Source organism: Rhipicephalus microplus, chromosome 3 (genome assembly GCF_043290135.1).
Source record: "Rhipicephalus microplus isolate Deutch F79 chromosome 3, USDA_Rmic, whole genome shotgun sequence".
NCBI lineage: Eukaryota > Metazoa > Arthropoda > Arachnida > Ixodida > Ixodidae > Rhipicephalus > Rhipicephalus microplus.
In genome coordinates, this window is record NC_134702.1 from 217,504,861 (window position 1) to 217,649,039 (window position 144,179).

General features: G+C 45.8%; 2 protein-coding genes and 1 long non-coding RNA gene across 3 annotated transcripts; 1 reads left to right on the forward strand and 2 right to left on the reverse strand.

Moving 5' to 3' along the window:
• Positions 1–5,656: 5,656 nt before the first annotated feature.
• Positions 5,657–7,648, reverse strand: LOC119178207 (glycoprotein 3-alpha-L-fucosyltransferase A). Its single transcript, XM_037429433.2, has 2 exons — positions 7,402–7,648; positions 5,657–7,181 (listed from the first exon to the last, which is right to left on the reverse strand). Exon 2 carries the CDS (start codon positions 7,155–7,157, stop codon positions 5,805–5,807), a length of 1,353 nt encoding a protein of 450 aa, XP_037285330.2. The 5' UTR covers positions 7,158–7,181; positions 7,402–7,648; the 3' UTR covers positions 5,657–5,804.
• A 6,080-nt stretch (positions 7,649–13,728) lies between these two features.
• LOC142804131 (uncharacterized) lies at positions 13,729–82,389 on the forward strand. Its single transcript, XR_012894471.1, has 3 exons — positions 13,729–13,950; positions 79,970–80,059; positions 82,139–82,389. It is a non-coding gene; the product is annotated as an uncharacterized LOC142804131 (long non-coding RNA).
• An 11,470-nt stretch (positions 82,390–93,859) lies between these two features.
• LOC119178129 (tigger transposable element-derived protein 4) lies at positions 93,860–94,816 on the reverse strand. The gene has a single exon (XM_037429328.1). The coding sequence runs from the start codon at positions 94,814–94,816 to the stop codon at positions 93,860–93,862; it is 957 nt and encodes a 318-aa protein (XP_037285225.1).
• Positions 94,817–144,179: the final 49,363 nt, after the last annotated feature.

The window sequence follows — 144,179 nt, forward strand, 5'->3', positions numbered from 1 at the left end:
TCTTGGTTTTCGTTGACCACCGCTCTTTGCAGGTTGCTATCACGCACCGGTACCTCCGGTATCGTGCATATCACTACCTGCACCTTAGGAGAAGTGGCGCGCATGTCATCGACGCCTTTCGCCAGTGTGTCTGCTAGTCCTGCTATATCTTCATTCAAGACATCGTTTAAACCGCCTGAAATTATCACGAGGTTTCGTCTATCAGCTGTAGTTTTGAGTTTTGCGCTCGCTTGCCTCATGACTGCTTCAAGCTTGCGTGCTGGGAACGCCCCTACTGCAACCCTATTGTCACCTCTTACCCTCTCTTTGATGGCTTCTGTGCATTGATTTAAATTCGAGTCCCCGGCGATTATCACATGCTGTGACTTTTCAGCTGGAGCGGCCTGCACCTGGGGGCTACTTGCACCTGTGACGCCAGCTGCTTTGTTCCCTCCCAGCCCCACCACTACCTCGCTGAAGCTGGGCCTTGCGACAGTTGAACCGGCTAAACCTGTTTTTTCCAAACTTGCTTGCTTTTCCTTCTCCACCGTTCTGGGTTCCGGTTTCCTACTGTTCTCTCGGTAGGTCGCTTTTGTTCAGCTTCGCTAGCGCTTCCTCGGTGGACTTAAGTCTTTCTCCCATTGCCCTCGTTTTCTCTTGCTCTGTCGCCAACGCAGTCTCGAGCTCGGCAATTCTCATCAGCAGTTCACTCTGGGCAAACATCATTTTCTCCATTTTTTCCTCGACCTCACATTGCCTACACTTCGCGTCAGCCTCTTCTCCATCCGCTTCTACGCTTGGGTCCACTTTCATACCCACTCCACATCCATAACACTTTACAGTCTTTTTAACCATGTCTTTCTGAAACCAATTGTCCCTACACTCGATAATTACTAAACTCGAGCCCTGCACTACGAAAAAAAAAGAAAGTCTAAGCTCTACTCCTGTGCGAGTTACACTTCTCTTGTTCTGTGCGAGATACACTTCGAGCAACGGTTTATTGTGAGAGATTACACCCGCTTCGTGAATGGTGAAGTTGTGAAGATTCCTCGCGGCCGCCCATGCCTTACCGACGATGCAATACCGTCGATCTTCCCAGACACGCCGAGTTATCTCTCTAAAAAGCTTCCTCAGAAGCGCAGCTCCCGGACATCGAGAGGAGAAGTGCTCGGCAAAAAAAGAAAAGTGAACGATGAAAACGAACTTGCTTCGATGGAGCACGATTCTTCCTTAGATGTGACAACGAACGGTGAACGTGTTCCCGGCGCGTCGTGTACAATGGGAAAACTGGAGCATATGAAAGGTGAGAAGCTTCCAAGCAAATACTGGTCGATGTGCCTACTTGCGGTTACCCCGAACGCTGTTGCGTTTACTGTTGGTGCTCAAGATGGTGATAGTGTGTGCTTCAAGAAACTGGTGTTGTGCTCTGCTGAGGATACTTGCTATCATTGTGTAGTGTTTGTGCAAGGGAAAGTTGTAAAAAAAGTGGACGTGTTTGATGTGAATGCTGTTGAAAGCCTCCTCCACTCCATTAACGAGATGGTTGTGTGCTCCGGTTTTAAGCAAGGTGCTATTCTACTGGAGCGGCTTAACAGTTCCAATCAATCAAAATACAGAACTCATGCAAACAAGTTGTACAGCAAAAGTTACTTAGGCATGTCTCAAGATCAAAGGCCTTGTATACACTGCAGGTATCTAAGGAAACTGCTTTTGAACCAAGCATCCTATAAGAAGAGAAAAGCTAGAGTGGCTACTGGTTACCGTGCTTCGAAGAAACTAATTATGCGGGGAAGACAGTTGAGGTGAGAAAAGGCAAAAGTCAGTGAACTAAAGCAAATGCTTGCGAAAATGAAGCAAAGTAATTCTACCCTCTCTGAATCAAACCTTCAGGAGAGTCTGTCTAAGCTGCCTGAGAAACAGCGGCAGCAGGTACAAACATGCTTTGAAGCAGCGAAAAGGAAAGGGACACAGGGGATGAAGTACAGCGATGAATGGCTTCTGGACTGCATTATAATGCGCATGAAAATCCCAAAGCTGCATGAGCATACTCGAAAGCATAAAATAATGGTCTTGCCCAGCAAGAGTTGTTTGAACAAGTACGTGAGAAACTATAAGAGTCACTTTGGGTTCAATGATAATGTTTTTGCTGCCATCGAAGAAAAAACCAAAAGTATAGATGAGTTTCACAGGCACGGAGGTCTCTTAATTGACGAGCTGAAGCTCTCGGAGAGCCTCAAAGTGACAAGCAGTGGACTCATCGAAGGTTTCGTTCACTTGGGCAAATACACTTCTCTAGATCAAAGCACACACACGTGTGATCACGGTCTAGTAGTATTGTACCAGCCATTTTCAGGCAACTTTCAGCAAATCTTAGGGGTTTTCGGCTCCCATGGAAAGGTCAAGGCAGATGTGCTTGCAAAAATTATTGTCGATGCAACACTAACTGCCGAGAAGTCTGGGCTTTTTGTGGATTTTGTGACCACAGATGGTGCATCCTGGAACAGGAGTATGTGGCGACAATTTGGCATCAAGGGTTCTTCAAAGTCAGTTGTTTGCAAACTGAAACACCCTGCAGATCACAGCAGAAGTCTGCACTTCTTATCAGACTTTCCGCATCTTGTGAAGTGCACCCGCAACAGCATTGTGTCGACGGGTCTCCAGGTGCCCGAAGGAAGGGTCAGGATAGATGTTGTGAAAGAGGCATGGAAGTGTGACAATAGGGACATTGTGTAGCTTAAAGCAATGCCTCGTGTCACAAGAGTCGTCATCGATCCGAACGGATTTGAAAAAAATGAAAGTGAACTATGCTTTCACTTTTTTCAGTGATGTGATGGTCAGGGGTTTGTATGCATATAAGGAAGAGATCGAGAGAGTATGGGGCGTTGGCTCTAGTGATGCAACAGTGTCATTTATCAGAAGAATGGCTAGGCTGATTGCAGCCATGACTTCCCGCTGCAGCCGCGGTGCCATGCGTCCCAACTCGCCAGTTCTGGCTGAAGTGGAGGAATTTATTGCATATCTAGATGCGTAGGAAGGAAACGTTGGGAAGCTGGGCTTCTTCAGCCAGGGTACTGCAGAAGGGCTTCGCGTTACTCTGAAAAGCACCATGTCGATTTTCGAATATCTCACAAAAGAGCTTGGTTACAAGTACTTGCTGACATCAAGACTAAGCCAGGATCCTGTGGAGAATGTGTTCGGAATCTTGCGGCAAATGTCGGGAAGCAAGGACCACCCGACGCCAATTCCCAGTTTCTGCTTTCGGCAAATTGTCTGTCGTTCTGCAGTTTGGCGAAGGCACCTGCTAACGGAAATGTGTCACCATCAGTGCTGAAGAGCCTCATACATGGCAGCCACAAAGACCAGAGAGAGTTCCAGACGAAGCTTGACGAGCTCATGGACATAGGGTGTCTCAATGAAGTACATGAAATCCTTGAATCGTCTGGCATCCCAACAGATAACTGCGCAATGGTTTCGGTAAAAAGCGACTCCCGAGTTATGCGTTACGTTGCTGGATATGTCGCCCAAAGGATGCTGAGCCAAACCAAGTGCCCTGAATGTGCAAAAGCCCTTATCCGACCACGCGATTCTGATATGCCCGCAGATGCCTGCCTAATCAGAGAAGTAGACCGGGGTGGGCTGCTCTACCCATCTGATGAACTGCAGGCTTTTATCGAAAACATGGAAGACTCATTCGCGCGCTGCTTTAGCTTCAGCAAGCTTAAAGCAAATAGCATAATGGACTTCATTTCTGCGTTGACAAGAAACCGGCTAACTCCTCTTCGGTGCGAAAAACATTCCAGAGATGTTACTAACAGGCTCGTCAAGTTTTATACAATGACAAGGCTGCACTTCATTGTAAAAGCGGAAAACAAGGCACGGGAGGGCAAGCGACGGCAGCGAATGCACTATTTGAAGCTTCCTCGCGTAACGTGAATATGTGTGGAGTTGCGCTTTCATGTGATTGTAATTTAGAGCTGCTTGCTGTACAAGATTGGCGATGCACAAAAATAAAGATGCAGGCTGTTAATTCCCTGAACGTTGCGCATGTATACAATTTTTATTAAAATCTCCTTGATTAATTATACGTCACTCGGTGTGTAGAAAATTCACCAAACACGAAACTCATCGAAAAAGTGAACAGCTGCAAAAACTACAATATAATAAAATCGTTAAAAGTTACGCATTGAAATGTAAAGGGAGGTACCGAACGTTGCGATTGTGAGCATATGATCGTTTTACACCGACGTTTCAAATGGTATTCGAACTTATACGCACGGTCTTATCGTGGAGTACGCCGCCTTGCCTTTTGGGTGCTACCGCGTATGTTTGCATGCCATTAGAGGTAGTTCGTTGCCTTAATCTCGATATGCATTCCGTGCTTAAATTTTCGTTTAAAACACCCCATTGCTAGTGCACACAGCTGCATTCCAGTTATTACATGGAGGTCGCAAGCTCTGCAAAGTGCGCATACCTTCTCGTGCAGCGCCTGGCCTGTTTGGCCGTCAAGGACGCTCGCCCCCACCGATCGATCTTTTTTAAAAAGCTACAGCAGCGCCGCCGCTGCCGCCATGATCTGTTGCTACACTCCGCAGCTGGCGATGCTCCCACCTCCCCCTTCTAGCCACCATAGTTGCCCCGCCGCGGTGGTCTAGTGGCTAAGGTACTCGGCTGCTGACCCGCAGGGCGCGGGTTTGAATCCCGGCTGCGGCGGCTGCACTTCCGATGGAGGCGGAAATGTTGTAGGCCCGTGTGCTCAGATTTGGGTGCACGTTAAAGAACTCCAGGTGGTCTAAATTTCCGGAGCCCTCCACTACGGCGTCTCTCATAATCATATAGTGGTTTTGGGACGTTAAACCCCACATATCAATCAATTAGCCACCATAGTTGGAGTAGCGGCAACCGGAAATAGATGGTGTTTCAAGCAGCGCGTCAGCGGTGGCGTATGCCACGCGAGATTGGGAGGGGCGCTCGGTGAGAGGGCAAAGCGGCATGGAAGAGGATACCCGCAGAGGGAAGCGCAGGAGATAGCGAAAGGTGTGGTATTCACTTTGTTGACAGTCAATCGCGTCTAACTCCGCTATAACTGCACCGTTTCAAAAAATTATCACGGCTCCGTGTTCATCGTACACTTGGGTACAATTTCCCCTCAACAACTGAATTTCGATCACTGGGTGATTCACGGGTCCTTTAAGGTATCTACCCTGTAACCAGTGCGAAACTGATGAAGTGAAAGAAGACGGGCACCTGCCCTGTCTTGAGTGTTTTTTCCTCGCACGTAGATGTGCATGAAATTCTTCAGACACTATATTTCACAGCCATTCCTGCGTCTAAAGCAAGCCTGTGTAATCTTTACGTCACTTACAACCTGTCGGCGTGGCCGGAGGACTTGGTTGTGTCGAAGCTAATGGCGAGCAAACATGTGCCGAAAGTATACGATATTTAAAAGCAACTCTATCAATCACATGGGACGCGCCAGATTAACTGAAGGCAAAAATGGCTGCTTCTTACGTGCAATGAAACAATTTGGTCTAGATAACGAAAGGATAAGAAAAAAAACAGCCCTTCATAAAAGAAGTTTCTGCTAAAATTATGTAATGGTTTCTTCTGGTGCAATACGAACTCTAATGGGCCAAGGAACGAAATTTCCTTATCAGAGCTACGTCGTGAACTCCACAGATGACAATAAAATCACGTTTTCTTTATTTAGGTGCATCTCACTGCTGCCCCTTGGAAATTTCATTGAAGTGTTGTCAGATAAAGCAAAAAACGTGACATTGCGCACATTCTCGAAAACTGGCATCCATTGCCACGCAATGTTTGTCGTTTCATTCATTCACGAAGAACGATTCGCTGAGGATCGAGAAAAGGGTGTCGGTACAGTTCTTGGGCCTTTTCCACCAGTCCAAAACATTGGAGTGGTGTCGTTCACGAAGTGGTTTCTCATGAAGTGCGCCGCATAAAGCGCACAGACCGTCGGCCACGGGTGGTGTCACTGTGCAGTTATCTTTCCAGGCAAAGTGGTAGTCGTACAGCTTCGGATTATCAATGAGTGCTCTGAGATACGCCGCCAGTTCACCAGGACCGCGCATTGTAGAAGAGCTGATCACGGACTTCGGAGGAAATTCAAGTGAGGCCTCGGCCTCAAGCACCACGGGCACCACGTTGTGTTCGAAGGCGTCGTAGATTAGTTCGGAGGCATTTTGGAAACACTCCGGCATGTTAGAGACGACAATGAAATGATATCTCTGCGCTATATACCGGACGCAGTCCCGTCGTGAGCCGCACTGCTTGGAGCCACAAGCCGTCAACAGGTGAACGCGGATGGCACGTTCCCTCTCGTGATCAGTGGCCAAGTTGCTCATAGAATTGCGCGAGACATTGACGAATGTTTCGCGTTCGCACTCCCCGACAATCCATGCTGCGTCCTTTCTGTGTTTCCGCTTCTGCATGTGTGCCTCCATCTTTTCTTGATTGCGGTCCTTTCGAACGGCGTTTCCACAGTACCACGTCTTGTAGGCAACAATCACATCCGCATCGTTCCGGCGTCCCATAGTCCAATTGAAGAGACCTGAAATCGGCGAAATGTTCTCGTGCAATTCAGATGACGGCTGGTCGGTGGTAGCCCAGAACACCCACATCTGTCCAGTCCTTCGATGTTTGGGAAGAAGTGACGCCGTAATGCTTTCTCCGTAGAACACCAATGCGTCGCTGTCATTTACACGACTGTGATGCATGGTCACTTCGCACGAAACTTCTTCGCCCGGGTTCCAAGCGCAGTTGAAGACTCTTGCAAGTGAGCTTCCGAAGTAGATGTCTGGCTGAGGAGCGTCCGATTCTGCGGCAGCTGACGACGTCATTGCTGGGCTCCAAAGCAAAAGAAGCGGAACTCTGGAGTTGTTGAGGCGTTGCCTCCAAGGCAGCCATCTTGATATGTGGGTTTCCGGGCAGTCTTCGTCGACGGACAAAGGTACCTCCCTTGCACGAACTATGCGCAGGCTGGCAAAAAGGATGCTCAGTGTTATAGCAGTACTGGTGGTGGCAAAAATTTCTCTTCTAAAGCGGAGGCAGCGAAGGCCAGTCTTGACCATGTATCGTATGCAGGAACTCGGCGACAAACTGTGTCTGGAACGCGTCATGGGATTGCCTGAGGGCAGTATCGCGAGCAGCTCACCTTCCATATTCTCGCTTTATCGAAAGTCGTCCTGCAAACCAGTACAGGTTGAGCATAAAAAAAAACGAAAAGGAAAAATTAACAGTGCGGGCTAAACAGAAAATGAGGCATGCATTTCAGCACTGCATCCTTGAAAACTTATTGCCGTTAGGCTTCTGCAGGATGAATTTTTATATATATCTACGAATTTCACCGCTTTGCATCTTAACGGCAGCTTTTCAAATTGAGATTCTATTGAACAATCGACATACCTGAAGAAGGCTTCGCTTGTTCTGACTTCTAGCGGGGCGAAGATGGTCGGACTTAATGGCTCAATAAACAGCGCAAGTCACGCGTGATAACATGTTAGCTTAGTTTTGCAATCACAATATGATACGGTGTGTCATACGATCGAGTGTAACGTGTCTAACACGGTGATACTAGCAAAAACATGTCGGGAAGTGGGCGTCATTTGGTGGCCTTCCTACATACGCAGCCTGTGGCACTAAGTGATTATATGGCGGTGTTCCCGTTGTCGTGTATCATTAGTCGGATAATGTCGATTTCTGCATGAACGGAGTACCATGATGGTCTTTTCGTCTTCTTAGGGTTGGAGGGGAGTAGAGAACGTTTCCCGGATTGGACAAACTTCTTGGACAAGTTGGTCAATATATGCTATGCGATGAAGTTTGGGCGCAGTTGATGTCAGGTGTTCAGGAATAGGCAACCTTAGTTTTAGTAGGCTTACGCTGTGGTGCCTAAATTGGCCCTTGAAAACTTTTTTAAGTAACGATCAATCCATTCAATTGAAGGATTTTATTGCCTCTCAAATCGTTTAACACGAGAATTTTTCAGATTCATCCAGCTCCTAAGAAGCTGAGTTAGGGCTGTGTTACATGCTGGGATCACACCGAAAATGAAATTTGTTCGATTCGCTGTATTCACTTGCTTCGCAACGGCCACTAAGGTTCAGACGGGCTGCATTTTTTTCTTACGGGACTGCGCGAAATCTTCATTGCTGTTAATATTTGAGGCAGACACTGCAAAAATTTTCAACTGCCGTGTAGGGTCATCTGCGTTATGATACTTTCAACTTTTACGATAGCGAAGAGCTCTCATTTTTTTTAGTAAAAAACACTTTCTAAGCGCGCAACAACATTTGACCGAAAAATCAGTCGGCGAAATTTTTACGGCTCAGCCGGCTGGGTGCTATTTCTGCTGGTCCTGGTAGAAAAGGCACTCCGTCGCAGCGGAAAGAGCGAAAATTTTGTGCCGTGTTCGTCGCTCACCGCTCACCGTTGCGACACGAGCGGTGGGCCGTTTTCTCGCTGTGAGCGAGTTCGCGGCCTGAAAATCTCAGGTTTTAGCGTAATGTCAAACGGTGTCTAGAAGGATTCGTCACATGCTTTAAGCGGTTTCTCGCACCTTTCATGCCAACGAGCACGCTGACTGCTACGTACAATAACACAATGCACCAATAATACAATGCACTAAGCACATTCTGTGTTTCACAGAGCATTTTACTCGATTTGGAGCTGGGTGATTCACCAACCTACAAAACTTTGATAGCTTTTCCGGGGCGTAAAATATACAGTGATACCAGCTCGTTTCCCGATTTCATTCAGCCTATGCGAAACATTGTGCAGATAAGAGACTGCAACAAAGCTCTTAGGAACTGACGAATTTTGAGGCTGAGATCGCCCTCCTTGATTTTTAATTGCTTTAAAAGCTTTTCCTTAACAGCAGAAATCAGGGCGTTTGAGTAACCAGTGCCGAAGAGGCACTCGACCTGTGCTATGAAACTGCGTTGCATAGAGTGCGGGCATGACCTTCTAAGAGCGTTAACAAGGCAACCATGGATGATACCCCTTTTCACCAGTTTCGAATGAGTTAAGTGGAAAGGTGAGAGGGGTCTACCACTTCTCAACTTTTAAGTTGCGCTGTTCGTATATTCAGTTCTACAGAGGCTCGGGCGCGCGGGGAGATGGTTGCGAGGAGAAAGACGATGGGACACAATGGAACAGCCTACCTGCAGTATGGATCAGTATTAAGTTAGCTTTATATAAGTGAGCACGAATGCGAGCGAAGCCTGGTGAATCGACTAGCATGGTTACGAGACGCAGGCTTTTCTCATTCTGTCATCAAATCCATCTACGAAACAATCCTGCGAAAGGCAAAGCAGAACCAGGTAACAAAAAAAAGGCAAGACAAGAGACCAGTGCACGTAGTTCCGTACTTGTACAGGCTGCAGAATAATAACAAACATTCAAATAGGAACAATGTTAACTTGTTTCTCAGTGCCCCTTGCAAGCTGTCTTCGATATGTGCCTCATGAAGTCAACAAACAGCCCCCACACCCACGCGCACTACTAATCACAATGCCCGTTTTCCTGAATGCGCGAGCCCACGAGCAATGTGGTATATAAGATCTTGATGAGCTGTGGAAAAGTGCCCGTTGATAATGTTGCAATAACGTAAAGAGTGAATATGGTAACCAGGGGCGTAGCAAGAAATTTTTTCGGTAGTGGGGGGGGGGGGGGATGTCCACCAACTCGATTGTGGGAGGGGTGGGGGGGGGGCACAGGCGTTAGCTTTTCTCTGTGACATGACTCTCGGTGGTAGTTTGAGCAGATATGGTGTACATGTCAATCAAGTCATGAGATCCCCCTCCCCCCTTCCGATGCGTATGCTTGTGAAAAGAGTAAGTAAAAGTAAACTAATCGCAGTAAAATTCAGTAAACGACACGTACAGTGGCCGTTTCGACCAATGGCCTCTCATCGTGTCATTGAATGGACAAGTCTTCGCAAACCCATCATTGTGAAAACCCGCTCGATCGGGCAAGACATCTTTAGTCGCTGATCTCATTTAAGCGTAGGTGGCGTAGTCCTCGTCGGGACGAAGTGCATTTCACAAGTCAAGGAGGGTTCCGCTTACGAGGCGGAATGATAGATATGCACAGCATGTTTTTGTACAGTCATAATAACATTTCGCTTTTGCTTACTTTGCTGAGTGAACTTGTTGCTATCGATGTTTGTGACTGCAAGCCTATGGGAATGATTTTTATGTTGAGTTCTATATGTCCAGCCGCCTTGACGCCGTGATACCTTTTAGACAATGTACTTTTTACTTCACTGCGTGAATCTAAACACGCTTGCGATACGCATTAAGTAATCTTCTTGTGGTTGTGCTGCACTTTGGCCACACGATTTCATACGCGTTATTTTTCGGGCTGACTTTATCGCAACCTTGGTTGACATTAGTTTCACTCAGTGACTTTTGACAGCTATGAAGTACTCCAATCGTAGATGTTTTATCGTGCAATCTGTGGTGGCAAGGTAATCACTGTCGAGGAATGTTCACTTGGTCCCAATCGAAAATGCAGCTGGGACAAGACTATACCTACTCACAAAGAGATAGCTTGTTATAGGCGTATATGCACTAGAAAAGTTAAATACGCGCAGAAACACGTAATGTTATTTTTTTTTTCATAGATTTTGTCGCTCTGCTCTTTGAATCGATAGCGTTGCGGCAAGGTGTCTTCTGTTTTTTGCAAGCGTGCAACCGCCATCTTCTGTTACGTCAACAGATTCTGAACTATACGAACAGAATATTTCACCATGCAGCGTAGATATGCCATGTAGACACTGTTCTATCTGGTACGTGCATTCATACTTGCAGCACTTACGCCGGCGCGAACAGGACCAGCCTCATACCTCATGATATCTCGAGCGATCAGTTCACTAGTGATGATGAACTCTGGTTGTGAGAATAGCTGAGGACTATGTACAGCTCTTGAGAGAAATATACCAAGAGAATACAGTTTGTGAAGAATCCAAAAGAATAAGTACCAACGACAGCGTTGAAATTAACAAGGGGCTGAGACAGGGATGTCCTTTATCCCCCCTGTTATTCATGCTGTACATGGTGAGGATGGGAAATTCGCTAGAAGGTGGCGACATTGGGTTTACTCTGTCACACGAACGAGCTGGCGCGATGGTTGAGCATAAGCTTCCAGATTTATTTCATGCAGACGATATGGTTCTATTTGCACACATATAAGACGATTTACAGCGGCTGGTAGATATATCTGGAAGGGAGGGCGAGGCTTTAAGACTAGGATTTAGTGCAACATATGTGGATTGATGGTATTCAAATATCTCAACAGTCTTAATACAGGGCCAAGAAGTACTGAGGGTAAGCGAGTACAAGTACCTCGGAGCATGGGTAAATGAAGGAGATATACATATATATGCATGGAGGTACACAGAAAAAAAAAAAAAACTTCGGAAGCAATAAATGGAAAAAGGAATGCTGCAATAATGAAGGACAGAGCGTTCTAGGGACATAACAGGTACGAAGTACTTCGAAGTTTGTGGAAAGGCAAAATAGTTCTGAGGCTTACACTTCGGAACCCAGTGGTGTGCATGAAGTCAGAGGTGAAATCAGGAACGGATGTAAATCGAATGACGGTGGTACGTCTGGCGTTGGGCGCTGACAGGAATACAACGAATGAGGCTGTAAAAGGGAATATGGGAGGGACAGGCTTTGAAGTAAGGAAAATGAAAGAGAGTACATGTACAGGGAAGGTGTTCAGGTATTTGTACAGGAAGAGCGTAGACAAAAAGTAGAGGAAACGAACTAGGACGCTCACCAGTACATATACGGCTGGCAGTGTTGGCGACATGGAAACAAGGAGCATTAAGCGAAAAGTCAGAAAGGTGGAGAGGATTTATTGGCTGACAGCAATGGAAAAGAATCCGGCTCTCAGTAACGACAGAATAGGCAAGAACAAAATAAGGCGGAAGAGATTTCATGATGATTCAGGGAGAAGCGCTTTAAAGCAAGGTCGGGTTGCTTTATAACACGTATACGTAGTCATAAACGGGATTGAATAAACAGGAAGAACAATGTACATGTTGTGGGGCAGCTAAAGAAACGATTGAACATGTTATGATTGAATGTGGAGATATCCACCTAGGTATACGTGTGTGTACAAGCCTACATGAAGCTTTCGGTTTTAGGAACAAACATGGAAAGCTGGACACGCCGGCGATAGAAGGAAGTAAGGGACGCTTAGAGTATCGGAGGAAGAAAAGTAGAGATAAAGGACAAAAATAGTGAGAAAATTAGGTCATTCTGCTTGAAAAAACAGATAGATGGTACATAAATTTATATTTTTCTTTGTTATACACTCTAAAAAAATATTGAGTAAAACGGGTGTCTTTTTGTCCCACAACAACAATCGTCATCAGACTTGCGTGCGCTTCCTTTCTTGAAAACTCGGTGCTGGCAACTTTCCTATTGAGAATGCAATGTAATAACCCTGATAATGGGCATGTCGATCGTGACCGGAATGTACCGGGCGCGGGGTGATAGCGCAAGGATGGAACGCAATATAGATGACGATTATTCTTGTGGGACAAAAAGACAGCCTTTTTACTCGCTCTTTTTTTAGAGTGTATATAGTTATAGGAAGATCAATTCATTCGAAGTAGACAATGCATGAGGCCAACATAGAAAGAAAGTTTTCTTTTCAATCTTTTTTTTTTTCCTTGCCAGCCTGATGGCCCACATGTCACCACCCCGTTATGAATCGGGGGCTCATATAACATCCATCCATCCAGGGAAAAAAAAAAAAATCACAGCATATCCACGAAGTGAATGATGACACGCGGGGCGAAGCGGACGGACTGGTGGACGGGCGTACGCGCGAGACCATGGACGGACTGACGGACGTAGGCTTCGCGCCACTCATCATCATTCATTCCGCGGATATCCCGCGACACCATATTTGTTGACATGCAATGCAATGCAACTGGCTACTACGACTACGACGACGCAAGACAAACGACCCACGGCGTAAGTAGGTGTCACCTGTGGTTGACAGGTGATGTAAACCACCCCGTGTACCCCCCCCCCCCCCCTTCAAATTTTTGTTTTGCACATACCCACTTCAGTGGCGGAACCAAGAATTCAAAAAATGAAAGTCTGCCCCCCCCCCCCCCCCTTCCCATCTCCCTACCAATTTTTTTTTTTTTTCGCCGTGCATACATAGCTCAAAATGACCATTTGCCTGGCCGACCCCACTTCATGTCAAGGAGGTGTGCCCCCTTTCCGAAAAAAAAATTCTCCCTATAACCGTGACCCAAACGTAAGAATGTACACACTAGTTCAAATGGTTACGTGGAGAACTGGAGCTTGATTTAAAGCACCCGCTAATGCACAACCGCCAATCAAATGCAGAATCTCTGCTTAGAAGTTGAGCACTTCGCAAGAAAAATAAAGACATTTGAAAAAAGCTGGCTTAGAAGCTTTCTTGCGTAATTTACTAACCCAGCCAAAAGTTGTAAAGCTCCAGTACCAAGAAACATGTCCTTCGAGATTGCAGTCTAAAAAACGCTTGGTGCGACCGGGATAACGCGTGTAAAAGGCAATTACAAAACAACGCTCTTTTTACATACAAAGTGGCATAGGGGTGAACGCATCTTCGTTTTTCAAAGCAGTCTTTTTTGATATTCTATAAAATACCCTTTGATATAACCTTCGAGATTTGTTTCGCATACCTGGCACCACAAAAAACGTGGCGCGTTCGAGAAACTCAGGTGGAGAAACTAGAGTTCGCGCGGATACAGAACATACCATTTGGCGCGGATTTCGGCACGTGATGCGGTGTGTGTTTCGGCCAGCCGCTCGTCTTGTGTTTGTCTCTCGTCGCCGGTGCATTGTTCTGGCGAAAGAACAATCGCTGGCTCAAGAAACGCTGTCGAAGACCGCACCTTCTGTCACTTTCTGAGGACCAGCGATGCTGCAGCGATACAAGGTAAACTGTGTCAACTTTTTCTTGTCGGTATCATAACCAGTTTCATAGTTGTTTGCATTATGCATAACATGCGCTTCAGTGATTGATACGCCATTGTGCAACGCACCGCAGGGTTCGAACAGCTCGCCGTACTTTGGATAACAAAGGACATCACACGTACTAAAGTTAAAGAACGCGGCGCGTTGTTGCCTCGTCTCTAATATATTCGGGGAAGCGAGGTCCAATAGCCGGAGATGCGCAGGACAGGTGACTCGCTCCCTAAGAGTAAGAGGGGATGTTTCTCTACCCGACCAATCCCCATTGGTTATCGGTGTTAAAGCCTTTGTCGACCCTTATGTGGACCTTGGAGAGTTGAAGTTTGCTCAAAACACCTGAATACTCAACGTAAGCATTGTCGGAAGCATGCCCACCAAAGCAGTCGCCTACGAAGGCATTGTTTGAAGTGAACGACAGCGTGTAAAACTAGGACGATAAAATAACGAACGAGAACACGAGCACTGACTGACAATGTAGTTTTTTTTTTTCCTTTATTGCACGAATGCAATATATGGAAACGAAAACGGGCTGCCCCGCATGGGCGACATTACGCAATCATATTTAAGCAAAGATGATGAATGTCACTTGCATTCATATTTGTAGCGCAAAACGGGAAGAAACGGGGACACACAAAAGTAACACATAAACAGGACGGGCGCTAGACATCAACTTATGTTTCATTGAAAAATCCAAAACCGCCGCACATTAGCGCATGCACACAATCGCACTCGGAGGTGCTTTATGTTTGTCACTTCACATGTTACCACCCTGCATGCAGAAGATTTAATCTTAAATACTCAATTTAATCTCTTTTTTGGATAAGGCAACCGGTGCCACACTGACACTTTCCTTCATTCTCGCTGATACCGAATGCTTCTATAATCTCTAGCGTTGGCTTATGCTTCCTTTTTCCAAGCACACATGTATTGGCGAAATCAGGAGTACAACCCCACCTGCGGCAATGATCCGCCAAATGACCCCCTGCTGCCTTCAGGTCAACTATTGAACAGTGCTCTCGTAATCTGTCATTGACAGCGCCCGCTTTGTCCTATGTAGCAGCTGCCACACGAAAGGGGTGTCTTGTACATGACACCCATCTCTCAAGGCAAGAGCAGTGTCGCATACTTTTTGTGGATGCAGTTTTACCTTTTTGACCATTCACCACCGGGCGCATGCGGGCCAACTTCTCTGGGGCAGAGAGTACCACCGGCACACCGCATTTTGCTGCCACCTTCTTTAGCTGGTGGGAGAAGTGGTGGATGTGTGGCAAGGCTATAGGCCTCGCCCTTGGCTTGCCAGAGGACCTTGCATAAGCACCCCCTCCAGTCCTCGCCTAATTTAGGAGGGTCTCAGCCACGGAACTGATCAGTTCCCATACTGCCCGCCCACTTGAGGTGGTCTACTTGATGTTGTAAACTTTGCCCAACAAGTGTTCACATATCTTTTCAAGAGCCAACCTAAAGCAGCCGACAGCCATTCCCCTTTTTATTGGTATTGAATGTGACAAATCATACCTGACAATTTTCTTTTTTTGAGCGTCGTTTGTAGCTCCAGCATACGTGGTCCTCACTCAGCTCAAAACACATTGAGCAAGTGTATATACTCCCCCCTTCCGGTAAAATATAAGTGAACTTCAAATCTTTTGAACATGCGCTAAACACATTCAAAATACTTCGGACACAATCTTCTCCTGCTAGAGGATCCACCCCCCTTATTACCACCAGATAATCATCAACATATTTAAAAATTACGGCTACGGGAGCCTGGTCAATGTGCACTGCTATGTATCCATCACAATCAGCTAAAAAGAATGTATTTAAAATTGCAGCTATACTCGACCCAATACAAACTCCCTCCCTCCTTATAAAAAACTGGTCGTTAAAAGAGACAAATGTATGCGCAAGATAAAAAGATAGTAATTCTAAAATGCTCTAGGTGGATAGCCCAGAGGAGCTATGAAAGCTCAAACAATCCGACTCCTTGATGGCATCTCTAACCACTCAAAGAATTTCTCGCTAAGGAATAAAATAAAAAAGATCGTCGGCATCAACAGAAAAAGTGGAAACCGACTCCGAAACACTTCCTTATTTCCGGAAAATTCAATCACTTCATCAGAGTTCTTTACCAAAAAGGGACAGACAGATGTCTTCAGAACAGACAAATGTCGCTGGAGAAATTTAGAAATCTCAACCTGCCACGTGCCCTTCTCAGTGATAAATGAGCAGAAGGGAACACCAACTTTATGAGTTCGTGCCTTAAAAAAAATCTCAAGCAACCCTTTTTTAGCGGCAGTTACACTCTTTCGAAGGCAACAAAAATTTAACCTATCGCATTGTGCTAACACTTGTCTCTTAGCCTTTGCAGAAACCCCATTTGCAACTTTAAAATTCTTCGTCATTGCTTTTTGTTCTTTTTCGTCGTACAGCGACATAAATTCAATTACGAACGCTCCCTCTTTGTCCCCTATCAACAGAGCAAGATTATTCTCTCCCAAGTAGTCAACACACGTACGCACCTGAAGCTGCTTTTTGTTCTTCCTTCAGGCCTAGAATGGGTGGATAACAAAACGGCACGTCGTCTGCTACGGTACTTCCCGTTCGAGGCCCATCCCTTCGCTGCTTCAAGGTGCCTGCTGAGCAGTGTTGTCGGGGTGGAAACACGTGCCATTCTGTGACACTTTTGCTGCCGCTTGTTCAATGATTATGTTTTTCAATTCTTTTTTGCAAATGGATAGATATTTCTCGCATTTCAGGGAACGAAGCGAAACGGGGACATGGGCAAAAACAAGCAACGTTGAGAGAAGGGTTTTCAACACAGCGTGCAGTTATGCTTTGAAAGACGCAGTAACCTTTCGCAGAATCACCTCGATTTATTATTTTCGAGCGCATACACTTACCGAGACCACTTCAATATCACTCACACATATGTTCACATGCTATCATATGTCAAAATACGTATGGTGTCTATATAAGTACGCCCACTTTGCGCGATCATGTGTGCGAATTTAGTATATTTCGATTGTATAATTTGCATTGCTTACTGTTTGTCAAATTTATTGAAATGAGTGAGTGTGTAAACAGTCAACACAACAAAATGGGCACTCAAATAATAATATCGTGAGACGTTAAAACGATCAAAGTCGCTTTTGAAGCAACAAGTAGCATAGTATGGCGTCTCTGTCATGGCAGACTTGCAAGCGTGATGTGCTGATAGGTCATGTTATACCCAGACTCATAGTCTTAAAGGGGCCGTGCAACACTTTTTGTATATGGTCAGAAAAGGCTCCCGATCGGTAGTGGGGGCTCCCGACAACACGCAAGCCAAATATTGTAGCCCAGTACACGGCCTGGAATTCACAATAAACTATCGAAGTCAGCTAAAAATTGCTTTCTCTTCTCTCAAAATCGCGTTATATGCCCAAAAATCTCACGTCAATGACCTATCTATCAGCCATTGGCTGATTTGAACATAGCGCGCTCACTCGTTACAGCAATCCCCGCGGAAGGCCACTACTTGTTCACGCAAGCGCAACCGCACTGAAGAAGTCGCGCATTCGAAGAAAAAAGAAAAGTGCTCAAGGTCAGGAGGCTTACGTGAAGTATATTCATTATACCTGCCATCCCACCCTGCTTAGCTTCCAGCGCTTTCGTCGGGACGAGAGAAGAGAAAATGCGATCGCAGCTTGCGACAAACCTTTGTAACTCCTCTCGCACTGGATGGATTCCTAAAATTTTTGTTGAGTTGAATTCGTGAGGCGATAAACTCTTCCAGTAAATTTATTCCGTAATTACTTGAAAAAGTCTTTCAGGGCCCCTTTAATTAAACACTATCTTGCACAACTGTACGCTGAGTGCGGATAATTTTGCATGCATTGAAAAATATTGTTCGAGCGTGTGAGGGATGACACTTCATTTAAAGAGATATTTGGAGGCGTAAAAAAAAAAGCCAGAAAACTACAAGCTTGTTTCATTTGAAGCGTTCGAAACACATTACTACAGCCATTCACTACATCGAGCCCGGAATGGTATTTTTGGGACCCAAAAATTGATGAATCATTTTACGGGTACGTGAGCAACATGAAAACAAGTGAACAAATGTTTCGCGATCCCACGATGTGCAGAAATTTTTTGTATGTGATAAAAGATGCGCAATATAACCTTCGCTACAAAACAGCAAGCATGTGTCCATTAGTGAAAGCCAGTTCACTGAAAAAATCACCGCTCGCTTGATTATAACCATCCTGTAGTAATTGTATTTGTTATTCAATCATGCTGCATACCACTCCAAAGTATTATGCAGCAGTTTGCAAGAAAAGGGCACCATGAGTGCAAGGTGGAACACGCGAAACAAACGCCACCACTGGCAAGAATGCTTGCGCGGCATCACGGCGCCTCGAACCGGAAGCCGGTGCAGACTAGCACTATGGCCCACAATTCATTGTGTGAGCCACGATTTTGCTAGCCTCCTATTCAAACGATCCACGCCGTCGGCTATACATGTCGCCTTATTTTGCTCATTTGCACTAACTGCTACCTTCCTGATTAGTGAAAGCATTTCTACAGGGGATTCTTTAGGCTCACTCGTGAAATTGGACTATATTTGAGTACATATTCCACATCCTGAGGGAGTGATTCTACATCAAGGTATTCTACTTTTTCCGTGATTGTCCTTTCTTTCTGGCGCAACCTTTTCCACGCATATAACACCGGCAAGTACGCCTTCCACAAAACTTCAGCACCGCAGGCAGCTTGGTGAAATAAAACAGCAAATGCCACCTCACTTTCACGTCCACAAGTACCGTTTGCAGAAACGCACACGCATAAGCACACTTGAGAAAAGCCTGACCTGTCATCATAGTTCTGAGTTCAACATCTATATGAATGCAAGTGAACGAAACCAACTAGCCCGCATTGCGGCCTTGACTGATGAATGTCGCTTGTGTCTGCGTTGCAGCACAAGCAAACACAGGAAACCATCAATATTTAGAGTATGTTCACAAATGGTCTAAATATCCAATATTTATTGCGCTTATTCAGTGGATATTGAGTGGACACCTCTTTTCAGATAATAAAAGTGGATATTCATAAAATATTCGTAAACAGATATACCAAAGCGAGTTCAACCGAAGGTCGTGAGATTGAATCCTGGCCGCAATGGCTGCATTTTCGATCGAGGCAGAAATGCATTAGGCTCGTGTACTTATGAGTTAAGTGCATTTTAAAGAACCTCAGGTGGTGGAAATTTCAGGAGCGCTCCACTACGGCGTCTCTCATAATCACATAGTGGTTTTGGGACGGTCAAACCCAACAATTTTACGGATGTTAAAACCCAACCCCAGCTATTTCATTTGCTCTTTCTATCCCCACTAAGCAAAAAATAAAACTAACAAAGCGCATTAGGATTTATAACAGAGCTAGTTTCGATGCGATTGACGCTGAGATGATCCATTATTTCGACTCTTCATTATGGGTTTGCCAAATCGAAGCTTAATGTCAAATTGGAACTTTTTTCTGAGTAAAATTCATGAACAAAGGGAGAATCATATTTTATTGCGTAATATTTCATGTCGTTCTGCCTCACAATGGTTCACCAAAAATCTAAAAACATTGTCTAATAAAAAAAAAGCAACTCTACCGCCTTGCAAAGAATTCGTCATCAGGCACCCGGTGAAATGACTATGAAGCAGCAAACATCGCCTATGTAACAGCCCTCAAACAAGTGAAAGCTAACTTCCAGCAGCATATTTTACCATCCATGTTAAGTGACAACCCAAGAAAGTTTTGGCGCGTCATTCATCCTAGCCATAACAGCATGTTGCATTTAATTGATAATAATGGCATGCCTATTGCCGAATGTGATTGCGCCAAAATATTAAACTTCTTCTACAACAACTTCACAAGGTATATTGACAAGACACCTACTTATCAACCCAGTTACAACTACTTAACCATGGATCATATCATCATTTCGCCCTCTGGTATCTATAAGCCTATTGATTCACTAAGGACATCATCAAGTCCTAGATCAGACTCAGTTACTCCTAAATTTTTAAAAAGCACCAGTGCCATTTCGTCATTGTTTCTTGCACAGATTTTTCAACAATCCATCGATAACGGTGCTCTCCCGCACGACCGGCAGATTGGGAATGTGGTTCCGATACGCAAGTTTGGTAGTAAAAGTTAACCCTCAAACTACCGCCCCATATCATTAACCAGTATTCCTTGCAAATTACTGGAGCACATTATTTACACTAACGTCGCCTCATTTTTGGAAGCACATTCTTTCTTTTCAGACGCGCAACGTGGTTTCCTGAAAAACCAATCTGGCAAAACACAGTTGGCATCCTTCATTCACCAACTTCATGTTACTTTAGATCGTAGGTCACTGATTCTATTTTTCTCTAAGGCTTTCAGCAAAGTAAATAATAAATTACTGCTCTTAAAGCTCTAACAACTAAACCTTGATAATAACGTCATCAGATCGATAGAACATTGCCTACTTAACCACATGCAGTTTGTAACTGCCAAGGGGTGTTAGTTTTTATCTCGCGCTAATCACTCTGGAGTATCACAGGGTTTCGTCTTAGGACCCCTTTTATTTCTATTTTACAATAATGATTTGTCTGTATGTGTTTCTTCTAACATAAAGCTGTTTGCAGATGACGGCATTGTGCTTCGCGAAATTAACAGCCTAAATGATGTCACTGTCCTTCAAAATGACATTTACTCGATCTTTAACTGGTGCATGACGTGGCAAATGGAACTAAATATTTCCAAATGCTAGGTATTGCAAATTTCCCGAATATCATCTTCTCCTGCTACTTATTCACTTAACAGCATCCCACTATATTTAGTCACCTCTTACCACTATCTAGGCGTGCACATCACCATTTGTTTAAGCTGGTCATGCCATATCCGCTTCATTATCAATAATTCAAACCTCATGCTTGGGTACATTCGTCACAACTTCTCTTCTGCACCTGTCTCACTTAAACTAATGTACAAGACGCTGATTCGTAGCAAGATAGAATACGCCGCTGCAGGATGAGATCCGAGTGCAATAAATTTAATCAATGCTCTTGGACTAATCCAAAACAATTCTGTTCGCTTCATTCTTCACAACTACAGTCATCATGCTAGCATTTCTGCCATGAAAATGGAAAGTTCATTTGAACTGCTGTCTCTTGCCTCTCGTCGTATGCTCTTCCACCTCTGTCTATTTCACAAAATTTGTCATTGTATTTTAACTCTTCGATAGGCACTTGTTATTTAGCCTTCTTACGTATCATCTAGAATTGATCATCCTAATAAAGTTGGTGTTATGTCATGTCTAATCAAAACATGCAGCGATTTATTTATTCCCAGAACTTCGGTAGACTGGAACCACCTTCTTGGAACGGTAACCATCTTGACTGATCATCACTTGTTTCGTTCTGCTCTAACAAGCATTGTATAAATGCCCACACTTACTTAATTGTTCTGTTTGTACGCCATGCTTATATATTGTTTTTTTATTCATGTTTTTATCATTAGCTAACATTGTATCAGTGAAAAATTTGTTTTACCCCCCTTCATAATGTCTTTGGCCCCGAACTTATTGTGAAATAAAATAAATAAATAGTTATAAGCATCAAGAAGCTCGTGATATGTTGTGTATAGAAATAACAGTAGTGTGTAGCTTTTTCCGTATATGTGCATACAACAATGCAATGCTTTCTTTTTAAATAGGCTGCATTTTCATGACAATAACCTGACCTGTGCATAGACTACATGTATATGCATGATTTTGTATTCACCTCGGCCACTGCAACATCATGAAATTGTATGCAAGTTGTGCAATCAAATTTCAGATTAGTAGCTGTAAGAAACATTATGATTGTGTGTATTTATCCCTAAAAATAATTTCAAATAGAGACTGTGATTTCAATAACAATTTTTACATGTACTCATTTTGGAACAGCGGTGCTACACGTAATTTGGCCATGTATGCTTTTTCAAGACAGCAAGCAGCAATGAGCTCGCATATTCTCATGCATATAAAATGAACTTTACACAAAAGAAAGTGAAGTCTTAACAAAGCTTCATTACAGTTCCACTTGTCGTCGTTTAAGATAACTCTTGCAAATGCTTGTCTTTGCAAAGCAGTGTTCTCACTGAATTCTAGAAGCGCCTGCTTGCACCCCAGCACGATGCATATTAGGTACATTTGCGATGCCAAAGCATCCTGCTGGTTGGCCAGTGTACATTTTCAAGCATACTTTTTTTGCAACTTACTACAATTTTGAAATGTATAAATATGTGGAGCAGTATAATATAGTTTTACAAAAAGCAGCAGCTGCATTATCAAAGAATGTCAGGCCTGCATGAAACATGCAGGACAGTCAGAGCAAAAGTGGGTGTAATAGCCTTTTTAGAGCACACTGCGACTCTGTTGGCTTGGGGCGACTATAGTGCAACTGCAGCAGGAACCTACACATATGCCATAAATCATCACTTTGTAAGGTAGGGAAGAACCCACGAAGCCATCATTTATTGTTCTGTGGAAAATTCTGAGGCACTACATAAATTTTGTAGATGTTTGCAAACATTACACGTGTAACAAAAGAATAACAACGAACTTATTGTGTCCGAAAGGGAAGACAGAAGCCTTTCTAGGATTATTGATTGGCCAGAATCTTGTATTGGAGAGTTGTGACACATCTACAACGCCAAGTCTGGATGATTGAACGGGTCCCATTAAAAGGTTCTCGTTCATGAGAAATTCCCGTCCTATCACAACTGGGGGACTGTCTCCTCATTGAAAGCAAAGTTAGAGGCCAGAATCACGTGCTCATTAATAAAATACAACAGTTGTTGGGACTGTTGCAACTCAGGTAGAAAGTTCTGCATTTGAGGTGTGAATACTCGGGTGGTCTGTACTCTGAAGGCAACAAACTTCTGTTATGTGCCCTCCAAAGGTGAACTCGTTAGGAACACTGCGCCTCTGAGACTGTGCGTGTACACGTACTTTCTCAGCCATTCTGCAGTAGAGCCGTTCCAACAAAGCTCGTGGCTTGCTAAGCTCTTTTTTTTTATCTGTTGTAGACAGTTTTCAAATGGTAATGCACTGAAATTTCAAGGCAACCAAAATAGGAGACATCGTCTTTAAGGCAGAGTAGACAGTGCACATTGAAGGAGAGGTTTTTCTGACCATATTGTTCAGCGAAACGACTCGCAAAACATTTAAGCAGGAGCTGCGCATAAGATGCTTGTTGTACGTGAAGATTCTTGTTGAGGAGCACCGTGACTGTGCAGAAGAAGGTAATAAAGTTTAAGTACAGTTTACTTGGCAAAATCTCGCGAAGAAGAACAGGTCCTGTGTAGAAGAGAAAAAGGAGGAGCTCAGTAGCCTTCCACCTGTGGAACTCGGCTAGTGCCCTGCCTTTGCGTACAAATTCTGCAGGCACATACTTGCTGGCTTTCATAGTCTTTTTGGACAATTCCTTTCGGGAAGTGGGTCCGATGCGAGCTGAGAATGCCCCAGACAGCCACAGGTGGATCGATATCCGAACAACACCCAAATAAACAAGATGCATATAGCCAAAAGGGATATCCTTGACTGCATCAATCGGCAACCTGAATAAATATGACAGAGCGGGATGGTGATCATCATCTGCTTGGCTCCTGAAGGAAAAATCCGTTCTCATTGCAGAAGCCACTGAGGTTAGAGTGGCCCTTGCATTTATGTGCATGCCTTCTGCAGTACAACACGGGCAACTGGAGTAGCCTGTGCGTGATTTTGTCATCATGATGAAACTCTTGCAAGTGCATCACAAAAAAAACTGTGAATCTGCACACAGTACTTTAAACTGTTGAAGGTAATGCTATTTTGTATAATTAAAAAAGCTGATCCACAAACTTGACAAGAAATTCATTTGCATCTGATGGGTTCGAATCACCTGCAAACACTCCTACAGGAAATTAGTTTAGTTCTTTGCAGTTTGTAACCAAGCACAATATAGGTCAAATATGAGCACGCAGGCCCCTGGACACTGGAAGGCCATCGATATTGAAGTATAATAATATTGTTGTGGGCACATTAAGTACAGTTTTGAGAGCTTGCTCTAAACTTCGCAATAAGCCATAATGGCAGCATTTCCCACAACCCATTCAAATATTGTAGCGCCAGGTAGCTTAGGAGTTTTCAAGAATGTTCGGGCATCCCTTGGCAATTCACTGAACTGGTTGTTTCTTCAATGAGGTGATAGGACACTGCCCAGCTATTATGACTGTTGACAATGCCGCTATCAGAACTGTCTGTTTTGCCAGCAATGCTAGTCACTCTGCTGGTAGCACTGCTGCCAGCAGCGCTCACTAGAAGGGCTAGTAGTACATGAATAAGTATTGGATCACATTGGCGGCTAGCACCTTTTTTGTCGCCAGTCGCCATTTGCGACTGGCGACCAAAAAGTAATTGATGTGTTCCGTCAGAGGCTGCATGTGAGAAATAAAAAGTCTCATACCCGAGGAATAGTGTCCTGATTTTTTTATTCGCAAGAAGTCTGGAGGGCGGTGGTGATATGCTGATCAGGTGATCGCTGCCAGCTGAGTGAGTGAAGCCCACTGATCTCCACTAGGTTTGCTGGATGGCTCTTCTCTGTTCTCGCGGGTAGGCGCGCGCACGGTCACCGGCTTTTCCCGGAAGTCGGTCATCTGCTGCGCTTGTCAACCACTCTTTAGCATTTATTTTGGCTTGTACTTCGCATCTTATAGAATTTTTCGCGGCGTAATATTCTTTCATACCACAAATAATATGCTACATAAACATGTGATGCAAATATGAAGTTGAATTCAGAAGAGAAACGGAAAAAAATGTCTTTTATGTTGTGGTTTTAGCGGATAAGGCTCAGCTCGAATAAAATTACGCTGGTGAGAAGACAGTGTGACCCGTGTAAACACATCTGTAATGCAATAAATGAAGTCGTAAAATCACATAGTCGACAATTATCTAGCACGCACAAAAAGACGATAGCGACTTCAATATCAATGTCTGTTGTTCAAAAAATCCCTGCCTAATTTGGATCTTCCATGCGACTGGAAGTACGCGAAAATCACGCCAATCGCTAAAGCAAGCGAGTCATCAATTCTGTCATTATACAGACCGATTTCCTTATTATGCACATGTGTGAAAGTACTAGAGCACATAATTTTTAACATATATCTAGTTTTCTTGAAAAAAGTTTTTTTAATTTATTCCTTATAGCATGACTTTCGCTGTGGTCACTCTACAGTCACCCAGCTCATCGAAACTGTCCATAACTTAGCAGCGACCCTAAACAGACATAATTAGGTTGACATTATATTCGGAAAAGCATTTGACCGAGTCTCCCATTGAAAGTTATTATTGAAGTTATAACCCATTCTCAAAAGAAATCACAGTACCAGCTTGGATAGAAGCCTATCTATCATGTAGCCGGCAAGTCCTGGCCATTGATAACGAAACTTTGCGTGCCATTCCAGTCCTTTCAGGAATCCCGCAAGGCTCCGTTCTTGGTACTTTATTTTTTCTCTGATACATCAATGACATCGTTCAGAACATACCCATTAAAATAAGGCTCGTTGCTGATGATTGTATTATATACCACGAAATTATCACACCTTATGACCAGGTTACACTAAGTAAATATTTTGACCTAATTGAAACATGGTACACAGACTGGAAAATGACCATCAACAAAAAGGAAACTTTCGCAATGACAGTTGGTCGCAAAAAGCACCTTATAACGTTTTCTTACTGTTTTGATAATAAACCTCTTGCAGTACCGTGGGATTGGGCGTGTTGGTATAACATCATAAAGGTTGCTTACCAGCACAAACGACAGGGCAGGGGGGGACAGGAGAAGAGACGAGACAGAGCGCTGAACTCGGCTAGTGGTAACTGCGATCATGTTGACGACAACATGAGGCTGGAGCGAAGAAGTCAGGAAAGGGCCCGTTATATTATAGTTTGAGTTTCATTTCTAATACAACGGGCCCTTTCCTGACTGGGAAGAGATAGCTGGGAAGAGAAAGAACAGCTAAGGGAGGAGAGGCCGATGGTATACGGTTTTGTAGAAACACATCTAAGGGACATGGAACAATCTCCTAACAATCCGGACTACGTGTGGGAATATTGTAATGGAACAGAAGGCAGCAGAAAGGGGGCGGGTATTGGAGCATTCATTCATAAAATTACAGACTGGCAAAGGGTCAAGCAGGAGTGCAAGGAAGATTTATGGTTAAAAGGGAAAGTGGCAGGGCAAATGACTTTCCTTGGTTTCGTGTACTTGTGGACGGAGCAAAGGCCAGTGAGGAAAACCAGGCAATGGTAGAGTGTATATCAAAGGATATTGAGGAATTAGGAGGAGAGTGCGAGATAATTATACTAGAAGATATGAATGCGCACTTAGAAAATATAGATGAATATACCGACCCGACAGGTAAAATGATCATGGATATGTGTGAAAGGCATGATTTGATCATTTGCAGCAATACAGAGAAGTGTGAAGGGCAAATAACATGGAGGTAGGAAGGCTGCAGTCGACGATAGATTGTGCACTGATGTCACATAGGCTGTATGATAAGCTCAGGGGAATGCACATAGATGAAGGTGGCTCCAGAAATCTCGGTAGTGATCACAAACGTATCAAGCTAAGTTTTGGAAGAGCAGTGAAAGTGGGAAGGCGACAAGATGAGCAACTACAACAAAATTTTTATTCAGAAAGGCAAATTGACATAGCTACTAAACAAATCGAGAAAGTAATCACTGAGGATAATAAAACAGTGTGGAGACACACGAATCTGATTAGACTGTTGGAGCTAGAGCTTGCTAAGGCATGTGACAAGTCACCCCATAAAAGAAGACACTCACCCAAAAGTTGGTGGGATGAGGAAGTTAAGAGAGCCATAGCAAAACGTCAGGAAGCCTCTTGGGAACACAGACATGCTAAGCAGCAAGGTGAACCGACAAATGATATTGACAGAAAATGGGAAATCTTTCTAAGCTGTAAAAGGGATGCATCCCTTCTGATCAATGAAAAGATTTGAAGAAAGGGAGCTCAGTGGCTGGCAGAAGTACATAAAAAGATAGAAAGGCAGCTGCGACATTTTGAAACCATCTTAATTCCCTAAGAAATGAGACGAGCCTACACCAGAGGTTTATAACTACAGCTCAAGGTGCTAGGCTAGAAGGGGACGAAGCTATTGAGTATATAAGAACAAAGGTGACAGAAAAATTTCAACAAAGAAGTGCTTTATGCACCACAATAGACAATGATGTATCAAGTGGTGCAATGGCTCCCTTTTCACAATGAGAGTGGGAAAGAGCTGAGAAGAGGGTTCCTAGTAGTACATAAACAGGACCACATGGCATTCCAATTATGCTGATAAAGACATTAGGTCCGAAGTCTAAGCAGGCTTTGAGAGAGGCCGTGAGCAAAATAATAATCGATAGTGAAGTCCCCGATAGATGGAAACTTAGCAAGATGAGCATGATCTATAAAGGAAAGGGGGACAAAGTTCACATAAACAACTACCGTCCTATAACAGTGACATCAGTGGTCTAGAGGCTGGAGATGCAGATTATAAAGGAAAGACTGCAGGCATCGATAGAGGATAAAGGATGGCTGGAGGAACTGCAGAATGGGTTTCGGAAACACAGGTGGTTAGAAGACAATCTGTTCTTACTGACGCAGTGCATCGAAATAGCAGAAAAGGAACACAGGCCCCTGTGGCTAGCATGTTTCGATATCAGGGGAGCGTACGATAGCGTGGTCCAAAAGAAATTGTGGGGAATACTGAAGACGCTAGGCGTGGAAGATGGACTCACTAATCTTTTAAAGGATATCTGTGAAGGTAACAAGGTAGTTATAAAGTGGGAAAAACAGGTATCCAAGCCTGCAAAGGTAAAACGGGAGCTTAGGCAGGGATGTCCTCTGTCACTCTTATTCATGATGTACCTACAAGGATTAGAGGCCAAATTAGAGGGAAGTGGACTGGGCTTTAACCTCTCTTTCGTCAAACAAGGAAAACGCATTGAACAGGCACTACTAGCATTGATGTACGCAGATGATATAGTGCCAATGGCTGACAACAAGGAAGATTTGAAGAGATTGATGGACATCTGCGGTAATGAGGGAGATAGGTCAGATTTCAGATTCAGTAAGGAAAAATTTTTTAATGACAATAAAGGTAGTAAGCTTAGAATACAGGAGGTCATGCCAGAGATAACAGATAAATACAAATATCTGGGAGTATGGATAAGCAATGGCGCCGAGTACCCAAGGGAACACGAAATATACGTGACGACGAAAGGTAACAGGAATTCAGCGGTAATGAAAAACAGGGCACTGTGGAATTACAATAGGTATGATGTTGTGAGAGGAATATGGAAAGGGGTCATAGTTCCTACACTGACGTTCGGCAATGCGGTCTTGTGCATGAGACAAGAAGTTCAAGCAAGATTATAAATCAAGCAACGTGGAATAGGTAGGCTTGCCTTAGGAGCTCACGGGAATACACCAAATCAGAGATTACAAGGTGATATGGGATGGACATCATTTGAGGGCAGGGAAGCTAGTAGCAAGATAAAGTTTGAGAAGCGATTGAGAGAAATGGAGGAGGAGCGTTGGGCTAGGAAGGTATTCAGCTACTTGTACATGAAGAATGTCGATACAAAATGGAGGAAGCGAACCAGAAAATTGACTTGTAAATACTTAAAAAACAGCGGGGGGGCCAAACCAAAAAGAATTATCGGTTAAGAAGAAGGTGAAGGAAACTGAGACTGATATGTGGAGAATTGGCATGATTAAGAAGTCCGCACTAGAGATCTATTGAACTTTTAAGCAGGAAATCGACAAGGAAAGGATCTATGATAATACTCGGGGTAGTTCTCTACTCTTTGAGGCCAGGACAGAAGTATTGCAAACCAAGACATATCAGGCCAAATACGAAGGGGTAGACACGGTATGCAGTGCGTGTGGAGAGAAAGAGGAAAGTGCCGAACACTTGATAATGTTCTGTAAAGGGCTTCATCCTATAGTTCAGGATGATGGCACAGTTTTTCAAAGCACTGGGGTTTAGGAAACAGGGAAGGCAAAATAGACTTTAAGCGGGTAGACTTAACTAGAAGGAGGTTATCTGATTGGTTTGCTAAAGTCAAGGCACGAGTGAAAATGAACCCTTCACTGCAATGTACGAATCCTCAACCTCACTATTTAAAGGAAAAAAAAAATATATGTAGTTTTTGGTTCACTCAGTATCACGGCTTGGTGGCGCTAGCCACCGCCTGATCTGAAGGGTACAGCCATATCCATCCGTCCATCCATCCAGTGTAGATGACTCGTAGTCTCTGTGCTTACGCAGTGAGCATCCCAGAAAGCATAAATATCTTCGACGCAAATGTAGAAATGCACTATTATGTTCATTATGGGCAACTTTACCATCATCAGCAAGCATTACCGTGAGTATAAATGCATCATACAAGTAAACCTAACCGTATGAATGCGGATTGCGTATCGCGTTGTCTGTGCACGCGCTGCGTCATGTTCAAGATAAACTGATGGGCTAAACTCATACTTGTCCTTAAGGATATTAAGTCCTTGATACCCTAGAGCTTCGTAGGTGAATCCACAATGCTTGTAGCTGCCTTGCCGCTTTAGAAAGCTATAAGAAAGCGACCTGAGAGCACCACTTGATGGCTCTTTACTTTAGCAGCATTACGTTGCGAAGCCAAAACTGCGGGGTGGTTTCGCAGCCTCAAAGTTGCATTTTGACGAATATAAAATGTAAATGTGCTGCATACGTGTGCGTTAAAACACGGCCTTTTTCTCGCCGGCAGGTTTCCTGCCAGCACGTAGTCTCGACGGCCACGGTGAAGAATGGCATCTGATCAAAATCAATCCGTAGTCCTATATTACGGCATGCCTCCCATCTTCATTGCAGTTTTGCAGTAAAACCCGGAATGCAAGTGACAACAATTGTTACCTTGTTCTGGACATCAACTTTTATTTTGTTGGCATTCTCAAGATGTATATGTGCATAGGAAATGCCTAACAGCAATGAAAGAAAAATGGTACAGTCAGTCGAGCAGCTGCAAAAACACTATTCACAGTTTTAGAACTTTTCTCTATAAGAGCTTGTGGTGAAGTGCCTTCCTCACATCGTGTTTGTCATTCATACCCAGGGCGTAGTTGGTGAACACAGGCGTGAAACATTTCATGCAAACAAGCTCCAGAAAGGGCAAGCAGTGCTCAATGCAAACATGCTTGAAAATGTCTGTTTTCCATAGCAGAAACAACGTTGCTGACTGTTTTCTTCAGAGGCCTTGGCATTGCTCTGCGCTTGCTTAAAAAGAGTTCAGTGTATTTCTTTAGCACACACAAAACATTAACAAGCTCACTTCAAGGGTACAGTAGCCCACCTCTGTCTTGGTGCCGAATCAGACTGTCAATGGGGGCCGAGGACGCTGGCTTTGTGACAACTGAAATGCGGTGCTGCAAGCAATATTGTATGACACGGGCCACGAAGCCTCCCACCACAGCAAGTGCTGCAGTGTCCACAGTCAGAAGAAGCAAGCTTGCAGGCTTCTTAGGAGGTCTTCAAGAAGCTTCCTAGATTCTGCTGGAAACTGACTTGCTTGCACTTCTTTCTGTTTTCTTGTAACTTGAAGTGCATTTGAACCATGACTTGATGAATCCACTACGTTACTGGTCTTTGAAGCAGAAATTATGCCAGTTTTTGAGGCCTTTTCGACGCCAGACAAGACAGACTGAACGTCAGTCTGGTCATTACTTCCTGCTGACATTCTTATTCACTTGAAAAAGGATTCAATCGGGTCTGACAAGAATTTCCTCGTCAACACAAACTTGAAGGAGACTGCATCTAGTAGGGATCTGGTGCACTGAACATTAGACTTCGTAGTCAGCACAAGTGCATAAGTTTCCTTAGTGAGGAACGGCTTTGACTGGCAGTCACGTCTCAAATCTTCAAGGTATTCAAGGAAAGATGACATGAGCCACACAAGGCCCTCATCAGAAGGAGACTCGTACTGCTTGCAGTCTGGCATATTCCTGTGTATGTGTTGGACACAGTTACTCACGTCCATTAAGACAAACCATCGATGCACTGTGTCCATGAACTCAATTGTTGGGCTTGCATCAGCAAAGGTGATGTCAAACGTGTGTCCAGCTTGCTCCTGCAACAGTTTCAACACTGCTGTAACTTCAGGAGAGAAAACCTGAACAGCTTTGTGAACGTTCATGGCTTCAATACTTGATGGAAATACATGCTTCCGTGTGAGGAATCGTGCAGGTTGATTACACTCCCCTGTTGCATCTTGTACAGGCTCTTCACATGGGAGTATGTAACTTCACCGTTTTTTCCCATGTCTCGGGCCAGGAACTGCGACCTGATATTCTTTATCAGATGGCATTGAATAAAGGCAATGAAGAACTTTCGTTCGGGATCTTGGGGATGCTTTATAGAATGCTGCAGTTTCCCACTGCAAAGCATTTATAAATCAAGAACATTAATTTTGTGATTGTCCATCACAATGCGCATTACAATAAAGCCAGCTGTCTCCACTTCCTTTAGCACATATTTCATGAGCATGAACAGCTGCTGTCCACTGCAGTTCTTGGTGAAAAAAATACCCCACGGGTATTCGAATGCGCACAGAGAGTCCTGACAAAATAAAACACAGCAGTGAATTTGCTAGGACTGGTTCCCCTTTTGTTGGTGTTCCATAATCTTTACCCAAGTCTACCTCTACAACAAAGGCATCTCTCTGCTTGTTGTATTGCAGGCGTTGCCGTATTCTCATTTCGTCAACAACCAGAGAACAAAATTTCGCTTGCTGGGTGCTCAGATTTTCTAGTTCCTCTTTCAGGCGCTCTTTTACGAGACTTGTAAATCCCACTTCATTAGTAGTCACACCCATAAACCTGTGATGTGGTCCTGCTTGGAAGCTTCCAGAGATTTTCCCTTCTTATAAATTCATAGGCCTTTGTTGACAAATTCCTCAGCACAATGCAATTACGAACAGTAACCTCGGAGTAAGTAGGTCTGATTTTGTAGAATTTGTTCACCTGATCAACGAGGATGCAGGCCCCAATGTGCTTTTCTCACACAGATTCAACTACTTTGGCAAAAGCAGTCAAATTGCAATCTTCCTTTAATTGTTTCAGTTCTTCTTTATATTTGTCAGCTGTTTGACGAAGCTGTCGTATCTGCGCCGTTAAATCGTGCTCCTTCTGTCTAAATTTCTGACGTTCCAAAACAGAAATACTACTGCGAACATCTACCTGGGTGGCTTCGTGCTTTGAGATAGGTTCAGAAGAAGCATCCACCTAAACTTGTAGTCGTACGGTGAAGCACGGAACTTCTGCGAGAACTGGAGAGCTAGAACTTCAGGAAAGTCTATTCGCAGGCACGGTGTCTTCATCGGCTCCAACAAAAAGGCCTGTTGCAGTCCCTATCTCAAGAGGCCGCGCAGAAGCGTTGTCATTAGCAAGCGCTCGTTTCCTCACAGCCGCATCGCTCCGCGGTTTCTTCGACTTCGGCTGCATGTACTCCAGGTAGGCGTCGAACACGCTGGGAGTTGCACTCCTCTTGAGTTTTCGAGTTTTACATCCTTCTTTGTAGTCCGTCAGGAGAAAATGTCGCCTGCACACAACGGAGCAGCGTGATGTCGTGTTCGGCGTCCAGTCTTTCCTAGCGATGGCTTTCAACCAAGCTGCCCTCGGTTCACTCGCACTAGGAATTTCATGAAACGAAATACTAGGTACCTTACGTTTCGCATAAGATTTGCACCTTGGAATACAGCAGTAGGCCATGGCATCACGAGAACGCGCGCAAGTTTTTCAATCGCGGAAACACAATGCGTGCACCGACTACAGGACTGCGGCGATGCAAGGAAAACTGCCTTCACGCTCCCCAGGGCTGGTGGCCCCACTTCTTGGGGAACGGCGTCAGCCGGTGGGAGAGCGCGGACAGAGGCTCTGCCTCCTTCGAGCGGGCACAGAAAGTATATAGGAGGCTATGCTTGAAAGTTAAGGCAAAAATAGTGAAGGAAAGGTCAGCTGTACTTGGGCTGCAATAAAAACTGGAGCTATTTAACACTGCATTGAAAAGTATGTGATCACAACGCATGCAGATCATATGTCGTGCGATGTGCAATACGCATGCGTTAGGTGTGTGAACCTTAGAAGTTGCGAAAAAAGACTGTCATGTATCAAATCACAGTGTCGCGCACGTGCACTTAGTACCGAAAAGATCATCTTTATTTTGAGGTTTCTTCATCCCTTGATTATGTGTGGGGAGCAGAAGGAAAATTAACAAGTGAATTTAAATCGGCCTGCACAGCAGACTACTGAGTATCAGACAAATGCATAAAACACGTTCAACATATGCAGCATTAGCTACAACTTTTTTTTGGAATCAAACTATCATAGTCGTCACGGTTTTGACAGCAGATCCTTGTTCACATCTTAGGGCTCTTAAATGCAGTTGAACTTCAAATTGGCTTGAAATGTGTTTGACTATAATATAGTTATAGCTCTTAGAATGTTACCGATATTTCGGCGACATTTTCAAAAACTCGAGCGACTATATAGCGACTTTTTACTTTGGTTTAGCGCCACGTGTAAAAAAAAGATGGCAATACTACTCAGTCGATGGTCCAGCGTGATACACAGGTAGCCACAGTAGAATGCTTTCTCGGAACGAGAGGGGCTCAATCGGGTATCACGCCATCGGTGAGGGGTAGATTAGAAGCGCTTCAGTCTTAGCAGTGGAGAGTTGGTGGAGTACAATGCTTGAGATGACGGCATCCACTGCCTCGAGCGAGTGCTTGATGCTGTGTCGCCCCTGAGGTCCGCGCGGGGTGGGGCAACTCGTGAAGAGAGTGACGTCGGCATCGCACAGGGGCGCCTGCGCAAGTAGGCGTTTGGTGTGTAGCGACACCACAGACCCGAGCTAACGGGGGAGTTTCTACTCCCTCCCACGCCTAGCTGTGCGTGGCTTTGCCGTGTCCGGGGAAAAGGGGATCCTGGGAGTTGAGCCGACGCTGGGTGATTGGACCGTTAAGGCTCCCCGGCAGAGGCAACACACCCCTTTGGCCCCGGCTTCACGTAGACGACACCCTTGGGCTGACCCACCCAGGGGAAATCGGCAGTCGCCTTTTCCTATCTCTCTTTCTCCCTACATCTTCGTCTTTTGTTCTCACTTTACATCTTTCCTGTTCTCTCCTCTCTTCAATTTACTTCTGTTTTTCCTGGCGGCAAGGGTTAACCTTGTGTGGCTATCCAAACTAGGGTAAACCATATTGGGTTATAGTAACTGTGCACTGCTGGCGTTCTGCAGACATTTCCACATGCTCTGCCACGTCCCCTTGTTGGACTCCGTGGTGGGTGGTAGGCGCCGTTACCGAAAAATACACATTTTCCCATGGAATCCTCGACCCCCTCTCTAACTGATCATGCCTCGAAAAGGGTACGCACCGACGCAACTTCACTACTTTGGCCGAAAAACAGAGAAACTTTCCCAAAATACCATGTCCTCCACTGCGAACAATCATCTACAAAAGCTAGAGCGATCTCGCCCTTCCTTGTGGCCAAGTGCTTGAGAGAGACCATTGGAACCGGCTATAAGGCCACGAAGATGGCAAGTGGAGATCTGCTCGATTTAAAAGACAAGAAATAGTACAATAAATTCTCGCACCTTGTAGCCTTTGGTAACATCCCCGTCTCTGTGAGCACACATCGTACCATGAATACAGTGAAGGGCGTGGTATCGGACGAAGATTTGATGACACTGAGTGAAGAAGAGCTTCTTGATGGATGGAAGGACCAAGGTGTAATACATGTCCAGCGCATCAAAATCAGACGTAACAACAACGAAATAGCAACAAAGCACTTCATACTCACCTTTAACTCAACCACTTTACGTGAGAATCTCGAAACAGGTTATATAAAACTCCATGTTGAACCCTTCATTCCAAACCCGAGGCGTTGTTTCAAATGCCAGCGATTTGGTCATGCATCCCAGAGCTGCCGAGGGCAGCTGATCTGTGCTAAGTGTGGCACGACCGGCCACAGTGCTGATGAATGTAGTCATGATGAGGTCCTCTGTGCTAACTGCGAAGGTAGTCACCCCGCATACTCTAGAGCGTGCCCAACCTGGAAAAAAGAAAAAGAAATAATAGCTATAAAAGTAAAGGAAAATATAACATTCAGGGAAGCAAGACAACGGATGTCGTTAACATTGGCACAAAAAACACCTTTCGCCAAAGTGGTGCAACGAGGGGCGGCACCACAAAGGCCCTTGGCAGTTGCCCGGACCGCGCCTAGCGTGCCGAGGCCAAGGCCACAAGCCCCTACGGCGGGAGCAGCCAGCGCTGCCTTGCCCACATTCAGCCTGTCCACACCAGTGACCTCTACAAGCTCTGGCAGCAGCCAGGGCAATCACGAGGCCAAGGGGGCTTTATCGACCCCCAGCTCGGTGGGGACGAAGACTTCGTCGATCGAGGCGAAGTTTAAGCGACGCACAGATCGCTCTGTAGAGCAAGCGTCCAGTGCCTCGCAAGAGGCTATGGACACCAGTTCAAGCCAAACGGCGCAGGAAGCGCCGAAGGAACGGCGAGTTTCTCTCGACCGCCCCAAAAAGGACAGAACACCGATTACAGGGCCTGACAAAGGCCCTGTAAAATGAGCTAATTTCCGTCTTTTCTGCACACAGCACTTCTTCCTTTTTTTTTTCTTCCACTATGGACAATATCATACAGTGGAACGTGAGGGGAATACTTAGAAATTTAGATGACGTCCAAGAACTTCTGAGTAAGTTTAACGCGAAAGTGCTATGTGTGCAAGAAACGCACTTAACTCCTAAGCACAAGGACTTCCTTCGACAATATATTATTTTCCGAAAAGACCGGGAGGATGCTGTCATACCATCTGGCGGTGTAGCCATTATAGCTGATCGTAGTATAGCATGCCAGCATTTGAAGCTCCAAACGGCCCTTGAGGCAGTGGCCATTCGAGCTGTACTTTTTAACAAACTCATTACCATACATTCTGTGTAGATACCATCGCATCAACAGCTACACAGACGTGACCTGGAATCATTAATAGATGAACTCCCAGAGCCGTTTCTGGTTCTAGGTGATTTTAATGCACACAATGTCCTGTGGGGCGATGCTCACTGTGATGCGCGAGGACGTCTCAATGAGCAGCTCCTTTTCTTCTCTAGTTTATGCCATTTAAATATAAAGGAGCCTACGTATTTTAGCCTTGCAAACAACACATACTCCTCCATAGATCTTAGCATTTCATCACCGTCTCTTTTACCTGTTTTTAAGTGGAACGTTCTTAAAAACCCTTATGGGAGTGATCACTTCCCTATCATCCTGAGTGCGCTGAACAAAGATCAACTACCCCCGCAGGTTCCTCGATGGAAGATTGACTCAGCTGATTGGGAAGGGTATAGAACTCTTACACACATGACATGGACTGAGTTGTCTGCCCTGACCATAGATGACGCTGTCACGTATTTTACAGCTTTTATACTTGATGCCACATCTAAATGTATTGCCGAAACGAGTGGCATGTCTTCTAAACGGCGAGTCCCATGGTGAAACGACGCATGCAGGAAAGCACGGACCACTCAGAACAAAGCATGGGCGTTGCTTCGCGATTCCCCTACAGCAGAAAACCTGGAAAATTTCAAGCGGGTCAAATCGCAGGCAAGGAGAACGCGTCGACAATCTAGACGAGAGAGCTGGACAAAGTTTATATCGAGTATCAACTCGTACACAGATGAGGGAAAAGTGTGGAATAAGGTAAAAAAAAATTAAGGGCCAACAAACGTATTCTCTTCCACTAGAAATAGCCTCGGGGAAAGCTTGGACGATCAAGCCAACTTTCTTGGCACCCATTTCGAACACATATTGAGCTCCTCACACTACTCCGAATCCTTCCAGAATTAGAAGGCACGAATAGAAAAACAAAAGTTAGAAAGAAAATTCGCAAGAAATGAGGCATATAATTCATCATTCTGCTTAGCAGAACTGCCAACAGCACTCAGCTGCTGTAATACATCTACCCCAGGTTCTGACAACGTAATGTACGCGATGCTGAAGGAACTACCCTCCGAAACTAAAGAAACCCTCCTCTCTTTTTATAATCGCATATGGTTTTCAGGTGTGATCCCCTCCTCCTGGAAGGAGGCTGTTATAATTCCAATTTTGAAGCAGGGAAAGGATCCCTCTACTGTATCAAGTTACAGACCTATAGCGTTAGCAAGCTGCCTCTGCAAACTATTTGAAAAAATGATTAATTGCCGCTTACTCCACTACTTAGAAACAAACAAATTGCTCGACCCATACCAATGTGGGTTTCGAGAGGGTAGATCCACCACCGACCATCTGGTGCGTATCGAGGCACAGATCCGAGACGCTTTCGTCCACAAACAATACTTCCTCTCTGTGTTTCTCGATATAGAGAAGGCCTACGACACAACATGGCGTTTTGGCATATTAAGAGACTTGTCTCACCTGGGTGTGCGGGGCAGAATGCTTTCCATAATCGAGAGTTACTTGTCCAATCGGAAATTCCGTGTCCGTGTGGGCAGTATTCTCTCCCAAACATTTGTGCAAGAAACGGGAATACCGAAAGGTGGTGTACTTAGTTGTACACTTTCTATTATCAAAATGAATTCCTTGCTCCTGTCCATCCCCCGCAACATGTTTTATTCCACATATGTAGATGACTTCCAGCTTGGCTTTAAGTCATGCAACCTTGCAATGTGTGAGCGGCAGGTTCAGTTAGGTTTTAACAAGGTGTCCGAATGGGCAGAGGAAAACGGATTCCCGCTGAACCCAGAAAAAAGCACCTGCGTCTTGTTTTCCCGAAAGAGAGGCGTGCACCCAGAAACTGACATTGAACTGAACGGTCAACGTCTGTCTGTCAATGCGGAGCACAAATTCTTAGGCTTAATCTTGAAAGACAAGTAGACCTTCGTACCGCACATCAAGTATTTAAAAACAAAATGTTTAAAAGCCATGAATGTTTTAAAAGTGTTGTCACGTACTACTTGGGGTAGTGACAGGCAATGTCTCATGAACCTGTATAGAAGCCTCATTCGCACCTGCTTAGGTTATGGGGCCGTTGTTTTTCAGTCTGCGACTCAAAGTGCTTTGAAGATGCCGGACCCCGTGCACCATTCGGGCATCCGCCTTTCTATGGGTGCTTTTCGCACCAGCCCCGTAGAAAGCCTTTACGTTGTGTCAAATGAGTGGTCGCTTCATCTGCACAGAACTTACATGTCCTTTGTTTATTTTCTTAAGGTGAAAGCAGACAAGAAGCACCCCTCATACTCTAATATAATTGATTTGTCGAGCTCCATTCTGTTTTAAAACAGGCCTTCGATGAGGCAGCCCTTCTCAGTTCGCCTGAAAGGTCTAGCTGAGGACACTAGAGTGTCACTTGAACACAGTTTATTGGCTCCTGTAGCATACCCGCCACCGTGGCAGTGGCAGACTATAGATTGCGATGCGTCTTTCCTAGAAGTTACCAAACATGCGCCTATTGCCCATATACGAACATACTTCCTGGAACTTCAACACAAATACACACGTCCTGAGTTCTTTACAGATGCCTCTAAGTCCAACTCCTCTGTGTCCTACGCTGTTGTTGGCCCTTCCTTTTCGGATGCTGGCCCTCTACATCCAGGCACAAGTATCTTCACAGCGGAAGCTTACGCGATACTTGTGGCAGCTAAACACATCAAACAATTACAAATACAAAAAGCAGTAATTTATACAGACTCCCTCAGTGTGGTAACGGCTCTGCACAGTCTTAAAAAACAAAAAAAAACCCTGTCCTCGTCTCACTTTACTCCATTTTATGCACACTCTACACACTCAACCAACATGTTGTAGTGTGCTGGGTGCCAGGGCACCGAGAGATTCAAAGCAACGTGATGGTGGATCAGCTTGCTGCATCCGACCACGAAATCAGTGCCACTACACCCATATCGATCCCGCCCCTTGATCTTAAGCTGTCTCTCAAACAAAAGCTCAGGGACTACTGGCAGAGCAAGTGGGATAGACACACACAAAACAAGCTACACGTTATCAAGCCACACCTTGGCCATTGGCCACCAGTATCAAAATCGGCGTCCAACAGAGGTAACACTAACAAGACTCAGGATAGGACACACATACACGATACACACACATCGTTTGTCCGGTGGCGATCCACCATTGTGTGATAAATGTGGTGAGGCATTAACAGTTCTTCACGTTTTAATCCAATGTAAACAATTAGACACTCTAAGAAGACACTTTCCATAACCCTACCGACAACATATACCATTACACCCCGCAATGTTTGTGGGTAGGGAACCACTTTTCACCCATAAATCATTGCTAGCTTTTTTAAGAGATGTCGGTTTTTACCATGTAATATACCCAGGCATTGCGTAGCGTGACCTCTCAAGAGAGGTTCCTGCTGCAGTGACTATATTTAAAAGCACTTGCCTCGCAGCCCTTGGACACAAGGGCGCTGATGAGGCACTTGTGCTAGTGCCAAATATTTTTACATGTTTTTATTATCAAAACCTTTGTCACCCTTTTTACTATGCATATCACGCCACTGTCATGATCTTAATACTTATGTTTTTACCCGCATTATCGCGAGGAATTTTAAGGCCCCTATACAGCCACGCAACATATCATTGTCCGCATCTCTACTCATCGAAGTGGCGCTCTTTGGCCATCAATTGGCCCTTGCACCACAAAGCACCATACATCATCATCAGTGACGTCCGCATAGATCGCCACGCGCACTGCGTACTCAGGGTCGAGCGGGAAATAATCCACGATATGCGCGAGAGCGAGATTTAAAAGGAGGGATGGGACCCAAAATACTGCCCCGTGCCACTCCAGCAGTAGACGGGTGAGGCGCGCTCAGGTCACCACCAATGCTGACGCGGAAAGTTCTGCCCCCGAGAAACTCCTCGATGTACCCAAGCAGGCTGCCGCACACACCCATTACACGCAGAGCGTTCAAAATGGCCGCATGAGGCAGGCAACCAAATGCACTCTTAATGTCAAGGAGCTTAAAGTCACCACGGAGCCTTGCAACCTCTAGGGTAGTCACCACGTCATTGATGGATTCTGCGGTGGATCAGTGGCTACGGAAATCGCTCTACTCCTTTGCCAGGAAGTTGAGGGCATCAGCGATTCATTGGAGTCGCTTGAGGGCCATTGCCTCCATCACCTTCGCAGCATCAGACGTGAGCGAGACCGGTCTGCAGGAAGTCGGCTTTGACGAGGGTCTGCCCTTCTTCCAAGCTGGGACGACAATTGCCTCCTTTGACATCACTGGAAACACGCCAGAGCGCCAGATACTGTTCTTTTTTCGACGAGGCCAGGAAGCTGGGACGACAGTTGCCTCCTTTGACATCACTGGAAACACGCCAGAGCGCCAGATGCTGTTCTTTTTTCGAGGAGGCCAGGAAGTTAGCTTTTGTCAAGGTTGCATAGCATCTGGTATGTGATGCTGTCGTTGCCGGGCGCCAAATGGCTCTTTCGCGTCGCCAGGACGTGGCGAAGGTTGCCGAGATTGAAGTCCTCTGTGCACAAGGCTTCTATCTGGCGTGAAATCTTCGATGTCGAGAAAACTCCTCTGGCGCAAAGAGGTGCAAAGAGAGCACAAGGGGTAGCGACGCTGCGTTGGGGATGAGCACAAGGGTGCAGAAAGTGTCCGCAAATAGCTCCGTCAGCTGCGCTGTGGTTATATGCCAGGCGACCGCGATGGAGAGGACTGGAGACTTTGGGACTCGTTGTCGCAAAATCGCCCCTAACACCCAAGAGGCACGCCAGTTGTAGCGCTACTGATAAAAGATGCGGCAGAGGCTGGACCAGTTTTCGTCGCAGGGATGGTGGGTGTATCGCCTACACACCGCATCGATACGGTTGTATACAGTCCTGTTTTTTGCCCTTTTGGAATGCTCAGCTCGGCGTTAGACCTGACGATGAGTGGCCTGGAGGTTTAATAGCTTCATGTCCGCAGCAGGTGAGTTAGCGGAAACGCGACACTTCACTGTGGCCTCTCGCACACACTTGGCAGTGTGTGTAAACACGTTTCTCGCGACTGGCACTGAAGCACACAGTTTGTGAAACCCTGAGAAGTTCACCACCGAGTAGACGTGCGTTTGATGAGGCCTGGCATGAAAAGGCTCAAGGCAGATGGGGTAGTGAACCGACCCCTCCGTGTCGGGCTTTCGGGACCACCGGTAGCGGCAGTCTTCCGTGACAAAGGAGAGCTCGATCGCACTGGGAGCTGATCTGCGCCTCAAGAAGGTGTGCCTGTCATCATTCAGTATATGCAACCTGGCAGCGAGAGATGTATCCCAATAGTTTTCGGCTGAGAAAATGTATCCCCGCACTTCCCCATGCTGTGTGAGAAGAGTTAAAATCACCGCACGCAACCACCTGTAGCGGCAGTCTTTCCTGACAAAGGAGAGGTTGATCGAACTGGGAGCTGATCAACGCCACGGGAGGTATGCCTGTCATCATTCATGATATGCAGCCAGGCAGGGAGAGATGAATCCAACAGTTTTCGGCCAGGATTATTTATCCCCGCACTTCCCCGTGCTGTGTGGGAAAAAGTTAAAATCACCGCACATAACTGTCGAGTCACCTAGCCGGTCCGCCAGTCGCATGCTAAACTCAGGGTCCCAGAGTCAAGGGAAGCGCATCTAAACACTGGCTGTCGCTGTGTCTGTCACACCAACAGGCACTCGATGCCAGGACACAGGAAGTCGGCGATGTCATTAGGCGACGGGGGCAATCGCGCGCGCACATAGATTTACGCAGGGAAGGATCCCGGTGAATACAAAAGTTGCGTGCAGTGGGGGGCTGACACAGTCGGCGCCTCCGCACTCTATTGCGCTGTGGTAAGCCGCATAGCCAGGCAGATTGAGTTCCTCAGCACGAAGGTGTGTTTTCTCAAGAGCCAGGAGGCCGAGTTGCATTGGGGAAGTGAGGGAATGAGCTCAAGGGGACGGCAGCGGAGGAAACGAACATTACACTGGAGAATCCACAAAAGCGGCTTCTTTGACACACTGTCCATGGTGTGTTAAATCTTCAAGGGCGTTCAAAGACGCGACACACTGATCGCATGTCGTCGAGCTGCACACCGTGGTGTCTAGAAATGCGCGATGAGCGGCAGCCATCGCCTTACCCTTAGATCTTCGTGGAGGGGTCCCCCCTCCTCAAAAAGCACCAGTTGGCTGCGTGGCTTTCGGTGTATGTGCTGCATTGGAGCTGCCTTTGAGGGCATCGCGGAAGGAGCAGCCAGGGCGTGTGGTAGCCGGCGCCGGAGCCTCACGCTGAGATGCTGCCTGCGCTTGCTGCATTGCTTGGCGGTCAGTTTTATGTCTGAAGAGGCAAGCAAAAAGGCGGCCTGACGCTGAAGCTGCCTAGACGAGCACCACGGTTCGTTGCCAGCCTTAGAGCCCTTGCAGTTGATGCAGCGAGGTCTCTCGGAGGTGCAGGGACCCTCAGCGTGGTTCTTGCCAGAACGAGGCAGTGCCTGTCACGAGAGCAGGTTGCCGTGGCCTGTACAAACACTCCACAGCGTGCACACTGTAGTGGACATGGAAGACGCGCCCATACCGGCCTCTGCTGCTTGAACAGGGAGAGTTCTGCCGGGACCACCATTCATTCGAAGGTGATCACAAGTGTGGAGCCGCACTGCACACACGAGAGTATTTGCCCAGGCGATGCAATATTCGAAGCGATGTCCTCTAGTGGGATGTCTGGATCAACCCCAAAAAGTTTACCCGCACACGAGTTCAGGTCGAACACCTTTACTTTAACTCGGACGTGGACGATGGTGCCATTCTCAAGCAGGGCATTGAAGTCAGAGTCAGGCGTGGTGTGGACAGCCACGAGGTTGCGCCGATGGTTTACCCGCACACGTTGAGTGGCAGGAAAACCGGCGAGAAATGCCGCGATAGCATCCTTCGACGCAGCGAGAAAGTGGGATTTCCGGCCGATCGGTATGAAGATGACAGTCTGGCCGGTTGGGTCAGCTGAGGAGCTCGTTGGAGATGTGCTTGGAGGGCCGTGGATTTCGAAATCCGCCTGTGACGAGCTTGGGCGAGGTGGTGTTTTTGGCGCTGCTTTTTGGACGCCTTCCCCTTCCTTTTCCTACCTGCTTTTGGAACGGAGGGGTTGATTGGCGTGCAAAGAGCTGCATCACCGAATACCTACGTAGTGGAGAGTCAGGCTACCTACAGGATACCCACAGGAGAGGAGAGTCAGGCTGGCTAGCAGGTGACACATGCTTTCCCTCGCTAGGTGGAGTCCCACTCTCTCCAGTGACCTCAGATTTCACTCCTCTGGGATGACCAGAGAGGCGAAGAAACAAGTTTCCCGCTGCACGAATGAGATGCACACCGGCTTGTTGCAGGCGGCTGCAGCCGACGATTCTTCCGCCTGCTCGAGTTGTTGGAGACCGGTTCTCTCACCCTCGCTCTCGGTTCCAGAGCTCGGTGAGTAGGCCGGAGTCTCGTGCTCTCAGGAAGAGAATGTTGTGGGAAGGGAGGAAGTAGTACTTCTGCATTCCTCGCGTCTTTGCGGCGACTGCTGTACGAACTTGAGTTTGTCTGTGTGTTGACGCAGAGAGTCGGAGACGCAGGTTCTCTTGGGAATGGCCTAGTAACTTCCTACCACGGGAATACTGAAAAGCTCTACCCATCAAAGTGTCTAGTGTTGAGACAAAAGGAGCTTGCTGAGCCATGGTGGCCAATTCGCATGGGACAAAATCCAACAACACCAGTTCGTTGAGAATTAAGTGCATGTAACAAGGTTTAGGTGGCAAAACTCAATTAGAAGTCCCAGGCCAGAAACACCTCATCTGAGGGGAATGAGTGCAGGCTTATTTTAACTCGCGCCTGCACGACATGTGCCTTGAGGCACACAACAAATCCGATTGCTCTTGTACTTCTTGTTCATTTTCGACATATAGAAGTGTCACACGCAATCCCAGCGATAGTGTTTGCATTGCCTCTTCACTCGCAGCTGCAACCTCTGGTGGTGGCGCCTGCCTCCCTGTCATGAAACTGGGGCCAAGGTTTTGTGACTATGAAAAGCATTGAATGACTGATGTCACTGAGTAGCATAGCTTATGGATTTGCTGGTGTAGGATTGCATACTGTAGCTACGGTCCCTGCACCAACAGTGGGCACGTGATGCTTTATGCCCTGTGTTGGCATATGTCAACAGGCAGCTTTGAGGATCTTGAGGATTTCAGAAATAAATATTCAAATAATATTAAATTTCTGATGGTAGTCATGTGGCTGTATATGGAAATGGATTCCCCAGGAGAAAATGTGTAAGTGGGAATTATACTTCTTTTATCTGGTTCCACTACAACTGGTTAGAGAAACATGCTACTAGTTGATAACTGGGACCATTTGGGAATTCTTTTTTTGTGAGGAACATACTTCTAGTCCCCAAACTGGCCTCTTCGATGTACGATTGTGCATGCTCTCCAGCTCGCTCAAATAATTTGGAACTAGGAAATAATAATCATTGTAACCACATCAAGCACTCGAAAGGATTCCCTGGTGTATAAGACAATTCGTGGTTTATTATTATACAGCCCTCGACATTTGCTGCTGCTCTACCTCTCTTGAGCCACCACTTTCGTGGGACACTCACAGAAAAGTTTTCCCCAACCTGGCTTTTATACTGTCCATTACCTTTGCACTTCTTGTCAAGTTTGCAGCTGCAATTGATGAATCTGTGCCATCCACTCATGACAAATGGGAGAACGTTGCTGCGAAATAAGAGGTAACATGTTACTCGCATGCCTCAGAGTAGTCATATCAGTTTGTCAGACTCACTCGGCAGACCAATCTTCTATGACGTCAACTTTTCCAGGTGTGTGTGCAGGTTTTCGCGAATGCCAAAGGTTGCTTCCCGAAGCTACGCCGCCTCTCAAAATGCGCGACGCCAGCCCTCGTTGAGACCATGCGGCCTCAGCAGTTTTTTTCACAACCAATGTTGCCTTTTTGTGGAACATATTTCTAGTCCCAAACATATTTCTAGCTGCTAAACTGGCTGAAGCAGCATGAAAACTGGCTAAAGTAACATAAATTGCAAACGAAAATCTAAAACTTGGTGTTGCAAGCCAAATGTGGCTACTGTGGGTGATTTCAAAGTTACATCATTGAGCTTGGCACTGCCACGTAATGTAACTAGTGCACAGAAGCAGTATTTCAATTTCGTCGTTATTGAAGTTGGATTCTATACCACAGTAGACAGCCAATGCTTGTGGCCAATCTAAAGCACCCCTCCACGATCGTAGTCATCATCATCATCAGCCTCACTACGTCCACTGCAGGACAAAGGCCTCTCCCATGTTCCACCACTCAACTCGGTCCTGTGCTTCCTGCTGCCAATTTATACCCGCAAACTTCTTAATCTCATCTGCTTACCTAACCTTCTGTCTCCCCCTAACCCACTTGCCTTCTCTGATAATCCAGTTAGTTACCCTTAATGACCAGCTGTTATCCTGCCTACGCACTACATGCCCGGCTCATGTCCATTTTCTCTTCTTGATTTCAACTATGATATCCTTAACCCCCCGTTTGTTCCCTAATCCACTCTGCTCTCTTCTTGTCCCTTAAGGCTACATCTACCATTTTTCTTTCCATTGCTCGCTGCGTTGTCCTCAATTTAAGCTGAACCCTCTTTGTAAGTCTCCCGGTTTCTGCTCCATAGCTAAGTACCGGCAAGATGCAGCTGTTATATACCTTCCTTTTGAGGGATAGTGGCAATCTGCTTTTCATGATTTGAGAGTGCTTGCCAAATGTGCTCCACCCCATTCTTATTCTTCTAGTCACTTCAATCTCGTGGTTTGGCTCTGCAGTTATTACTTGCCCTATGTAGACAGGGTTTTACAACTTTAAGTGCACTGTTACCTATTTCGAAGTGCTGCTCTCTTCCAAGGTTTTTGTACATTACTTTCATTTTCTGCAGATTATTTCAAGACCCTCCTTTCTGCTCCTTTTGTCTAACTCCGTAATCATGAGTTGCAATTCGTCCCCCGAGTTACTCAGCAATGCAATGTCATCGGCGAAGCGCAAGTTACTAAGGTACTCTCCATTAACTCTTATCCCTTACTGTTCCCATTCTAGGCCTCTGAAAATCTCCTGTAAGCACGTGGTAAATAGCATTAGGGAGATTGTATCCCCCTGCCTTACACCCTCCTTGATTTGTATTCTGTTGCTTTTTTTATAAAGCGATACGGTAGCAGTTGATCCCCTGTGGGTTTCTTCCAGGACGTTTATACAGTCGCCGACCGATTTTCCGGACTCCAAAAATTCGGACTTGTTGGATATTCCGGACTTCATAAATGCACCGTCAGGGATCCCATAGAGCTAATGCATTGTTTCGACTGATTTTTCGGGCGAATTTGCCCCTGAAAGTTCGATTTTTCGGACTAAATCTTTCGTTTTGTGCCACGTTTTAAGCCATCGTGAACGCCGCCATGTTGGATTTTCCGTCGGCTTGGCTAAGCTTGGTCTTCAGATGCCTTTCCTGCCTCCGAGATTGGAATGCGCACGCCATATTTTAAGTTTCGGAGGCCGTGTTCGCTTTTTAAAAGACGCGGTGATGGATGCCGTTTTTTCGTCTTCGGTCAGCACTATCGTCATCACATCGCACGGGGAGGAGGCGAAAGAAGGATTCTCTACCTGCCACAATGACATTTAAAGACTTCACTCGTGCGGACGACGACATTGTTTCGTGCGCGGAGGCCACTGACGACGAAATTCTTCGCCAGGTTGTCCCGGAGCCGGAGAGCGGCTCGGATGACAACGACGACCGCCCGCAGCCGTCGGCGGCGGAGATCGCGAACGCGGTGACAATTTTGTCGAGCGTTTACGGCGACGATGTCACCTTGGCGCAAATACGGGCAAACCAAATTGCCTCCAAGCGTAGTTTGAGGCAAGGCAGCATCAAGGACTTTTTTAAACCTGCCTGATGCAATAAACTTCAGATTTTTGGCGAAAACGAATTTTTCGGACTGTTCGATTTTTCGTACTTTTTTTCGGTCCCCGCCTGGTCCGAAAAATCGGTCGGCGACTGTATATGCTTCATCGACGCCCTGATTTTGCAGTGTCTGCATGACTGCCGATATTTCTACTGAATCAAATGCCTTCTCGTAATCTATGAAGGCCATGTATAGTGGTTGGCTATATTCTGAGCATTTCTCTATTACCTGATTGATAGTATGAATTCGGTCGATTGTTGAGTAGCCTGTTCGAAATCCTGCTTGTTCCTTTGGTTAATTGAATTCTAATGTTTTCTTTACTCTGTTAGCAATTACCTTTGTAAATAGCTTGTATACTACGCAGAGCAAGTTGATCAGCCTGTAATTCATTAAGTCCTTGTCACCTCCTTTTTTATGTATTAGGACATTGTTAGCATTCTTCCAAGACTCTAGTACTTCTCCCGTCAGGAGGCATCTCGTGGCTAGTTTTTCTAACACAATCTGTCTTCCATCTTTCAGCAGATCTGATGGTACCTGGTCCTCACCAGCAGCTTTACCTCTTTGCATGCTCTCCAAGGCCTTTTTGGCCTCATCTATCATTACTGGTGGGGTGTCATCTGGGCTACTGCTAGTTCTTATAGTATTAAGGTCGTGGTTGTCTCGGCTACTGTACAGATCTCTGTAAAACTCCTCCGCTATTTTAACTATCCTATCCATATTGGTAGTTATTTTGCCTTCTTTGCCCCTTAGTGCATACATCCAATTTTTGCCTATCCCAAGTTTCTTCTTTACTGCTTTGACGCTTCTATGTTTTTTAGAGCATGTTGGTGCGTATCAATTTCTGTCGTTCCTTCTTCAAGTCTAAGTGAATTCGAGGCCGTAATCATTCTATGGTCACTGCATTGTACCTAGCCAATCACTTCCACATCCTGCACGATGTCTGGGTGTGCACTCATTATAAAGTCTATTTCGTTCTTACTTTCGCCATTAGGGCTCCTCCGTGAGCACTTATGGTTTCGTGGTTTTTGGTAGAAGGTGTTCAAAATCCGTAAATCATTACGCTTTGCAAATTCTACTAGTAGCTCTCTTCTGGCATTTCTAGTACCGATGCCATAATCTCCCACTGCCTGGTCTCCAGCCTGCTTCTTCCCTACCTTTGCATTATAGTCTCCCATTAGTATAGTATACTGTGTTTTTACCTTACTCATTGCCGATTCCACATCTTTATAGAAGCTTTCAACTGAAGCATCATCATGGCTGGATATAGGGGCATAAGCCTGTACCACCTTCATCTTGTATCTCTTATTGAGTTTAATTACGACACCTACCACCCTTTCATTGATGCTATAGTATTCCTCTATGTTGCCAGCTATGTTTCTGTGAATATGTTTCAGAAACATATTCACAACATATCTCCACGATACCCGTTCCCAACTATTCACAAATACAGCATTGCAAGTGTGATGGTCAAGACGACCTGTTGTAGCAGATGTTCAAATGTTTAAACGTACTTGCACAGTTGACATTCGGAGGTAGTCATCCTATTGTTGCATGGCAGTCTGGAAAAACAAGTAAAGATGTCACTAGGTATTGATAAGCATAATTAATAATAAATTTTGCAGAAGTAAATGAATAAACTTGGTGAAAGAGTAAATAGTAATGTTATATGTGTATTATCTAATAGCACCTTATAACGCATGTCATATTATTTGGGTTAGCTTTTTTACAGAGGTGTCTCATATTGCAGGTGCCTTGTTCATTGTACACTGTACATTTTACATTGCTTCCATGTCATTCAGGCCCAGAGGCTATGGCAGAAGAAACTGTATTTCTCACTTAAGTGACTGCTTCTCTACCCCTCTAAAGTGAAAGTACTCATCATTGTGTGATGTTTTTCAAATACTACTGTGATAGTCTTATGTTTCTGAGGCCACATTGATGCCTTCTTTTAACTCAGCCACCTGGTTTGTGTTACCTGGTGGTAAACTTCAAGAAAGCACTACTGAGTCAGCAACTCGCTCCCTTGTGAAGCCACACCTCTAGAATTGCACATTTTCTCGACGGCAAGTCATGACACATAGAAAAATTTTGATATTGCAGTGTGTCGCCTTTGGCCGATGCCTACAGAGTCGTTGGCAAAAAACTGAAGCAACGGGTTTTACTCATCGGATCGCATATTCTCAAGCTAGAAATGGGTGTTCATCCAGTGAATACTTCAACGGTCTCTTCGTTACCCGAAGTCAGCTGAATGCACTTTGCGAAAGCATTTGAATGAGTCAAAATCAACACAACAAAATGGATTCTGTTGGCCGACAGTGGCTCAAAATATAAAATATTTACAGCCAAACAAAATGGCTCGAGAATCATCCAATGTATGGTGAATCATTACCTGCCAATGGCCACTGTATATTTTGAACTGGGGATAACTATGCCTGTAGGCTGCGGACTACTACAAGTCAGTTGGAGCAAAAACTATTACTAAAAGATTGATGACATTGCACATTACAAGGCAAGACTTTTTGGTATAAAGAGTTATTTGTTTTATTTAGGTGTAGCATTATACAAAGATGTAGTGTTCAGTTATTTGATGAAGAAATGTATTTGGCCCCCACAAGGGGGCTCTGCATAAGAGTCCATTAATGCGAATGGCAACACCCATGCGACCATAACGTAGAGGTTAGTAGATCGACTTTTAATCGAATAGGGGAAGTAGCTTCTGTGGGTTCAGAGGTGAAGAAGTGGTGGGTACAGGCAAAACATCATTAGGTGCGGCTGGTGCACCACTAGCGGCTTCCTGAAGCTGTAGCTTTAGCTTGAGCATCTCGCACTGTCTCTCCTCAGCTTCTCTGGCGGCATCCCGTTCGGTAGCTCTCTCATCCCTTTGCCTTGCCTGTTGCGCCTTGATCCACTTGGCTAGTTCGGCTGCTGGGAAACCCTAGCTGAAGCCCTAAAGCAGTGAGCTTTTCCAAGTCTATGGTGACGTCTAGCGTATGATCATACACGAGCAAAACTGCCTTCATTCACTGTATGATCGGGCAAATCCTGGCAGGCTCGCCAGTTTATGATGTTATGTTTGGGTTCAGAATTTGCCCCAGAAAGAATAATGCAGCACGCAAGCGAACAAGCACGTGTAGAACGTATTTACACACGCAAACGCTATACAAAAATTGACGAACACAGTTAAAAACCCATATTCTGTCCGCTACTCGTGAGAGTCAAAAGATGCTCATACGGTTGAGAGTCGACGATGAAGTAGCCGACGATGTCACGGAGTTGAAGTCGTCGAGTGTCCGATGTTGTAGTTCAATGAGTAATGTGGTCAGGTAGGGGCGCGGCTGTTGATCCTGGACTTCCTGTCCACTGGAACTGCTCCACGACGATGTACTAGGCCCCGTGTGCTCGTGGACGAACCCTCAGTGCGACCACGAGTACAAAGGGTCAAGGCTTGGCCCGGCCTCGTGCCCGGTCTTCCTCTCGTGGTGAAACAGGCGGGAGTGCTTCGATTACGCCAAGGCACCAGGAAGGAGTGTAGCCATCGCTGAGCATCAGACACCTGCTAAAAAGCAATGAGAAATCCGACAGATTCCACTAGATTCTAAAACATATCCGCTAAATTTCCCACTGGAGCCTATTTTATTCAAAAATACTGCAATTTCGTATGATAAATACCTTTATCATTCTTAAAAGCTCCCCAAAACTATGAGTGCGGAAATAACATACAAAATAGTCTTTCAAGGAGTCTACTAGAACACTTGAGGCTTCAGTGCTGCGGTGGTTGTCATTGGTGAACCTCATCACAGCTGAGGCTAAATGTTTTAAATGTTCACACTGATGAAAAAAAAATCACAGGTCAACCAAAAACACATCGAGGTCTTCGTCCCCGCTGTTCTTGTCTGACACCATCTCCACAGGACCGCTGGTACTTGTTGAGGGACCAGACAAGTGACTTGGTTGCACATACGTTGCAGATGTTCGATTGCACTAACAACTGCCGCGGGATGTTCGTAATCAAAACAACTTTTCTGGTGTCGCTTCAGCCCCGCTCTTACGATGAGGATGGCATTTGTTGTTTCAGGCTTCAGCTTGTTCTTCAACTTGGATTTTAGTATGTTAAGCTGACTAAATCTTCTCTCTACTTCGGCATTTGAATACGGCAGCACCAGCATCGACATGGCGAATCCGGCCAGCTCGGCGAACGGGTTTTCGCTGCAGGCGTCTTTATAGGAGTGAAATTCACATCAGAACGACTGCGGGGACGATATTTGCTTCCAGTTCAGGAGGGTGATTTTGCCCCACTGGTTTTGAATTTTTTCGATCGTTTTAGGGGGCACTGCCATATTCCAGCAGAGGAATCAATGGCTCTGGCTCCTTCACGACCTACAAAGCCTTTTCGATCGATAAGAGTGAGGATTCTGGAGAACTGTGTTGTGGTCGGGAAGTCCCTGTCTGATTTCATCTACTAGCGTGGTAGTAACCCTTATGCAGCTTTCTCGCATCACAGCTTCATCTGCGACAGAGAAGTCATCGGTCTTCTGAGCTTTCATGTTGTCAACGTACGTCTCAAACAGGTAGCCCAGATATGGCTTGGGATTCAAGTGGTCCTCAAGTCTGCACGTCAAAACGTCAATCTGCTCTGTCGGAATTGCGACTTTTTCAACCAAGCTTGAAAGCAAAGTCATGAGGTCTTTCAGCAGCGTTGTTCGATCCGCATCTTTTGCCTCGAATGCCTTGTTAACCTTCTGAACGTCTGTCAGAATCGGTCTCGAAAAAAGAAAGTAACCCAGATTGATCTGGTTTTCGTACATATCATACAGCACCTCTCCCGCATAGCACTTTTCAATGCTCCTTGCAATCAGGAAGTGCGCCTTCACGATTCACTGATCTACGATCCTTGATACGGCTATTTCGAGGGATAGCCATTGTGTCCTGCACGCTTGCACAATCTTCAGTGGTTCATCGCTGTCATTCATCAAACTGTAGAGCTTCTTGTACGCCATTTGCCAAGCAGGGAATCTTGCGAACCAGTTTTACGTTTCACTTACTAGGTATTCTAAGATTCTCGGCGATACTTTCGCCGTAGCAGCCGACGTGGCTAGCTGCAAAGAGTGGCAGACGCAGCATATCAGTACAAGGTGGGGAGCCTCAGCTTTCAATTTCCGATGAACGCCATTATTGATCCCCATCATATTGCTAGCGTTGTTTGTCCCTACGCCTCTCACCCTTTCTAGTTTAAGACAGTACTCCATCAGAGTGGATTTCACGGCCGCCACAATTTCATCTGCCGTACACACTTTCAAGGTGCACAAGTTAAGGAATGTGGTCATAATCCTTGACTTGGTGACACTATGATAGATGATAGAAATGGCAGGGAATTTTGTGACACTGATGTCGGTCGACTCATCTATGATCAAGGTGTAATAGCTGTTCCCAATGTCCTGTACCAGATCCACCTTGAAGTGTAGGCCAAGAACGTTCTTAATCACGGAAGCGCACTTGGAGTGGCGCATTCGATACGCTCTTGCAGCTTCGCTATCAGGAAACGACTTCTTATAAAGTTTGCACAAGTGATCGGCAGTCATAATTGAAGAATGTTCGGCAATAAATAGAGCAGTTCTGCCTTCAGCGGCATTCCCTGGTTGGACTTGCCTTTTTGTAGTGAAGCTCAAGCCCAGTTGCTTCTGGATCGAAGAACTGCCAACCAGTTCCCTATGATTCTTGATGTTTGCATGAGCTTTCAGGTTCGAATATCTGCTGCGGAGTTGACAGCTGCAGTGCTTGCACGCCGCAACTTGTTTTCCATCACCAGGCACTTTGCACTCAGCCATTTGCTGATTAAGGGATCCTTTAACCATTCTGTCCTGAACTTCTGTGAATATACCACTTTCGGCATAACTCAAGAGGAAGGGGAGTCAGGTTACACAGAGAATAAACAGAACGGTTTTTCGACACAAAGCAGTCAGACATCTTCCTTTGTTCTCTGCAACTTCGAACGCAAAGAAACAACGAGATGGCTACTTCTCCAATCGCCTCGCTTCCCACCGGAACTACAGGTGCCCCCTGCCACTTGCAGTGGAAACAGCGAGCCCACTCCCTGCACAAAAGCGGACTCACTATTTGTACGGCAAGTGGCAGGGGCCCGCAGAGTCCACAGATTGGTGCATCGCAGCTCGTCCATTATTTAATACTTGGAAAGCGATTGCCGCTTTGAAACTGCACGGATTTGTTTGTTTGAAATAGGCAGAGCAAGTGAACAGGAGCCTCTGAAATTAAACGATTCCTGCATTTTTAAAGAACATGGAAAAGGTTTCTTGCAGGGCGATTTGGAATCGATCCACTGTGTGAGGTATACGCCAGAAACTCGCTATGTACAAAAATGGCGCGTCAGAAAATCCGCTAGCCTCTAGACAGTTTTTTTTTGTCAAAATAAAATTAAATCCGTCAGATTTAGCCGGAAATCCGCTAAATTGGCATCACTCGCAGGAAGTAGGCCTGCGGGTTCTGGACCGGACGCCCAGCGAAGGAGACGGCCCTGGAACCTTCTGATATCCGCGCACAGCTCTCACACTGCCAGACTTCCTCGAGCCACATGCACACTAGATCGCCGTCCTCTTCACCACCGCACGACATTTACACGAAGTCGCACAGGTCATTACAAAGCCGCCACCGCACGACGCACTGTTGTTCGGGCATAACTGAACCCGCAGATGGACGTATCATCACAGTGTCAAGCCCAAAATTGGTGCCTTGGTCACCCTTCATGACCATTTTCCCAATTATGAGCTGAGAACAGAATGTAAGGTCTATGGCTGATATGTGCCCGTCAGGGCTTGGTTCTGTGTAGGGGCCCACGTGCCAATCAGACGCATACATCCCGAGGTCAATCGCCACCTGCATTGGTGCATGCGTCAGCCCCATTAGCATGCAAGGGTTAATAGCTAGCTCACTCAAGAGTATACTTCCGAGGTACGCTGTCTCGTCTCTCTGTGCCCGGTCTATGTCTTGACTGCTTCAGCCGAAATAGCCAACGCCTTTGTGTCAATCATGGCTGGAAATAAGAAAAAACTCTTTGCTTGGAATTCACCAATAAGCCTGGTAAAGACGTTGGTCACTGCTCAGTATGTCTCTGTAGTTTTCAAACGCACAGCCCCTGTCCTCAGCGAGGGTTCTATCCTGACCAAGGGCATTGGCGACTGGTCTTTCCCGATGTCCACATCAGGGTCCTCCTCACCTATTTTTGTGCGTTACCCAAACCGCATAAGGCTTAGAATTTCAGGCCATCACCACGGCGTCAAATTTCTCGGGAACCTGGCGATGGTTTGGTTAACCATCTGGTCAAGCACCGGTGGCTGCCCACCACCGATGTCCATTCATTCTGAGGAACATTGGTCCCAGTGCATCTGTGTTAGCTGTAGGAGAAGATTCTGATTTTCATATATCTTCATTCGGTGATATGTTCATCTTTCATACGGCATAAGTTCTACCTGGTGAACACCACCTCACCACAACCGGTCAGGGAAAGGTCCCGTAACCCATTCTAAAAATCCCCCCTAAAACCTTTTGATTTTGTCCTGTTGCACCGAATCGAGAGGTGTGTCTGTGATCCTTCTGGTTGGAGCTTTACGTGTTTCAAGAGCTCTAAAAATCGTGGATAGTGAAACAATCAAATGCTTTTCGGAGATTTAACCACACACTGAGAAGGGCGGTGCCTATGCTTCAGCATTCGCGTAATGGCCTGTAAAATGCGCAAGTAAGAGAGAGGATGCACTAAATACAGTTCTCTGCAAAATCGAGACTGAAACTTTCAGAAATCATTAGTAGCACTGATTTTACAGAGCAAGAGGGTCATAAAACGTCTATAGAGAGAACAGGAGGAAACTGAGGTAGGCGGGAAGTCACTTGGACCTCCAGGATTTGCCTTCTTAGCTATAATGACAAAGTGGATCCAGGAAGACCTATATGAAGAAACTCTCAAAGTGAAAAGAAATAGTAGTTGGGCTTAAACTGTGTGAGGTGCAGTAATCCTGTACACCAGCATACTAACACAATGCACCAGGGCACTAGCAATGTGCTTTTTCAGTCTTGTGTGTCAAAGGCACTTTGTAGAGGGCTATCGCGAAGGCTTTTCAACGGGTGAGACAAATCCGAGAGGAAATCGAAATGGCGCTTGTTGTCTGATAAACGATTCCCGCATTTTTAAAGAACACGGAAAAGGTTTCTTGCAGGGCGATTTTGAATCGATCCACTGTGTGAGGTATACGCCAGAAACTCGCTATTTCCTATATAGTTGCTTTCACGCCCATCATTTGCCGCATCTTTCTATTCAACAATGGAGGATCACAGGTCTCACAAACGACAGAACGACCTGTTCTTTCAGCCTTGTGTGGGGTCAAAGATAACTGTTGCAGGATTTTTTTTGAAGCTTTGTGTGGGTTGCATGTGTGCCCGAAATGTGAGTGCAGTTTCAGCTAAGGGGACAAACACAACTGCGGGATCATGATTGAACAGCAGATGTGCTTGGTTTTTTTGGGGTGTTTGGGCCTAACTCCACAAGGCCAGCAGTCTTGCGTTCTCAGTCCACCAACAGGTTCTCAGAAACATTAATAGAATGCGTGCGTCGCTGGCTGGGTGATGTGCGTGTCTTTTGCGTCAGGTATTTTTGTGCTCTGCTTCTATTTTCAGAAAGGTTTCTCTTATCAAAAATCAATTCACTGTTGCATTTGAAAGTATCCATTGCAGAAGATTTCTTCCTCAGAGTTTGCGACATCCTATCGTTAAACGATAGTGCTCTTGTAGCTCTACATGCATTCCCTGATGGTAGCTCTGCTTAAAGTCACAAATATATTCAGCCTATGAATATAGTCATATAACCTGGGGCTTTGCATTATCAGGAGGATACATTCAAACATCCACTCCTTATCAAATGAGAGGCCTTTAGTGATCTTCTTTTTACAGCTTGGAAACTGTTTCAGAGTTGCTGGGCACTGGCAGCTGCAGCTTTTCTCGTACTGGGAACAGAACTTGCTCTCACGTTCTCACTTTTGACACAAGCCTCTTGGCTTCGTCTCTGCGATGCTTGCATTTTAGGTGTGCTTCTATGCACATTTTTCACCGCTTGTCCCTTAATGCACGATTTTCTTGCAAAGATTTACCAAGGTATTGTTAAAAACCTACTATTAATTATTCAGTAGTTGGACGATTGCCGGCCCAAGGAACAGACGACGCACGCAGTGCCAGAAAGACGAATTCCTGTGTGTTCATTGTTCAATACACTTGTGAGCGCTATTCAGTCGATCGAAGGTAAGCAAGAAAGAAAAAGAAAACAAGATAACACAGCAAGCAGGGTAATCTTATCTGATGTTCCCAATCTAGAATGTGGTGAGCACCACGAACTACCCGTGCCGAAGGTTTTCAAGAGGATGATACTTCCTCAACGACTGGAGGTGTCAATGCCAACAGGCAGCTATGGAGCTAGTTTTTCTAAGCACAGCGCACTCCTTTTTCTGATCCTGCCACATCGTACTTGTGCTTCACATGGGTGAAGACATCGAGGTGCATGGTGGGTGGATCGGTCTGTTGGGTTCGCCATCGCACGAAGAACGAAGGTGGCACTGTGTGTCGTAAAGTGCACTGACATGATTCTGAGATATTGCAAAAGGGACATTTTCTGCTTATTTGGTATGCCGTACTCTTCAAACACAGGATTCAGCCAACATGTTTAAAATATTGTCCGTTATTTTAATGTTTTCCGTGTTGAGCACACGAGTCAGCCCCACGGCAATAGACATTATCACTAGGTGTCAACACAGTTCCACTGATTTGGTGAACTTTGCATTGTGCATGCAGCCTCATCACAGAAATCGCTATTGGGGTCGCTGGAGACAATGTACTCATCATTGTTTCTGTGCACAACGAGCAGGCTGCAGATTTGCTGCTAGTACAGTGCAATTTGCTGTCTTTTTGTGATGTCGCATTGCCATAACACGTCGCAAAAAAGCTGCCCCCTTGATACCGAAACTGAAAGTGTCCTTTCAAAGTAGTGGCATTAAAAACATATGCGATGAATTCCCAGGCACCACAGTACTCATTTTAGTGTTCTGGACACTTGTGTGACTATATGACGCAAGGGATGACCTACGGTGAATGCGGGGGGGCAGGAACAGGGTGGCCAGGAAGATTGTGTTCCTTCACAGCGCTTGCATAGGTGGGAGCTCCTCTGGCTTCCTCCCGCTCGGCCACAGTAACCACTCTCCTCGACAGGCTGGTGGTAAAGGACGCCATGATAGTGGCTACCTTTCACTGCTCCTTCCACCGGGCGCACTGCGTCGTGTTGGCAGGGTGTGGGCCGCTACACAATGCGGTTGTGTTTGCAGGCAGTCCTGCACCCAGGGGTGGGCCCAACCACCGCGGATGCACCCTTCGTGCCAGCTGCAACTTTCCTTGACCTGGCAAAACTGGCCACACTGCCCCCACTGGAGTGGTAAGAGCCTGGCTGGTTGTACAGGAATTATGTTGGAGCTTGCTGAAAAAAACTTGAAATAATTGCGCCCCGCAAGGGCTTCTGCATAAGCAGGCATTTGGTGTGTAGCGACACCACGGACTCGAGCTAACGGGGGGGTTTCGACTCCCTCCCACACCTAGTCGTGCGTGGCTTTGCCGTGTCCGGGGAAAAGGGGTTCCTGGGGGTTGAGCCGACGCCGGGTGATTGGACCTATAAGGCCCCCCGGCGAAGGCAACACACCCCTTTGGCCCCGGCTTCACGTAGACGACACCCCTGGGTGGACCCACCCAGGGGAAATCGGCAGTCGCCTTTTCCTATCTCTCTCTACCTACATCTTCGTCTTTATCTCTCACTTTTTATCTGTCCTGCCATCTTTTCTTTTCGTTTACTTCCAAATTTTCTGGCGGCGAGGGTTAACCCTGTGTTGTTACCCAACCTTGGGTAGTTACATTCGGTTACAGCGGCGATGCATGGCTGGCATCTCCAAGTGTTCACTATTCAACCTTGAAGCGTCCCTTTGTTGGGCTCGGTGGTGGGTGGCCACCATCGCCGCCGAATTTAAAATGCTTCTTATAGAAAACCCCTTTTCCCGCACTCCCTGATCGCCGCCTGAAAAGGTGGCGCACCGATGACAGCTTCTTTACTGCACAGCCTAAACAGACATTCCCCAAGTACCATGTAATCCACAGCCAAAATGAAAAGAAAACCGTTCGATCTATTTCACCATTTATTGTCTCGAAAACGCTCACAGATGCAGTTGGCCCTGGCTATAAAGTAACTAAGATGGGGAATGGTGATCTCCTTTTGAAAGTTCGTGTCAAGACTCAGTACGACAAGCTCACAAAACCCGTATCATTTGATAACACCCCAGTATCAGTGGGCCCACATAGGTCGATGAACACAGTGTGTGGTGTCATATCTGATGATGACCTCCTCGAGCTGTCTGAAATTGAATTGCTTGAAGGCTGGCAGGAACAAAATGTAGTGAAAGTGCAAAGAATAATAATCAGGTGAGATATTAAACAGACCCCAACAAAGCACATCATAGTAACCTTCGGTACAAGCAACCTTCCTGACTCCATTGAAACTGGTTACTGCAAGCTTCGTGTCAGACCTTATATACCGAATCCTCGCTGATGTTTCAAGTGTCAGTGCTTCGGACACGAATCCAAACGTGCAGAGGGCGCGCTAGGTGCGCGAAGTGCGCATCTTGTGAACATGTATCCGAAAAGTGCACTTCAGAAGCCTGTTGCGCTAACTGTGAAGGAAATCATGCTGCCTACTCCCGATCATGCCCTGCATGGAAAAAAGAGAAACAAATATTAGAACTTAAGGTCAAGTTTAACCTGTCATTTCAAGAGGCACGTCAACGCTTTTCTACACACAATCATTCTGAACCTTTCTTCGCCGATGTGGCGCGTCGAGGCACCGTGCCACGTCTTTCGGCATCCGCGAGATTCACACCAAGTGTGACTGCGGTTGTGCCAGAAGCACCTCCGGCTGGAGCAGCCTGTACTGCTCCGCCTCCTGTTCAAAAGAGCCAGCAGACTTCAGAGTCTGCTGGACCATGGACCTCTGCAAGTGCAGTCAGGTTCGAAACTGCCATAAATGTGCCTGCCAAGGAGGCACCATCCGCCATCTCAGAAGAGGTGATGGACACAAGCCATACTCCTCCGGTGCCCCAGACGCAGAAGGAAAGGCGCAGCTCTTTGGAGGGTAGCAAGAAAGAGAAACCTCGTATTACAGGGCCCCAACAGGCCCTGTAACTCAAGGCAACGTTTCTGTACACACAGCACTTAACTACATTAAAAATGGAGACACAAATTTTACAGCAAAACGTCAGAGGACTCCTGAAAAACCTTGACGATGTTCAAGAACTTTTACATAAACAGTCACCAAAAGTGCTGTGTGTACAAGAAACACACCTAAAACCCAAGATCACTAATTTTCTATGCCAATATATCATTTTTCGAAAGGACAGGAATGAAGCCGTCACGTCATCTGGCGGTGTGGCCATTATAGTCAATCAAGGGATTGCATGTACTCATCTACCACTCGAAACATCTCTTGAAGCAGTGGCTATTCGTGTAGTTCTCCTGAACAAACTCGTCACCATCTGCTCTGTCTACATACCTCCACACTACCATCTTGAAAAACGTGAATTCCAGTCCTTAATAGATAAATTTCCAGAACCTTATATCCTCCTTGGAGATTTCAATGCACATAGCAATCTATGGGGTGACTCTCGCTGCGATGCTCGTGGTCGCCTGATTGAACAGTTCCTTTTTACTTTTGGCGCATGCCTTTTAAATCGGAAAGAGCCCACATACTACTGCCTCGCCAGCAATACCTACTCGTCAATAGACCTCAGTATTGTCTCACCATTCCTCCTTCCATTACTGACATGGAATGTCATCAATAATCCTTACAGAAGTGACCACTTTCCCATAACGCTAAGCACACCCATATCAAATGAATATCGCCCACAGGTCCCCAGATGGATCACTGACAAAGCTGATTGGGAACAGTTCTTGCAGATTACTCACTTAAGTTGGACTGACCTATCTGGTTCAAACATAGATGCAGCTGTACAATACTTTTCTGCTTTTCTGACCGATGCTGTGATGAAATGCATCCCGTAAATTTCTAGACTGCCTTGCAAGCGACGTGTCCCATGGTGGAACACTGAATGTCGCAATGCACGCAAACAACAAAACAAAGCGTGGAGATTGCTACGGGATTCGCCGACCGCAGAGAATCTTGAAAGTTTTAAGAAAACCAAGTCCCAAGGGAGGAGAACGCGCTGGCAGGCTAGGAGAGAAAGCTGGCATAAGTTTTTATTAGGCAGCACTTCCTATACACAAGAAACTAAAGTCTGGAACATGGTTCGCAAGGTAGCAGGACGACACGCATCTTCACTACCTCTCATAGACACACAAGGGGACACCTTGGAAGACCAGGCGAACTTCCTCAGTGCCCACTTCGAAGAGGTGTCCAGTTCGTCGCATTATACTGCAGCTTTTCAACGACACAAAAGAAAAATCGAAACAGAGAAACTACAGCGAAAATCTTCTAAAGATGAGTCTTACAACAACCCTTTCAGTTTGGCCGAGTTACAAGCATCGCTACATGTTTGCAATAAATCAGCTCCAGGTTCGGACCGTATAGTATACGAAATATAAAAACAACTGCCTTCTGAAACACAAAATACCCTGCTTTCCCTGTATAACTCTATCTGGTTTTCCGGTGAAATCCCCTCTGCCTGGAAAGAAGCCATTATTATTCAGATTTTAAAGCAAAGCAACGATCCATCTGTTGTTAGTGGTTACAGGCCGATCGTACTTACAAGTTGCATGGGTAAACTTTTTGAAAAAATGATAAACTGCAGGCTTGTACATAACCTTGAAACGAACAATCGGCTCGACCCATTCCAATGCGGGTTTCGAGAGGGTAGAGCCACCACCGACCACCTCGTACGTATCGAGGCACAGATCCGAGACGCCTTCGTTCACAAACAATACTTTCTGTGTTCCTCGACATTGAAAAAGCCTGTGATACGACATGGATATTCGGAATATTAAGAGACCTGTCCAATCTTGGTGTGCGTGGCAGGATGTTTACTATTATCGAAAGCTTGTCCAATTACAAAGCTTGAAATTACCGAAGCTTGAAATTACTGAAGCTTGAAATTACCGAAGCTTGAAATTACTTGTTCAATCGTACATTCCGTGTCAGAGTCGGCAGCGTTCTTTCCCGTACATTTGTCCAGGAAACAGGAGTGGCGGAAGGTGGTTTACTTAGCTGTACTCTTTTTGTTGTCAAAATGAATTCTTTGCATCAATCCATCCCACAAAATATGTTTTACTATACATATGTCGATGACGTCCAGCTTGGATTTAAGTCTTGTAACCTAGCAGTTTGTGAGCGGCAGGTTCAGCTTGGCTTGAACAAGGTCTCTCAATGGGCAGAGGAAAACGGATTCCGATTAAACCCCCAAAAAAGCACGTGTGTCTTGTTCTCTAGAAAGAGAGGCACTCACCCCGACCCTGACATTCAATTTCATGGTCAACGCCTGTCTGTTAATGCCGAATACAAATTCTTAGGCTTAATTCTGAACACTAAGCTAACCTTCGTACCACACATTAAGTATCTAAAAAACAAGTGCATCAGAACCATGAATGTTCTAAAAGTGCTGTCACGCACTACGTGGGAAAACGACAAGAAGTGTCCCATGAATTTGTACAGGAGCACCCGCTTCGATTTGTACAGGAGCACCCGCTTGTATAGGAGCACCCACTTGTATAGGAGCACCCGCTTGTACAGGACCACCCGCTTGTACAGGAGCACCTGCTTGGATTATGGAGCAATAACCTATCAGTCGAGGACACCTACCGCCCTAAAAATGCTTGACCCTATTCGCCACCTAGGCATCCGTCTTTCTACGGGTGTCTTTCGTACCAGCCCCGTTGAAAGCCTGTACATGGAATCAAACAAATGGTCACTCCACCTACAGAGATGTTAAATGTCTTTTTTATATTATCTCAAAGCAAAGGCAGACAAGGACCACCCTTCACACTTCACAATTGATGACATGTCCACTTCTGTTTTGTTTGAAAACCGGTCATCTTTGAGACAGCCCTATTCACTTCGTGTGAGGGACCTTTCTAAGGAAACCGGTGTCACTCGAATGTCGTTTGATGGCTCCCGCAGCATGTCTGCCACCATGGCAGTGGCAATTGATAGATTGTGATGTGTCGTTTTTAGAGATTATAAAGCACGCATCCTTTGTACATATCCGCACATACCTCCTAGAACTGCAACAAAAGTACACATGCCCCGAGTTTTTTACAGATGCCTCAAAGTCCAACACTTCTGTTTCATACGCAGCCATTGGCCCATCCTTCTCAGATACTGGCGTCCTGCATCTTGATGCAAGCATTTTCGCAGGAGAAGCCTACGCAATACTTGCAGCTGTTAAACACATTGCACATATAAAACTACAAAAAGCGGTAATTTACACGGATTCTCTGAGTGTGGTGAAAGCCTTGAAAACACTTACAAAATGCTAAAACCCAGTTCTCAAGTCCCTTTATTCACTCTTATGCACAGTCTACTCATCCAAACAGCATGTTGTAGTCTGCTGGGTGCCGGGGCACCGTGAGATACAGGGAAACGTTTTGGCAGATCAGCTGGCTGCATCCGCCAGCAACGATGCCGCTAATGCATCAATACCAATCCCTGTACTTGACATGAAACCTTTCCTAAAATGAAAACTCAGAGGTTATTGGCAAAACTTGTGGGATAGACACACAAGTAATAAACTACATGTTATTAAGCCACAACTTGGTCATTGGCCGCCCCTATCAAAATCCCGACATACAGAAGTGACACTCACAAGGCTAAGAACAGGGCATACATACTCTACGCATTCATATAATCTCTCTGCCTGTGATCCACCATTGTGTGCGAGATGTGGAGAACCACTTACGGTTCTCCACATCCTCGTCCAGTGTAATGAGTTGGGCGCACTAAGGAAAAAGCACTTTTTACTGCTCTACCGACAGCAGCTCCCACTACACCCGGGGATGCTTATCGGTAGGGATCCGATTTTTAAAATTCACTCATTGTTTACGTTTTTAAATGATGTACGCAGTTTTCACTGCATATTTCAAGCTGATATGTAGCAGAACCTGTGGTGACTACATCTCCGCCATAGTTTTATTATCATGACCTTTTGACATTCACTTTCACTGCACATATTTCATGCCACTGTCATAATTTTAATACATAAGTTTTTACCCGCATTAGCGCGAAGAATTTGAAGGCCCCTTTACAGTCACTCATCATTTACAATATCATTGTCCATATCTCTAGTCTATCGAAATTGTGCTCTGTGGCCATCAATTGGCCCTTGCGCCATAAAACACCACACATCATCATCATCATTGAAATAAATGCGTGCACCTGCACCACCAAAGTATAACAGGCTTAAATTAATTGAAACAAAATGAATATGGCTTGAGCCAAATGATAAATTTTGTGAGATATAAAGTGAAAGAGAAAAAATAAGAAAAACAAGAAAGGGGGAGAGGGAACGAAGAAAACTAAAAAGAGGAAGGAGGGAAAAAACAGTAAGGGAACTATACTACCTAGCGCCTTCCCAGCCACGGGAGCCAGTCGGCCAGATCAGCGGGCTTTATTTTGTGCAGATATGTTTTGTACAATATTTTGTCCTTTTAATTCTTGACTGACAATTGCTTCTTTCTTGATATTCTTGATCTTGTGCTTGGCTTGTTCTTGTGTGTCCTTGTGTCTTGTTCTTTAGGTTGTTCTTCTCTCCGTCCTACTCTGTCACGCATTCCCGGGGCTGCTGCTGCTGGCAATGGACTGCGACATGACTCGAATGACAACACCACATTTAATAAACACCCGAACGGCACACCCTCTATATACAGGTTTACAAAACTGTATCAAACAAATAGAAATAAGTACAATCTAGTCTCCTATTCTATAAATAAACCCCATGCAGCATAAACTGTCCTAAATATCGTTCAGCAACTCCTTAGTCCTAATGCTTCGCCTCGGCCTTACTTGTCGCACAGCAGGCACACTTCTAGTCACTGTCCTGATCCCTCTAGTCTGGTACCTATCGGTGTTCTCGCAGATCATCACGAAAGTCGTCGTCCTTGCCGCTGCGAATGTGGTCGCCCGTTGTCGTCGTCGCCTGATGTCGGTGACATGGCAATGTCTCGGGGGTTGGGCCTGGAAGCCGCTGGTGCTATCCGGTGCTGCATGGCGGCGTGGCCACTGAGGGACTGTCTTCGTTGGCTTGCTTCGAAGGGGGTTTGCGCCAGGAACGTCGGCGCTGTGCGCGGCGGCTGCATCCTAACTAGCTTCTCTCTGAGCTTGTTGAGGTCTCTGTCTTCTTCTTGGGACTCCTGTATCAGGTTGCCAAGTCGCTGTCCTGCCGCTTTTGTCGCCAGTGCGTTTGCTGGCGATGCAACGTTCTCTTGCGAAGCAGACGTTGACAATGCCAGCTCGTCGCTGCCAGTGAGCCGATCGCAGCTGGGGTCAGGCGTTTCAGGCCTCATTGTGGGGTGCGCATGCTCGTGCCATTTTAAATCTTGTCAGCTCCTAATCGTCTTTTTCTCTCCTACGGGCTCTTGCTTGTGACATACTCTTGCTGCTTGAGGAACAACTATGAATCAATGTTTTTCTGGCTTTCTTAATGATCTGCAATGTCCGGTGAGGTTTTTCAAGTTTTAATATGCACCCTTACTATATTAGGTTAGTTTTGATGGGAAAATATTTGGAAATGTTATTTGGAAACCGATTGAAATATGGTCGGTATTGAATTCTGGAGATGACCCACATGTTTGTGTTGGTTAATTTTATATAATTGCAGCTGGTACTATCATGAGGGTCTTAAAGTCTAGTTTTTTAATCGTGTTGTCTCGTAATGGTTTCCACAGTCCTTCTTCATTTGCCACCTGTTTTTTTTTGTTACGTTTGCCGGGTAATTAGCAAAAAACTGGGGATCATGACAGTCGTATGTATGTTTCATATTTATTGGAAATAAATCCCATATTGTTGTTTTTTTCTCTTTATATTGGGCTTTTGAGATAGTTCCCATTGAGATTAGGATGTTTGAGTGTATCATCCTTACCAGTTAGTTTCTATGTCTGGATAGTTCGTCACTCAAACATGCCAGCCAGGGGTGACTCCGCATTCTTCCACATCATTGTTTGGGTGGTTGTAAATTGGGCAGAGCTCAGAAGAAAGCCCTGGTGCATGGACTTTGGCCTTGGAATCACAGGATGCAGCCGAAACCCTGAGACTGTTCGAGTCTATAAACTTCAGGGTGTTTGGACTTCGCTGAAAGCATGTTATATGCTGATTTCTTTCTGGTTCGTGCAGGTTTGGGATAAATGGGTGGACATACATTCTCAATCTATCATCAACCTGCGAATTGTAATTGTAGCTGTTCGGGTCTGAGATTTATGTTGGAACTTTAGTCCAGATCAGTCATCACCCCGATGTCTTGTAAGCGGGCAGGATACCCGTTCTGATTTTGTTTCAAATGCTGCACCTGTGCTTGGGCTTATTTTGTTGATTATGGACGCACTATTGACTCCTCCCAGTGACAAAGTTGACCGACGAATTCGAACTATTTCAATGCTATGGAGGGGTGATAGTCCTTGATCTCATTGAGTACCTTGCCCTGTTTATTTCTGTAAAATTTGTTCGTTAGATTTTTCTAACCATGCCCTTTTATTTTTATGTTATCCGGGGGTTCTACCACTGAGCTATGCCCCGAAAGAAGTCTCGGCACGCCAAACAGAATCCCTCCGGTTATACACGGATGGGTGCCTTTTCAGGGGAGAGTCATCCAAGGCTCTCTCCTGTGCCCATTTACGTTGGGTCCTCGTCGGCCCCCACCGAAGTGGGGTCTCTTCTATGTACGCAAGGCATACATGGCATGTGCTCAAGAGGACGGGGACGCACGATTCCCGAATGCCCACCCATGCATGGACATCTCTGCCCGGGTGTCTGCAAGCATCCCCGAGGTTGCAAATCCCAGAGGAACAGCAAGCTCTCCTCACATCTTTCAAGTGGCTCAGTCGGCCACCGGCCCTCACAAGAAGGAGCTCCCATAAGAGGGTGGTGTTGTCTTGGGCCAACAGAGCACCCGAATATGGTGCTATTCCCAAGCCCGAAGGCTCAGTTTCACTTTCTCACCCACTTAGCCATTGCAAAGCAAAGTTGCCCATGGCGCCCGCATGGAGGGGGGGGGGGGGGCGAGTTTGGTACACAGGCAGCATTTCCTCTAAACTGGTTTTTGGAAAACACTAGAACACCACCTTCCGCACGCATATACCTGTGACCGTGTGAACTCTCGCACCAGGGTGTCCTGCAAAAAACTAATGCGCATCAGTTCCTTGATTCATCTTAACCACGAACTCAAAAGTGCTAGCGTTGAATCGGAAGCCCACCGCCTCATAACTGACGATTGTTTACAGAGGGGCGCAACGTTCTCCAGCGAATGCGGGACATCTCACCCGTCACTGAGCACTGCCTTCTAAAAGCTGGATTACAAAGGGACGCCACTCCCTCCAGCGTCAGCGTCTGCAGAGACGACTTCAACAAATCTGTGGCCACAGGGCCCAAAGCAGGCACGCCTTGAATGCCCCAAGGGACACGTCCCTATAGGTGGAGAACCACTGGCGACTGAACCAATCATCCAGGCTCCTCTTGGATTACCTGGGCGCTTTCCCCCGCCCAAGGGCATATGTGACGGCCACAACTGGTGATGCTGAAGAAAAAAAAGGATCAAAAACACCATGTATATTCTCAAGCGGAATATCCCCCAACCTAGTAGTTTCACAAATAAAAATCCTAGAGAAGCACCTTCAGCCCCAGACGGTAGAGCTGTTTGTAATGCTTATAAAGTCGTCTACGAAAGCTGCTCGCCTTCTCATTTGTCCCTGAACAGGTTTGGTTCATGTATGTCTACCTCTCTTGTTCTTTTTTATCACGACACAGAAGTGCTGTTGTAAAGCCTGCAGGTCGTTCATCGATAAAGATGATTGCATTAAATTTTTAGCCAGTCCCGCATTGCTGATTCCAAATTACTGAAAAAGCTTGTCGATTTGTGCGTGAGATAGGGTCATGGAAGCCAAGGGAGCATCGTTCTTCAAACTTGAGGCAGTGTCCTCTGCCGAGGGACGTACATCAAATTCCTGCTGTTCCGATGTAGATTTCTTGGCTAAACTTTCCCTATAGCGTTTGTCTTTACGCAAACTTTTAATGGCTGTGAGGCACATAGTATGACGTACCGCCGCTAATGCTTGGTTAATGTAGCGCTCATCAGCAAACAGCGAGAGCTCCGCTTGGGCCAAGATTATCATTTGTGCCTGTGACCACCGACATTAGGCGCTCACCGCAAAAACTGCCTCTGAGTGCACATAGCCATCAGCCTCATATTCTTCACTTGCACTCTGCTGCGTGTCAACGGCCCCGATGGGCAGGGAGAGCATTGGAGCTGTGGCATTATCAGTACTGCAATGCAAAGAAGTAATCATTCGGTTTCCATCCTCTGTTACGGCTGAAGGGCCCGGATGCTCGAGTGGGTGGTCCTGAAACGAACCCAGGATACAAGAAGGGCGGTGCGATACTACTGGCTGTACAGATACTGCCGTAGCGCAAAACGGCGTTTCAGTAGCCCGTTCTGAGTCCTCTTCAGTCTTGCCCTCCTCCAGTGCCACATTCCCACGCCCTTTATCGTGGCTGGCATGTGAGGATGTGGGGTGGGGAGCAGACGCGGTCGAGCAGCCCAGGAACTCCCGCTCCCTCCCTCCGGCCAGAGCAGGGGAGAGTTTCCTATTGCTATAACCCCAGGGCTCTCTAGGGGTCCGGCCGATATAGAAAATTGAGAAATCATTGATTACACACCCCTGGTTGAAGCAGACTATTGTTGTAATGTGGCTTGTGCTAGGCTTCCCCATCCCTTGGTGGCACACCAGCCAAACTGGCAGGGGGCAAAAAAGATTGGTCCGTGGACCTTATCCCAGGGGGCTCCGACGGCACTTCCCCACTGGAGAGGGTGGACACATGCCTCCTAGTGGTGCGGACAGTCGGCAAGACTACCTCGCCCGCGCTGCTCTCAGAGCACTCTTCACATCTCGCATCAAGGTCCCTATAGGGGAGACCCGCTCAAGTTTGCCTGCCGATGCCAGCGCTTGCCTTTCGCCTGCCAGAAAAAGCGCACAATAGTAGCGTGTAGCGACCCTTCCGCTGCCTTTGGCTTCCACGCATTTGCGAAGCGCGTGCTGCACGTGAAACGTCCCTCGTTCCGTGATGTCACCCCAACGAAAAGGGGAGAACTATTGCTGTGTTGTCAACTGTCACAATAGCCATGCAAACAGGGAGGGCTCGACTTTACCAGTGAAATTCTACCGATTCCCAAACCGATGGTACAAAAGAAGCAGACGATAGGAATGAATGATGCAGTGTGCCGAAAAAAGTAAGAAAACAATTTTTTAAAATAAAGATTAGCACGCGCACAATGCATTCAACATAACAGGTGTGAACTCCTTCGCCACCGTTCCTCTTATCTATCAAGTTACTGGGAGATGCACGTCCCCATCTTAAAAGTATACATTACCATAATACTTTCAACTTCTGTCTTTAGAGCAATGTTTAAAAATTGCCTAGAAGTATGTTTATGCTGCTACTATTATTCGATATTGTTGGGGACGTAGTAGTTGAAGCTGTGTGCACAAGTGGTATTGGTGATGTGTGCTGACATATATTTTATATCTACACAGCGCCGATGGAAGTGTGTGGTTGCCAAAAGCTTGGACAATGATTTGTCGTAGACATTTTGTGGGAAACTGCACAAATGACTCAAGTCTGCACCTGTCGTATGTGCCGACAGTGTTTCCAGCAGCTTACAATACACGGGCACCTCACGCAGAAACGGCGCAGAGGTATGATAGGCAGTGAAGCGCATAGCTATCTATGCATTTTAAAGCACTTTCTGAGGACTCTTGATTTCTAATTTCAAGCTCAGCGAGAATTCATTCCGTGTATGTGCAATTATCAAGTGAAGCCAAAATATAAGGGTTGTGATCAAACATGACACTTTCACACCGCCACATTTTAAGGGTAAGATGGGAACGCGGTTAGTAACAAGCACATTGCTTTTTTGATAGTTTTCGTACAAAGTAAAAATAATTCCAGCAACAGACAATGCAAAATGTTTAATCAATAAGTTTTCATGCGTAGCTATTTCCGTGAAGTTCTCGTATGAAATGTTTCCATTCACACAGATGGACACAATTGCTAGTTTTTTAAATGAGGTATTTAGCCATCGTACATGTTTTCATAGAGTTTTATTTCATATGCAGTACTTGTTTTATTTTGTGAATGTAAGGTGTCACTAACAGCATCACGGAAAACCCTTAAACGTGTACTCATTTTCAGACTTCTTGTACATTTTATACTTGAAGATGATAAAAAAGGTATTATCTGGCACACCACAGATATGTTCAATGTTGATCACCGTACAATATCTGAATAAAAAAATTCCAACGTATAAACGCTGCTGTGAATGGCACGATCTAATCTCTGCCACAAACTTATTTTGCTTAGGTGGAAGCGTCATTCTGTGAGGGCAGCCAGATCAGCACAAAATTTCATGGAGCAGGCTGTGCTGCAAAGCATTGCCCAAGACGACCCAGCAATGCAAGATGAAGAGAACTCTGTTTTTCTCTATGTCTATGACACGCTTTCAACTGATTCAGAATCGCTAGAGACGCCAGGGATGCAATTAGATTTGCCGCTAGAGATGCGAAGCTCCTGCTTGAGTGGACACGACCATGATAACTACGAAAAAAGAAAAAAAATGCATTAGCTATTGTTGCACGTCCGTTGGCAGACGCAGTGAACTAGTTGTTACTGAGAGTGCAGCGGCAGCCCGAACAACACGGTGCATTTTCGATAGTGACCAAGATAAGATGCCTTTATAACAATGTGCTCTTCCCCTGCAGATTAGACACACACAAAAAAGTTTTGTCTGAAAGCTGGCGGCTCATCATGATGGTACGCACGCTGTTCTTGAAGTCGAAGTACCCGCGATGAGAACGGTGATAATGCAAGGAAGGACACGCGAGATAGATGTCAATTTTCGTTGTGGTTCAGAAAGAAGCCTCAAATAGACCATTTATTTTTGAAGTGCTGTGTATATACCGCACGATAACTTGGGTGGGTGCTAGTAAATTAAGGTATCCCAACTAATAGCAGTCACAGCGCAAGAACCGCTCAGCCTAAAGCACGAGAAGCGGTCTTACCCATGCATCCGGTAACATACATAGTGCATAGTACACACAGCAAACGAAATAAAACAGGTATATAGTTATGAACGTACAGAAAGTTGTATTCACCTCTAACTCCACGTCGTAAACAGTGTCGTCTTTCACTTGTGAAACGCACTTCGCTCTGACGAGAACGGCGTCGTCTACTACAACTTGCTTCGCATGGGCTACATGGCTGAGCAGACGCTGCCCTTTTACCAAATTGCTGCCACGAAAAAAAACTCTAATTGTGGCGATCCTATTAAATGCGTACAGAAATATAATCGCGCGCGACGCGAAACTCTCAAAAACATGTGCAGAACGCGTGCAGCGTTCTGCACAGCAAAGCAACGCGTTTTCAAGGCAGGTTGAAGGGGACAGCGCAGGAGTCAACATTCGGGTAACCAGTTTTCACCCCACATTGACTGACAGCGCCAGGCTCTGCAGCGCCTCCCTCGGCGTGGGTCTTCCCAATAGCCACTGTAGGAGGACGTCCTTCTATAATGCCAATATTCAGTCTCGAACTCCCTAAACTCCACCGTCCACCTTAGAGCCGCGACGTTAGCAGAGCGGCCATCCAAGTAAATGCAAATTTGATAGGAAGAGGCGCGCTTTCCAAGCCGTACCCGCACCGAGGCGACAGTGTCTATTTTTTTTTCTTGCCACTCACGATCTCCGTCACGTCGTGAGGGAGCGCTCGTACACGATTTTTTTTGTTGAGTCTGGCTTTCATTTTTGCCACCAGAAGCCAACCCTGGTTGTTCCGCACACATATTCTGACGAGCTGAAGTCCCATAACCCTTTAATTCGTTCCCTGACACAATATATTTCCTGCTTACATTACTTTTTACCCTACATTTACTAAAGTGTGCTGATGCCAAATGAGAATTACTGTGTATTACTTTAGTACAATTACTACGATTCCGCGCAAGACATTTATGATGGCCCTGTACAACATGAGCTTCTAACTTAAACCTAGAAGAAAAGACACTGCTACACAAGGGGCAATCATTCTGTGTTGGAGGATACGGTAGAACTAGTTCTTCGTTAGGAGACTCAACAGTAGGTTTATGTATGGTACTCTCGTCATTAGAATTGTTAGAACTGCCTCTGGCCTTGGTACTATGCTGCTGCTTAGATTTTTTTTAAGCAGTGATTATAATGAGCAGCCACTGATCTGCAAGGTGCTGTGAAAGAGCACAGATCACATTTCCATTTGATGCCAAGGTAATGAATAATTAAGTAATGGTGCTCTTATGCAGCCAGGCGTCTCTCGGTGATGTGGCACACATGGCACTTTACTGGGTCTAGTGGGTAAATTGAGATGTACACATTCAAAGGCATCTTGCTTCGATCACTGGAACAGAAGAAACAAGTAAATGGACGTTGGAGCATTGACAACAGGGTGACAGTATAAAATTGAAATAAGAGTGAACGAGGGCTCCACTTCTGGTTCCTCCCCTTGACGGTGAGCAGGCGAGAAAAAAAAAATCGAAAGATTGATTCGCTAACATTAAGTGTGGCACGTAAAAGGAGAGAAGGAAGAAAGGGAATGAAGCTGTTCTATTCAAACCAACTAATAAAAAAATATATTCTAGCTTAGACTTACACCTCGGTGACAAAGAGATTGGGATTGTCATCATCATCATCATCATCAGCCTGACTACGTCCACTGCAGGACAAAGGCCTCTCGCATGTTCCGCCAGTTAACCCGGTCCTGTGCTTGCTGCTGCCAATTTATACCCGCAAACTTCTTAATCTCATCTGCCCACCTAACCTTCTGTCTCCCCCTAACCCGCTTCCCTTCTCTGGGAATCCAGTCAGTTATCCTTAATGACCAGCGGTTATCCTGTCTACGCGCTACATGCCCTGCCCATGACCATTTCTTCTTCTTGATTTCAGCTATGATATCCTTAACCCCCGTTTGTTCCCTAATCCACTCTGCTCTCTTCTTGTCTCTTAAGGTTACACCTACCATTTTTCTTTCCATTGCTCGCTGCGTCGTCCTCAATTTAAGCTGAACCCTCTTTGTAAGTCTCCAGGTTTCTGCTCCGTAGCTAAGTACCGGCAAGATACAGCTGTTATATACCTTCCTCTTGAGGGATAGTGGCAATCTACCTGTCATAATTTGAGAGTGCTTGCCGAATGTGCTCCACCCCATTCTTATTCTTCTAGTTACTTCAATCTCGTGGTTCGGCTCTGCGGTTATTACCTGCCCTAAGTAGACATAGTCTTTTACAACTTCAAGTGCACTGTTACCTATCTCGAAGCGCTGCTTCTTGCCGAAGTTGTTGTACATTACTTTCGTTTTCTGCAGATTAATTTTAAGACCCACCTTTCTGCTCTCCTTGTCTAACTCCGTAATCATGAGTTGCAATTCGTCCCCCGAGTTACTCAGCAATGCAATGTCATCGGCGAAGCGCAGGTTACTAAGGTATTCTTCATTGACTCTTATCCCTAACTGTTCCCATTCTAAGCTTCTGAAAACCTCCTGTAAGCACGCGGTAAATAGCATTGGGGAAATTGTGTCCCCCTGCCTTACACCCTTCTTGATTGGTATTCTGTTGCTTTCTTTATGAAGCACTATGGTAGCAGTTGATCCCCTGTAGATTTCTTCCAGAATGTTTATATATACTTCATCTACGCCCTGATTCCGCAGTGTTTGCATGACGGCTGATATTTCTACTGAATCAAACGCCTTCTCGTAATCTATGAAGGCTATGTATAGTGGTTGGTTATACTCTGAGCATTTCTCTATTACCTGATTGATAGTATGAATGTGGTCAATTGTTGAGTAGCCTGTTCGAAATCCTGCTTGTTCCTTTGGTTGATTGAATTCTAATGTTTTCTTTACTCTGTTAGCAATTACCTTTGTAAATAGCTTGTATACTACAGAGAGCAAGCTGATCGGCCTGTAATTCTTCAAGTCCTTGTCATCTCCTTTCTTATGTATTAAGATGATGTTAGCGTTCTTCCAACACTCTGGTACTCTTCCCGCCAGGAGACACCTCGTAAACAGGGTGGCTAGTTTTTCTAACACAATCTGCCCTCCATCTTTCAGCAGATCTGATGTTACCTGATCCTCACCAGCAGCTTTGCCCCTTTGCATGCTCTCCAAAGCTTTTCTGACTTCTTCTATCATTACTGGTGGGGTGTAATCTGGGTTACTGCTAGTTCTTATAGTATTAAGGTCGTGGTTGTCTCGGCTACTGTACAGATCTCTGTAGAACTCCTCCGCTATTTTAACTATCCTATCCATATTGGTAGTTATTTTGCCTTCTTTGTCTCTTAGTCCATACATCCGACTTTTGCCTATCCGAAGTTTCCTCTTCAATGCTTTCACACTTCCTCCGTTTTTCAGAGCGTGTTCAATTCTCTCCATGTTATACCTTCTTACATCGCATACCTTACGTCTATTAATCAACTTCGAAAGCTCTGCCAGTTCTATTTTGTCTGTTGTACTGGACACTTTCATAATTTGACGCTTCTTAATTAGGTTCTTCGTTTCCTGGGAAAGTTTGCCAGCGTCCTGTCTAACTACCCTGCCTCCAACTTCCACTGCACACTCCGTAATGATACTCGTCAGATTATCGTTCATTGTATCTACGCTAAGGTTGGTTTCCTCACTAAGAGCAGAGTACCTGTTCTGCAGCGACACTCTGAATTCCTGTACTTTCCCTCTCAGTGCTAGCTGATTGATTGGCTTCTTGCGTATCAGATTCTGTCGTTCCTTCTTCAAGTCTAGGCGAATTTGAGACCGTACCAGTCTATGGTCACTGCATCGTACCTTGCCAATCACTTCCACATCCTGCACGATTCCAGGGTGCGCACTCATTATAAAGTCTATTTCGTTCTTATTTTCGCCATTAGGGCTCCTCCATGTCCACTTGCGGTTTTCTCGTTTTCGGTAGAAGGTATTCAGAATCCGTAAATTATTGCGTTCTGCGAATTCTACTAGTAGCTCTCCTCTGGCGTTTCTAGTACCGATGCCATAATCTCCTACTGCCTGGTCTCCAGCCTGCTTCTTCCCTACTTTTGCATTAAAGTCGCCCATCACTATAGTGTACTGTGTTTTTACCTTACTCATTGCCCATTCCACATCTTCATAGAAGCTTTCAACTGAAGCGTCATCATGGCTGGATGTAGGCGCGTAAGCCTGTACTACCTTCATCTTGTATCTCTTATTCAGTTTAATTACGATACCTACCACCCTTTCATTAATGCTATAGTATTCCTCTATGTTGCCAGCTATGTTTCTGTGAATTAGGAACCCCACTCCCAGTTCTCTTCTGTCTGCCAAGCCCCTGTAGCAAAGGACGTGCCCATTCTGTAGCACCGTATAGGCCTCATCTGTCCTCCTAACCTCACTGAGCCCTATTATATCCCATTTAACACCCTCTAGCTCCTCGAATAGTACAGCTAGACTTGCCTCATTAGATAAGGTTCTAGCGTTAAACGTTGCCAAGTTCAGGTTCCAATGGCGGCCTGTCCGGATCCAGAGATTCTTAGCACCCTCTGCTGCGTTGCAGATCTGACCGCCGCCGTGGTCAGTTGCTTCGCAGCTGCTGGGGACTGAGGGCCGTGAGTTATTTGACGTAAGCATGTGGGAGGTAGTGGCCAGATACTGCACCAGGGTGGCCAATCCTTCTCTGGTGAGGGAATGCGTTCTCGGCGGTGTTTGCCGGTGAGGCCGCACCCCAGGCCTCTTAATGCAGTTCCACCAACACGCGGATTTTTTTTTTTTTTAATCCGGTTGGGAACTGCGCGGTACCGGGATTTGAACCACGGACCTCTTGCATGCGAGGCGGATGCTCTAACCACTACGCCATCGCCGCTCTACCCACTACGCCATTGCCGCTCTACGATTGGGATTGTACAAGACATTAAAATATTGGGGGTCACTTTCAGTGAAGACTTAAACGGGGATTCGCATGTGTATGATGTTGCCAAAAAGCTTGCTAAAGTATCTGGAGTGCTTTCGAAATTTTGAGATATAGTTTCTCCAAAAGTGAAACTCCTCATTTATAATGCTTTATTTCACTCGCACATCAATTACTGTGCCCTCGTATGGGGAAACACCATGCAAAAGAACAAATTAAAATTGATCAGGCTACAGATATATTGCAGGTGTTCCATACAACGTTCATACATCAACATTATTTACAATATATAACGTGCTCCAAGTAGAAGAACTGTACAATTTCAATCTCTTTGCTAAATACAAATGTGGTTTGAAAAGTAAAACCAATTTTCTAATACTGTGTCAGCTCACAGAGTCACTCGCAACACCTTACAACATAAGGAAAAGAGACGCATGGCAAACACCGTTTTCGGGAACGAATTACGGCTTTAAAGTCTTAAGCATATCATGCCAAACTTTTTGAATCACCTAAACAACAAAGGCATTACGCCTGATACGCTGACATACAAGCAGTCGAAAGAATATTTAATTAGCTACCCCAGAGAGTCTGGGAATTTGATCAATTAATCTCGAGTTTATTTTCTCTATGTATTATTTCATAGTATCATATTCAGTTTGATAATTCATTTGAATAGAAGTGCATTTTTGCCTTTTCATGTGCACATGTACAAACATGACCTGTTTCATGTATTTGTGTTTTCGTTATGCGTACTGTTTCAAGGTAGTGTTTCTTATATATATAAATTATGTTCTTTTGTATTCCTTCTTACTTTGTTTTCCCATGTTATGCCACATTCTTTCAGTGTTTGCAATTTTACATTATGTCTGCAGTTGAAGTTTGCTGCTAAATTTGTTGATATTTTACTTGCTTGTGTTATATGCGTTCTTGTACTTTTTCTGTTTTACTTGCTTGTATTTTATTTCTTTTTTTCACATCACCACGAGTCTGCGGCCAATCTGCTCAGGGTCAGGAATCCGGTCAAGCTGCTTTTTAGCAGCTTTTAATTCCTGTCCCTGCATCCTCTCACTTTTTAATCTGATTCACATTTCGTTTTGTGTTGACCATTGCCATTGTATGAAAACATTGAATCACTGTACTTTAACATGATTGCTGAAAAAGATTGCTAAATAAACTGAAACTGGAACTGAAACTAAAAAATGTAATTACCTACATCTTACGTAGAAATGAAAAAATGATCAACAGAAATATGTGTCCACACTGTTCACTTGATAGAAAAAGATGCTAAATTGACAAAAAAAAAAAGAAAAAAAATTTTTAGGCAGCTTTTAAATCACTGACCTCCCAATCGATTTGCCCCGTGAAGGAGCCAAGTGGGCAAGCCGACCTGTCAGAAGCACACTTTCACTGAAAATTTTACAAAAGTAACTAACACATACTAAACAGTGTTTTGCTTAAATGTCCGCCAATAAAAGTTTTGCCGATTCTGACACGTAGCAAGAATATGTTCAGAAAGAAAGGGGCGAAAAATACGATAAAGCCGCGGAAATCGCAGCTTTAACACCTGAGAACTGTAAGCTCGCGACGCATTGGACACCGAATTCCTCTAAACCGTAGAGCAATCAGTCCAATGCATCAGAACCAATTCACCGAGGCCGCTTAGGTCAAACATTTAACTAGAGTAATTCAAACCTGAATTAAATAATGAACTACAAGGTGCCAAAATTCTATTGCACGAAAATGCCGACTGAAGCAAGATGTATGGTCATTGCCTACATTTTAAATGACAGAAAAAAAATCAAGCCTTGCATTTACTTTTACATAGGTAAATGCAGCACTTTAGCAATAGTGCTTAAGTGCAGCTGTGCATAGTATTCACTTCTTTTATTCCGACATAAATTTATTTAACTGTAGTGCCTCTTTGTGTGATTGGGCGACCTCACTTTTTGTGTGTTCATAATGTTGATCTGCTTCTTAGCATTCTTCTGGTGGCTGCAAAAAATATTCAGCAACTCTGAGATGTGGTGTTCGTGTAGTACAGAATGGAAGTCCGTGAATATGCTTTGCAGAAGGTTCATGACTAGTTCTAGCTTCATGCTACTCTTCGGTACAATGTCCAATTGGCCGATTAAGGATGAGCTTATTGCACAGTAGAAAATGTGAGCTCGTTTTTTAGTTGCAGTGTTTTAGGTTCATTGGGTTGGTGCAAGCTGCTCGAGTGCTTCGACTACGACCGTGTACTTCTAAAAGAAGATCCTAACCAAATTGTATCTTTTATACTATCTTATTTACGAAGTGTAAAAACACTGTGCACTTAATTGCTCATTGATACACTCTCACAGAAGGATGAATATTTGGGCTACCTGATATTGTTAAATACTTACTCAATAGCGCAGAAAATGCTAAATATAAAAGGGAGAACCACATGAGACAACTGTATTTTGATTATTCCTTTAGGGTTTGAATTTCAGAGACCTCGTTCAAAAAATGCATCTCGAAATTAAATTTGTGACTGCCACATCTGTGTCTTTATAGTAGTGCGGTTCATCCAGTAGTAACTGTGCTAAAGTGTATCAGCACTTATTGGCTCTTGCAGTTCTGTTTGTGAAATGACCTAGCTCAATTGCTCCTCCTGGGGTTCTACATTTAAAAGAACAGGGTCCTTCTTGTGCTGGGGCTTTCATTCACTGCTTCAAAGGCTGGGTCCGCTTCGTCTTAACAGTTTCCTTTTGTTGTCATTTTTAGTGGTATGAACGGATGGTATTCAGGGTGTCTCATTACGGTAGCTGGCTTCCACCATCATCTACATAGCTTATATTTTCCAATGAGGACACTCGTTCTTAGGGGAGGAATGTAGATTTATTTACATGGTGGATGAACGATTGAATGAAGTAAACTTTGTCCTAATGTGTCCGGGTTTTATGGTCCCTCCCTACACCATCTGTCAACACTCAGGTTCGAAGAAAGCATTGACATCTGCTCCTGTAAATCAGTCATCTTAACAACTCAGTGTTCCACCCTCAAGAAACTGACGATGTTTACTGAAAGGTGTAAAAATAAAAACATCAATAGAAGTATCCTGACCAGTATAAGTATAACACGTTGATAACCAATCAAAATAAACGAAGATGGCTGAAGCCAAGAAGTAATTTAAAAAAAGAAAGAAAAGGAACTACCTTCTGCGTACCACAACCAAACGGGCCCAGCAACACCAGGCATTTATTAAATTTTTTCTTTTTTTTTTGCTGTGCTCTGTTTTTGAGCTTGTTCTTGAGAGTTGGAGTCGCAACTTGCACCATGAGGCGTCTTTTGAGTCTATGTTCCAAGGGATGCCTACCGCTGAATCCACCCCATCATTCAGAATGCCCCGCTAGGCTCGACGGAATAAGGGAAGCAAGGAGCACTGCCACATGTTTATAAAAATAAAAGACAGGTAAATAAGGAAAAAGGGAGAGCAGAGGTGGTAACGGACTTTTTTAAAATAAAAGACTGATAAATGAAAGCACAGAGAAGCATGAGGAAGAAGGGAGAGGAGAGGTGGTAACAGTAAGAGATCTTCGAAGGAGGTGTCGGCAACAAGGATGTGAGGGTAGTGAGTACACGGAAAAGTTGTTCAGAGGTCGTTTAGACATGGTGGGCTCAATGGCGAGGCCAGGAGCCAAATCAAAGTAATATTGCACTCCAGAGCAAGATAGTGAACGATGTCAGAAGATGTCCCAACGATCAGTACGTTTGCTGTGAGAGATTAAGAGAGCGCCCAATTGGCAGGGCAAGGGCACAAGTGAGAGGGAGCGGAAGTCGGGCCACTCGTTGATGAGGAGCATGGGTGAAAAGTTCAATGGAGAGCGCGAGCACGACACACAATAATGTAGGCCGCCCACGCAGTGAAGACTCGATTCTGTAAAGCAAGGTGAGGTGGCAGGGCCAGGAGAAGGGTAAAGCCTGACATTTGAGGAGAATATGGCCATTGATAAGAATCTTCTACCTGGCTGATGACTGAACCTATCGATATACTGCCTTAGGTTCAGGCTTAACAGCTTTCGTGCTTACTTAGAAAGCTACCACCTCTTCAAGGTTAATTTCTGAATCTGAAACCTTGCTCATTCATGAAGCTGTTTCAGTTTCTTCGGGCTCTTCTATAGTGAGGTTCACAAGTCCCTGACGTTCTACGTAAGGCTTCATCAGGTTATAACGTTATATTTTTGCCTCCTTCCTTCACCCTGGCACTTTCAATGCATAATCTGTGCAAGAAGCCTATGCATCACTTCGGCTGGCCTGTCCTGATGTACTTCCACTTTGTTCTTTTGCAACGGTCTTAGAATCATCAGTTGCTCCCAATGTGTAAAGGTTTGAAGTCTGGTATTCCTGTAAAAATGAAGGAACGCAGCGTTCTGCCTTACACCAATTCTACTGAAGGGAAACCTGTGGCCTTATTGTTTTTATGCTGTATCTAAACAACCTTTGCTGCACACAAGACTGTCAAGCAGGTGTGCACAGTAACAGCATCACGCTGCTAAAATTGAGGCAGACATCGTGGCCAACCGGAACATCATGCGAATTAAAACAAGTGACTTTTTTTTTTCGCCAAAGTGCTGATAAGTGAGACATTGCCAGTCGTGTGGGATTTTCTTCATTCTTTTTTTAATATAAATGGTTCTTTTTAAAGCCACCTAAGCGATGGCCTCGCCAAACTGCGACGAGAATCTTGTACTCACGCCATGACGCTCTCCATCAGCGAAAAATGGCCATAAAAAAGGTGTGTATTTGCATGCATTCGTTTTTCCCGACTGCCCGATTTTGCACATGTTGTCAAGGCCCCTTGAGGGTACGGCTAATCAGATGTCGACAGTACATAGTGTGCAAATTAAATATTTGCACTTTTGGCTCATGACAAGGTCAAAGAAAACGCGTCTCCATGCGTGCAATTTTGTCAATGCAAAAAAAAAAATTGAAAGTAAGATGTTTAAGAAGGGTAAAAGCGCACTGAATACGAATACACAAAGAAAAGACACACACACACACACACACTTAGCGCTACTTTCAACAGTTTATTTTTGTGATCACAACTCTACTTATAGGGCACAACGATAAGCACAGCTCCTGCGCAGAAGTAACCGCAACATTACTACGCATCATAATGGACACCAAAGAAATCAAATTCGTTCTTTGTAAGCGCGATAGAAGGCATACTAACACACCTGTCACCCAACTTTTCAATCCTTCCTGCCTCTATTATCTCGCGAGTAAGCTGATTCCTATTTCTTGACAAAACCGCACAAGTGTTGAACAGGGGCATACAACCACACTTTTTACAATGTATTGCTAAGAACCCACCTGCCCCGTTTTTTACATTGTAATGATGCTCACACAGCCGGTCATTCAAGCAACGACCTGTTTGTCCGATGTAGCAGCGACCACAAGATAGCAGCAGGCAATATATGACACACTCAGCGCACTCAACAAACTTAATTCTGTGATTAGTTTTGCACGCTTGATTTTCTTTTGCATTTCTCGTCGTAATCTTGCACAACCTTTCCAACTTGTTTGGCGTTGAAAAGAGCCCATGTTGCTTTCAATTTTTTTTTTTGCATTGACAAAATTGCACGCATGGAGACGCGTTTTCTTTGACCTTGTCATGAGCCAAAAGTGCAAATATTTAATTTGCACACTATGTACTGTCGACATCTGATTAGCCGTACCCTCAAGGGGCCTTGACAACATGTGCAAAATCGGGCAGTCGGAAGCGCTAAGTGTGTGTGTCCTTTCTTTGTGTATTCGTATTCAGTGTGCTCTAACCCTTCTTAAACATGGAATACCAACATGCCCACCTTTTCACCTTGGTGAATGTAAGAATTTTTGTGGCAGCAAGAGAAGTGCATTTTGATGTTTTCCACAATTTTTTTTTTGTTTTGCCAGATGATATCGTAGAAGAAGAAAAAAAAACGCATGTTTGCAAGAACAGTTTATGTTTCGAGATGGTGTTCTCAAGAACTCATGCCTCTCAATCGGCTGGCTCAGTCAAACAATGTATATAGTACTTTTGATCTCCTCGACCTGAGGGTTTTTTACTGTGTACGGCATGCCTGCCCTATACGCTTTTCTTTGCAGGAATTCACAATTGCAGCATTAATGACATGAAGCTTCATTCTCACTGTCCACTTTCGCAACAAACTTTGTGCTGTAGAGTGCCACTAAGAAGTCAGTTTTATTGACTCCGCCCATGTTGCTGTTGTACGTCTTTACTACAGCCTATAGCTGGGTGTTCCACTTCTAGGTAGCATGCATCTGTCTCGCTCCGACACTCTGTTGGGTTCTCGTCATCGATTGCCACAAAGTTCGATGCCATTGTCACAGCAGCCTCGTACCATCACTTGACCACCACTTCTCAGGCTTTGGTAACTGAAGAAGCTGAAGAACCGCCTTTTTTTTTTTTCAGATTTTTCTCGGACTCCAGTGGCCATTTGTGACATCAGTTAGTTTGAGTTTGAGCAGTTCCCGCAGCAAATATTTTTTTCTCAAGGAGAATGCACAGCAGAGTCAGTGGTGTAAAATAATTGTCCATTGTGGCTTGTGTCCCTTGTGGACCTGTGTGAATGATGAGGGACTCCTTGCAGTAAGAGAGAAAGGAGTGGGGCATGATAACTTGACGCCACATAGGCACCATCGCACAACACACGTCTAACCGGTTCAGGGAGCACACTACCACCCAGTGTGTATACAGGGTCGCTCGTCACCTTCTTAAGCGTCGTGGCACGAAGGTGGAGGAGCATGTGCTGCCGCAGGTACTTTGCTTTTCGATCAGTTGATGCAGACACTTCTTGCCACTTCTTTTTAGCATCAAGAATGCAGTCGTCAGCCTGGAGCTTGAGGCACAAAGCATCCCTGTAGAAGAGAGCCTGGCGTAACCACTTGTCGCAAAGAATCTTACGCGAGTTCCATGACCAGCAGATGATGGGAACCCTGCTGGGAGCAGTTGTCGGGTGGAAGGTGCTTGACTCTAATGCAGTGCTCAAAAGTACACACACGACACGTGGTGAGGACAAGTTCAGCAATAACAGATGCAGCAATAAAAGTCGCTCAAATGCAGCACTATGGCTATGTTGAAAGCGCTAATAGCATTTTTGCTTTAGAATAGCTCAAAACAAATGAGTTGTGCATATGCATTGGTGTACATAGCAACACAGTGGCAAGGTTTTAGCCACTTGTGAAATCGAGGTACCAATTGCAATAGTAAAAACGGCAGTTTAGGCACTTTAACATAGTGTAGTGGAGCATACGCACCAACGCGTATGCGCCTTCGGAAGACAACAAAAAGCCCGTGCTCTGCTTGCGCGAGAGTTTGTGCCGCCTCTGCCAGACTTGCCGTACGCCCACTTTCCGTTGCGACCTCGCTGCGACTTCTCGGCTCGAATAAACGTCATCACATTTGGTGGAGGGTGCTGAGATCCCCAAGAAGACCTGGAGCTCCGCTCTCGCAAGTTGCCTGAAAGACTACCGCGAAACATGACTGACGCAGTCGCCCACCAGCCCGTCCCAGCCCAGCCAGCACCATCGGCTGCCCCGTCGACCTGCCCCGGTGCTACCCGTCAGCGGGACCCACCAATCTTCAGCGGCAGTGGTGAGCAAGACGTCGAAGACTGGCTCTCCTTGTACGAACGCGTGAGTGCCAGCAACAAATGGGACAACGACTCCAAGCTTGCTTATGTCATCTTTTACTTGGCTGACGTCGCCAAGCTATGGTTCACCAACCGCGAAACCGCCATCGCCAGCTGGTCCACCTTCAAGACCCTCGTGACCGAAGCGTTCGGCCGACCAGAGGTCCGCAAGCTCCGCGCTGACCAGCGTCTGCGCCACCGAGCCCAGCAACCTGGTGAGACCTTTACTAGCTATATTGAGGATGTGCTCGACCTCTGCAGGCGTGTTAACTCATCCATGCCTGAAGAAGAGAAAATTCGACATATTCTCAAAGGCATCGAGGATGGCGCATTCCAGATGTTGCTGGCGAAGAGCCCGACCACGGTGGCGGTCCTCGTAAGCCTGTGCCAGAGCTTCGATGAATTGCGTCGTCAGCGTTCCATCGCCCGACAGAGTGTTCCATCACCAGATTCCATCTCGGCCGTCGCACTCGCCAATGGCAACGTTCACCAAGGAACTCTGTCGAACCAGATTAAAGACTTCATCAGGGAGGAAGTCGCCCGACAGCTTTCCCTGCTGCCGCATAGTGACGCGCCCACGACAAGCCTCCCTTCGAATATGCAGCAGGCCATACGCACTGAAATTTGCAATGCACTCCCTACAGTTCCGGCCTCTTACCCGTGCACTTCGGTGCTATCTGATCTCTCAACTGCTGGCTACGCACCAACTGCGCCGCCTTCACCTCTCAGCTACGCAGCTGTGGTCGCGCGGCCCCCACCGCATCCAGTCGCCTTATCGGCTCCAACTCCTCCGGCAGCGCCACCGGTTTACAGGCCCTCACCTCGCTTTTTCCGTCAATCTAATGAGTGGCGCACCCATGACAACCGTCCTATCTGCTTCGCGTGTGGCATCGCTGGCCACATTGCACGCTACTGCCGCCGCCGTCCCACACCTGCGTACGCCTCCTTTGGAACTTCTACCTATGCGTCGCAGCAGGCCACCTCGTCTGCATACGAACAGAGGCACTCTGACTCGGATCGTCGCCCATCAACTTCTCGTTTCCCATCTCCTCGTCGCCGATCACCATCTCCTATGCGTCGTAGACCACCTCCTGAGGTGGGAAACTAATCAGTGCAGTTCCAGAGGCAAGAACTGCAACTTCTGCGCAATTATCAAGGCCTCCATTTTCGCCGCGAAATGTTGTTGATGTCAATGTTGAGGGAGTCGCCACACAAGCGTTAATTGATACTGGGGCCGCCGTTTCTGTGATGAACGCGAAATTTTGTCGCAAACTGAAGAAAGTGACCACATCTCTCTGTGGCATCGTGCTGTCCACGGCTAGCGCGCAACGCATTCAGCCCTCGTCTGTGTGTACGGCGCGCGTCGTCATCCAAGACGTTTTGTACATCGTCCAATTTTTCGTACTACCATCTTGCTCTCATGACCTCATCCTGGGTTGGGATTTCTTATCAGGTCATGAAGCTATCATCGATTGTTGCCGTGCGGAAGTGTCCCTAGTGCCAAATTGTGAGTTTCCATCGCCCGACCATTCACCACTGCTCTGCAAACTCATCGCTGACGACGACATCACCTTGCCTCCGGAAGCTTCAGTCCCTATTAGCCTTTCATGTGTGGCGCAACCTGACGCCACGGTGGTATTTACGCCATCCCCTGTTTTTACTGAACGCAAGGGCATCGTGCTCCCATTTGCCGTTCTTACGATTGCGTCTGGTTTAACCGTAATGCTGGTTACCAACCACTGCAACTACCCCATTGGCTTGCTTCGTGGTGAAACGTTAGGATATGTGCAACCTGTCGACCATATCAATGATATTATTCTTCCCGACGAAACGCCATGTCAGATTGCCGCAATCACTCAGGCGTCTGAGCCATCAAGCTCACCAGCCTTCGACGATGCTATTGACGCTGACCTTCCCCCCTCGCATCGCAGCCAACTTGTTGCTCTCCTTAACAAGTTTCGCTCTTCTTTCGACTTTCAGAAACCTGCTTTGGGCCGCACCACGACTGTCACTCATACTATTGACACCGGCTCACATTCGCCTCTGCGACAGCGTCCTTACCGCGTTTCTGCCGAAGAGCGCCGCGTCATTACGGAGCAAGTAGATGACATGCTTAAACGTGGAGTCATACAGCCTTCTCAAAGCGCTTGGTCGTCACCCGTGGTTCTGGTAAAGAAAAAAGATGGCACCGTTCGATTTTGCGTGGACTATCGCCGCTTAAACAAGATTACAAAGAAAGACGTCTACCCGCTACCACGAATAGACGATGCTCTTGACTGTTTACAAGGCGCCGAGTACTTCACATCCTTGGATCTGCGTTCTGGGTATTGGCAGGTGCCAATGGCTGAATGTGATCGCCCTAAAACAGCCTTTGTAACGCCAGATGGCCTGTATGAGTTCAAAGTCATGCCATTTGGGCTCTGCAACGCGCCTGCGACGTTTGAACGCATGATAGATACCATATTGCGGGCCCACAAGTGGAAAACTTGCTTGTGTTACCTAGATGACATCGTAGTCTTTTCAGCTGATTTCCCGACACATCTTCGTCGTCTCCACGAGGTTCTGGCGTGTCTAGCTTCTGCAGGCCTACAACTTAACACCAAGAAGTGCCACTTCGCAGCCCGCAAACTAACCATCTTGGGACATGTCATCACAAGAGACGGTGTTCTTCCGGACCCCGATAAGCTTCGAGCTGTCGCTGACTTCCCCATGCCCACATCACTGAAAGCCCTAAGAAGTTTCGTTGGTCTTTGCTCTTACTTTCGTCGCTTCGTGCGCAACTTCGCGTCCATCATAGCACCTCTGACTAGTCTGCTTTCCAACAGCAAAGGTATATCTGCATGGTCACCTGCATGTGACGACGCATTTCACCAGCTGCGCCGCCTGCTGACCTCGCCACCTATTCTTCGCCACTACGACCCTACTGCTGCCACAGAAGTTCACACTGATGCAAGCGGCATTGGTCTTGGCGCAGTTTTGGCACAACGGAAAGGTACCCAAACCGAATACGTAGTCGCTTATGCAAGTCGCGCTCTTAAGAAGGCTGAATTGAATTACTCCGTGACAGAGAAGGAGTGTTTGGCCATAATCTGGGCGCTTACGAAGTTTCGCCCGTACCTTTACGGCCGTCCTTTCGATGTGGTCACAGACCACCACGCTCTATGTTGGCTGTCCACCTTGAAAGACCCGTCCGGACGTCTGGGCCGTTGGGCACTTCGATTGCAGGAATACGACATCCGTGTCGTATATCGTTCCGGTCGCAAGCATGCGGACGCCGATGCACTTTCCCGATCGCCATTAACACCAGATGTGGCTTCTCTGTCACCCCCTTTTACCACCTTGTCACCACTCGACAGCACTGACATGCTTTCGGAGCAGCGTAAAGACCCATACCTTGCCTTGTTAGTCGACTACCTTACCGATCCATCTTCTGTCCCTTCCACGAGAGCGGTACGCCGGCAAGCAGCCCACTTTTCCTTACGTGACAACATTCTGTACCGCCGCAACTACACGCCTGGTGGTCGGAAGTGGCTCCTTGCTGTCCCAACTCATATGCGCTCTGACATCTGCATGAATTTCCATGCAGATCCCCAAAGTGCTCACGCAGGTGTCCTGAAAACCTACGAACGGCTGCGCCAACGCTATTACTGGCGAGGAATGTATCGTTTTGTGCAGAAATACATTCAGTCTTGCACCACTTGCCAACAGAACAAAACACCTCCGCGGCACCTTACCGGCATGTTACAGCCGCTGCCGTGCCCGGCTCGCCCATTCGACCGCGTGGGTATAGACCTCTATGGCCCACTCCCATATAGTAGCTCTGGAAACCGGTGGATTATTGTCGGAGTCGATCATCTGACACGCTACGCTGAGACTGCAGCTCTACCGGCAGCGACCGCCCACGAAGTTGCACTCTTCATTCTCCGCAGCTTCATTCTACGCCATGGTGCTCCGCGGGAATTACTCAGTGATAGGGGTCGAGTGTTCCTGTCGGAGGTCATCCAAGCTATCCTCGCTGAATGCAACATTATCCACCGGAAATCTACCGCATACCATCCACAGACAAATGGTCTTACTGAGCGGTTCAACCGCACACTTGGCGACATGCTGAGGATGTACACCTCCTCCGACCACACTAACTGGGACGCTGTATTGCCCTTTGTTACCTTCGCTTATAACACCGCGACGCAAGCGACTACCGGTTTTTCTCCGTTCTTTCTATTGTACGGCCGCGAACCTTCCCACCCCCTTGACACTATACTACCGTACCGCCCTGATGCATCTGAGTGCTCCCCGCTTTCGGAAGTCGCCAGATACGCTGAAGACTGCCGTCAGTTGGCTCGGTCTCTGACAAGTGAGGCTCAAGGTCTACAAAAGACTCGACACGACGACGCTCACCGCATAGCTCCTACATTTCGTGCTGGCTCCCTTGTGTGGCTTTGGGTGCCCCCGCACGTTCCTGGCCTATCTTCCAAACTTCTGGCCCGGTACCATGGTCCGTACCGTATCATTGACGCGACCTCCCCGGTGAATTACATCATCGAGCCGTTAACACAATCACCAGATTTGCGCCGTCGAGGACGCGAGACCGTACACGTCGACCGTCTCAAGCCCTACTACGACCCCATCATTGTGCCTACTCCCTGAGTCGCCAGGATGGCTACCCTTCATCCCGGGGGTATTGTAGTGGAGCATACGCACCAACGCGTATGCGCCTTCGGAAGACAACAAAAAGCCCGTGCTCTGCTTGCGCGAGAGTTTGTGCCGCCTCTGCCAGACTTGCCGTACGCCCACTTTCCGTTGCGACCTCGCTGCGACTTCTCGGCTCGAATAAACGTCATCACATTAGTAATAACATGGGCAATGTTCACTAAGGTATCTTCAAGATTTTCTTTTATGAAAACTTATAAGGTTGGGGCAATCTCGCCTCAGGCGATGAATGGCCCTCCCGATCATAGTGGTTTTCGTTGTCCAAAAAGAATGTTTATGTGTGTATGTTGATTTTAAATCACTGTTAGATATGAAACAGAAAGTGGACTGTTTTAAGGTGTTGTGAAGGGGGAAAACAAGCTTGTACCATATCCTTGGAAAGGAGATTATGCTGTAAAGGAAGCACCATTTTGTTTTGTGGAGCCAATGTGCACTACCACATTTTGGAGCATTAAGGAGAACTGGAAGCTACCATATGGCAACACAGGTTCGAAGTAGTGCGGTAATTTTGGCACTGTGTTCTTTATGGACAATGTCTGCTGCATACACTTCAGCTTGCCAATTAGATCTGAATGGGGCCTTCAGGTTGACCTCCTGGTTGGCCCAATCGGAAAAATGGTCATCATACAAATGTAAATCTTCTAAACTTGTTTTACTTTCTTCGACGGACATGGTAAGCGGGCACTTGCCCTAAATTATGTAAGCAAAGAACGAATGCAAGCAATTACCCGATTGCTCTGTGGTGTCTGCCGCTAAGCCATAGTGCGCATCAGTAGCACGTCTCTCAGCCTTTTCATCAGTGCTCGCGAAACAAAAAATTAATTCAAAGCAAATCTTCATAACTGTGACTGACTGAACTGACTGACCAACTGCACTGACTGACTGAACGACAGCTGTCGCGCTTGTCGTTGCCGATGTAGTCGGAAAACGCAAAACGTTGACCAAGTATTCAGGATGTTAGGTTCAAAAACTGTTTATTGATCAAGTTGACGTGTGCCAACGTATGTTTCTTCGAGGAAAAACGTATTGAAAAGGAGCGCCAGAGCCATCGGGTGAATTTTCTTGTCGTATTTCTTTAGTGGAAGATAAGCTTGCCTCTTGTAGCGCCACATGTGGTGGTTGAAGGCTTTGTCATCTGGAAACACCTCGTTGTTTGAGAGCACGATGACGGGTGTCCTAAATATGGTCTGGTCAGCAGTGTACTTGATAGCCACCGAGTCTACGTCACCACCAAAAATTTTTTTTGACAGTATCAAAAGCAGATGACTCACAGTTTGGCTCGTTCCATAACTGGGTGTGATGGCCCACGGTGTCCTATAGTGGAAAGCTAGTGTAGCGGTTAAAGTTAGTTACAAATGGTACTGCGGTTACTGTGAAATGGAAGATTAGAATCAAAATAAAAGTTTTTGCCTGCACTTGGAGGGGACACAATTTCCATGCAATTTTTCTTGGGGTCGCCTTCTCGACCAGGCTGTACAAGTTGTTTACAAAAGCTGATACTTCCTTGTACAAAAGCTGATACTTCCTTGTGGATGCCGTGACACTTGCCATGTGGTGTGTCAAACAGTGGCTGGGTGTTCTTGTACATTTCAATGAAGTTGAGGGTGGAGTACGAACACATTTCATCATTAAACACTTGGATGGCTCGTTGAAGTTGATGTCGTTCAGGTGAACAAACCGACCTGGTCCGCCAGCCACTTAGGGGTGCGCACAGTGTTGCCTAACGGCGATACAAGGTTTTCATGTAGCCAGTCGTAGATGGATTTTTCCGACGCTCTTTTTGCACGTTTTCGGCACTTTGTACCCTTTCTTGCGCATACTTTGTCAGCGTCTCCAACACTCGTCTGACCTCTACGGGCGTCGTCACGTGCAACTGAATGCAGAAGTTTCAGGGGCAGTATTTCGAAAACTCGGCTGGGCTCGTGTCCAAAACCTTGGAATTGTGTCAAAACTTGATCTCTAATGTTGCGACTCCAATCGCTTTGTCCCACTTTAAGGTATTCCAGTAGCCGGGGCTCACTATTGAGATACTGGGCGAAATTGTAGAGGTTCCATGCGCTGGCATTTGTAGACCAAATTGAGAAGCGATTTGCTCGTCTGACGAAGCCAGCGAAGATAACACATCGGCATGTGCCATTGCTCCAGCTGCAGTCCTGTAGGACGTGGACGTGTGATAGAGTGGTTCCCCATGTGTGGAGTGCGACGGCAGCAATTCCCTACCGGGTGGGTCATTGTTTGAATCCCCTGACAATGTCATTACAAATTACACCCTCTAGAGCTGAAGCTGCCCTAGCCCACCACATCGACTAGGCATCCAAGTGTGGCTGTTGAGAAAGCCCATTGGCAAGTGTAGTGCGGTCTTTATCGTTTTGCACATAAACTTGTCCAGGTGATATGCCTGAGCGTGTACTTGCAAAGAGTTTGAGGCACCATAATGACACGCTGACTGTACAAGCTGCTGCCAACAGTGCATCTTTTTAAAGCGTTCGAGCCTCGCGTTGCCAATCGGCTGTAAAAGCTTATTGTCTTTTTCCCATTGCACAGTCGGTACCTTGTTCACAAAAAAGTTCAGCCCCAAATTTTTAATAGGGTTGTCCCTCCCAGCGGTTCTAACCTCAGTGGCAGCCACAGGTATCGGTTCAATGGAATAGTCGAATCCGTTTGAAACATGGTTTGGGCACTTCGATTGGAAAGGATTAACTGCCAAGCCAAGGTTGCAGAGGTGCCTTTCAGTTTGAACTGTAAGAGTAGGAAGACCTTCGTACGTATCAAAGACAAAGGCTAAGTCATCTAACTGGCATATAAGACTCCCCAAGTGTCACCCCCAACCTCGAGCCATTCAATCTCTCTGGCAATGGGTCCAACTGACACAGTTGAGCAGGTATGGCGAGAGCGGGTCTCCCTGTTTAATGCCACGCCTTACAGGCACTCTTTTGCCCAGTATATTAGATAGTGTGGATTGGTCATCTTGGGAACCTGACTGATACTTGTGAACGATGTTGTGTCGGGTAAGACGGTTTAAAAGCTCTCGAAAAGTCGGAGCACCTGGCACGCCCAGGGCGTTCTTGATTGTGTCAACAACGAAACGCCTCGGGTTTGCAGCCCTTTCCTTGGACAAAGGGCGCTACTTGTTCGGATGTGTAGCGAACCTCTCTGGTGTAAACATCCTTCTACAACAGCGTAGGCACTACTTTAGTTGAGAAAGAGTAGTGAACTCTTTTGGAGCAAGCTTCCTGCCACCCGAAAGTGGACACTACTTTTGGTCAGGCAAGTAGTGGACCTCTTCTGTGTACTCTTTTTAATGGGGTGGAGTAGTGTAACCAACTTTGGGAGTGCACTCTATTTTTTTTGCTACCAGAAAAGAGCCTGGCACCCTGTGACCTGGTGGGGAAACCCCAGTGCCAAACCATGTGGACGAGCATAGCTCAAGTCCTCCAGCAGGTCGCCTGCTTCGGTAGGACCCTTTCAGTTAGGAATCGCAGTCGGGAAGACGTCTCATCACCAGCTCAACGCTAGCTTCCAAGGTTTTCGACTCACCACTTGCAGTGCCACCCACTCCGTCCCAACGTGGGACGCAGTGGAGAGCGCGGGTGGCTCAATCCACCACTAGCGGACAAGCCGCTTGTGTGAAAAAAAGGTATGCAGCAACAAGGTGTCACTTGAGGCGCTAAGTTTGTTTCATCCAGTTTAAAGCTGTGTCGTGTCCGGAGAGGGGGATCCTCCTTGGCTAATTGACCAGAGGCCCGAGAATTTCAAATGCACAGGTCGTTTTCTTCGGTGTTTCCCTAGCACGGGTCAGCAGGCACTTAGCTACAGGTTATTGCTACCACTGTACACAGGGGTGCCATGTGTAGGTGTGCCTCCTGAGTCAAACTCCACAAACCACAGGTCAAACTCCACAAACCACCTTGCCCTGAGTCATCCAAAGGAGGAACAGCATTTCTTATTAACTTCGTCATGTACGAAACATCTAAAAAGTAGTACACTTTTTTTTGCATCACAGAGTGAGAAAATGATGCAGACATCACTGACAAATCTTAACTGAAGCCCCCTAGGTCTTTCAACATTGTGAAATTGCAAGGAGGTCATCGGGGTAAGATATGCTAATATTTTCAAAGCTGTGGTTTGCCATGCATGGGTGTCTTAGTAAGGGTAGGTTCAGCAGTGAAGTGGCGTGGTAATAAATATTATTTATAAAACTGCAGCCAAAATGGTGTGTCCCTTTGGCCACTATATTCTAGCGTGCAGACATTGCACTGAGGGCGTATTTCACATTACTGGAGTCACAGGTAATGTTTTCAGTGATGTTGAATTTGAAATCTGAAAAGCTTTTTGGTGACCATGTGTGAGCATACTTTCCCTATGGGGATTCTGGCTCAATTTTATTGGGGTTCATTCTGGCTTGGACAGGAATGTCCAAGTTTTTGTCCCTGCGGTACATCACGCGAGATGGTTCTGCGAAGATGCAAGTCAATCATTTGCTTTGCCTTGAAAGATGAAAGGACGGGATGTTAATTCTTGGCATTGATCAGGAGTAAGTTAATACAAGGATTCTTTGCAAATTTCTTAATGGTGTTTCTGGCTGCGCAATATTAGAATTGTGACATTGTGAGTGCATAGTATGGCATTGCCAGTAAACGGAGTCAGACGCGTTTGATTATCGAAACCAGGACGACCACACCTTTCGCTCTCTCTTGCACTTCCCTCCACTGGTATCCTCTTCCTCGCCTTGGGACCTCCGCGTCATGCGGAGGTCCCAAAGGCCCGGAAAAAAAAAGAGGGATTGTTTCTTGGACTTTGTGGTGCTCCAGCGGCTTGTAGCGCTGACACGTGTAGAATCGCTGATTGTGACGGCATTCTGCATGTGATGTGCGCATTTACTTAAAATGCTTGAAAAAATGACGAAGGTGGTTTACGGGTGGTCGCAGTGGTGGTTTGATTGCTTCGTGGCATACATAAACTCGGGGACAGTCGTGGATTGCACAACCCTAAAGGTGCTTGCTCGCAGAGTTCGAGGCCAGTTCTGTGCCCCATGTAGTGTGATTGATCTGAAGAAAGTGCTCATCATTGAACTCGAAATGGTTATGGTTTTTACTAGTTCTGGAAGTATAGAAAATACCTTGCCACTGAGGCCGGTCGATGAGTCAAGTTTTACATACTGTGAAACCCTAGCCATTATTTCGTCTTTGTGAAGGTATGTTGGTGTACAGTGAGAAGACATCCACAGGAAATCTATTACTTGGAATGTTGTGATTATAAGCCCTGAAATGGTGTGGTTTGTGTCCTTTAAGTAAGAGCAAAAAGTCTGTGGGATGTCTTTTTATTAGAGAACCAGTGAATTGTGACATGTTTTCTGTTAATGCACTCTTAGGAAATATCATCAGGCATCCCGGATTGACTGTTTTGTGTTTTAGGGCGTAAATGAAAAATCGACTTAGTGCTGAATGGGCTGCTAGCACTGGTTTTATCATTTTTTCAGTACTTTTCTTGTGCTGGTGAAAATTATTTGGAGTGACTTTTGTATTACAGTAAACGTCCGATTTCGGGACCCTCAAGGGACTGTGAAAATGTCCGAAATATCGGGCAGTCCGGAAAAACGGATGCACGTGAAAATGCACCTTTTCAAGGTATTTTTCGCTGATGAAGAGCGTAACGACCGAAGTACAAGATTCCTTTTGCAATTCAGCCAATGCATCGTTTAGGTGGCTCTGAAAAGAGCCGTTTATAAAAAAAATTCAACATGACCTGTACTACCTCATTAGTCAGCACCTGGGCGCAAAGAAGTCGCCTATTTTATTTTGCACCGCGTTCCGCTTGCCCGCGATCATGTCTGCCTCAATTTCAGTCAACGTCATGTTGCCTCTGTAGACCGATATCAGCGTTATAAGTGCTTGCGTCAACTTCGAGCTCGTTAGCTGTGTAGGAAAGAGCTCTTCGTTCTTGGCGTCTGAGTTGTCGGCATCCTACATAACTTGACGAATGATTTCGTCATCGGTTAAGTCCGCACATAGCTTGAGGTCTTTGTCAGCATCCGCGTCGACACGCTGGCAGCGCGCAGATCATCGAAGACAACATCCACGAATGCCAGTTCGCCACACATGCTGTCCTCTTGAGGTGAGACGGCCATCTCGGCGTCGAGTGTGAAGCCCGCATGGCGAAAACAGTTCCACAGTCTCTTGCCTAACCGCCTTTCACGATTCTGCTAGCATGTCGACGGCAGACCTGAAGTCAATAGTGTAGCTTATCCTGTTGTGGGAGCAGAGCACCATGTGGCTGAGCATGCGTGATTTGTAATGATGTTTAAAGTTTTGAATCATGCCTTGATCCATTGACTGCAAGATCGCTGTGGTGTTCGGCAGCAGAAATTCAATCTGTATGGCCTTTAGGTCCTTGATGGGGCCATGCGCAGCACAGTTATCCACAAGCAGCAGAACTCTTTCATTTTGCTGCTCGAACCCTCTGTGCAGCTTGCGCATGTACGCTTCGAATAACTGCTGTTTTACCCACACCTTCTTGTTAGCTTCATAGAAAAAAGGCAGAGTCACTGCCCCCTTGAAACATCTTGGATGCTTTGACTTTCCTATTACTAGTAACGGGAGCTTCTCGCTGCCTGACCTGTTGCTGCCAAGGACGATCGTCAGCCGCTCCTTGCTGTGCTTGCCACCGTGGCAGGGGTCACCAGCAAATGCAAGCGTTTTTTGTGGCAGCAGCCTGTAAAACAGTCTAGTTTTGTCACAGTTGAAAATATCATTAGGTGGAAACTGCTGAAGCAAGGACTGCAGCTTTCCATCCCGATATTCGGCGACAACGGAATCGTCGATGGCGCCACTTTCCCCGGACATCTTCTTGAACTTAAAGTCATTGCGGCTCTTCAAATTGCGAAGCCGTCCATCGTTGAACTTGACTACCTTCACACCCATCTGAAGGGGGGAAACCTCTGCCTTCTGCTTCAGGATGTCGCCTGACACCAGGATTTTTTTAGTGATCATGGCACTGAGCCACACGACGAGCGATTCTTCGAGCTTCGGGTAGACACCCTGGCTCGCATTCTTTTTTGCATCCCCGGTTGATTTGGCAGCCACTTTCAAGATCTTCACCTTATTTTTGATGAAGTCCGAAACAGTTTGCTTTGAAATTCCGAACTCCATACCCACCCCTGCCTGCGAATGACCGCGTTGGACCTGTTCAATGATGGTGTCTTTCTTCTCATTCCTGAGCCTACGAGAGGGCTTTGTGCGCTTCGAAGGCGCGGACAAAGACGAAGGAGTAGTCGGTGCCATAACTGTAAACAGCGAATCCACTTGACGAAAAGCACAGCACGAAACAGCTAGGAACTCGGTGGATGCTGAAGGTCTGGAAACGTGATTACTAAAGATAGCGTGCAGCAGCAAACGATCAACCGCAGACACTACCGCAGAGCTGACAAAACAACACGTGAACAGACACAGCGGGGTTTGGCTTGGCTAAGCCGCTAAGCTACGGCTGGCAACGGATTGACACATGCGGTTTCAAGGTTACGGCAGCTGCGACGATGCTGCTGGCCATACCTGCGATGCGAGTATGGAGGGTTCGATAATATGAAAACAATCAAAATGGCAGCATCGGTGGTCACTTTGGGTCAACGGTTACCAGTAAGAAGTATGGGAAATCGGATGCCGAAGGCTATAAGCGTCCAGATTTTCGGACTTTTTAGTACATTGACTCTAAGGGGAACTTGACGGTGCCACAGATGAGCCTGGGAAATGGCATGTCCGGAATTTCGGGCGTCCGGAAAATCAGACGTCGACTGTGCTTTGAAATTCGGGAAATGGGTACTTTGGAACTTTGCAGAACTTTGTGTTCATTACCGTTTCCATTCCTTTGGGTAGTCCAACCTGTTTAGAATTTTAATGCGACCCCCCCATTAGCAAGTTTGATGTTAATGTCCGGGTTATTTTGGAGTTCATCAAATGCTTTTTGTTCAGACTTCGATTGCTACGAGATGGGCAACTTTTCGTAGGCTCTAATTATATATTTTTAGACAACTGATATGTACACATTTTGGCGTTTGTCTCTCTACTCCATGATTTGTCACCACCAATCAATTTCTGCTCTTCTGGACCCTCTTCCTGACCATGAAAGTATTCATGGAGGCAGAAATTATGTGAAAAATTATTGAGGTGCCAGTGGAGTTCAAACTCGTTGAATCTACCAAAGATACTCCAGTGATCATGACATACGTTTAGTGCAGGCTTGTTTTGAGACTGCAGGAGTGTCCCAAGAATTATTCCACACTCTGCGGATACAGTTTACCGTGAGGGCATTATCCAAGCAAGCTTTCTTGTTTATGCAAATGACATCCTGTGGGACAGCCTCATTCGGCAGCATATTGTGCTTCAAGATAATAAACAAAGGCAACTTTTTGCCAGTAGTGCATGAAGGCCCATTTTCTTCACACAAATGCCCGTTTTCTGCTCACAGCAGCTTCACCTCCTTTGCCCCGTGTGTTTAGACTGGTAGACAATTGTATATCAAGCCACAGTAGTGTTTCAACGATCCCGCACTGATCGAGCGTATGGCAATGTTTCTAGCAGAAATAAATTGCATGGAGTTCAAAATTGTCTTCGTATGAACCCGATAGTATGTGGTAGATTCAACTAGGCTGGTAAGGCGTGCAGAATTTGTGTTGCATTAAGCAAAAAAGAATCCTGACACTACGCATTTAAACTTCTTCCTCAGCAGTTCTGCTTTGTCGGTGAGCTTTGTTGCAGGGAAGTTTTGCTGTCATGGGCAAGGACCTGCTACAGTGGTTGTGTACCGCCACTCTATACTCAAGTTCTGAGTGCACTGCTTTGCAAACCGCGAAGGAACTGCCTTCTCATGTTACGTGCCAATAATTTGTGTTGATGATTTCACCAGTACCAGTGCTTCTTTTGTCAGTGTCATACTTTCAGTACACGAACATGTTTGATTTGCCTCAGCGAACTCAGTTACTTTTTACTTATAGAAAAACTAGCTCATGAGTATTGAAATATGTCCCCATAATTCCTATCTTGGATGGGTAATCCCAGGGTCCTGCTTCTAGCTCATGAGCATTCGTAATTTTGACTATCTGAGAATGTTAATTCTGCAGTGGTGCTCTTTTTTGGGTGCTCAATAAAGGCCTCAAAATCCTTCAGTTCGATATAAATATTAAATGTCTTAAGTTGCGACAAGGAGGGATGAAGTGCTCATCGCAACATAGCTAATCGGCAACAGTCCGTCCTGCAAACTGTCTATTTTTGCGGCTGCTGATTGACTGGAGCTCAAGAGCATGTGCTGTGCTGACAAAAGACTCTCATAGTTCATATTTCAGGATAGCAGCTCTCTTAAACGACAAAGGCAAAGAAGACAGGGAACACACAGAGCATTGCTTTCGCAACTGAAAGTTCATTGAAAGGAAACACGACTTTATAAGTGTAAAAATTTGCATGACAAGTGAGGAACAAAGTGACCAAGTGATACGCTCGTCAAAGTTTGGCTTGGTAATATAAAGGCTTCAGAAAGTATGAATATGCACAAACTCGCCCATCTTTTCATTTTTGCTCTCATAGCTTCTAGTTTATCCAGTTGGCATCATTTTCACATCATGGATGAAGGTTGCCACCTGCCCAGTATAAAAGTGGCCTGGCCAGTTTCTCCGATAGCGGTCAGCTTGCTGGTCCACACCTAAGATCGGCGATTAGTGGCCGGCTTTTCTTTTTCATAATCTCATAATTTATTTTTTAAAGCATTTTATAAGTGTCAGTTGAAAAACATAGACGGTAACAAATTATTGTCAGTCACTGAAGGTCTTGCGCTGTTAACCAGCCCCTTTTTTTAAGATCCCTTTAGGTGAAGTCGTAATTAAAATACGACATATTACTGCATTCATGTGTGTATCACATATTTTTGCAGCATATAAACAGTATGCATTTCCACATTAATTTGTGTCAGTTATGTGACTAACGTAATGAATTTAGACAAAAAAAAGCTTTTCATGGATGATTGTTTTCTTGTGCAGTATATTTAGGGTGATAATCGAAGCCTTGTTTCGTTTTTGTTCAAGTGGAATTCCAATCGAAGGTATCTTTATGTCCCAAATAGACTAGGTAAGCTCAGTAATGTGTTTATACTTACATGTACACTAAATTTATTTCACTCTAGGAACATTGTGTACCGAAATGCCACTGTATCCGGAAAACTTGATGTGTCGTCTGTTGTTCAACATTGCGTTAATCTTGAACGTCCCCGCCTCTGCTCAAGGGGGTCAATTAGCCGCAAATCACATGACATGAGCCAGCTGCTCTGAGTACAAAAACCGCTTTAAATTCAGGACTCGAAATAATCTTGGCAAGTCTTCCAGACCGGCACAATGTGGCACAAATTCATACAAGAGGACCGAAATCCCGGAATGAACAGTCTCCCAGACTGGGGGTCAATAAAACATAGGGTGCCCAAACGAAACAGCTGGAAAGCAGGTGGGAAACGTAGTGACAGGAAAGCAAACGAACTCACACACAAGCCACAGAAGAATGCGAGCCGACAAGTCGCCTTAGTGGATGCCTGAAACTCGCGTGGCCTCTGCTCTGCAGCACTCGTGGAGGAAAACCATCACACCTAGCGCAGCTATCATCACATCCCATTGCCCTGCCACCCAGAAAGCCTGCGGGCTTGTCTCACCTCCCTTCTTATCGGCTAGCCAGGCTCCGTCTCCTGTGGCATTTCTGTCGCTGCCGCTCGTCACGCGTATAGGCAATGTGCATGTGTTCTTCTGGCCCTGCTTCCAACGTTTGTGCTGCAGGTAAGCCTGCAAAGGCCTGACAATCTCTAGTAATGTTATGAAGCGTCTGGCGAGTGGTCATCTGGTGAGGGAGCATGCTAGCGTAAGAAACATGCTCACTAAGGTAAAAATGAAAAATCAACAAAGTATTGACGTTTCGAGCCTTGTAAAGTGAGCATGGGCATACAGCTTTTTATGGGTCATGTGGAGGAACATGCTGATGTTTATCTCTGACAGATTGCATATTGTCCTCTTTGCCATGTGGTTACCTCATTGAATGTAAGATTATTTTAAAAGCATATGTTCAGACAAATGTACTTGTGCTGTCGTGATAGCTGCCGTGACTCTGCCAGTGTTACGGCCAGCATGATTGTAGTGTTCCGCCAAGGCATCAGTAGTTGCATGATCCTCGGCGATGTCGTTCTGATGCTGTTTCAAGCGTCATTATAATTTCTGCTCTAGTTGATGCGCGACATGTCGCATTCCCTGCCCCGTATCTTGTAGATAACTCTGTGGCAGTCAATCTTGACAACGTTTTCGAGTAGGCACAGTCGCTTCAGCTATTTCGACACCACATCGTTTGAAACTTCTCACAGGGGCCTCATTTGTTCTTGCTGTTTAAAAATTTCTGTGCACTTTGATCTTTTTGCTGTTTTACAGTGGAGCTCAGCCGTATTGCGCTCCCGAGTCCTGAGCAGTTGGTTATGGTAGCCATTCTATAGAAGGTTGCTTCTCACAATCTGCATTTTTTTAACGCAGAGTGCCTACTACAGTTTAATATTTTTATTACATAAGTAATAACAAAGTCCCTAAATATCTTTTCTGGTCACGAAACTTCGGGCAAAGTTTGGAATAGGGACAGAGCCTCCCGCCAGGGGGCGTTACTGCAGACAAGGGGGCGTTCATCACGGCCGCTTATACGGCTTTTTTGGCGTGTCAAGAAGCTTTCGTGGCAGAAACTCGCTCTGGTGGCTTCACGGACATATTTCCGTGGGTTTTCATATACTGATCACCCATCGCATATAGGCGGCGTACTCGTACCTGCGCGTAGCGGCCATAAATGTCTGTTCGGTTGCGGCAGTGTTCTATTCATTTCGATCGCGGCGAAATCGGCATGCAGCCATGCCCTGCACGCTCATTTAGCAAAGACTGCTTGGTCATACCTCTTCGACGCTTTTTATTTTCCTCGAGGCTGTAGCCAACTGTCAGCGGAAAAACCGTGATTAACATTGCCAGTATACAGCAGTACGTGCGATGGGCGCGAATCCCGATTCTTCACCGATAAACGTACTGACGAGCGGAACTTACGAAATGATACTTGCTCTTGGCGATTTATCTTTGCTTTAAAAAAAAGACTTAGTTTAAATTCCTCTGAATATACATGACCTAGGTAATTATGTTACTTTAGAGTGTCATTCCGTGTCCCACCGACGCTCGGCGTTCGAAATACCACGTTAGAGAAAAAAAATAGATTGTAGCTTGCCCGTGCGTCACCAAGCTCTGTCTCGGGCAGACTGCACATACAAGTCTCTGAAGTGAATATCACAACATTATTGTAGTAATACGAGTGAAAACCTTGATAAAGCTCTTTTAACTGCCTCTGTGTCTAAGCAGCTAAGGTGTGTTGCTAAACATGCTTAGTGAAGCGCTCGCATTCCAGTGAGATGAGGCGCAAGATGTGTACTTAGATTTACAAGCACATTGAAGAGCCACATGAGGTACTTTTTTTTCCATGCGAAATGTTTAAGGGCCCTCGCACTCTGCAAAGTGCTAAGCGATTGTATAATGTATTTTCCCAGCAATTCTCTACAGCAGCTCCTTCCACTTGGACAAAAGTTGATCGGAGGTCTTGTGCAGCTGTTGATCTACAAGAAATATTCAATACTTTTAGCATCTTACTAAAAAGTGAAAGTCAGTGGGCTTCATCTATTCTATGTATTCATAACAAACAGTAAATTTCTGGCTATAAGCATTTCATTTCGAAAACAGAAAGTTAAAGCAAACAACTGCCAAAGTATTAAACTATAGAGTAAGGTTTAAGTTCAGCAGATATATTTTCGAGGATAGGCAAACGCATAGGACACTATCATCAAATAGCACACACACAGTAAAATGCTCATGCAGTGACAGTACGAAGCTCGTAAAGATTACACATGCAAAGAAAAATACATATGAGTGTTCACGAATACAGAAGCGAGAAGACGGGCCTCATCAACATGAATGCCCACCAAACAATGTCATTGCAATTATGGAAGTGAACCGAAACCTCCTGTCATAATCCTTGTACTAATACAAGCAGGCTCCGGACGCTCATTCACTTGGCTTTTTTCCTCCAGATGCAGAGCATACGGAATGCTTGGCTGCTCTTGAAGCCTTATTTTTTTCTCTTGTGAAAAAATGCAGCCGGCACCTCAGAAAAAAGTAGAAAATTTCAGCAGTTGTAGCTACAAAATGTGATTGGCCCCCCACACTTGCATGCACAGTCCGATCATCACTAAGTATGCTGTCTATGATGTCCATGTACACAGTTCCAGATGCAACCTTCTCCACAGTAAACCTCTCCACATGGTCTTCAACAACCTGCAAAAGTCTAAGAAGGCGGGCTGAAGGGACTTGCAAGTAGCCTTTAGACTTAGTGGCTGTCAAGTCACTTGGCAGTCTTGATGATGTCTTCAACGTTACGACGCAGGCAGTGCACGTCTGTGTCGAAAACTTCTTTACAACATAGCCACCAAGGCAGTCTAAGATGCTCTGCTTTGTTGTCAAGGGCTGGAAAGTGGCCACGGTAACTTCATCATCTGCAGGCTCTAAATGTATCTTATTAAACAGCACCGCAAGGATGTCAGCCTGTAATGTACAAGGATCACAGTGCAAATGAGACTCACAAAATACAGAATGGAAGAGTTAATCGAGTTAACCCGATTAGCTGTTGGTGCATTTTTGCAAGAAATGTCCTGCAACTTCAGATGTAGGTTTGGACCTTTGCAATCTACCGAAGCTCGTTTTGGTGGCTGAACAATGTTATTTACTGACAACATACGATAAATGAATAAAACTTGCTGCACAGTTGGCTGCCCTCCATCTCCTGCGACATGCCTGGTAATGCCAAAAAACCTCTGAAAAAAAATGTCAGTGTTTATTAGCGCTCTAAAAGAGATTGGAACACAAATTGTACCTGCAAGGGGTCTTGCCGGAAGTTTTCTATGAGAACGTACTGAAAACCAGACTTCAGGATATCGTCAATAAGAGCAACCACACTGTGTAGCGTCAACCTCAAGGCCTCACTCGTTGGCCTGCTTAGGAAGATTTGCCGCTGCTTTGGAAGGGTCTGAATGTGTTCGTACCAGCTGTCTAGCCATTTAATGTTTTTCTTCAGCGTCTGAAAAGCATGCACATATTTTTAGACATGGCAACAACAACAAAAGACATTTTCTTTCCCAAGCCAATGGGAATGGCCACTCTAACTGATGTGCTGCGCTTCATTGTACTGCACTTGCTGAGGCCTCTTAGTGTTAAGACAATCAACCAACCTGTTGATTCTTCTGGTGAATTGTACAGTTGCAGCAGATGTGTGCAGTCTTTTACATTCATCTCTGTTAGCATAGAATTCCATTCCCGAGGCAGTACTTTCACTGAACAGCTGTAAGAAAGATGAATTCGTAGGGTTCGAGTCATTGCTCGCGCCAACTTGCACAACAAAGCTAGTTTTAATACTTTTAAGCTTCTCGATAAAGATGTGTTCTGTACCTGAACTGCAAGCTTGACACTGAGCTTCTGGAATGAATTCGTACTGACATGTGCTTTCGTCAGCTTTGGTACTGCACGAAATCCTGCCTGTTCTTCATCATACTCCAGCAGAGCCGAATAATGGAAATGACATACTTCTTGGTCACCAGGCAGCTACCAGGAGCAAAAAAGTCTTTACAAAACAGTTTGGTTTGCAACATGAACATGAAGGCAAAGTTGCTTACCAGAAATTTTCCTACTTTCAAAAGGTTGTTTCGGATGCATTTGAAAATTTGAGGTGGTTCAATCACCGTGTGCACAACTCGTGACGGATCAGAGGTGTGTGGAAATGAAGTCCTGAGGCTGCTGATGTCCCCGCTGATACCTGAACAAAATTAGGATGTTTCAATGAGTATGGTCGAAAACCATGAGTCATACATGACATACACTAATGTGACTGAAGTGCTTAAAATTATTTACCCTAGGAGTGCAAAGCTGATCTATTGGATCCCCGCAGGGGCGCCTGCTCAAGTAGGCGTTTGGTGTGTAGCGACACCACGGACCCGAGCTAACGGGGGAGTTTCTACTCCCTCCCACGCCTAGCCGTGCGTGGCTTTGCCGTGTCCGGGGAAAAGGGGATCCTGGGGGTTGAGCCGACGCTGGGTGATTGGACCTTTAAGGCCCCCCGGCAGAGGCAACACACCCCTTTGGCCCCGGCTTCACGTAGACGGCACCCCTGGGCTGACCCACCCAGGGGAAATCGGCAGTCGCCTTTTCCTATCTCTCTCTTCCTACATCTTAGTCTTTTCTCGTCTTTAAATCTATCCTGTCTTCTTCTCTCTTCCATTTACTTCCGATTTTTCCTGGCGGCAAGGGTTAACCTTGTGTAATTACTCAACCTCGAGTAGTTATATTTGGTTATAGTGGCAATGTACGGCTGGCGTCTGCAGCCTTATGCTATTAAGTGCTTCAGCGTCCCCTGGTTGGACTCCATGGTGGGTGGTCGCCATTGCTGCCGAAAAAAAGTACACTACTATGGGAACACCTGCATTTCCCCATCTCCTAGATCGTCTTCCGCTTAAGAGGGGACGCACCGATGAAATATTACTTTTCAACCAACCCAGACAATGCTTTCCGAAATTCCATGTAGTACACAGCGAAAAGCCAACAAAACAAGCCAGAGCCATATCTCCATTTCTTGTTGCTAAATCTCTGACTGAGCTCTTTGGCCAAGGATACAAGGTTACAAAGATGGCTTGCGGAGACCTTCTCCTTGAGCTGCCAGAAAAACACCACTATGAAAAACTTGGCAGTCTCAAAGCATTTGGCAATATCCCAGTATCTGTTTCACCTCATAGATCAATGAACACCTCACGCGGAGTTGTTTCAGAAGCAGACCTTCTTGAAATGTCTGAACAGGAACTGCTTGAAGGGTGGAAAGAGCAAAATGTCACAGATGTGAAACGAATCGTCATCAGACGCGACAACAAAGAAATACCTACCAAACATATAATACTCACTTTTGCATCTAGCACACTGCCTTCATCTATAGACACAGGCTACATCAAACTCTCTGTCCGTCCCTACATTCCCAATCCGAGACGGTGTTATAAATGTCAACGATTTGGTCATGGTTCGCAGAACTGCCGGGGTCAGGAAACTTGTGCAAGATGTGGTGGCCGCGGCCACCCATCTGATAACTGTGTTACCACGCCTCACTGCGTGAATTGTGACGGGGAACACGCCGCGTATTCGCGTTCGTGTCCTAACTGGAAGAAAGAAAAAGAAATCATCACTCTTAAAGTAAAAGAAAACATAACATTCAAAGAAGCAAGACGAAGAGTGTCGCCATCTTACGGCGCGACATATGCTGATGCTGCGCGTCAGGGGGCAACGCCGCACCAGCCCTCGCCACCCCTTCGGCCTGCGCAGAGCAAGCCGTCGGCTGTGGCACCTGCCCCCAAGGCGGCTGTAGCCCAGGCTACACCGCCTACTCCCAAACAGAGTCCGGAGACTCCAGAGTCTTCGGGTCTCAAGGCCTCCCCTCACCAGGCGAGGCCCAAAATTCGAACTAACAGCCCGCATGTGCGGGCATCCAGTGCCTCCGAGGAGGCAATGGATACATCGGCACCCTTGGTGCCGAAAGAGCGGCGTGGCTCCTTGGAGCGCGCCAACAAAACAAAAAAGCAAATAACAGGGCCTGGTGATGGCCCTGTTAAGTGAACTCAAACTCCCCGTCTAAGCAGCCACTCGCTTTTCGTACACACAGCACTATTTCACATTCACCATGAACACTCAAATTATACAATGGAACGTCAGGGGCCTTCTCAGAAACCTTGACGACATCCAAGAACTCCTACACGAACACTCACCAAAAGTGCTGTGTGTACAAGAAACACACCTAAATTCAAAACACACAAATTTTCTTCGTAAATACGTTATTTTTCGAAAGGACCGAGATGATGCCATGACATCATCCGGAGGTGTTGCCATCATAGTAAATCAAGGAATTGCATGCGCACACTTACAACTCCAAACATCCCTTGAGGCAGTGGCTGTTCGAGCGGTTCTTTTCAATAAACTGATCACAATCTGCAGTATTTACATTCCTCCTAGCTATCAGCTGCAAAAACAAGATTTATACTCTTTAATTGATGAACTTCCGGAGCCCTATGTTCTCCTTGGAGACTTCAATGCGCATAGCAGGCTATGGGGTGATTCTCGGTATGACGCGCGAGGTCGACTGATCGAACAGTTCCTTCTCTCGTCGAGCGCGTGTCTGCTGAATCGAAAAGAACCAACCTATTATAACCTCGCTAATAACACCTACTCCTCCATAGACCTGAGCATAGTATCTCCATCTCTTGTGCCTCTACTCCAGTGGAAAGTTGTCAGTAATCTGTACGGAAGTGACCACTTCCCCGTAGTTTTAAGCACAACGACAGTAACTGAGTGTCCACCACGTGTTCCCAGGTGGCTCATAAACAGAGCCGACTGGGAACAGTTTCATACTATCGCTTGTCTAGGTTGGAATGACATCTGTGCTTTGAACATTGATGTTGCTGTGAAATACTTCACAGCGTTTTTGATTGATGCTGCAACAAAATGCATCCCACAAACAAATGGACACCCTGGAAAACGATGTGTGCCATGGTGGAACTCTGAATGCCGAAACGCGCGCAAACAGCAAAACAGAGCTTGGAGGCTGCTTCGGAACTCACCGACAGCCGAAAATCTTGAAACCTTCAAGAAAATAAAGTCTCAAGGCAGGAGAACGCGTCGGCAGGCCAGAAGAGAAAGCTGGCAGAAGTTTTTGTCAGGGATCAATTCTTACACACAAGAGGCCAAAGTCTGGAACATGGTCGGTAGGATAGCAGGGAAACAAGTACACGCACTTCCACTCGTAAACACTCAGGGTGATACCTTGGAAGATCAGGCAAACTTCCTCGGGGCACATTTTGAACGGGTATCCAGCTCGTCCCACTATACTGACACTTTCCAAAAATACAGAACAAGAATAGAAAAGCAGAAACTCGAACACAAATGCACTAGATACGAGGCATATAATCAAGCGTTCAGTCTAGCTGAGCTGCGAATGTCTCTAAACTCCTGCAGTACTTCTGCCCCAGGTTCTGACCGTGTCGTATATGAAATGTTAAAAAACCTACCGATCGAAACACGAAAAACCTTACTTTGTTTGTACAATGCTATCTGGTTTTCTGGCACTATCCCTAACTCGTGGAAAGAGGCTATTATAATTCCCATTTTGAAAGAGGGCAAGGACCCTTCTTTACCTTCGAGTTATAGGCCTATTGCACTCACAAGCTGCTTGTGCAAAATCTTCGAAAAAATGATAAACTGCAGACTTGTACATTTCCTCGAAACAAACAATTTGCTCGACCCATTTCAGTGCGGGTTTCGAGAAAGTAGATCCACCACAGACCACCTTGTTCGTATCGAGGCACAGATCAGAGACGCCTTCGTTCATAAACAATATTTTCTCTCTGTGTTCCTCGATATCGAAAAGGCTTATGATACAACATGGCGTTTCGGAATTCTAAGAGACCTGTCCCACCTTGGCGTGCGCGGAAGAATGTTTCAAATAATCGAAAGTTACCTGTCAAACCGGACATTCCGTGTCCGAGTGGGCACGGCTCTTTCCCAAACATTCGTCCAGGAAACAGGCGTGCCACAAGGTGGTGTACTTAGCTGCACACTTTTTCTCATCAAGATGAATTCCTTGCACTTGTCCATCCCTCGCAATATGTTTTATTGTACATATGTCGACGACGTCCAGCTTGGCTTTAGATCTTGCAACCTGGTAATGTGCGAGCGACAGGTTCAGTTAGGTTTAAACAAGGTCTCCAAATGGGCAGAGGAAAACGGATTCCGACTGAACCCACAAAAGAGCACGTGTGTCTTGTTCTCCCGAAAGAGAGGCATGCACTCAGAACCTGACATTGAATTGAACGGTCAACGTCTGTCTGTCAATGCGGAGCATAAATTCTTAGGATTAATCTTGGACAACAAGTTGACCTTCGTACCGCACATCAAGTATCTAAAAACAAAATGTTTAAAAGCCATGAATGTTTTAAAAGTGTTGTCACGTACTACGTGGGGTAGTGACAGGCAATGTCTCATGACCCTGTATCGAAGCCTCATTCGCACCCGCTTAGATTATGGGGCCATTGTTTATCAGTCTGCGACTCAAAGTGCTTTGAAGATGCTGGACCCCGTGCACCATTTGGGCATCCGCCTTTCTACGGGTGCTTTTCGCACCAGCCCCGTAGAAAGCCTTTATGTTGAGTCAAATGAGTGGTCGCTTCATCTGCAGAGAACTTACATCTCCTTTGTTTATTTCCTTAAGGTGAAAGCAGATAAGAAGCACCCCTCATACTCCACTATTAATGATTTGTCGAGCTCCATTCTGTTTCAAAACAGGCCTTCGATGAGGCAGCCCTTCTCAGTTCGCCTGAAAAGTCTAGCTGAGGAAACTGGAGTCTCACTTGAACATAGTTTAATGGCTCCTGTAGCATATCTGCCACCGTGGCAATGGCAGACAATAGACTGTGATGTGTCCTTTCTTGAAGTTACAAAACATGCGCCTATTGCCCATATCCAAACATACTTCCTGGAACTTCAACACAAATACACACGTCCTGAGTTCTTTACAGATGCCTCCAAGTCCAACTCCTCTGTGTCCTACGCTGTTGTCGGCCCATCCTTCTCGGATGCTGGCCCTCTACATCCAGGCACAAGTATCTTCACAGCGGAAGCTTACGCGATACTTGTGGCAGCTAAACACATCAAACAATTACACATTCAAAAAGCAGTAATTTATACAGACTCCCTCAGTGTGGTAACGGCTCTGCACAGTCTTAAAAAACAAAAAAACCCGGTCCTCATCTCACTTTACTCCATTTTGTGCACACTCTACACACTCAAACAACATGTTGTAGTGTGCTGGGTGCCAGGGCACCGTGAGATTCAAGGCAACGTGAGGGCGGATCAGCTCGCTGCATCCGCCCACAAAAACACTGCATCTACACCCAGATCAATCCCGGCCCTCGATCTTAAGCCGTCTCTCAAACGAAACCTCAGAGTATACTGGCAGAGCAAGTGGGATACACACACACAAAACAAACTACACGTTATTAAGCCACACCTTGGTCATTGGCTGCCAGTATCGAAATCGCGTCATACAGAGGTAATACTAACGAGACTCAGGATAGGACACACATACACGACACACACACACCTTTTGTCCGGTGGCGATCCACCATTGTGTGACAGATGTGGTGAAGTATTGACTGTCCTTCACATTTTAATTGAGTGCAAACAATTGGACACTGTAAGAAAACAACACTTTCCATTACCCTACCGACAACATATACCTTTGCACCCTGCAATGTTCGTCGGTAGGGAACCACTTTTTAGTCATAAATCATTGCTAGCGTTTTTAAAAGAAATTCACAGCTTTCACATCATATACCCGGGCATCCCGTAGCATGACCTCTCCAGAGAGGTTTTTGCTGCGGTGGCTACACAAGAAAGCACATGCCTCACGGCCCTTGGACGCAAGGGTTTGAACGAGTGAGGCACTTGTGCTAATGCCATACATATCCACCATCGTCTTTTATTATCACCAACTTTTGTCATCTGTTCACACCACACACACCTTCCACGGCATGGTCATGATTTTATTATTTGTATGTTTTTACCCGCCTTACTGCGAGGAATTTTATGGCCCTTATACAGCCACTTATCACAATCATTGTCCATATTTTTAGTAAGATGAACTGGCGCTCTTTGGCCGTGAATCGGCCCTTGCGCCATAAAACATCAAACATCATCATCATCATCTATTGGATGTAGAGTTGTCACATGTGACAGCATCTACTAATGCACCAGCATTGAAAATGTGCGCTATGCATTGCAGTAACAGCTTTGCTGGGATTTGCCCTGGGGCAGCACCCGAAGCACAAAAAGTGCCAACAGTTTGTGACCAACCATCAAGGAAAGGCCGAAACAAGAAAACCAGTACATGGTCTCCGTCTTTAAATTGATCTGACGGCCTTGTATGGTCACCGAAGTCGACTTTGCCAAGTAGGGCCATGTCTCATTCACGTATGTGGACTCTTTCTCACACTCATTTGATCAAACATCAAAACTCTTGCGAATAAGAAAATGAAAAAAAGAAATGGAAAACTTGTTTCACAGTATTATCATGGTGGAAACTGGTCAACAAATTATATGCATCAAATTTTGTCGTGCTGTCATAGCTTCAAACCTTACCTTTCTTATGTAAGTGTGCAGTGTGCGAGGGTGCGGTAAGGGTAGATAACCATTCTCGTGAAGAAATGTGTAAACACACATTGACTTGCCCATTCCTTTTTGTACCTGATAGTGGAATGCAAATACTTCAATTACTGGTATAGACAACTGCATACATAACATGCAATTAGCCTTAAAGCACAGATAACATCAAGCAGTGCTCAATTGCACATTCTCAAGTCATGCTGGTTTGTCAAGAACACGCACTCTACTGTCCTGTTTACAACTCACTGCACAGCTATCGACGTCCTTGCATTAGCTTTCATGACACATTGGTCAGAGATCAGCTTCTCGTGGTCAGAGAGTTTTTTAAACATTCCCTCGAAGTGACTACTCTTTTTTTTTTTTCGCGCAGCGTTGCTTTTCCCAGCTTGATCTGGCAGGCTTCAAAGTCGTTGCTGTACACGGCGGAGCTGTGCCTTAACTTTCTGCAGTTTGGAAGCGCTGCACACAGCCTCTTCTGTTTAACAAGCTTTGTCTTCAGCCTTGTTTGCTGTTAGCCCACTTTCTGTACACCAAGAGGGAAAACAAAAAGGTTTAGGAAATCCATTAAGTTTGTTCAACTTCCGTTATAATCAGCGTGCCGAAGAACACAGAAGAGCAAGGTGCGTAAAAGTGCAATATTTACCGTCATTTACTGCATCCAATTCCTTGGAGACAACCACGGGGATCCTCTGCGCAGCATTTTCCCCACTACAATCCTCCAAAGACTCCCGACGACGCTTGACCGGCTGCCTGTGTGGCAAGTGCCGAGGTGCCGGCTTCTTTTTGAACAAGTGAGCCGAGAGACCTTCAAATATTCGAGGTATAGCGCCGGCCCTCAGCTTCGCTCTTTCGCGCGGCAACCTAACAAAGGTGCCTTCTATAACACTTTCGTCTTCACGAACAATGTCCTCGTTATAGAAAGGTCATACTCGAATGTTTGGTGAACTGAACGAGAACGTGCCCGTTTCTTTACGTGCTATCGCCCGCTTTCACTGCTCGCGGCTTTCGGGGTCGCTGAGGAACACAAACAGCGATACTTTTTCAGCAGTTCCTCTATAGCCAGAGCGACAGTGCGGCACACAGCATGTCTTTGCATCGTTCGTGAAGCTGCGGCTGGCTGTTTGTTGCATACGAAAATGGTCACAGGCACGCACAGCACCGCACACATGCGATGAAACGACACAAACAAAGCGAACACAGCACGCCGTCACCACTCTAGCCTCGACAAGCACCTTGTTTGCTGGAGCGATCGTGCGGCGCGCAGGACGTCTTCTGCACCGTTCGTCACGCTGCCACCAACTATTCGTCACGTTTAAATACGATAAGACGCGCAGAAAGCACCGCACACACGCCGATACAACACGATTCACAAAAACAACCACACCATGCTGTGACGCCGTCACCTCGCTGACTGCTTCCACGAGTGCCGCGGGTGCCCCCTTAACACTGGTGGCGCCGCCTTTCGGTCAAAGTTAGCGACACACAAAGCTCTCTCATAGAGTGACGGAGAAGTTTCGTGACCAGTAAAAAGTATTGAGGGACTATGGTAATAATAAACTCGTCACATATGTGTGCTTCTCAGCACACTTATGTGATGAGGTATAATATAACAATTTCTGTAATACACTCGGGACCATTATCCTTTTTGTTATTCACCTGCCTTTGAACATTAACATTAAAGCAGCTGTTGACCACTATTTGAAAACCTAAACATAACCCCACTTCCATTTATTGCTTAAATGATTGTGCTTTTTGATGAGAAACATTCTGAGTAAGTTCCTTCACCACTATGCGTATGCATCAAATAGTGCGTTCTCACTATTCCACGACTTCAGCAGGGTTACTCTAGGCCAGTTGTGTAAAACGGCTAGCTCATAGTGTAGACACTTCAGCAAGAAAGCACAATTACATTGGATGAAATAGTAGCACAACACCAACTGGAAAGTCTTTATAGGTAACTGAATACACACTATCTATGCATTTGATACATCCTCAGCAAACAGTGCATGTATTATTTCACTGAAATCCAAGTAAGCTTCTTAATGTTCATTATTGTCTTCAGCAATTTATGAAAAAGACATGAAAGGCAACAGCAGAAAGGCACCACTTTTAGGCTACTGAGCATTTCAAGCATTCTTTTTGAACTGAGTATTGCATAAATGGCTTTGTTTTTTAGATAATTGTACCCGTATGTAAATATGCCTACCTTTTCAAATTCCACAACCACACAGTTGCTCACGAGGCCACGAAAAACATCACGTAACACATAGCTAATTGACTCTTTGACTATGCCATGCATGAAATCTGGAGGGGCTTGCGTGCATAAGAAAAAGTAGCACTCTAAAGTGAGCAGTGACGATTTCTCGTTCACATTATGTACCGACTTCCGTTCTGATTAATGGCAATCACATCAAAATGTGGCATGTTGTCACGTTCTGTGGAGCACTTGCGCAAAGCTCAGTTCACATGCTGGCCGACCAACGCGGCTAGCAGCAGATTTATATCGGTAGTAAAAGGGAGAGAAAGCCCCATCCCGTGGCACTGTAGCTGCAGACTGCACATGCTGGCGGCACTACTTAAGACGTGTGTGTTCATTTCTTGGAGGACGCATGCAGGTTCCTTGGTTATTTAGCTGAGGTTTTCTGCATGTGTCATTGTCACACAATTCAAGTGAGGCCTCGCCGATCTAACATCGATGTGCGGCAGACTCCCGGGCTTCTACTACACGCTTCAGCCTCGTAGTGGCACATCTCAAATTTATTTGCAGGTCGGTCGACCCGAGGGGGGTTGTGCGTGTGGTGATGTATGGGTCTGACTGACGCACTCAGAAAGCAGACACAGACGTTTGCTTAAACACAAACAAGCATTTAATTAAAACAAGGCAATTGCAAGAAGATTACGAAAATAACAGAGAAAAAATGCAAATACGCAAATGCAAAGAATAACTACAAAACAAACTATGCTCTAAAGAGCACTATAACAGGTACATTTAAAACACACGTGAAATGTTAATAAAGTAATGACATGGAAATGAAAAAGGGATACAAAGAAATGATCACAAAAGGATCATGGTCGCGCTTCTAAATTGCTACGTGCGACGCAGCGCACACAACTACAGTTATTCAAAAGCTGGCTATAATAAAATAACAGTTGAAAAAAAAAACATAATAAAAAGTTTATACAGACCAGGCCTGCTCTTAGTACACATAGGGAAGTTGAAGGGTACTGCTGAAAATCTCGCCAGCTTAGCAGACGACGAGGGTGCCCATTATTGCAGCCGTCTCAATACGTTGCGTGGGTCGCTCCATACTCGCCGCCTATGCGAGCCTCGTGACACCAACGACTACGCTTTTTGCTGGTTGCACGTCTACTGCCGAATCCAAAGCAGTCAAAACTCGTTCCGGATGTCCCGTCCCCTCTAGAGGTGATTTCTTTTTCCTTGAACGCGTCTCTCCTTTCGGTACAGGTGCAGGGAAGACGCGGCACCATTGCCGCTGCGTCGCCAGTCCCCGGATGTCGTCTTCCCAACACAAAAACGCCCTTTCTTGGACGATGGGGCGCGCGGGCGAGACGAAAGTTGCAGTAGTTTGTGACGCAGCCCCCTCCTCAAGAATATTGCTGCGTAATATTCAAGGAAATTGCAAACATGCACAGTTCGAGAGCTTTCAGTGTTCCGGTCGTCCACCAATGCGTTTTTTTTTTCGCGCCTCATTTTACTGACGTGGACGACAGTGCACAGAATCCAAGACGCACCGCACTCCACTGTCAAGCTATAGTTGCACTATCACACTATACTGTCACACTACACGACTTTTGTCATATATGACGAAAGTCATATCTCGCACGCTAGGCCATAACCACACACATAAGAAAATGACTAAAATACTGCACACTTCAGAGGTAGGGTACGTAAGCATTCTTTGATGTCACACATTCAAAAATACACGCTTTAAGCGGTATACAAACATCAAATATTGAAATGCCTTATAACCGAATAAATGAAAACAAATCTTGAGTCTAGATGCAATTTGTGTGCATGCCTAGCACTAGTCCCGCTCCAATGCGCTTCATTAAAAAAATAAAACGAAAAGCTTTGATATCTTGCCATGTTCAGCATGCAGGCGTGCCGTGGTGGACCTCGAACATAGAGGTAACTTGATAAAGGTCTCTCAAAGAAGCCTACCATTTGCAAACTTTATTTAGAAAAAAACAAAGCTTTTTGAACAACAAGTGCGACAATAACTAGAAACAGTGGGTCATCTTACACAAAAACAATTACAAACAATATGCTTGAAATTGCTGTATATAACAGAGACCACTAAACTTATGAGTAACTCCAAAAACAAGCAAAAAAAAAAATTCAGCACTGTGTCTCAATGAAAGCTTGTCAGTTGAAGGTGTTCGCTTGACGAAGCGTTACTCCTAACTTTGACCCTTGCTCGAGGTGGTCAATCTTTCGGAGTCGTTCTAGCAAACAAGAGAACCCAAAAGAAACGATGACAGCCACAGGGACACCGATTCTCTGCTAGTCTATACACCAGAACACAGCAAGCTCAGTGCTTGCTGCCATATTAAAAAGCACATGGTGCCGTCTGTTGCAAGCGCGGCGAAGCAACACTCTCAACTGCCAGGCGAGCAGACACTCTGTAAATCAAACTCGGGTCCGGCTGTAAGCATGTTTCGCGCTGTTTCAGTGCTGGAATTTCATGCTGATTTCATGTGAAACGTCGAGGAGACCTTCCTTGACAGTCCGTAATGTCTGCAGCACGTGCATTGCAGACTAGAAGAGCAGCTTCATCACGTACGTACTATTGTGGTTGAAAGAAATGCGAACAGCGGAAAGCGTTGCCTTCGACTTGGTTTAGGTTAAGGTTCGACTCGGACAAGGTTAAGAACAGGACATACATACACTACACATTCTATTCTTTTGTCTAGTGGCGATCCACCTCTGTCTGATAGATGTGAAGAAGCGCTCACTGTACTCCACATTCTGATTCAGTGCAAAGAATTAGACACGCTAAGAAGACGACACTTTCTACTACCCTACCAACAACAAACACCACTTCATCCTGCAATGTTCATCGGTAGGGAACCACTTTTCACACATAAATCTTTGTTAGCTTTTATGAAAGACGTTCATACTTTTCATATCATATACCTGGGCGTGCCATAGTATGATCTCTCTAGAGAGGTCTGCGCTGCGGTGGCTACACTCAACAAAACACTTGCCTCACAGCCCTTGGACGCAAGGGTGTGAACGATCGAGGCACTAGTGTTTATGCCATACATGTCCACCATGGTTTTTATTATCACAAACTTTCGTCATCCATTAACACCACACACTTTTCACGGCATGGTCATGATTTTATCAACTTCTATGTTGTTACCCGCCTTAGGGCGAGAAATTTTAAGGCCCTTATATAGCCGCTAATCACAATAATTGTTCACATCTCTTGTCCCATAAACTGGCACTCTTTGGCCATCAAATGGCCCTTGCGCCACAAAACATAAAACAACAACTGACCCTTTCATTTAAGGTAGCGGGAGCTAGTCAAGCTGTTTCAGTGGGGCTTTTACTCCCGCTATCCTTCATCTAGCATGAAACATGAAAATAAAGATTCAATTCAATAAAAAAAGTCATATAAAGTGAAGGTTATTTTGTAGAAAGAAGATAGCTGCATCGCGTTGTTTTTGCATGCTGTATACCTTTGTCTGAGTAGCGCTAGGATGAAATCTGCAATTACATATCAAGAGGGAATATTTTAGTGGATAAAAACAGGAAATATCTGGACCTCAAATACTAGCTTGCTGACAATCTCAAGCAATCCTACGAAGAAAGGCATTGTAGATATAACAGTATAGAACATCCCTGTTTTCAAGGCCCACCCACAAGCAATTTTAAAGCTACAAATTTACATCGCTGAAGAAAAAAAACTGCAAAGACATAAAAAACCCATTTCTTGAACGGCATAGAATACTTTTGTCTCACACACTCTCTTTCGCACATCCTGTATTACATTAAAAAGCTGAAATATTACACTCAGTAAATTGTTTGTTGAACCGATGAAAGCCTAGTTTATGTTACAATCTTGTAAATGCAGTATTTTATTAGATTTTCAGTTGGTAACAAAGGTGTTGTACGTGGTAGGGTTGGCGTGAACTTTCCTCAAATAATAGTGTTCAGTAAATACATAGTGTTCAGTAAATAATAGTGTCCAGAAGTACACACTTAAACTACCTAAGTTCTGTCTGGCTACTGTCTAATTTACGTGGCTACACAATAGCTCACAGTTTGTTGAACCAGCGTCCTGAGGAGGCGATAGTCCACGCACGGTGACGACCCTTGCCCGTAGCGAGCAGCAGGAGAAAAGGCCTCTGTCAGGCCTCACATTCGTAGTCAACTTTCAGCCATCTCAGATGGCGACGGCAATCCGGAACCCGTCGTCTCTGTCGTGTATACCGACGTAGCAAGAGCCGCACCCAGTGCCGGTAACCCCAGACAGATACCACTGCTCCCGGACCTCGATCCCCAGGGAACAGGCAGGAGGAGCTCCTCGGACAGCACCCTGGTCCGGCGTCTATCAGCTGGAGCCACCGTCAGGACCACCAGGCGAGCACTAGGCACTCTGTTAGCACTCGACAAAAACCTCCAAAGACAGCGCCCTGGTCTGGCGTGTCCTTCTGCTAGGTCTTGATTGGCTCTCTGCGCAATACTCACGCGCCTCTCTTCTTTTTCCTCTTGTTCCACCAGCCACCACCTGTCGCTGGCTCGGCTCCTTGTCCTCGTCCTTTTCCTTGTACGTCCGCACAAACATTTCCAAATTTCACCAAAGTTTCCACGTACACACATTTGCACCACACAAAGTTCGTTCACATGCAGTACAGCCAGGCCCCTGTGATAGTTGGCAGCAGAAGCAGAGGAGAGAATGTCATCATCAGCTGCCCCAAAAGAGTGAGCTGGATCAGGATCAGTTGAACATCTTGCCTACATGGTGCCCTTCTACAGAAGACCACCACCTCACCTGCAACAGTTTTCCAGATGAAGCACACATTAGATAATTAACAGCAGCATCTAGGCACCTGGTTCTCTATTTCTGGCACTAATATGAATATGATGATGAAAGTTAGCATTCAGTAGTCATTTATCATAGTGATATCATAAATTAGTTTTGGGGAATGATATAGTTTTTGAGTTAGAATCACGGGGCGGTGATTTCCGAACAAAATGGACACGTTTCTCAATATTCTCCCAGAAACTGAAACCTTCGCATCCAAAAGTTGCAAGTTATAGGTGTGAAGAATGTAAAGTGATTAAAAAAAACACAACTTGCATCGTGCAGAGGCTTAACCTCCAACCTTCATATCGAAATATGGCAAGTTCAGTCAAGGTTACAGGTGCAGTTTCTATCGGATGCAAGTTGTGTTCTTCTAGTCGCTTTTATATTCTTTGCATATATATATAACTATTACTACAATGCAATTAGAGGAGCGTCGATAGAAAATTTTGATGGCGATATAATGAGAGATCTATTTATCTCGAGACACAAACAATATCTACAACATGTCGAAGGCAAATATAGTCTAGAATATGTTCAAAATCAATTTAAAAGTGCGTGCCACATGACTGCAGGTGTGGAGCCCGTTGTGACAACATCAACACGACCAGAGTCCAAACAAGCCCACGTCAAAATATCGTGTTGGAGTCCTGACAGTGGTATAGTGGCTAAGTCATTCGGCAGCTGGGTCGCAGGATAGAATCTCGGCCACGTGTTGTCAGCATCCAGCTAAATTCATGTAGCCTGATGCCAGGTACAATTGTGCCACGTGAGATTACATCTGTTAACAAGGCTACTTGGGAGCGACAACTATACAGAAGCTATTCACACGAAGTCATCCACAAAGAGCACAGAAGCTATTCACACGAAGTCATCCACAAAGAGCACTAGTGCCACAGCCACTGTAATTGTGGTCACGTGCAGTCGTCATCTTAATACCACGACCAAGGTGCTTGGTCTGAGTAATTGTTTTGAATTTTTGTTTCCTCATCATTTAACAAGACATCAAAGTGTCATATGTCAGATCACTGAACAACGGCTATTTTGGCCAGATTTGGGTACTCACTGGCCCCACCTTGTAGCTAAGCTCTGTGAATACTCTATAGGATCTTGCAGCACTTTTCAAGCACTACCGTGGCTCTGTAGCAAAATGCTCGAGTGCCCGGGTTCGATTTTGGCTTGATCTCCTGTAGCAATGTTGGCTCAAATGCAGTGTCCCCACGCGACGCTGATAGTTGTGTTGAGCTGTGCAAGCCTGGCACAGCGGGGGTGGCCGTTTCGGAAACAATAAACCACAGTTCGTTCTAGCAGAGGGCTTAACATGCTCTCGTATTCTTCGCGGGCCTGCTGGCCTACTGTTCACGGTAGTCACTACCGCCTGGCCATCCGTTAATCTATACACATGTATCAACTGTCGACGAGGATGAAAGGGAGTTTCATGTAAGTCTTCATTTCCGCACCACTTTGCCATCTGTTCACCATGCCAAGTTTTGGCAACCTCGAGCCGTTTGAGGGAGAAGGAGACGACTGGCCCTGTTACGTGGACCGGCTCAAAGCATTTTTCCTGGGGAATAATGTCGCCCCAGACAAGCGTACTGCCGTGTTCATCAGCTGCTGCGGGCAGAAAACGTATGCTTTGTTCCGCGATTCGGTCAAGCCCGCCAAGCCCAGTGACAAGACGCTGGACGAGATTCTTCAAGTTCTTGGAAGCCATTCATGCCTGAAGCCCTCTGCCGTCGTGCAGAGTTTTCGTTTCAACTCGCGTGTTCGCACGGAAGGGGAATCCATTAGCAATTTTATCACAGCACTAAAAAGCCTGTCCGAGCACTGCAACTTTGGGGCTGAACTCAAAACATGCTCTGCGACCGCGTCGTGTGTGGTATGAACAACGTGAATGTCCAGACAAGATTTTTGGAAAAACCGGACCTCACCTTCGACGACGCTGTGCAGACCGCCCTGGCAATGAAAGCAGCAAAAAGGGGCGCAGGTGAAATAGCGCAAGCCAACAGAAGCAGCGCTTTCTCGACTCACCGTGTCTCGTCAGGTTCTGGGGACGTAACCTGCTACCGCTGCGGGGACGGACATCTTGCATCAAAATGCAAGCATGTGAAGACAATCTGCAATTACTGCCACAAACGAGGTCATTTGGCGAAGGTGTGCAATTCGAGACGAAGAACTAGCCAAGCCCAAAGCAACAGCCCTACCAAAGCACGTTCGTTGGCTTGCAGTTCAACGTCATCGAGTAACTGTCATCGTGTTAATACTGTACGCAAGCATCGTGTTAATACTGTACAAAGTTTTTGACATGTGGCCGGTCGACTACGCCACGCCGCCTCCGCCTTTCACAGTCACTGTTGACGTTTGCGGCAAGCTGCTCCGCATGGAAGTGGATACAGGGGCAAGTGTCTCTGTCATGGCCAAGTCACGGCTTTTTCAGCTTTTGTGTTCGGTTCCTGTGCAGCCGTCACAAGTGCTTCTGCGAAGCTATTCCCGGGAACTAAAAAAGGTTCAAGGCAAAGCTGACCTCACTGTGAAGTTTCATGGCAGGGAGGCCGACCTACCAATTTTGCTGACCGGAGACGGATCGCCCACTCTTCTTGGACGCAACTGGCATCGGCATCTCAGATGTCGAAGTGAACATCCACACACTTTCCGACGTCAAACACCTAGTCCAAGACTACGCTGCAGTGTTTGAAGAAGGCCTGGGTACATTCAAGGGTGCTAAAGCTTCTCTACATGTTCCTTCAGATGCTCCGCCTCGGTTCTTCAAGCCGCGTCCACTGCTGTATGCTTTGACAGATGGAGTAATTCAAGAAATTCATAGACTAAGAAGAGATTCCATTCTTGTTCCAGTCAAGACAGCAAAGTGGGCTGTACCTACTGTTCCTGTGACCAAAAGGGATGGACACATCAGAATCTGTGGAGACTTTGGTGTCACCATAAGCCCAGTATCAACAGTGGAGCAGTACTCCATTCCAAGGATCAAGGACCTGTGGACTGTGCTTGCTGGAGGTGAGAAATTCACAAAATTAGATTTGCGAGATGCGTACCAGCAAGTTGTCCTTGACGAAGCCTCTAAGGGGTATGTCGCAATTTCGATGCATATGGGGCTATTTCAGTACACCCGGTTACCTTGTGGCGTCTCATCTGCTCCTGCCATATTTCAGCGCGAGATGAGAACTTGTTCAGGAGACTGCCCCATGTAGCAGGCTATTTTGACGACATTCTTGTGACTGGTGCAAATAATGCTGAGCACCTTTGCAACCTTCGTGCTGTGCTTAGCAAGCTTCAGGAATCTGGCCTCACGCTGAAACTTGAAAAATGCCAATTCTTCGTACCACAAGTTGAATATCTCGGGCACATCATCAACAAGGAAGGCCTTTCCCCGAATGTTGACAAGGTAGCAGCTATTCTGCATGCAACTATGCCTCAGGATGTCAGGGAACTTCCTAGTTTCTTGGGACTTGTAAACTTCTACAGACGCTTGTTACCCAATCTTTCGTCACTCCTACGTCCACTGCACTTGCTTCTTTGTGAAAGGAAGAAGTGAGAATGGGGACATGAACAACAAGATGCATTCAATGCCTGCAAGCACTTGGTGACATCAGCTCCAGTTCTTGTGCATTTCAACCCTGCCAGGCTTGTGTGCCTCAGCTGTGACGCATCGCCATATGGTATACGTACAGTTCTGGCGCACAAATATGCTGATGGCAGGAAACATCTTATTGCTTTTGCTTCGAGGAGCTTGTCAAATGCAGAACAAAACTACAGTCAACTCGACAAGAAGGCACTGGCTTTAGTGTTTGATGTGGATCGGTTCCACCAGTACTTGTTGGGCATCTCATTCAAAGCATACACTGACCACAAGCCACTTCTTGGACTGCTGGGTGCCAGCAAGCCCGTTCCCGTGCAATCTTCGCCTCGAGTGGTCAGGTGGGATCTGAAGCTGTCTGCTTACAAGTACGAACTTGTATACAAGCCTGGCAAAGAGCTCGGCCACGCTGATGCTTTTAGTAGACTGCCTCTCCCAACTGACACTAGTGCATTACCACGACCTGTTGAAATTTTCTTGCTAGAGGAGGCATATCCGAGACTCCTTTCACCAGGTGTTGTGGCCCAAACCACACGAAATGACCCAATTCTGGGTCATGTTGTTTTTGCTGTTCTGAAAGGAGAAAGCCTCCCAGTAGGACCAGAGTGGAACCCTTTCAGTACCAGAAGCTCAGAACTCAGTCTCCATGAGGGTTGCCTACTCTGGGGATCAAGAGTAGTGATCCCAAAGTCATTGCAGACCCAAGTTCTTGGTGTTCTTCATGTCAGCCACCCGGGTATCAAGAAGAGCAAGATGATTGCCAGGAGCCATGTTTGGTGGCCAGGCATTGACAATGACCTTGCCAACAGCGTGAAGAGCTGCGCTACGTGCCAGACTCAACATCGAGCTGCACAGCCGGTTCAGAAGACGCCGTGGCCTTTTCCACAACGACCCTGGTTAAGGCTTCACATTGATTTTGGGGGACCATTCCTAGGTCACACATTCTTGGTTATTGTGGATGCGTTCTCAAAGTGGATAGAAGTCTTTCCTGTGTCTTCCACATCTGCAGAAGCTACCATTTCTGCATTGAGAATTGCATTCGCTCAGCATGGCCTGCCTGATGTCATAGTTTCCGGAAGCGGTCCTGCCTTCACCAATGCCCGGTACCTTGAGTTCTTAACACGAAATGGAATACGCGGCATGCTTGTACCGCCGTATCACCCTGCCTCAAATCGTGCAGCTGAACGAGTTGTACAAACTGTGAAGAACAAACTCAAGAAGTATGGTTCTGGGAACTTCCAAACGCAGATCTCCAGGTTTCTGTTCTACTATAGGACCACACCACATGAAGTGGCAGGTCGGCCACCGTGTGAACTCATGACAGGAAGAATGTTCAAGACTCTGTTGTATGTCTTCAGGCCAAGCCTGCAGACATCTGTATTCCTAAAACAGCTCAAGCAAAAGTTGTATCCTGACAGAGGGTCCCAGCAGGCTCCATCACTGCAGCCAGGTGATGACTTTTACTCACGAAATTTTCGCAGGGGTACACCCTGGGTGCCTGCCAGTGTTGTGGACGTCACTCCGTCATCAGCCAATGTCCGTTTTGAAGATGGCACCTTGAGAAACCGGCACAGCGACCACTTGCGCCTTGTACAGACAGAAACATTGGCCTCTCCTGAAACTGCTATCGCTGCAGCTTTACCACATTTGGAGCCGCCGCTTGTTCATGCACCAGCTGTTCCAGAAGTGCCTCATCAGGAACAGCTACCTGGAACTAGCTTCTCTGAGAGTAGCTGTGCCACGGAGAGCGACGGGACTGCGCTCAACAGTGGTGTGCATGAGAACAGTGACTGCCTCGTGCCTACGCCTAGTACGCCGAAGTTGCGACGTGGCACACGAACTAGGAAACTGGTGAATAGGTACTCCCCGTAGTCTTTCTCCTAAGATGGGAGGAGTGTAACAATGTTGGCTTAAATGCAGCGCCCCCACGTGGCGCTGGTAGTTGTGTTGAGCTGTGCAAGCCTGGCATAGCGGGGGGTGGCCGTTTTGGAAACAATAAACCACAGTTCGTTCTGAGCAAAGGGCTCAACATGTTCTCGTGTTCTTCGCGGGGCTGATGGCCTACTGTTCACGGAAATCACTACCGCCTGGCCATCCGTTAATCTATACACATGTATCATCTCCATCTTTTCTAATTTATTATTATTTTTTTATTAACCTCACCAAGGTCATGTGAATTTTCGTACTGTACACAACACTTTTTAAGGCGAGCCTCACGCGCCACAAGGGGCCCTTTAGGCTTTCGTCTTAGTAAACACGGAATTCCAATTACTGTCAGTGCAGCCATAAGCCAGGCACAATGTATTAATTAGTTCACGGCTTCAGCAAAGTCAATTAGTGAGCAGTTAACAGGCTGCCTTTATAGATGGCATGCTTTGATGTCACTGAAACTGCCGTGTTGAGACAGAAGTATGTGAAGACACATCATCTACCATTTCACATAAATGAGGCTATGAAACGTTTTTCGAAAAGCTTTAACTGCATGTGGATTCAGAATCATGGCTGTTTATTCACAACTGTACCTGAATAAGTTCATTTAGTCGATACATTCAATTCTAAGCACGTGTTCTTTTCCAGTGCAGAGCCGACGTTGCTTTAGATCGGTCAATGAGAAGCCTCTATCGTCGACAAAACATGGCCACCTAGTGACGTTTGCTGAGCAATGGTTGACCGAGCTTCGTGGCATCATATCGGCTCGATTGCAGCGCCACAAAGTAGTGACGAACGTTGTTTTCACTTTGATAAGTTGTGCGACACCGTATTACGAATGGTGTGGTGAGTACGAAGCCACCAAAAACATGGTGCAGAACGCAATCAGCAAGAAAAAACTTAGATGCGCCACCGAGTGAGTGAAGACAACACGTGACAGAGCGCATATGTACTTGAAAGCAGAAATAAGCAGAACACTCGCTGTACTTCTATGGTATACATAGCCGAGAGCGCGAGAACTGCCGTTATTTTTTGTCTATGCCTTAGCTTCATAAAAAATCTGTGATTTTGGAGCAACCGAAAGCCACCGCTGTGTTTATAACTTCTCTTACCATGACGTCACATGTTAAGTGTCTATGGTGGCAGCCAAGGCCCCGAGAAATTCAAGAGGGCGTTAATAAATACAGAGAAATATTTTGCAATCTGCATGCCTCATCTCTATTAAAACAGGGTAATTTGCTGCCGGGCAGCTTCATTTTTGTTTCACGACCCTTTCAATGCCATCAAAACATCCCGCACGTCCTTCATTGGACATGCAGACGTTCCGGCCACATTCTTTTCATAGTGACGCCACTCGTCCACTGTCAGGATCAATCGTGGAGTGCCAGTACATTCCGAAGCTGCATCCATGATGTCGCAGGCGAGCTATCTATTGGCTGACACTTTAAACGCAATTAATGAAATGTTTTCTATTAATTCTAGACCTAATGCTACACACTTCGTTTTTAAATACGGGTGTGCTTAATTATACTGTATACAAATACGTGCATCAGCTCCTCGTGCTTCCCCACCTAAATCAAACAAGGCATCGCTAGAAATGTTTGCAACTCATTAGCACCAAAACTACGAAGCTGAACAAGTAGTGCCGCCTGGAGTGAGAACAATGTTCGGGACATCGGCAAATTCACGCTTACCATAGGTGGTTCAGCTTCAAACAATGGTTACGCATTCGTCTATGATGATCGTGAAACGGAATGTCGCGATATTGGTAAGAAATTCCAACGTGGGGAAACACGTGGGCCGGCACACATGCATGACAATGCGGCTGCTTTCTTACCGAAGTATATTTTGCGAAACAAAACAATGAAGGAGCTTGTTTACCTTACGAAAGCCATTTGCACTGATTTGCCCACGAATTCGGTGTGCCGCGCTTATGAAATGCGGTAGAAATTCATTGTCCAGGCATCTGACAACAAAAAGGAAACCTTCAAGGTAGGCACAATGTTAACTAGCAACATTCGGCGAGGAGCAGCAGCAATGAATAACCACTTTTACCAAGCTGCGTGAAAGTGACGGACATGGCTTACCATGGACGATAGGACTCGAAAGTCTGACATCACCGGTCGTCATTTTTTTTGGCCGACAGAAACATGTAACCCATCGTCACAGCAGCGCTCGCGTGGAGGAAGGAAAAGGAATCCGCTCGTTCGTGACTGCCATATTTCCATTTCCCGCGCGGCGTCCAGAAAAAGCCGGGCGGGACCCCAAGCTTGAGAGTAGTTGCTTTAAAAAAAAGAAAAAGCAATGCAACGTCACATCCTGTGAAAACATTTTTCCTCTCCATTCTTCTTTTTTTCCTCTTTCACCTCGCGCATGCGCAAACACTACAGAGTCTTCAAATTCGATGTTCAAGTGATGTTGGCTCGGCATGAAAAATGGCGCGCTTTTCGATATCCTTGAGTTTAAAACCAACCCTGGGGTATGATACAAAGAATTTTGAAAGAAAAAAAAACTGTTTAACTAGATTTGAATTAATATGGTGCATATATAATTCATTGTGTTTTTAAACCATCGATCCTATGAAAGCTGTGCCATGACTGACAGAAAGCTATGTAACAATCTAGCAGTGAAAAAACACAGTAGTGAAGAAACTTAAATTTATTTATTTATTTTCAAATACTGCAGCCCAATGCAGGGCTATTGCAGGAGTGGGCTACATACTGTAGGAAAGAATACGAGTAAACATCAAAACAAGTTCTTCGTCAGAACAAATCACAACAATTATCGCCACATTCTAAGCACAACCGGGTACATAAAAAAAAGGACAACAATGTCATTCCAGTGCCTCCGAAAAATCTGACATATTCATTTCACGAACCGAACCTGGTAGTTCGTTCCAGTGGACAATTTTCGGAAAGAAACTGTATTTGAACATATTAGTACGCGCGAAGAATGGCCTTATGTTAAGATTTTGACCACATCTAGTTGGCAGAGCATTAGCATACACGATGTAATTATCATTAGAAAGCCGGCATGATGAGTGAACATAAGAGTGCAAAAGTTTCAAAGAATCAATATCACGCCTAGCGCACAATGGAGATAACTTCAAAAATTTCATTGCAGATGAGGGCGAAAAATCATGGTCATAGTGATGAAAAATGAAGCGAACAGACTTTCTTTGGACAGATTCAATTTAATTCACGTCATCCACTTTGTATGGATTCCACACACATGAAGCGTACTCTAATATAGGGCGGAGGAGTGTTTCGTACATTAGTAATTTGGTAGATTTTGGCGATTTAGATAATGTACGTCTTAAGTAACCTACCTTTTTTAATGCTTTAGACGTAATGTAGTCTATGTGATGCGACCATTGTATGTTGTGTGTGAGCATAACGCCAAGGTATTTGTACGTCTGTGCTCGGGGAACTGCGATGTTGTTGAAGGAGTATGTATATCGCGATGGTGAATGGCTGTTAGTAAAGGACAAAACTACTGTTTTTTGGAAATTTATGCGCATCTGCCAGTCCAAGCACCAAGAACGAAACTGCGAGAAAGAATCCTGAAGTATGGCATGATCATTAGGAGAACTATTTACCTGGTAAAGTACACAGTCGTCGGCGTACAGGCGAACTTGAGACCTAATATTGCTGGGAAGGTCATTTATAAAAATCAGAAATAAAAGTGGACCGAGAACGGAGCCCTGGGGGACACCAGATGTGACTTTTACGGCTGAGGACGACTTGGAATTTAATGAGACGAACTGAGAGCGGGAGTTTAGAAAGCTTGCTAACCAGTCAATCAATTGAGGATTGTTTAAAATTACCTGTAGTTTACCTAGAAGCTTGCTGTGTATAACGGTGTCGAAATGCTTCGAGAAATCTATAAATAATGCATCAATTTGATTACCATTGTCTAAATTACTAATAATATCATGCGAAAATTCCACCAGTTGCGTTATTGTGCTGAAGCCGCGACGAAATCCATGTTGTGTGCAGGACAGAAGATTATTCGTTTAAGAAACTCAGTTATGTGTTTATGAATGATGTGTTCGAGCAGCTTTCCAGAATTGGAGGTAAGTGATATGGGTCTATAGTTGGAGAGGAGTTGTATGTTTTCTGATTTATGCAGAGGCAGGATCTTGGCTAACTTCCAGGACTCGGGAACTGTACTTGAAGACAAAGATTTGTTAAAAATGATGGTCAAATAACGTGAACACCACAGAGCATATCGCACCAGAAAGCTATTCGGAATATTATCGGGGCCAGTGCACTTCCTCGTATATAAATGGAGAATCAAGTTTAGGGTACCATCTGTGCTAATTACCAGATCGTCGACGGACAGCTCTGGATTTGAAGTTCTAAGCGAAGGGTGAACATTATTGTCGTTCGTGAACACTGACTGAAAATAAGTATTGAACGCATTGGCTATCTTAATGGGGTCTGAAACTGCTTTGCTGTCTAATATAAAGGAAACTGTATCGGTTCTAGCGGGGTTAATAGAAGACCAGAATTTGCGCGGGTTAGATTTTAATAATGCTGGAAGTTCAATTTGGAAATAAAAGTTCCTAGCACATTCCATTTGTTTACGCAGATCTTTCACAGCAGTGTTAAAGCGACTGACAACGTCTGAATTAGCTGTCTTTTTCAAACGGCGCACACGACGAACGCGACGTGAAGTTTGAAGCAAGCTGCGATTCATCCAAGGAATCTGCAGATTTCTTTTTTTGGTCTTGAGAGGAACGAATTGATCAATACTTGACTTTACAACATGCTCAAATGTGCTAACTAAAGTGGCAACATGACCGTGACTACAAAGTGCCTGAAAAGAATCGAAGTTCGAAGCTAGCACATCTGTGATAGAGGCATCATCAGCATGAACGAAATCATGAAACTGTGTAACGCTAAGCTGCTGTTTAATTAGACGGGATGTAAGCGATATGTGCACAGCTTTGTGGTCAGAAATGTAATCAATGACGTTGCACTGAAATGCTGTTTGAACTAAATGAGAACTGAGGACAACGAGGTCTAGGAGAGCGTTGTGGCGAGTTGGAGATTGTACAATCTGAGTGAGGCCCAGGGTTAAGGACATAGATACGAGTTCCCTACAAATAGAGATTTCTTGCCCAGTGCAACTTTTTGCTTGCCAGTTAATACCCGGTGCATTAAAGTCCCCCATAAAGACAAATTCTGAGGCACCGAAGTCATGTTTAGGTACAAATGTGCTAAGCCTTTGTATATATTCTAAGAAAGAACCTGGTGCACGATAGCATACACCAACAATTATTGACAGTTTATTTAAACATAGTTTACACCAAACTAGTTCAACATCAGGTGTGTCGGGGAGCTCAAAAAATTTTATGTCTGAATGAATCAGTATTGCTACACCACCACCTTTGCCATGTGATCGGTCATTGCGTACTGCTACACAACCGGGTGGAGTAAATTCACAATCAAACACTCCATGATGTAGCCAGGTTTCCGTTATGGCCACTAAATGGGGAGAGTACGACGTAACAAGGGCAAGTAAAGGCACGAGCTTTTTAACAATGCTTCTGGCATTTAAATACAAAATACTTAGTTTTTGAGAAATTCCTGGCAGTCAACGAGAAGGTGCTTTAGTTTTTGAAGCTAACGGTTCTTTAATGGCGCCAGTAAAGTCACGCTTTAAGGAATCTGTACTATTGTCCCAGATGTAGCGCACATCATCTATATAGGCATGGTCATACCGTAGTTTTACTCTGGATCCGCTATCTCGATAACTGGCAGTTGCGTCCCACAGTTTCTTTCGTAAGGTGCGCACATTCGGGGATAGATCTTCAGTTATGTACAGACCAGACCCTTTGAGTTTCGAAACACATTTCAGGACACTCATCTTTTCCCTGTAATCAAAGATTTTCATTATGACTGGTCGTGTTTTCCCTTCACGCGATCTGCCTATGCGATGACAGCGCTCAATATTTGGGCATCGTATCTGAAGACGCTCGGATAGCACCTGTGTTACAGCATTCAGCAAAGAGTCGGTATTTTCGTCACGAGTTTCCGCTAAGCCATGTAAAAGAATATTGTTTCGACGTGAGCGGTTATCTAAATCATCTGACAACTGAGTTTCAACTGAGTTTGGTGAAGGATTCTTTGAGTGACGCAATTTCAGAGTTAAGCGTATCGTTTGTCACATCTTAATTAGGAATAGCTGTGCAAGATTCTAATGCAGATACACGAGTCTCAAGGGCTTCAAACCGCGAGTTAAATGCTCCTTTGGTATCGGCAATGTCGCTTGCAATTTTTTTCTGGCCAGCCAATAGTTGCGCAAGGAGATTAGCCATGTCTGTTGGGGAACTAGTTGAACTGCCAGTGCCACTCGCAACGGGGGTGTTAACATCGGTTGTCTTAGCAGTATTTGCTAAAGGGACACCTCTAGAACCGGCGTTAAGTTCGACGTCACCACTCAAGAGAAGGCTAGAAAAATGCAAAACACGAGAGCAACAAGACTGTTCGGGCAGAGCAGCAGCAATAAGAAGCGGTCTTTGGAACGATAGCTATAGGCATCAGGAATATAACATACCTGCGTGAAAAACAAGCAGCGATTTAGCGACATTCCAACGTTGCCGCTGTTCTGCCCACTGATGCGAGGAGCCGCCGCGATGGCCTTTATAGCGTCCCGTGTTGACGTTGCCGACCAGGTGTTCGTGACGAATGGCTTTGAGTAGATGACGTCGGTCATAGGCGGAACACGTGGGAGTCAATCGCTAAAGCCGTGCAGCATGCCAGGGTTAACTTCAAGCGGTGTGGCAGGATAGACCAAAGGCACACAATCGACAGCATCGTCGTGTTGCAGAAAAGGCATCATGGACGATAAGGCAGCGTCACCGCTGAGCAATCCATGGTAGAATCCAAAAAGCTGCGTGAAAAACAAGCAGCGATTTAGCGACATTCCGGTGTTGCCGCTGTTCTGCCCAAATAGTGCAGACATGAAATTTGTGAAGCTCTATTTTGAGCTGAATCATTGGCTCCTTACTCATTACTGAAGGCAAAGAATCGACATTTCAAGCTTATTCACGGTCTTATTTCAGTTCTTCAGCTCAAACATAATAAGTGTACCTAGTTAATTTTAGGGTGGCAATGTTCGTTGAGTTAATATATAAATGATGCAAAAAAATTGCTAGCAGTTTAAAATTGCCGTATAATATGGTGCTTACCAAACAAATGGCGCTCACAGAGTAGTATTTCTTTCTGTCGCTCCTCATCAGCTGCATTGGTGGCAAAGTAAGATCAAATTCTGCATTTCATTTTCTTCTTCCGGCATGTGCATATGTACCTAAAACAAAATAAATTTTATCTAAAACGTCAAAATAAAAATTAGCATGTTCTTTGGTACACCACAGTATGAAGCAGACTTATAGCTAACGAGCAGCTGCAAAAGTTTTCCAAAAGACGGGTGAATTCATTTATAAAAATATGGGCTCAGATTTAAAGGCGTACTGACAAAATTTTGGGGCCGAGATAGCCTGCGGAGTCGGTTCTCGTGAACATTCATATATCATCTAAAAGATATCAGCAACGAATATAGCTTGGAAGGTATTTTAAAATTTTTTTGATGTTTGCGTGAGCGACCAACTCCATAGCGCTATAGACACCATTTGAGAGGACCCCGAAGTGACCCCCTACTTCTGTCACATCACCACGCTACAGTGGACAAAACAAGTTATGATGACTTCATAGCCACCATTTTTCTTTTCCTGCGTTAGTTCACGCTGTCTATATTTCTCGGCGGCTGGCGGCGAGTGCATGGTCTAGGCGCATGCTTAGAAAGTTATGTGTTTGGTGACATTCCAGTCCCGTTTCCTATTCGAAAGTAGTTCTCTATTCGGACTGTGAAGAAGTGCGTCACAGTTTTATGTGCTGATGTGGTCAAGAGCTGCACTTGCTAGGTGGCGACAGTTACACCCAGTTTTTGAACTCTCTCAAACCAAAACTGAAACTGATTGATAATGAGGGGCCTGTAATTAATCATCTGTTTCGTGCTACAGCAATGTGTCGTGTCATGAGTAACAGGCCTTCAGCAATGCATTGCAGTAGAAAAACGTGAGGCCAAGGTTTTTGTGTCAGCACCCCTTTAACACAGCAAAATATAACGAAAACTACACAGACGCTTCGCCAAAAATACGGCTGACATCCTCAGTATGCCCTGGCACCAAATGAGCGGAGATCACGCAGTTTACTGCTTGTCTCGTATGTCTCTACACACCAAGTACGCAGCCGCGGTGGTTGTTGCACGCCAACTTTTCACAATGGATGAGTCATGACTCGAGAAGCTTTCTCTTCCCCCACTTTTATTCTCGAGCAAGAGTTGTCTGATTACTGAACTCAAAGGCATGCCCCGTTGTCCAGCAGTGTTTGATGAGTTCTGTCTTGTAATGCGTGGCATGCGTGCCTTTTGCAATGTTCCCTTTGTGCTCCTTGAGCCTTGTTGGTCGCTTACTGCCTCTTTCACTGATGCATGTGGTGTTGCATACATCACTGGTGGTGTTGCATACAAGCAAAAAAAAAAAGACGAAAGCATCAAAATTCCACTTGAGAGCAGCTTCAGTTCTGATAAACCATTTGCTTTCAGTGGTTTTGAAGATCTGCATGTATTTTTGAAACATTGCTGGCATGCTGCTGCTGCACATCAATCTTTGTGAGGCAGCACATTTATGGGCATGATGTCCCTGCAGGGGCGCCTGCGCAAGTAGGGGTTTGGTGTGTAGCGACACCACGGACCCGAGCTAACGGGGGAGTTTTGACTCCCTCCCACGCCTAGCCGTGCGTGGCTTTGCCTTGTCCGGGGAAAAGGGGATCCTGGGGGTTGAGCCGACGCTGGGTGATTGGACCTCTAAGGCCCCCCGGCAGAGGCAACACACCCCTTTGGCCCTGGCTTCACGTAGACGGCACCCCCGGATTGACCCGCCTGGGGAAATCGGCAGTCGCCTTTTCCTGTCTCCCCCTCACATCTTCGTCTTTCCTCTTATTTTAAATCTTTCCTGTCCCTTACTCTCTTTCGTTGACTTCAGTGTTTCCTGGCGGCAAGGGTTAACCCTGTGTGGCTATCCTACCTTGGATACACTATATTCGGTTATAGTGGTGGTGTACAGCTGGCGTCTGCAGGGCCTGTGCTTCCAGACCCTGCAGCGTCCCCTTGTAGGACTCCATGGTGGGTGGCTGGCACCGCTGCCGAAAAGAAACCTTTTCTTATGGCTAGTTCCTTCCCCCCACTCCCTGATCACCCTCAGAAAAGAGGGCGCACCGATGAAGTCTTCCAGTTTTATGGTCACCAGAGAGTATCCTTTCCCCGATTTCACGTTGTCCACGCTGACACACCGAGCAAACCAGTGAGAACAATTTCACCTTTTCTTGTTTCGAAGTCTTTGACAGAAATCTTTGGCCCAGGATATAAAGCATCGAGAATGGCAAGCGGTGACCTCCTGTTGGAGCTCCGCGACCAGAAACAATATGAAAAATTGTCTAATCTAGTGAAATTCGGAGATACCAAATTAATAGTAACCCCACACCGAACCATGAACACCACTCGTGGCGTTGTCTCAGATGATGACCTGTTAGGGCAGACGGAGGCTGAACTCCTGGAGGGTTTTAGCGAACAGAATGTCATCAACGTGAAACGAATTAGGATGAGGCGTGATGGCAAAGAAATCCAGACTAAGCATCTGATACTTACTTTCAATTAAAGTGTGCTGCCCGACTCCGTTGAGGCTGGGTACATCAAGCTTCGAGTGAGGCCATATATACCGAACCCTCTCTGATGTTTCAAATGCCAGCGGTTCGGCCACAGTTCTCAGAACTGCCGAGGCCGCCTAACTTGTGCGAAATGCAGTGCTGACGAACACACATCTGATGCCTGTGAAAACTCTCCTCACTGTGCGAATTGTAACGGGGAGCATGCCGCATACTCACGGTCATGCCCAAGCTGGAAGAAAGAAAAGGAAATCGTCACGATTAAAGTAAAACAAAACATTTCATTTAAAGAGGCATGAAGGCAGGTGTCCTACCTGCCAGAAACCAGCTTTGCCGAAGTGGTGCGTCAGGGGGCAGCGCCACGACGGCCTTCGGTGCCTGTCTGGCACACGCGTAGTGAGCCGGCGGTGACGCCATCCGCCCCCTCGGCGGTTTCAGCCAGTGCTGCTCCGCCATCCAAGAAAGACCCACCAACCTCCGGGCTGGGGGTCGCGAAGGTCTCGTCCTTTGAGGCGAGGCCCTCAAAACAAATGCAGCGCTCGCAAGAGCGCGTGTCCAGCGCCTCGCAAGAGGCAATGGACACAACACCGAGCGTGAGGGCGCAGCCAGCGCCTAAGGATCGGCGCGACTCTGTCGACCGATCCAAAAAAGAAAAGTCTCGTGTCATGGCCGCTGGAAAGGGTCCGTGAGCTTACTTTCCATCCTTGAGCACAGAACATAAAACTCACCTAAAATGGACACACAAATACTACAGTGGAATGCCAGAGGCCTATTTAATAACCTAGATGATATCAAAGACTTGCTTAATGACTATCAGCCAAAAGTGTTCTGTGTTCAAGAAACTCATTGAAAGTCGACTCATGTGAATTTCTTAAATGAATATGTGGTTTTTCGTAAAGATCGAAATGGTGGCAATTTCTCTTCTGGTGGTGTGGCCATCATTGCACAAAGAAGTGTAGCATGCCAGCACATTGTGCTACAAAGCTCTCTTGAGGTTGTGGCTGTTCGCGCTATTCTATTCACCCGTCTTATATCTATCTGCTCGATCTACATAGCCCCTGACGAACCATTCAATAAAACAGAGTTCGAAAAGCTTATTTATCAGCTTCCAGAACCATATGTGTTAATTGGAGATTTTAATGCTCACAGTTTGCTATGGGGTGATACCAAATGTGATGCGAGAGGTCGTGCGATAGAAAACTTTCTTCTCGCATCTGGAGCCTGCCTGCTCAATAAGGCAGAGCCAACATACTTCAGTACCACACACAATACATATTCATGCATAGATTTAGCCATTAGGTCACCGTCACTCTTACCTTACTTAGATTGGAAAGTTATTAATAATCCATATGGAAGTGACCATTTTCCAACTCTTTTAGTAACAAAACAACGGGATGACCGGCCGTCTTATCCCAAAAAGTGGAACTTTCATGTTGCAAACTGGGTGAAATTCAGAGAGCTATGTACACTACACCTCGAAGAGGTAGACCATTTGGAAGTAGAAGAGATGGCCAACTATATTTCGGAATATGTTCTTACTTGTGCAAAAAAGTGCATACCGCAGTCCAGGAATGATAAGGTAAACGCAAAGCCATGGTGGAATCGGGAGTGTGAAATTGCTGAAAAAACGGCAAAACAAAGCATGGAGGGTTTTTTCTTGCTACCCAACAGCAGAAAACTTAATAACCTTTAAAAGTTGCAAAGCGAATGGAAGGCTTGTTCGCCGTATAGCCAAACGGGAAAGCTGGACACGCTATATATCCTCAATAAACTCCTACACAGACGTCAGCAAGGTTTATAATAGGGTGCATAAACTTAAAGGACAAGCAAACGCTCTTGGGAAACACTTCGAGAAAATGTCAAGCTCAGAAAACTATACCACTAAGTTCTTACGCCACAAAAGCATAGCTGAAAGTGTACCTCTGTGCCGGAACAAGCCTCGATCAGACGGATACAATAAACCACTAACAGTATATTAACTGAAGCTCGCCCTTGGTTCCTGTGGAAGTTCTGCTCCTGGTTCTGATACAATTACTTATGAAATGATCAGAAATCTCCCTGATGAAACCCTGAACTGCCTTTTAGCACTTTACAACAAGATTTTCAGTACCGGCAAAATACCCTCTGCTTGGAAAGAGGCAATAGTACTACCAATCCTTAAACAGGGCAAAGATCCTTCTTCGGTAAATAGTTACAGGCCTATCGCCCTCACAAGCTGCCTACTCAAAGTGTTTGAAAGAATTATTAACCGCCGCTTGGTCTATTACTTGGAATACAATGGCATATTGGACCCGTGCCAGTCTGGTTTCCGTACAGCTAGATCCACAACCGACAATCTTGTCCTACTCGAGTCGTATATACGTGACGCGTTTGTACACAATCAATACTGTCTGTCTGTTTTCTTCGATCTTGAGAAGGCATATGATACTGCCTGGCGATATGGAATATTGCAAGATCTACTGTCTTTCGGTATATGTGGCAGGTTGATTACCATCCTAAAAGATTACCTGTCTGAAAGGAAGTTCTGTGTAAGAATAGGTACTGTGTTATCGCGCACATTTCTTCAAGAAAATGGAGTGCCGCAGGGAGGAGTATTAAGCTGCACACTATTTATAGTTAAAATGAACTCTCTTCGCTCTGTTATTCCACCTGCGATATCGTACTCTCTATACGTGGACGACATTTAAATTAGTTTCAAATCGTGTAACTTGACTGTATGCGAACGCCAGATACAGTTAGGTGTTAACCGACTTGCAAAATGGGCTGACGAGAATGGTTTTAAGTTTAACACTGACAAGACTACTAGTGTGCTGTTCTCGAGACGACGAGGTGTGCATCCTGACCCCTGCATACTAATAATGGACAAAACATAGTCATCGCGAAAGAACAAAAATTCCTCGGTGTAATTTTTTATTCCAAACTCACCTTCATCCAGCACATAAAACAGCTAAAGTTAAAATGTCTCAAGACCATGAACCTTTTAAAGATTTTATCGCATCAGTCGTAGGGGACAGACAGGCACTGTCTCATATCTCTGTTTCGAAGCCTGGTTCTGTCACGCAGAGACTATGGATGCATAGTATAGCAGTCAGCTTCAAGGTCAGCACTGAAAATGTTGGACCCTGTATACCACCTAGGTATCCGGCTGGCTTTTGGTGCCTTTCGTACCAGCCCTATTCAAAGCCTTTATGCAGAGTCAGATCAGTGGCCACTAGACTATCAGCGCACGTATCTAGGAGTCAACTATGCAGTTAAGATCATGTCTCTTAAGCAGCACCCATGTAAAACACTTATGAACGATGTGTCTACTACCCAGTTATACCTAAACCGTTCTTCTATCGCCCCACCGTTTCCATTGGCAATAAGACCTGCAGTAGAAAAACTTGCAATTTTCTTCAATGACTTAGAGGAAAGTGACCATGTCGAACACATCCCTCCCTGGCAGCAATGTCCAGTCACTTGTGACTGGTCTTTCAAAGACATCATAAAGGAAAATTGTCCAAGTGCACTTATTGAGCAACATTTCTTGGCCCTTGAACACAAATATCGTTCAACCGCGTTCTTCTCTGATGGCTCAAAATCTCAAATATCTGTATCCTGTGCAGCCTATGGACAAAAGTTCTCGGACACCAGAACCATGCATACACATACTGGCATTTTCCCAGCGGAAGCCTATGGTATCGTGCTTATTATGCAACACATTAAACAACACAAGATACAAAAGTCTATAGTGTACACAGATTCTTTAAGTGTTGTCAGGGCCCTGTCTTGTGGCAAGTACAGCAAGAACCCTACTTTCAACAAGCTCCTTAATGAAATCTATGCAGCCTACAACCTAAAACTTTCTATTGTTATTTGCTTGGTTGCAGGTCATTCTGGAATTGCGGGCAATGAAATAGTGGACAAGAATGCACGAGAAGCCACTGGTCGGCAAACCATAGATATAACCTCTGTTCCGGGTGTAGATCTAAAACCTGTTGTACGTAGAGCTCTACGAAACCACTGGCAAGCTGAATGAGACAGAGAAGTCGACAACAAACTCCACCTTGTAAAACCCCAGCTGAGAAAAGTTATCCCCCAAAAACTCAACAGGTTCGCCGAAGTCAGTCTAACACGGCTCAGAATAGGCCACACTTATGCCACGCATAAACACCTTTTGACAGGCACTGATCCACCTACATGTATACACTGTGGAGAGAGTCTAACCGTTGTGCATGTCCTCATGCAATGTCCTGTGCTTCACCAAGCACGACTGACCCATTTCAGGGAGCTCTATCGATATCATATTCCACTTCATCCAGCGCTGTTTTTATCAATTGATGCAGTGGTTGTCCTTAAGAGACTTCTTCATTATCTTGGGAAAGTGAAATTTTTAACAATGATATCATTCCATCCTAGGCACCAGGCTGTGCCTCAAGTGTGAGGTACCCCCTGGTGCATAAAAAGTATGTCTGAGCCTTCGCAGTTCTTGCTCAGGCAAGGACTTCAGCTGCGAGGGTCTTGGGCCTTGCAGACAAATTTTTCAGCACAGACTTCAGCCAACAAAATGAAGGTTTTAGCAAAGTGACATTCCTTTTTTAAACAAAGTGACATTCTTTTAAATGTACTGTGTTTTAAATGGTTCGTAGATATTTGTTTTAATTTTTAATCATGTTTTAATCATTTGTTTTAATTTTTAAACTAATAAACGAAATGACATAACACTTGTACTGGCGCTCTTTGGCCTTAGATGCCCTTGCGCCAATAAAACTTAACGTAATAATAAATAATTATGGGCATGATGTCAGACGTCGCTGCGGCATATGTAAGCTGCGCGCTTTCCTGCCCTGCTACTTTCCTTTCTACACCTCTGCTTTACATTGTGCAGTCTTCTTTCCACGAAGGTGCTAAGATGGTCTGCCCCTTTGGGGCTTTACTCTCCAGCCGGTAGCATGATTCACTGCCAGTGCTATTCATACTTGTTCTAGGAACCCTACAGTGGGAATGTGGTGGGTTGAGAGACACAAGCGATGGCTGTTTTCAGGGATGTTAAACATCACCTCCTCTACTTGATCAGGTGGCCACTAGATGTGGCAATTTGTAAAAACGCCCATGTTTCGGAATCATGTTTCGTGCGTGTGCAGTAGGTGACACATATAAGCCGAGTTCAACGCTACAAAGAACCTCCCAGTTTATTCAATGCTGCCTTTTATGTATTCCAAACAGGAAAGGAGGTCCCGCGATAATGTTGTGCCACAGTGGATGCGCAGTGACGTCAGAGCACGGCACGTGTACGCTCAAAGCTCGTGTTTTATCACACTTGCATGTAAACACGATCACACTGTACGGCCCGAACATACACGATACATCTTTCTTTCTTCAATCAAAAGAATCAGAAAACAAAACCATGAAAAATACACTCAGATCTCAGCGGTGCTATTTACGTAGCTTGCTCAGTTATTCCCGTAACCCAGTCTCTGCGGTGGTCTTCGGTTTCGGGCACTGCGTCTGAGTCTAGGGCTTACAGTCACAGAGCTTGCACTATCAGTTGCGGACTGCAGGTGGTTGCCGATGTCATCACTTGTGCTCTCTTCGTCTGAAGAGTCTTCCGTGTCGTCAAAGGATTCCGCTGTTGGCAAGAGGTGTTGGCGGTTCTGTCGCAGAACATTGCCCTTCTCGGTGATGACAGCGTATGATCTCGGCTGCATCTGGCTAAGAATTTTAGCCTTTGTTTCCCAGGTGTTCCCCTGTACTCGCACCACTTGCCCTGTGGTCAACGGTGGAAGAGACCGCCGCTTGGGTTGCGGTTGTCCATGTTTCCGAACGGCTGTTCGGGGGCCCTCGTTAAAGTCTGGTATTGGCGTCCTCAGTTGTCGGCCTTGGAGCAACTCTGCTGGGGACCTCCCGTCTTCCAGTGGGCTGGACCTGTAGCTGAGAGGACCCATCCAAAAGTCATTTTTCTCTTCAATTGTTTTCTTTTTCAAAATTCTTCTAACACTTTGTACACTTTTTTTAGCCAGGTCATTAGAATGGGGAAACCTGGGACTTGATGTTGTATGCTTAAAGTCATAGTCTTTTGCAAAAACGGCGAACTCTCGACTTGAAAACTGTGGGCCATTGTCTGTGCATACCTCTAGGGGTATGCGATACCTAGCAAAGATTGCTTGCAGTCTTTCGACAGTCGTCGTTGCCGATGTATCCTGGAGTTGTTCCACTTCCCGAAAGTTAGAATGTGCGTCATACGTGCACAAGTACGACTTTCCGCCGTACTGAAAGATATCGACGCCAACACGCCACTATGGTTGATTGGTTGTCGGGCGTATTATCAGCGGTTCACGTGGATGTTTATAAGCATACTTTTTGCAGACAGCGCACCCGGCAATGACATTTTCAATATCTGAATATAAACCTGGCCAAAACACTAGATGACGTGCTCGGGCGTTACATTTGTTTATACCCATGTGGCCATAGTGGATGCGTCTTAGTATTTCGTGTCCCATACTTGGTGGTATCACCACTTTGTTGCCTTTAAGCAAGGCACCATTTACGACAGATAGTTTACCTACAAAGGGTCTTAGCTCTCTTTTCACTCGTTTGTTTTTCGCCAGCTGCTCCACCACGTTCTTTAAGTAGCCGTCCTTTCATGCTTCTCTCGCCAGTCTATCTTGCATCGCTTCGCTCACTAATGAAGAGACAGCGCTTACAGCATGTATTTCGACGTCTTCATATACTCCGTCTTTCTCTGGACTGCCGACGGAAGCTCGCGACAACATATCCGCCAGGACCAGCTGTTTGCCTGGAAGAAACTGCAGCTTTAAATCATATTTCAATAAACGAAGAATAAAGCGCTGCAGTCAAGGCGGCATTTCCCCAATAGCTTTCTTCGAGATTGCTACCAATGGACGGTGGTCAGTTTCTAGAACAACATGGCGTCCGTACGCAAAGTGATGAAACTTTTCACACCCAACTACATCCGCCATTGCCTCCTTTTCAATCTGCGAATACCTTTTCTGCGCCTCTGTCAATACGCGAGAGGCGTATGCAACCGGTTTCCACGAGTCACCATACTGCTACAAGAGAGCCGAGCCTATGCCATTCTGCGAGGCATCTGAGCTTATCTCCGTGTCTTTTTGTGGATCGAAGATTGCCAGCAAGCCCCGCCGCGGTGGTCTAGTGGCTAAGGTACTCGGCTGCTGACCCGCAGGGCGCGGGTTCGAATCCCGGCTGCGGCGGCTGCATTTCCGATGGAGGCGGAAATGTTGTAGGCCCGTGTGCTCAGATTTGGGTGCACGTTAAAGAACCCCAGGTGGTCTAAATTTCCGGAGCCCTCCACTACGGCGTCTCTCATAATCATATAGTAATTTTGGGACGTTAAACCCCACATATCATCATCATCATCATCATCATCATCGAAGATTGCCAGCAACGGTTGTCCACTAAGACATTTGCAAAGCTGCTCCCACTCACTTGCGTTAGTCTCCGTCCATTCGAAAACCGCGTCTTTTTTTATAAGCTGGCGTAACAACCGAGTCTTTTCCGCGAGTGCGAGTACGAACTTTCCAAAGTAGTATATCATACCTAGCATTCGTTGCACTCCGAGCTTGTCAGTAGGTGGTGGCAAGCAAAGAACTGAAGTAATCGATGCAGGGCTCGGCCTTATTCCTGCCTCTGAAGTGATATCGTTCAGAAAAGAAATTTCAGTGACGCCAACGTCACACTTTTCGGGATTGAAAGTCGGCCCCGCTTTTCGCGCTGCTTCTAGAACTCTCTTTAGCCTCCCACATGTTCCTGTCTCGTCGATTCCTATATCAGTATGCCGTCCACATACTCTTGCACGCCTGCGATGTCGTCGAAAATCTCGTTTCCCCGCAGGGGCGCCTGCGCAAGTAGACGTTTGGTGTGTAGCGACACCACGGACCCGAGCTAACGGGGGAGTTTCTACTCCCTCCCACGCCTAGCCGTGCGTGGCTTTGCCGTGCCCGGGGAAAAGGGGATCCTGGGGGTTGAGCTGACGCTGGGTGATTGGACCTTTAAGGCCCCCCAGCAGAGGCAACACACCTCTTTGGCCCCGGCTTCACGTAGACAGCACCCCTGGGCTGACCCACCCAGGGGAAATCGGCAGTCGCCTTTTCCTATCTCTCTCTCCCTACATCTTCGTCTTTCTTACTTTTTTAGCTTTCCTGTCTACTTCTCTCTTCTGTTTACTTCCAATTTTCCTGGCGGCAAGGGTTAACCCTGTGCAAATAGCCTACCTTGGTCTAGGCGCATTGGGTTATAGTGGCGTTGTACGGCTGGCGTCTGCAGTTTTCAGCATTTGTAAAGTTGTAGCGTCCCCTCGTTGGGCTCCGTGGTGGGTGGCCGCCAACGCTGCCGAACAAAAATGAGACCGGCATGCATGGAGCATTCCCTCAACTGTCTGATCGTACCGGCATAAAGCGGGTACGCACCGACGACATAAACTTCTTCAACCAGCCAGTAGAAACTTTTCCCCGCTTCCACGTCATTCACTGCGAAAAAGCCGGAAAGCAAGCCAGGACCGTATCTCCTTTCGTAGTGGCCAGGTGTCTTAATGAAACTCTCGGGGCTGGATACAAAGTAACCAAAATGGCTAGCGGAGACCTTCTTCTCGAAATTCGGGACAAAGCACAATTTGTAAAGCTAGACAGCCTCTCAACGTTTGGTGACGTGCCGATCACCGTAACACCACACAGATCCATGAACATCACTCGCGGAGTAGTATCTGATGCAGACTTACTTGAACTCACGGAAACTGAACTTTTGGAAGGGTGGAAGAGCCAAAATGTCAATAATGTACAGAGAATTATAATCAGAAGAGATAATAAGGAAATACCAACGAAACACTTGATACTCACGTTTGCATCCAGTAAACTACCAGATTCCATACAAACAGGGTACACAAAGACATCTATCAGACCGTATATACCAAACCCTCGTCGTTGCTTCCAATGCCAGAGGTATGGCCATGGCTCTAAAACCTGTCGTGGTAGCCAGACTTGTGCACAATGTGGAGTCCTAGGCCACGTGTCTGAGAACTGCAAACAACCGCCACACTGTGTAAACTGCGAAGGAAACCATGCCGCATATTCACGCTCCTGCACCTACTGGAAAAAAGAAAAAGAAATAATTACATTAAAGGTGAAGGAGAACATAACGTTTAAGGAAGCACGGCGAAGAGTCGCTCCATTCTATGGACCTACATACGCTGATGCGGCGCGTCAGGGGGCACCGCCGCACCAGCCCTCGCCACACCTTCGGCCCGCGCATACCGAGCCGGCGGTTGTGGCACCTGCCCCCAAGGCAGCTGTAGCCCAGGCTACACCGCCTGCTCCCAAACAGAGGCCGGAGACTCCAGAGTCTTCGGGTCTCAAGGCCTCCCCTCACCAGGCGAGGCCTAAAATCCGAACTAACAGCCCGCACGTGCGGGCATCCAGTGCCTCCGAGGAGGCAATGGATACGTCGGCACCCTTGGTGCCGAAAGAGCGGCGTGGCTCCTTGGAGCGCGCCAAGAAAACAAAAAAACAAATAACAGGGCCTGGTGATGGCCCTGTTAAGTGAGCTCAAACTCCCCGTCTAAACAGCCACTCGCTCTTCGTACACACAGCATTATTTTACATTCACCATGAACACTCAAATTATACAATGGAACGTCAGGGGCCTTCTCAGAAACCTTGACGACATCCAAGAACTCTTACACGAACACACACCAAAAGTGCTGTGTGTACAAGAAACACACCTTAATTCAAAACACACAAATTTTCTTCGTAAATATGTTATTTTCCGAAAAGACCGTGATGATGCCATGACATCATCCGGAGGTGTTGCCATCATTGTGAAACAAGGAACTGCATGCACACACCTACAACTACAAACATCCCTTGAGGCAGTGGCTGTTCGAGCGGTTTTTTTTGATAAACTGATCACAATCTGCACTATCTACATTCCTCCTCGCTATCAGCTGCAAAAACGTGATTTACACTCTCTAATTGATCAACTTCCGGAACCTTATGTTCTCCTTGGAGACTTTAATGCGCATAGCAGGCTATGGGGTGACTCTCGGTATGACGCGCGAGGTCGGCTGATCGAACAGTTCCTTATCTCATCCAGCGCGTGTCTCCTAAATCGAAAAGTACCAACCTATTATAACCTCGCTAATAACACCTACTCCTCTATAGACCTGACCATAGTATCTCCATCTCTTGTCCCTCAACTACAGTGGAAAGTCGTCAGTAATCTGTACGGAAGTGACCACTTCCCCGTAGTTTTGAGCACAACGACAGTAACTGAGTGTCCACCACGCGTTCCCAAGTGGCTCATAAACAGAGCCGACTGGGAACAGTTTTATACTATCGCTTGTCTAGGTTGGAATGACATCTGTACTTTGAACATTGATGTTGCTGTGAACTACTTCACAGCGTTTTTGATTGATGCTGCAACAAAATGCATCCCACAAACAAATGGACACCCTGGAAAACGATGTGTGCCATGGTGGAACGATGAATGCCGAAACGCGCGCAAACAGCAAAACAGTGCTTGGAGGCTGCTTCGTAACTCACCGACAGCCGAAAATCTTGAAACCTTCAAGAAAATAAAGTCTCAAGGCAGGAGAACGCGTCGGCAGGCCAGAAGAGAAAGCTGGCAGAAGTTTTTATCAGGGGTTAATTCATACACACAGGAGGCAAAAGTATGGAACATGGTCAGTAGGATAGCAGGAAAACAAGTACACGCACTTCCACTCGTAAACACTCAGGGTGATACCTTGGAAGATCAGGCAAACTTCCTCGGTGCACACTTCGAACAGGTATCCAGCTCGTCCCACTATACTGACACTTTCCAAAAATACAGAACAAGAATAGAAAAGCAGAAACTCGAACACAAATCCACTAGATACGAGGCATATAACCAAGCTTTCAGTCCAGCTGAGCTCCGAACATCTCTAAACTCCTGCAGTGCTTCTGCCCCAGGCTGTGACCGTGTGATGTATGAAATGTTAAAAAACCTACCAAACGAGACCCGAAAAACCCTACTTTGTTTGTACAATGCTATTTGGTCTTCTGGCACTATTCCTACCGCCTGGAAAGAGGCTATTATAATTCCCATTTTGTCACGTACTACGTGGGGTAGTGACAGGCAATGTCTCATGAATCTGTATCGAAGCCTCATTCGCACCCGCTTAGATTATGGGGCCATTGTTTATCAGTCTGCGACTCAAAGTGCTTTGAAGATGCTGGACCCCGTGCACCATTTGGGCATCCGCCTTTCTACGGGTGCTTTTCGCACCAGCCCCGTAGAAAGCCTTTATGTTGAGTCAAATGAGTGGTCGCTTCATCTGCAGAGAACTTACATGTCCTTTGTTTATTTCCTTAAGGTGAAAGCAGATAAGAAGCACCCCTCATACTCCACTATTAATGATTTGTCGAGCTCCATTCTGTTTCAAAACAGGCCTTCGATGAGGCAGCCCTTCTCAGTTCGCCTGAAAAGTCTAGCTGAGGAAACTGGAGTCTCACTTGAACATAGTTTAATGGCTCCTGTAGCATATCTGCCACCGTGGCAATGGCAGACTATAGACTGTGATGTGTCCTTTCTTGAAGTTACAAAACATGCGCCTATTGTCCATATCCAAACATACTTCCTGGAACTTCAACACAAATACACACGTCCTGAGTTCTTTACAGATGCCTCCAAGTGCAACTCCTCTGTGTCCTACGCTGTTGTCGGCCCATCCTTCTCGGATGCTGGCCCTCTACATCCAGGCACAAGTATCTTCACAGCGGAAGCTTACGCGATACTTGTGGCAGCTAAACACATCAAACAATTACACATACAAAAAGCAGTAATTTATACAGACTCCCTCAGTGTGGTAACAGCTCTGCAAAGTCTTAAAAAACAAAAAAAAAACCCGGTCCTCATCTCACTTTACTCCATTTTGTGCACACTCTACACACTCAAACAACATGTTGTAGTGTGCTGGGTGCCAGGGCACCGTGAGATTCAAGGCAACGTGAGGGCGGATCAGCTCGCTGCATCCGCCCAAAAAACACTGCCCCTACACCCATATCAATACCGGCCCTCGATCTTAAGCCGTCTCTCAAACGAAACCTCAGGGACTACTGGCAGAGCAAGTGGAATACACACACACAAAACAAACTACACATTATTAAGCCACACCTTGGTCATTGGCTGCCCGTATCGAAATCGCGTCACACAGAGGTAACACTAACGAGACTCAGGATAGGACACACATACACGACACACACATATCTGTTGTCTGGTGGCAATACACCATTATGTGACAGATGTGGTGAACCCTTAACCGTCCTTCACATGTTAATTCAGTGTAAACACTTAGAAACTCTAAGAAAACAACATTTTCCATTACTCTACCAACAATATATACCTTTACACCCTGCAATGTTTGTCGGTAGGGAACCGCTTTTTAGTCATAAATCATTGTTAACGTTTTTAAAAGAAATTCATAGCTTTCATGTCATATACCCGGGCATACCGTAGCACGATCTCTCCAGAGAGGTTTTTGCTGCGGTAACTACACAAGAAAGCACTTGTCTCACGGCCCTTGGACGCAAGGGTATGAACGAGTGAGGCACTTGTGCTAATGCCATACATATCCACCATCGTTCTTATTATCACCAACTTTTGTTATCTACTCACACCACACACACCTTTCACGGCATGGTCATGATTTTAATACTTGTATGTTCTTACCCGCCTTACGGCGTGGAATTTTATGGCCCTTATACAGCCGCTTATCACAATCATTGTCTATATATTTCGTAAGATGAACTGGCGCTCTTTGGCCGTGAAATGGCCCTTGCGCCACAAAACATCAAACATCATCATCATATCACAACTCATCAGACGATT

What these genes read in the sequence shown, in the direction of transcription:
- LOC119178207 (XM_037429433.2), bottom strand. Translation starts at nt 7,157, where the DNA reads ATGGAAGGTGAGCTGCTCGCGATACTGCCCTCAGGCAATCCCATGACG.
- LOC119178129 (XM_037429328.1), bottom strand. Translation starts at nt 94,816, where the DNA reads ATGGAGTTCGGAATTTCAAAGCAAACTGTTTCGGACTTCATCAAAAAT.